The sequence below is a fragment of the Brassica napus genome, chromosome C3 (assembly GCF_020379485.1).
Source record: "Brassica napus cultivar Da-Ae chromosome C3, Da-Ae, whole genome shotgun sequence".
NCBI lineage: Eukaryota > Viridiplantae > Streptophyta > Magnoliopsida > Brassicales > Brassicaceae > Brassica > Brassica napus.
Window position 1 is genome coordinate 20,326,712 of NC_063446.1, and position 104,020 is coordinate 20,430,731.

At 32.0% G+C, this 104,020-nt stretch overlaps 7 protein-coding genes, 1 long non-coding RNA gene and 1 pseudogene across 9 annotated transcripts; 8 read left to right on the forward strand and 1 right to left on the reverse strand.

Annotated features, from left to right (window-relative positions):
• Positions 1-15,409: 15,409 nt before the first annotated feature.
• LOC106443819 (putative lipid-binding protein AIR1) lies at positions 15,410-16,079 on the forward strand. Its single transcript, XM_013885376.3, has one exon. It carries the CDS (start codon positions 15,478-15,480, stop codon positions 15,865-15,867), a length of 390 nt encoding a protein of 129 aa, XP_013740830.2. The 5' UTR covers positions 15,410-15,477; the 3' UTR covers positions 15,868-16,079.
• A 17,453-nt stretch (positions 16,080-33,532) lies between these two features.
• On the forward strand, positions 33,533-34,346 carry LOC111205895 (putative lipid-binding protein AIR1). Its single transcript, XM_048750994.1, has one exon. It carries the CDS (start codon positions 33,630-33,632, stop codon positions 34,041-34,043), a length of 414 nt encoding a protein of 137 aa, XP_048606951.1. The 5' UTR covers positions 33,533-33,629; the 3' UTR covers positions 34,044-34,346.
• Positions 34,347-42,606: 8,260 nt separating this feature from the next.
• LOC111205114 lies at positions 42,607-51,051 on the forward strand. The gene is made up of 3 exons (XR_007320701.1): positions 42,607-45,029; positions 50,624-50,721; positions 50,804-51,051. It is a non-coding gene; the product is annotated as an uncharacterized LOC111205114 (long non-coding RNA).
• A 2,058-nt stretch (positions 51,052-53,109) lies between these two features.
• On the forward strand, positions 53,110-56,277 carry LOC106436285 (E3 ubiquitin-protein ligase UPL5). Its single transcript, XM_013877241.3, has 3 exons — positions 53,110-55,031; positions 55,112-55,698; positions 55,767-56,277. Exons 1-3 carry the CDS (start codon positions 53,240-53,242, stop codon positions 56,028-56,030), a joined length of 2,643 nt encoding a protein of 880 aa, XP_013732695.1. The 5' UTR covers positions 53,110-53,239; the 3' UTR covers positions 56,031-56,277.
• Positions 56,278-56,289: 12 nt separating this feature from the next.
• LOC125583666 lies at positions 56,290-57,300 on the reverse strand. The gene is made up of 2 exons (XM_048750995.1): positions 56,938-57,300; positions 56,290-56,700 (listed from the first exon to the last, which is right to left on the reverse strand). Exons 1-2 carry the CDS (start codon positions 57,048-57,050, stop codon positions 56,451-56,453), a joined length of 363 nt encoding a protein of 120 aa, XP_048606952.1. The 5' UTR covers positions 57,051-57,300; the 3' UTR covers positions 56,290-56,450.
• A 7,740-nt stretch (positions 57,301-65,040) lies between these two features.
• On the forward strand, positions 65,041-69,389 carry LOC106442040 (annotated as a pseudogene).
• A 6,088-nt stretch (positions 69,390-75,477) lies between these two features.
• Positions 75,478-76,152, forward strand: LOC106436283 (pectinesterase inhibitor-like). Its single transcript, XM_013877239.3, has one exon. The coding sequence runs from the start codon at positions 75,538-75,540 to the stop codon at positions 76,084-76,086; it is 549 nt and encodes a 182-aa protein (XP_013732693.1). The 5' UTR covers positions 75,478-75,537; the 3' UTR covers positions 76,087-76,152.
• A 6,301-nt stretch (positions 76,153-82,453) lies between these two features.
• On the forward strand, positions 82,454-83,657 carry LOC106436275 (NHP2-like protein 1). The gene is made up of 2 exons (XM_013877232.3): positions 82,454-82,848; positions 83,280-83,657. The coding sequence occupies exons 1-2, from the start codon at positions 82,621-82,623 to the stop codon at positions 83,436-83,438; spliced, it is 387 nt and encodes a 128-aa protein (XP_013732686.1). The 5' UTR covers positions 82,454-82,620; the 3' UTR covers positions 83,439-83,657.
• Positions 83,658-84,428: 771 nt separating this feature from the next.
• Positions 84,429-87,597, forward strand: LOC106436280 (transcription initiation factor IIF subunit alpha-like). 2 transcript variants are annotated; one of them, XM_022702009.2, is made up of 10 exons: positions 84,429-84,587; positions 84,699-84,883; positions 84,964-85,119; positions 85,543-85,688; positions 85,827-86,185; positions 86,273-86,391; positions 86,472-86,606; positions 86,682-86,897; positions 86,986-87,216; positions 87,326-87,597. In XM_022702009.2, the coding sequence occupies exons 2-10, from the start codon at positions 84,713-84,715 to the stop codon at positions 87,416-87,418; spliced, it is 1,626 nt and encodes a 541-aa protein (XP_022557730.2). In that variant the 5' UTR covers positions 84,429-84,587; positions 84,699-84,712; the 3' UTR covers positions 87,419-87,597. The 2 variants fall into 2 exon arrangements, with proteins under 2 accessions (XP_022557730.2, XP_048606954.1); XM_048750997.1 differs by having other exon boundaries at positions 86,989-87,216.
• Positions 87,598-104,020: the final 16,423 nt, after the last annotated feature.

Below are 104,020 nucleotides of genomic sequence, written 5' to 3' on the forward strand. Positions count from 1 at the left end.
TGACGGTGGTTCTGGATCGGGAGCGATGGCGACATGTCCTCTCACAAAATTTTATGGCTTCGACTCCACCACGTGGTTGTTGATCTGATCTATACCCGATGGTTTGGCTTTGTGTTTTTAATTGGCTCTCTTAAATGATTGTTTTGTTAGGGGAATAAAGCCCATAGAGAAATAGTGTTAATGTAAGTTTGATAAGCTTAATAAGAAAATTCAGAAGAAAAAGAAACTTATATATCGTGTGATCTTTGCCACAGAAAAAAAAAAAATTAGTGAATTACTTATGATTTTTATCTTCAACCTGAAAAGATATAAAAATAAAATATGAATCATCTACATAAAAGTTCTCGAAAATATGTGAAAAAAAGAAAAAAATGTTAAAACAATCATTTGGGATGTTATCCTTAAAATTTATTGAGCTGCGATAGCCAAAGAATAGCGCATCCATCATTCTTTTTAAAGCATCTCCAACCCACATCCATAATTTACTTCATAATAAAATAATAAAGAAACAAAAAAATGATTATTTTATAAATAGACTGATTTTTCTATTTTTTGTTTATACTCTATTTTCTACTCTACTTTCAGAGTAAATTATGGAGCAAGGATAGAGATGTCGTTAGCCGTCAATGCCCTCATTTTCAACCCCTAAAAGGTGGCTTAGTCCTTTTGTGTAGAGAATTATCTCCATGAGCGCTCCCAACCTAGAAAAAAATATAATATTTGGCCAAAATTGCCTAGAATGCAGGGTCCTATGAAAATAAAGGTGTTTACTGTTTAACCTAGTTTTTAGTTTTAGTTTTTGGTTTTAAGATTTTAGTTTTTGGTTTTTGATACGAAGTTTCTTTATTTAGTTGGGAGCATGTGTCCACTTGAAAATGGTAGGTATACGTATAGTTTTACTTTCGAACCGTCTAAAATATGAAAAATAATAGGTGAAGGAAATATTTTCTAATCAAGAAAAGCAAAAATTCCTTATATATTAAAAGAGAAAAATTACAATCTTTTAACTATGACACGTGTTATCACTAGAATGATTCTTAGAATCAATAGAAAATTAAGTTGGTCCATAAGCATATACTATAGTTTTTATTAAAATAAACAAAAATTAATTATTAATGTACAAAATGATTTTTTTTCTTTCCTTAAATAAAAACTACGGAATTACCTAATATGATTAAAATATATATCGCAATTAATGATTTTAATTTTTGAATAATAAAGCTTTAGTAACAATTTTTATATTCCTCATCATTTTTGTTTAATTTTAAATTGTTAAATTAAACAAATATATTCACCATATAATAAAAATTTATATTTTTATATTTTTAGTATATGTTATATTTTAATTTTTCTTAGGTGACTTTAAACTACTAAAATTTCTAAAAGTCTTACATTTAAAAATTTGTGATCAATGGCATTTAACAAAAACTGAGACCAACATATTTTAATTTTGTAAATTGCATTGAATAATAAAGCTTTGGTAACAATTTTATATCCCTCATCATGTTTGTTTAATTTTAAATTGTTAAAATAAATTAAACAATTATATTCACCATATAATAAAAATTTATTTTTTTAGTATATGTTATATTTTAATTTTTCTTAGATGACTTTAAACTACTAAAATTTCTAAAAATTTTACATTTAAAAATTTGTGATCAATGGCATTTAACAAAAACTGAGACCAACATATTTTAATTTTGTAAATTGCATTGAATTTTAAAATATTTTTATAAATTATTAAAATTATTAAGAGTCCACATTGAAGTTTTTGTTTTCAGTAGTTAAATTTTTTTTATAAAAATAAAAATGAACATAAAATCATATAAGTAGAAGAGAAATTACCAAAAATACCATATTCATAGTACTATTTTCATGTTTACAATAACCACTTTTATCCTCATTTTTAATGAACGGTAAAAGACATTTATAACCCTAGGATTTTTGGAATGAAAAATTTAGGATTATAATAAATTTATAAATAAATACTTAAAAATAAAAAAATAGTTTCAAAAATAATTTCGATTTACAAAAAGAAATTTTGAAAAAAAATTCTAAAAAAAATTTATAAATAATTTCGAATTTGAAAAAGTATAATTCGAAAATATAAATAAAAAATTATTTTTTATTTATTTAAATAATTATTTATTATATATATAAAGAACAAAATATAATAGTGTTTTGCTACTTAATAAAGAATATATTTTTAAAAATGTGTCTTTAGTGGTGGTAAACATGAATAATGGTAACAAAAAAGTGGTAAACATGAAAATTCCGCTAAGAAGAAAGTCTTATTTAATATATAAACATATTAAAATTTATACTATATATGTACATTAATATCATTTAAATTTAACTATATACCACAGAAAATAGGTAAATATGATTGTTTTGATTTATTTATCATAAAAATTTGTAAAGAAATAGAGTGATTATTTTGTTATATGTATTCAAGCCAATTTAATTATATATAATTATTTGCTTCTCAATTATTCAATATATATTTATTATTTAATAAAATATAAAAAAGTCTAAATAAATAATATTGTACGTAAAAAGAATTTGTATACCGAATGTTCAGTGCCGTGCGAAGAGATATAGGGGCCTGAGGCGAGATAATATTTTTTTGTTTACATGATTTTATGAGTATTATATTTAAAATGAAATAATTCAAAATAACTTATTTTTGTCACATGGATTAAAAATTATAAAATAAAAAGTGATACACAAAGTATAGAATGTAAAATTTTTGATTAATTTATATTGGTTCATTTCAAGGTGGGCACGGCTGTGATTCCCGCGAAAAGTGTGGATGTAGTTTAAGATGTATGCCAAATCAACAATTATTACCAAAAAAGGATGTATAACAAATTGTATTAAGTTCCTCTAGTAGTCAAGCCACAATAACACGATTAAATTGTAAAATCCATAAATTTACAAAGGAAAAATTTATAACAGACTACAGTGCTTTTGACAATCAATTTAGAGACAGTCGAGAAAGTAAAATAAGAGATCATATATAATGTGAAAAGGACCAAAACATCAAATTATTGTACCTTTAGGTTTGTTTTGCTTCTGGTAAACCATACGATAAAACCGTTCTTGATCCATCAGTTTCATCATCAGTTTATTCTCATTAATAGACTCCACTAAAACGACTAAACAGGTGAGGATTCAATATGAAGCATGTTGATCCATCAGTTTCATCTCCTATGATACTTTGAAAGGAGATCCTCACTAGAGGATCCAGAGCTCTGTGATCCCAGTTCAGAGCAGGTGAACTTACAACCTCCTTGCTTTCCCGGTTGAGAAGGTTCAAGAACAGGTTTAAACAGTGTACTAGATTTTGGAGGAGACATCTTCAAGAAAGGGGTCATTAGAAGCGCAGACTGAATTTTTCTATTGAGAGGAATCCATGGCATGACCTAAAGAGTTACTTGTATCTTTTGAAGCGTAGTGGTGTCCGCAGAAAGAGTTGTCTACCCTTGTCAGCGCTATGATTACCACGCCATGCCACAAGAGGAGAAGGAAGGACCAAGGGCCCGAACTGAGTAGTAGTCTTACTAGGCTCAGGACTCTAAACATCAAACAAATATTTTTCTTCTTCGCTTGAACGCACAACAATGTCTGTGCTCATCAAAGACTGTTTTTCTTGATCCTTGGGAAACAATTGAGAACATGATACTGCTTCTTGACAGTCGAGGAAACCATTGCTGTAAATTAGAAGAAAAAAAAACAGATTGCAGTTCTAAAGCAAGTGATCAAACACTAGAAAGAAACAAAAGCACAATAGGTTAAAACCTTTAGTGAGGAATGCATATTGGACAAGACAGATCTGAAAGACTCAACTTCTCTTTTCCCTTGTTTACTCATGGTCTTAAGCTTCGTTGCTTTCACAACAAGCTCATCAATCTGAAATTCCAAAGCTTTCATTATTCATATAGAAGAAGAACCAAAAGATTGATATAGAATTGTTCCTTAACCAATACCAAACTAGTTGTTGATCATTTTAAAGTAAGAAAAAGAGACAAAGATAAACACAAAATAAACTCTCAGATAAACAGTATGAAAACGAAATAACTCCAAGACAAAGTAGGAAGCAAGCAAGAAGCACCTGGTGAAGAAGAGATGAGATACCAGAATGTACAAGGTAGAGTAGATCTAGCTCACAATCATTACATGTTTCTCTAACAAGACTATCTCTTTTGAGCTGGTAACGTTCCATTTCCCTCAACCTATGAGGTATATTGTGCTGTCAAAGGAGCTTCTGGAGAAATTGCAAGCCAACATACAAAAACGGAGATAACAAAATTGGTAGTTTTCTCTTTGAAATTTGAATTGATGATAGAAATGCTTCTAGTCAAATCCTTAGAAACACAGAGACTAAAGAACATCTTATCTTTATTGATTTATAAACTTCTCAAAATTAAAGCTCTCAAAGTTGCTATTTATACGAAAGACATCCCTATTTTAAGTGGAATATAAAAACACAAAATTAATCTAAATAATAAACTTCATATCCTAATTTAGATTTCATTTTTATGTTTATCTTCTAACTTATTAAACAGTTATTAATAAGTTAAATTATTCCAAAAATCTTGGAATTATCCAACATATACAAACAGAATCGGATCTAAGCATAACCCAGATAAATATTGGTTTTGGTTCCCAAATTTTTTTAGAATTTTATATATAGGCCCTTAAAATTATATAAGAAATTTTTACTAATTTTTTAAGTGGTTTAAATCCCTAAAATCTTGACCATGTATAGAAGTAGGACGAATAGGAAAGCAGCTGATGAGAGAGACGAATAATTAGGTCACAAAGAGGCACGATTTGTGAGCACACTTGCGTTTGTGTTTCCATCGCCTGTCTTACACTATTTCCAATGGTACATAGAAATATACTCTATATTTCATTCTAAAATAGTATAACTCTATTATAGAGTTGAATTTACTCCAATGGTTCACTCTATAATAGAGTGAAATATATAGCAAAGTTGTTTTTTCACTCTATATTTGAAGTAAAAAGACAACATTACTCTATATTTCATTTTTGTTATAGAGTAACTCTATTATAAAGTGAAACATCGGAATAAATTAAATTTTATAATTGAGTTACTATATTTTAGTATGAATTACAGAGAAATTTTTTGTGTCCCATTGAAAATGCCTTAGGGTTTGCAGAAGAAGAAGAAGGTGGGATTTTGAGTTTTCAAATATTCGGGTTTGATGTTTGAAGAAAATGAAAGTGAAGAGGAGAGAAAGCAAATTATTTTTCTTTTTATTACTTCAATTTCATAGAAATAAAGTGATATTAACAATATTAAAGAAATAGGGGTACTATTTAATATGGGCTCCAATTGGGTTTGAAGCTCAATAATATGGATCTTGTCTTCTCGTCCACTACCATATGTATTTATAGAAATAAACCAAATTATTTTTCTTTTTATTACTTCAATTTCATAGAAATAAAGTGATATTAACAATATTAAAGAAATAGGGGTGCAATTTAATATGGGGAGAATTGCCAAGTGTGACTCAAAACTTGGAGTCAAACCCAAAACAATACCTCAACTTGGGTCAAAGGCAAAAGTAACCTAAAAGGCTATTGAAATTACAACTATCCCCTTGTGACCAAACAAAAAAACGGAATTCTTTTTACGTTTCTACCCCTCGCAAGTCGTCTGTTTAGACGACTTGAAAATAAGTCGTCCAGACGACTTAACTTAAAGTCGTCTGGACAGTTAGTCTTAAACATAATTTAAAAATTTTGTAAAAAATATTTTGATAAGTGAAAAATGGGAATTATGTAATTAACATATGTCTTAGGAGGTATAAATTAAGATATAACAAATTTCAATTGTTTTCAGCATAGATGAGTGAAAGTAGTGAGTCATGATATTCTTAAGTTTATGTTTCATCAACATATGTTGTAGTATTGTATGTGTTCTTAGGGTTAGATTTTGGAAAGCATTAAAACCGTTTTTGAAAATTTTTAAAATTACTTATGCGTGTTCATTTCTGTGTATAGTAAACACTATTTAAGTATAATTTGATTTTATAACGTGGTTAGTTAGTTAATCTAGTCATTTTAGTTTAGGGGTTCATTTTAGGGTCTAGGACGACTTAATATTTTGTCGTCTGAAAACAGACGACTAAATATTAAGTCGTCTGTTGTACATTATCAGCCAGAATAAGTCGTCTAAACCGGACCAAACCTTAAAGTTTACCAATGTAATTTTAAAGCTAACCGGATTATTTACCCAATATATAAGGTGATTTTTTTTTGTTTCATTTTTCGCGATATTCAGAAACCCTAACAGTTCTCTCTCAAAGGCGATTTCGAATTCCCACGATTTCCGAACAAACCATCGTTCTCAACATCGGCTATCTATCTCACTTCATTCTCACCGTTGTCGCCGCAGCTTCTTCTAACCCTAGCGCCGCCGATTCCTCTAAACCCTAGCGCCGCCGATTCCTCTAAACCCTAGCGCCGCCGCTTCCACTATTTCCGAACAAACCGTCGCCCTCGCCACCGTGGTCACCAACGTTCTAAACACTAGCGCCGCCGCTTCTTCTAAACCCTAGCGCCGCCGCTTCTTCTCTGTAAACCTTAGCGCCGTTTCTCTGTAAACCCTAACGCCGCTAAGTCATCAATCTCGAGGAAAAGATGAACATAAAACGTTGTCTCTATCAATTTACTCATTCTCACCGTTTCACGTTTATTTTTTCAGATCTATAACCGCAATGACGAGTACTCCAACTCCTTCTGCGACTGGAAGACTTGTAAGTAATTTAAGTCGTCTGGAAAGTCTTCCAACTGGACGACTTAGTAGATGACTTAAATATAAGTCGTCCATTTGGAAGACTTTCCAGACGACTTAATTATAAGTCGTCTACTAAGTCGTCTGGACTTATATCGTTGTCTTTGATTATTTTGCAGACAAAAAGGATGGATATTCCAGAACTCCCCCGTAGGTTATACACATCAGGGGAAGAACCAGAAGCCCACAATAGCATTTCGTATCATACGGATAACAGCAAGTTGCATACTGCTCTTAGGAAAGCTCTTACTGATGACGAATTTGAAGAGCTCAAGGAGTCGAGTTTGGGAGTTTTCATCAAGTTCAAGGAGCAGGGATTTGGTTGGGCTTCAAGGCTGGTTCACTACATGCTCAGTTTCAAGCTGGACATTAAGAAGAAGTATGAGATGTGGTCTCTCGTTGGTCCAGAACCTTTGAGGTTTTCACTGTTAGAGTTTGAAAACCTCACTGGTCTAAACTGCGAGTACATCGAGGACCTTGAGACACCAAAATGTGACGTTACCCCAGAGATGGTTTCTTTCTGGGGGATGCTGGGAGTTCATCTGGAAGCTGGGCCAACTACTGATCAGATAATAGCAGCACTGCAGAGATGCGGGGATTGGTCCAGGGAAGATCGCAAGCGGCTCGCGTACCTCTCCATCTTCACTGGATTCATTGAAGGGAGAAAGTTTTCAACCGCTACACGATCTACTCTGGCAAGGCTAGTGATGGATTTAGAACGGTTTGAGAATTATCCATGGGGGAGAGTCGCATTTAAGGTGCTGATGGACTCTTTGTGGAACAAAGAAATTGCTGGCTGTTACACCGTGGATGGGTTTATACAAGTTCTTCAGGTCTGGACGTACACAGCTATGCCGGAATTGGGTGCTAGTATTGGTGGTCCCAGAGCAGACAGTCCGTCTCCACCGATACTGGCTTACGAGGGCAGCAGAGGCCGCAGATCAATGAAAGCTGCTATCTTGAGTCAGGTATTTACTTCAATCCAAAAGACTGCGCAGACGACTTATTATAAGTCGTCTGGAAGGTCGTCCAGCTGGACGACTTATCGGACGACTTAATTAAGTCGTCTGGAAAGTCTTCCATCTGGACGACTTATTAGACGACTTATTATAAGTCGTCTGGAAAGTCTTCCATCTGGACGACTTATTAGACGACTTATTATAAGTCGTCTGGAAGGTCTTCCAGCTGGACGACATAGTAGACGACTTATAATTAAGTCGTCTATTTAGTATTTTTTTTTGAAATATCTAACTCGATTCTTCTATTTACTGCAGACCCGCGTGATCAACTTTGTTGAGAAGGACATTAGTGAAATGTGGCCAAAATGGGACTCTGAGGTTGAGGACCTGCCCGCGGAGAACATCATTAAAGTCATGTATGAGCGGAGACCGTGGAAGTGGACCATGGATTGCTGGGAAGTCACTGGTACTAAGGTCAATACAAAACCTAAGGTTGTGACTCCATCAAAGAAGGCCAAAGAGATGGTTGTGTTGGAGGAGGAGGAGGAGGAGGAGGAAGACAATCCAAGACCTCGGAAGAAAGCTCGTAAAGAGGCTCCTAAAGTGGCTAGTGAAGAGGCTAGAGAAGAGGCTAGAGGGGTGACCAGAGAGGAGTTGGAAATTATGTTCAAGGGCGTAGCTGACTGCATGAAAAAAGGGTTTAATAAGTGCATGAGGGAGTTTAGGAAGTTGTCCGATAGATTGGAAGCTGTGGAGAAGAAGGTTGGTGTCACCAATCAGGCTACCCCTCAAGATAAACAGCCTACCCCTCTTGCCAAAGAAACCGGGGGTAGAAACAAACAGGCTACCCCTCATGCCAAAGAAACCGTGGTTAGTAACCAGCCTCCTCCTCATCAAACCAAACAGCAGCCTCCTCCTCCTCAAAAGAAACAGCCTCCTCCTCAAAAGAAACAGCCTCCTCCTCAAAAGAAACAGCCTCCTCAAATCAAAGAGGTTAGTATCAAATCCAGGGTTAACTAGTTGTCCAGACGACTGTAAAAGTTGTCTGGACGACTAGTTGACCCTGGACGACTTAAACGTAAGTTGTCTGGACGACTAGTTGACCACGGAAGACTTAATTTTAAGTCGTCCAGGTCCAACTAGTCGTCCAGACAACTTTTGTTTAAGTCGTCCAGAGTTAACTTGTGTGCAACTTTTATTGCAGAGATGGTTGCCGGAGGATACAGCAACCGAGGCATTCTCGGTAAATAAGACCTCCAAAGAGATTGTTGCTGTCACTTCCACCGATCACCAACCGAGCCTCGCTTCCACCGATCAACAACTGAGCCTCGCTTCCACCGAGCCAAGCGATCCAGTTTCAGAACCGAGCCTGGTTGTATTGGACAAGCGTGCAAAGAGTAAAAGAGCGAAGAAACCTGCTCCCACTGTGAGATCTCCTTATACGGCAGAGAAAAAAAAAGATAAAGTGGGAGCCTATAATCCATTTCCGCCAGTAAACAAAGATCGGTTGAAGGAACTCGCTGATTGGTTGAAAACTGATCCGTAAGTGATTGCTTTACCCATAATAGCTTGATTTAGTCGTCCAAAACTGATTGCTTTTTTGTTTGCAGTCATTATTTAACTAAGACCGAGGACAAACCACGTACATCACCAACAAGGTGGTACCACTTCCTCCGGACAGCCAGAGGATGGCTGGAAGACTGCGTAAGTCTTCTGCACACGATTTAAGTCGTCTACAAAGTCGTCCAAGTAGACTACTTTCCAGACGACTTATTATAAGTCGTCTGGAAAGTCGTCTACTTGGACGACCACGTAGACGACTTATATTTAAGTCGTCTGGTAACTTCTAACTTGTTATATTTAATATGCAGCATATAGATGCTTGGATTAATGTGCTAAGGCAGAGGTATCAGGAGAACCCACAAGCTTTCAGGAGCGAGCGAATGTGCTTCCTGGATCACAACTTTTCCCAGTCTTGGAGAGAGCAGTATCACCTCTTCAAAACATCGGAACCTGATCACAAAGGTTTAGGAAGAGTTCTACCTGGTGGGGCGTCGTATTTTTATGACGGATCAATACCTTCATTTTGCCAATCAAACAAGAAGTGGGGGGAGGACATTGATGATATCTATGCGCCAGTGAACTTGGACGACAAGCATTGGGTTGCTATTTGGATATCGATCCCTAAGAGGCACATAGTCGTCTGGGACAGCATACCTTCATCTAGTGTACCAGACGCATGGGATGCGATAATGGAGCCTTTTCTCCAGATGGTCCCTTATCTGCTTGTTGAGTGCGCAGCCACCGACGAAATACGGGTCAAATACGGGTTGGAGCCATACACATATGAGAGACCGCTGAAAGGTGTACCCACGGCCAACAATGGTGATTGTGGCGTGTACACTGTAAAGTACATTGAATGTCATGCTCTCGGTGTCTCCTTTGACCCTAAAGACTTTGCTAGGTGCAACGCAAAGAAAATGAGGGATAATATGGCGGTGGATATATGGAAGGAGCTTGTTGATCAGCATCTAAAAGAAAATGTGGATGGTGATAAGTTCGTGGGCTTGTATGATTAGATTAGTGTTTGTATTTGAACTTGTCTTTGTATTTGAATATATAAGTTGAACTTGTAAATATATAAGTTGTAAATATATAAGTTGTCTGGAAGATTAGTGTTTGTATTTGAACTTGTAAATATATAAGTTGTCTGGAAGAAATAAGTCGTCTGGAAGGTTTTCCAACTGGACGACTTACAAATAAGTCGTCTAGAAGGTTTGGACGACTTATTATAAGTCGTCTGGAAGGTTTTCCAACTGGACGACTTACAAATAAGTCGTCTAGAAGGTTTGGACGACTTGAAGGGATAGTAGAAGGTAGTCTAAAAATAAAATACACTTGAAGGGATAGTAGAAGGTCGTCTAAAAATAAAATACACTGGACGACTTAGTAGAAGGTCGTCTAAAAATAAAATACACTGGACGACTTAGTAGAAGGTCGTCTAAAAATAAAATACACTGGACGACTTAGTAGAAGGTCGTCTAAAAATAAAATACACTGGACGACTAAAAATTTAGTCGTCTGGACGGGTAATCAAGACTGGACGACTTAAAAATTTTGTGTACATTGTGGTTTCGTATGGCCAGTTTCCTTGCAGTTTGAGCATCTCCGTGCCCTGTGTTTCTTCCTGGGTTTGTGTCCTCTCATCCTAGATAGCTCCAACCAAGATTGCCATCTTGATTTCTTCGGTCTCCCCCGACCACGCTTTAGTTCTGGAGGAAAGCATTCTCGTTCCTCAATATGTTGTGACACGATAGGATATATATTCTCTGAGTATCCTGCATACAGATAATTCTTTGAGTACAGTGGACATACAAGTGTGGAGATATGCAAACCAGCATGTATTCCAGCAGCTATAGCATGAGAGCAAGGTATTTTCTCCACTCCATAGACACCACAATCACACTTTGCATGTTCCAAATCAACCACACAGTCCATTTTGCCACCTTTGACAAAGAAATGCCATCCATCAATTGGTTCGACCGTCATCGTACCCGCTATCTCTTCTCGAACAGCAAGCAAGTATTCAACACCCCCGCTATGTTCAGTTGTGAGACTCAAAGCATCTTGTCTCCTTTTCCAATACCATTTTCCTAACTTCTGCCTTATGAACTCCAGCAGGAACGTAATCGGAAATCCTCTTGCTCGCTTCAGTGCGGAATTAATAGATTCAGCAATGTTGCTTGTTTTTATGTTGAACCTGTTCCCCTTACAATAAACCCTTGACCATAGCCTGACGTCGGCTTTCTCCAAATACGTTGCAAGTTCCGGGTTTGCACTCCGTATCTCAGCCATGTACCGGTCAAAATCGTAAACCGTGTGAGCATAAGCAGCCCCTTTCACCAAGTACATGAGATGTTTCCCTTTAAACTTTTTGACAATGTTATCTTGAAGGTGATAATAACATATTCCTCGGGTTGCCCAAGGAAACACCTTATCACACGCACTTTTAATGGCCTTGTGCCGGTCGGAGACTATCACCAGAGGCTTGTCATGAGATATACAACTAGCCAATTTTGTGAAAAACCATTCCCAAGAAGGTATATCTTCCTCATCCACGATCCCAAAAGCCAATGGGAATATCTGAAAATTGCCATCTTGTGCGGCTGCAACTAACATAGTTCCTCCATACTTTCCACTTAGGTGAGTTCCATCCACCACAATGACCCTTCTCTGATACTTAAAACCTTTGATAGAAGCTCCAAAAGAGAGAAATAGATACTTAAATCTTTTCATAGAATCAAGTTCTATCGCCGTGATAGAATCAGGATTTGCAATGGAGATTTGCTCGAGATATGATGCCAGACGCGAATACCCTTCTTCTGCTGATCCTCTCACCAATCTTTGTGCATATAACAGTGCTCTGTATGAAGTGGTGTAATCAAGCGCCATGCCAAACATGTTCCTCATTGCATCAGTGATATGCTGCGGAGTTATCCCATCAATGATTCCAACACGATCAATGAAAAGACTACCTACATACTTCGGAGTACAGTGTCTCCGCTGAGCGATTCGGTCTCCCGCTGAGCATAAATGTTTTTCCACATACTTTGTTACCCAAAACGTGTTTGTCCCATGTTTGACACTCGCTCTGACCTTCCATCCACAATAGCTAACCGGACATGTTGCCACAACGAGAGTTTTCGTTGATTTGTATAATTTGAAAGAAAACTTACCCCTCACTGCTGCCAACCGCAGCTCTGAAAGCAGAGCACCCTTGCTAACAAAACTCTGGTTGACATAGATACTGGTACCATTCGATTTTCCTCCTTCAATAGCATTTGTCTTAGCATATGTCTTTTGGATTTCTTCAAAACAAATATTATCATCATCTTCCTCGTCCTCATCTGGAACCTTTCCATAAAGACTGTAATCCCCACCATTCTGATCCGTTTCACCAACAATAGAATTATCAGCATCCTCCTCCCCATTTTCCTCCTCCCCATCTTCTTCCCATTCACCAGCTTCATCATTATCACCAACATCTTCTTCCCATTCACCAGCTTCATCATTATCACCAACATCTTTTTCCCATTCACCAGCTTCATCAATATCCCTTTTCTCTGAAACCGTTTCGACCTTGCTGCGGCTTGATACACAAAGACATACTCTATGGGTTTTGAGTATCTCCAGCAAGTTTCGAACTTGTCTATCACTTGTAACATGAATGGGAAGACTGCCTGGAGCCATCATCATTTCTGCTGGTAATGAGTAGCTAATCTCCACACTCACTGTTCTCATGTCCAGGTTATAATCTTCTTGAGCCATTGCAACAAGTTCAGCATGTGTTGAATCTTCATTCAATAAAAACAATCTTCCTCCTTTGAGATCATCAACCACAAAATCCCAACGGAAATCTCTCAACAACCATTCTCCATACACTGCATGTAACTGAAAAATCATCTGCAAATATTCAAAATAAAACACATTAGTAAACATAGAGAAAAGGGAAATGAAGAAGTTCAATAAACATTGCCGCAGACGACTTAGCATTAAGTCGTCCAGAAGACTTAAAGGTAAGTCGTCTAAAGAGGTCACTTTTGCAATTGAAAATTAAAAGGGACGACTTAATTCTAAGTCGTCCGGCTTTGTTTGTTAAAAAAAAAACTTCAGACGACTTATATATAAGTCGTCTACGAGAAACGGGCTAGTTTTGCATTTGACCGAATCGTGTCAGATCTTTGACTATTTCTGGACGACTTATAATTCAGTCGTCTCTGGGAAAGTTAAAATTTCAATATTTTATGAAAACTTGACGACTTACACGTAAGTCGTCCTAGGTTAGTTTTGTAATTGAAAAATAAAACTTGAAATTTAACTTTCTCCAGACGACTTAGATGAAAGTCGTCCAGCTAAACGACTTAATTTAAGGTCGTCCGGGATAAGCAAGGTTTGACCAGAAAATTGGGAAAAATTCTGGACGACTTTGCTTTCCCCGGACGACTTTAAATTAAGTCTTCTAGAGGGACGACTTTATATTAAGTCGTCTGGTTAAAGTTAAATTATGAAGTTTTATTTTTCAATTACAAAACTAACCTAGGACGACTTACACGTAAGTCGTCAAGTTTTCATAAAATATTGAAATTTTAACTTCCCCAGAGACGACTGAATTATAAGTCGTCCAGAAATAGTCAAAGATCTGACACGATTCGGTCAAATGCAAAACTAGCCCGTTTCTCGTAGACGACGTATATATAAGTCGTCTGAAGTGTTTTTTTTAACAAACAAAGCTGGACGACTTAATTTATGTCGTCCGTTTGACCAGAAGACTCATCAGTAAGTCTTCTACATACAGATGACTTACTAGTAAGTCTTCTACGCGAACAGATCTTGAAAAAAAATTCAAATTCGTACCTTAAACTAGGTGAGATGACTTCGTTTGCACACAGGGTCTTCTCCAACCACCCAGAACCTCAAACGAAAGCAACCGTAAGTCAAAACGAAAGAAATATGGCTCTGCAACCATAGCCCATATTTTGAATCAAAAGCTTGAGTTTTTTGGATGAATATAGAGAGAAAGTGAAAGAAATGTTGTTTTTAGTTCATAACAATTGAAACAGAGAGAGTGTAAAGAGATTTACGTGCATTAAAGGGCATTAAAAGCTCCAAACAGTTCGTACAAGGTTGTTGCCACTATTCATTGCAGTGGCAGTATTGTAAATACTTGAAGAAGATGAGGTTGAGACAGTAAAGAAGCCATTTTCGAAAAAAAAAAAAAAAAAATGTTAATGGCATTTTCGTAGATAAAGTGCAGGTGTGGGGTTAAAATCTCAAAAAAAAAGGAGTCAAAAGAAAAGGTTAGTTTTCTGTTTGACTCCAAGTTTTGAGTCACTTTTGCAAAAAGCCCTTTAATATGGGCTCCAATTGGGTTTGAAGCTCAATAATATGGATCTTGTCTTCTCGTCCACTACCATATGTATTTATTGCTGGGAATGGTACGAACCGATCGGATAAAAATGAATTGAATAAAATAAATGAGATATAGGAAGAAATGAAATAAATTCATCTTTTTCATTTTTCATCAAAATATCCACAATATTTTTCTAGTTTTATTTATAAAAACCATAAAACATATCGTCAAATTTTTTATTCAAAAACATGTGCTACTAAAATTAATTCAAGTGAAAATTCTGGAATAATATTTATATATTTGAATTAATATTTTGATATTTAAAATAAATTAATAATATTATTAGATACCTCTTAAATTTTGTTGATGTACTATATATTCAATACTAATATACATAATTTCGTAACGGCATAATGTATAATATATATATGAATTATAGAATTTAATTGTTATTTTAAATTTCAGTATATTTTTTTTAAATGTACACTCGATACACTTCGTTCCAAACTCTTGCTGCAGACCGCCAGCTAAATATACTCTAGGGGCTAGGGCTAACACATGGTCGGTCACATTCATATTCTCGATATTTTTGATTTTACATTGTTTATCATTATTATAACCCAAAGTTGTATTTGAATAATCAAACTATTACAATCTTATAACCCATGTAATCTTTACTAAAACGATCCCACTTACCCTATAAATACACCCACTTAGACACTCAATTTCTTCACCAATCTCAAACATAAACAACACTCAATCTAATTTCAAGGCTAATAAAAATGGCTAGTAGAAACTCTCTTGCCATTTTCCTTGCCTTGAACATACTCTTTTTCGCCCTAACTGAAGCCGCCCGCTCTGGTTGTCCACCAGGGCCATACAAACCCAAGCCTACCCCTACTGCTCCAGCAATCCAGACATGCCCAAAAGATACCGTAAAGCTTGGTGTTTGTGTGAACGCGCTTAACTTATTGAATGTCACATTAGGTGCTCCTCCAGTTAAGCCGTGTTGCAGCCTCATTGCCGGTTTGGTCGATCTAGAAGCTGCAGTTTGTCTTTGCACCGCGCTTAAAGCTAGCATTCTCGGCATCAACATTAACCTTCCAATCAACCTTAGCTTGCTTCTCAACGTTTGCAGCAGAAAGGCTCCTCGTGGCTTCCAATGCCCTTAATTTCTCAAACATGTCAAAATATTCCAAAAATCTGAATTTGTTATGTTTCAAATTTGGTCGAACTTTAATTTGTGTTCCTGTATTTTTTTCTTCTCTTATTTGAATTGGTGGATGAGGATAAGAAGATCCTCATCAACTAAAAAATGAGTCTGTTTTGTAATTTATTTCAATTGTTTGATGAATAAGATAACACTTTTCGGTGTTACATTAAATGTTTGCATCGTTTTAGTAGAACAAAACTAGAGAAGTATTTTAATTTACTAAATGTCATCAGAAAATACTAAAACACAACCTAGAAATTTTAGGATTAAATGACATTTATGACTAGACCATGCATATTATAAGTTCTAGTTTCGGATTTGGAGACAAATTAACGTGAAACTTTTAACACATAACGACGCAACCACTAACCCGCTAACGAGATTTATTAGCTTGATGCCCCTAAAGATTTTTAGAACTATTTAGTGCCTAAAGCACATACTTTCTCTGCTTTAAGTTAATTACGGCAGCCCTGATGGAAATTAATTCGTTGCATCTACTCTCTGCTTATTGTATTTGTTCTTGGTCATGCTTACGTGAATTTCTGATAGTTCACATTACTTGAAATGAAATAAGACGAATAAGTGAACACTAATCAGGGACTAGTTATGCATAAAAAGGAATATGTTAATTAATTAATACTAGATCTCGATCCGCGCAACCGCGCATGTATTTTTTTCAATTTTATATATGTATATATTTATTTTAGATCATTAGTAGTATACATTTTTAAAAAGTTGATCATATATTTAAATGATTATATAACTATTTGAGATACAATAATTTAATAATTTTTGTAGTTTATATGTTATAATTAATCAATTGTTTAAAACCGTCATATGTATTGTTGCTTCTTATTATATATTTATCTTATTGTATTTGAAAATTATTTTTTATTTAATTTATGCTAAATTCTGACCTGCCTTTCAAAGCTAAATTTTCTTTTAGTAATATTTTTTTTTATTTTTATTCATTTTAGATAATATATTATTATATAAAGAAAAATCTTAATTTTATACATGTATTATATATTTTGCTAATGTTAAGTCATTCTGTCATCGTACTTTATTTTTAACATGAATATTTTATATTTATGAAAGTAAAATTTATAAAATTTATCAATTTAATATAAATTTATCATTTTCGTTCAATATAATAAATTTATTTTAGTATGATTGATTATGATTATAAAATAGATAAAAATCGGATAGAATTCTTCATTTTATAAATGATAATTGAATATTTATTAATGCATAATAATAGTTCATTGCTAATTACAAAATTAGTGAAAATATTTACATAAACTTTTTAAAAATTAAAATATTGTTGAAATATTTATCAACAGATTTGTTAGAATATATATATATATATATATATATATAATGAAAATATATCATGATTAAAGTAGTTGCAAATATTTTATATTATTAGCTTTAATGAAATACATGTTAATTTTCATACATGTATTATATAGGTTGCTAATGTTAACCCGTCTTACCAACATATTATCTTTTTGAACATAAATATTTATAATTATGGAAATAAATTATATATAATTTTACCATATTTAGCTCAATATAATAATTTTCTTTTAGTATGATTGATTATGATTATATAATAGATAAAAATAGGATATAATTTTTTATTTTTTATTTTATAAACGATAACTGAATATATTAATATATAATAATATATCAAAACTAATTAAAAGATTAGTGAAAAAATTTACATATAATTTTTGAAAATTAAGATCTTGTTAAAATCTTTTAAAACAGATTTGTTAGTTTTTTTAATATATATATTTAAAATGAAAAGACATCAAAAGATATTAGGATTAAAATAGTTCAAAGATTATATGTGTTATTATTTTTAATAAAATACATTTAATAAAGTTTCTAAAGGATCGTCCAAATTAAAAAATCACACATAAAATAAGTTATGACTTGTATTTTAATAGAATAGATGCATGCCCGATTAAATGAACACTAATCAGAGACTAAATATGCATTAAAATCCATATGCTAATTAACTAATATACAAGCCGGCCCTGAAATTATGGTGGCTTGAAATAAAATAAAAAAAAGGGGATTCTATTTTATTTTATAAAAAATTCATAAAATTTTGTTTGAAAATAGAAATGTTATACCACCGGTGTATAATAAATAAATACAAATATAATTGTTGAAAAAGAACATATTTGTCAAAAAATGAAAAAAACTTGTTAGTGAAAAGGAACTTTTTTTTTTGTTATTTCATGCATTTGAAAATAGGGGAATTGGACTTTTGTTATATGCATTTGTTATTGTCAACTGGACCAGGTAATAAATTGAATGTATAATATATAAATTGCAATTGATGTAGAGGCCTGCCAAAATAAAGAACATGAAATCAACGTTTCATTGGGTTTGGTCGAGGGCAACCTGGCATGTTTATTGGGAAATTCTTAGCGATATAAAAACCGTCTCTTAACTTTTAACTAAAAAAAACTAAGAACCGACTCTTGAATAATATATTTAAGAAACGGTTCTTAATTTTTCTTAGTTAAAATTAAGAGACGGTTCTTATATTACGCTAAGAACCTCCTGATAAACATGGCCTTAGTATGGATGGTTGAGTGTTTCTAGAGTAAGTAGCGATGCGTGCATGCGTAAAATGAGCTACAAGAAAGATAAATTAGTGGGCCACCCTATTTTGACTAGAACGAAGTACTCATAGTTTAAAAGTTAAAAATTTGGGGTATTGCATAAATTCCATTGCACACAAAAAAAGCATAAATTCCTTTTTCTAGATTCAATTTCTACTAGAAGCAAAATTAGTCGGCCTAGACTTAAAAAGTTCTTTTATGCAGTTTATATGGTAGTTTATTAACAAATAATCTCGATACTCCTGGTATTAGTCTAAAGTCATTTAATATTGAATTAGTATATAATTCACTTTATAGCATTAAATGTATTTCTTTTGAAACTGACTAAATCAACCGATAAGACATAAAATTTAGAGTCTACCACCATATTTTTTAAGTTTCATCTGCTTTCAATTCAAAATTCTGGTTAAATTTTTAGATAAACAAAAGTAATAAAATATGAATAATACTTGTTTTCACCTCTATGGTGAACGCTTAAATTCACTTCATATTTTATTATCAATCAAAGTACGTAGGATTATTGAAAAGATATTAAAATATATATAAAAAAAAACTAAATAGCTGGAAAAAAAAAGAAACGATGCCAAATTTAACGACATCAGCGCTCTTAGAAAACCCTAAACTCTAAACCTTAAACCCTAAAACCCTAAACCATAAAACCCTAAACCCTAAACCCTAAAACTCAAAACCCTATATATAACCCTATAAATCCTAAGACTTAATGGAACGACGTTGACGTTAACGCCGACGTTAGGGTTTAGTGTTGAGGATTTAAGTTTAGAATTCAGGATTTAGTGTTTAAGATTTAGGATTTGGTGTTTATGATTCAAGATTTTGCTAACGATATTAATGTCGGCGTCTTTCTTTTTCCCAATTATTTTGCATTTTTTAAAAGTTTTAATACATTTTTTATTATTATACATAAAATGTTAATTGGTGATAAGAGTTGAGGCAAATGGTGAACCCAACTATTTTTCATAAAGTATCACAATCTAATGTACGACCAGTCTATGAATTATAACGATAGACAGTAGTTTATATCAACGTCACGAATCACGATTATAACTTACTAAACGACATTGTGAACTAATGTATTACAATTTGTTGTACTATCGGCTATGTGAACCGTTTGCATAGACAAATGTCTATTTTAAACTGAAATTAGATCTTGACCCGCACAACAGTGCAGATATTTTTTCAATTTATATACATAGATCTTTATTTTAGATCATTGGTGGTAGACATTTTTAACGTTAATCATATATTTAAATATTTATATAACTATTTCAAATACAATAATTTCATAGTTTATATGTTATAATTAATCAATTGTTTAAAATCGTCACATGCATTTGTCAGTTCTTATTATATATTTATCTTATTGTATTTGCATCTAGTTACTGAAAAAAATTAATATATACATGAAACAACATATCTGAAAATTATTTTGTGTTTAATTTATACTAAACAACAGCGCGTGTATTTTTTCAATTTATATACATAGATCTTTATTTTAGATCATTGGTGGTAGACATTTTTACGTTAATCATATATTTAAATATTTATATAACTATTTCAAATACAATAATTTCATAGTTTATATATTATAATTAATCAATTGTTTAAAATCGTCACATGTATTTGTCACTTCTTATTATATATTTATCTTATTGTATTTGCATTTAGTTACTGAAAAAAATTAATATATGCATAAAACAACATGTCTGAAAATTATTTTGTGTTTAATTTATACTAAATTCTGACCCCCTCCCCCCCCCCCCCTCCGTCTTTCAAAGCTGTATTTTCTTTTAGCAATATTTTTATTTTTATTCATTTTAGATAATATATTATTCTGATGTCAAACAAAAAGATAATATATTATTGCATATACAAAATTTTAAGATATGTAAATTTTTTATACATGTATTATATGGTTTATCAATTTATTATAATTTATCATATTTAGTTCAATATAATAGTTTATTTAAAATGATTTATTATTATTATAAAATATATAAAAATAAAGTAGAATTGTTATTTTAAATTTTATAAACGGTAACTGAATATATATCAATGCATAATAATAATTCTATTTAAAATTAAAATATATCAGTATTAAAGTAGTTACAAATATTTTATATTATTAACTTTAGTGAATATATGAAACTTACCAACATAATTTCTTGTTTTATTTCTAAATTTGAAATTTATTTATGGAAGTTAAATTAAATCGGACCTACATAATAGAGAAGAAATATTTTGAGAAACTATTAAGAACAACAACAAAATATTTTTAAAAGAGAAACTATAAATATATTGTACTTACAAACTAATTTTGTAGTGAATATTTTAATTTGAAACAGAAAGGATATTTATATTTTAATTTGAAATAGAAAGGATATTTCTTTCTAACAATCAATATATAAAATGTATTTTGAAAACTAATCAATTTAAATGTAACATGACTTTCTAGGAATAGGTCCATTAGGTTCATTTTTAAAAAAATCACACATGAATCAATGTTGTGTCTTCTGTTTTAATATTTAAGATTTACGGGAAATGACATTTAATTTAACACTAGCTTAGATATTTAATTGAGGGTATACTTGTATTTTAGATTTTGGCCATACATCAATGTTAACCTATATGTAGTTTTTGGCCATACATATATGTTATATCTAATTATTTGTATGATTTAAATATTTGATTCAATAACCTATACTAAGTCTAATTCATAAAACGTCTGTTTCAATTAAATTATTGAACCAAAAATGGTAGTGTATCGTCTTTGTCATTGTCATTTTAAATCTGCATTTTCATACACTGTCTTTTTTTTATTTAGGTTTATTATGTGTTGTATTGGTGATTTAAATTTTAGTCTTTTGGTTGTATTAGTCCATAACTCTTGGATTATTTACAATGAGTTTTCGGTGTTAATTTTGTTTTTTGGTAATTTTTCATCTATGATACATCACATTATACATTTAACATTTATACCTGCCACTACAATTGATGATGAACGGATTGGAAATAAACATATGAAATATGAAATATTTTTTTTTCAATCATTTGTCAGTCATTTAAGTTAATGACATAATTTATTACAATACATATTGCACTTTCAAAACTTCACAAGATAAAAATAGTACAAAAATAATGGCATTAATGAATAATGTATAAACTTAGTCTATATAGAAATAAGAATGATTACATTTATACAAAGTATTCATATACTCCTATTATTAAAATATAAATTAAACTGATCTCTATAAATAACACAAATCGATTGTACTATCAAAATAGCATTTGTAAACCGATTGTTCATATTGATAGCACATTTTTTAATCATATGGTACAAAGTTTTAAATTGAAAATCATATCTGTTAGAGATCCAAGATTTAATTGAAAAATATTTATATCAAATTAATATCATAAAATTAATAAAAAATTGTACATTGCTTTAATTATAATTAAAATTATTTAGATATTTAAAAGGTTTGTTTTAGTGAAAAAATGAAATATACATTTTTCCAAAGACGAAATAAATAAAATATTTTAAGGGTTTTTAGTGAAAAATTAAAAATATATTTATATTTTAAATAAATACTAAATTAATTAAATAATTAAAATAAAAGGTTTATTTTAATGAAAAAAAAAAAATTATATTGTAAAAAAGTATGAAAAGATTTTATTCAGATGCAAATTTAAAGAAAATAAAAGAATATCTTTTTGATTAGTTGGTTTTAAAATAATTCAAATATTTATACAAAAAATTGTTTAAGCAATTTTCTAAGTGGTGGTCCAAATAAAAAATCACACATGAAATAAGTCATGACTTCTATTTTAATAGATAAGATTTCTATTGGGTTATTTTAATCAAATGCCGATGATGCTTTTTAACTAACAGAAATTCAAAAACAAACAAAAAACTATAAACCACATAAGAAAATAGTTTTTTTTACACCAAATAGCTATTCTATTATTCAAACCTGAGATATTCTGGATAAACAGACCCAAATAAAACAAACAATGTATCAAAGTTTTCTATAAAAAGATCGTGCGTACCTATCTAGAGAATCAACAATTATCTAGAGAATCAACAATTCCATTTTGTGCTGTTGGAATGTGAAAAATGTCGAAGTTCGAAAAACATAACAGATAAAGAAAATAGTTAACCAATCAATTTCTTTACTGAATAATGATTTGGCATGATGATTATCATATTACAATCGTCGATGGAATAATTGTATTTTATATCTCTCCTATAGCTACTACCCGTGAACCAAATATTTGGCATCCTTGACCTTATAAAACAGATACCACCAATACACGAAACATATAATTCGATAGAGAAACTAACATGGCTGATTTTGTCGTTATAATAACTTTATATACTATAATATAGCTGGATCTAACAACTTTATATCTTCTTATAAATTAATCATATTGAAGGCAGGGCTAGAAAAATATCTCTTAATTTTGATTTGATTCATTATTCGTTTCGATTCGAAATGAAAAATCCGAAGATGCATAATTTTACAAAAATAAAGAAAATAATATTTAATATCCATAAGAAATGAAACAAATCACAAATACGTACTAATATTTTTAGAAACAGATATCCGATATATTATATACATATATTTAAAGTATTATATATAGTATAATTATTACATTTTAAGTATTTTTACAATTTTTATTTATTAAATTGATTATTTTAGTTATTAGAGTTTGAAAAATAAATAACATTTATTTGTACTAAAATATTATTTTATTTGTACGGTTAAAATCAGATATATGGTTAAAAATATATAATTTTCCGGAGATCCGAGTAGCAATAGATCAAACAAAATCAAATAATTGATTATTCGGACAAAACATATCGGATCACAAATACTTTAAAGAACTGGATATTTGATTTGTATGAACCCTAACTGAAGGTAGCTGTCTTTTCAAACTTGTGATTCAGAAACTAATATGAAATTTCTTAATCTCAAACAAAAAGAATTAATTTTTTTCACAATATTGAATTTTGATTTTATTTCAATTTTTTTTTATAAATCATCTAATAATTTGACAAATCCTAAAAATTAAAAAAAAAACTTTTTGTTTAGTAGATTTGCCTTTCATTCCACAAACTCTTAAATTATAGAGCTGGTCACATGAGATCAAAACGTCCTGTCACAATTTGAACTAAAAACCCACATATTATATTACTGACAAAATATTTATAGTATTTTTTTCTTGTAACCCTTGTTATATGGAATTATTTAATCTAGTTTATCAATTTGGGATTTAAAAAGTTGAACGGATATTTAACAATTTTAAAAGAAGCCAGAAATTTGTCTTCGTGTGAGATTAAGTATTAACTAAATAATGCTTTAAAATAATTGTGTTATAAGTTTGCCCCGTGACAAAGGAATTCGTTGAAGGATTAAGATATGTTCACATGGACAATCGTGAACGAATAAAGAACAATCATTCCATTCTAAATACGCCCAAATGGTGTTTAAATAAAATGGTGTTTAAATAAAATGGATTTTGCAAAATGACTCAAAAATTGATGTCAAATTCGACGGGTATGAATGGTGACCGGGGAATGATGGGGAATAATGCATTCCCTAACGTTCGTATAAAAAATAACCATTCGCAAGGAATAATAATTCATTCTCATTCCCTCTCGTTCCTGTTTTTGTAGAGAATTAAAAGATAAAATTATTCCTTGTTAAATTTGAGAAGGAACAACCATTCATTTTCATTCCTGCTATTTTTTTCCCATATATTCCTTTTCTGTTTGTTCCTCTTGTTTCCCGAATGGTCACCAGTCAGACATTTTCCAATATTTACAAAATGTCACTACAATTTTTTCTTTAAAATTTTTTACAAAAAACATAAACACCCTAAACATTTTTCATATTTACAAAAATGACACTAACATCAATTTCTCTAACCACCATAAACAATCATTTTAAATCTTTTAAAGCTCAAACATTCAATTTCCATCTCTTTTGTTTTCATTATACACCAACAAAACTTCATTTCTTCTCATTTTCTTTTCACTTTCATCTAAAACCACTCAGAACTTTCATTTTCATAGATCCAATTTTATATTTTGGTGATTTTCACCAAAAAAATCGTCAAAAAGTTTTTTTTTGCTCATGTTCAAAGTTTGGACGGTGATTTTTTTTTAAATGAGCTTACACCGAAAAATGTAACTATTTACATGGTTTTCGTTACTATTTAAATATTTTTCGCAATAGTAGACTGTTTTGTATGTCTACGCATATCTATAGACTTACTAAGCGGTTGCTTGTCAACGCACAAGTTAGCTTTACAATTGACCAAACTTATATTTTTGCAATGCAGCCTTTACTAGAATTCTATGTCTTTATCGTTGAAAACAAAAAAAAATATGAAAGACTTACGAAGAAGTCCACATATAAGAGATTAGTTTTGGATTTAACCAAAATTTTGATTTTTAATAGCAGACTTCATCGGAAATCTATAAGAGGTCAATTTTGCATTTGACCAGAATTTTGATTTTTTTTGTAGACTTCGTATGAAATCTACTCTACAAAGATATGTTAGTTTTGTGGTTGACTAGATTGTTAAAATATTGATCAAAAACCATTTAAAGTGTAGACTACATAAAATGTCTACTGATCTTAGGAAAAAACGTAGACTACATATAAAATCTCTTATTTTATTTTGGCCAGACACAAAAGTAATTTAATTTAAAAATATTATAATTTTTGTAATATTTAACATTAGTAGACTACACCCTAAAAGCGAAGTCTACTATAGCTAAATAAAGTAGAATTCATAGTCTACTAAACCCTAAACTACAAACCCCAAATCCTAAATGTCCATTAACCAAAACTCTTAATTCATTATGTATCAAATATAAAATATTGTAAAGTATAAATTACTAAACATTTAAACGTAATGTAAGTTAATAAAAAAATATAAATCGAAAATCTAACCTTAAAGATACATACATCTTTGTAACCGCCACTGTTTCACCGGCAACGGCAACAGTGTTACTGTTCCGATCCCCTTTTTGAGCTGATTTAATGAAATTTTATATTTTAAAAAAATCATAGGCATTGTTGAACACATGATTATCAAATCAATATACATTATTTTAATTTTTTTAATCGTATTAAATTTTAATTCATATACCTCATATTGGTTCTTGTATTGATGGTTTATAATAAATTTCACACAAATTTTGTTTTATACATTTTAAAAATAAAATTATTATATCAAATTACAACGTAGACTTCAGAATAAGTCTAATATGTAGAGTTCTTAGGAAGTCTACACATTGTAAACTTCTTTCTGTCAAATGTAGACTTTCAAAGGAGGAAATCATAAACTAACTTCTTGGTTTTTTGTTTGGTCATAAAGAGTAAATAATAATTTGTCACCTCTTTAAATTAATTTTGCATTTGATTAAATATGAGATCTACTTTTGTTTGACTAAAAAAAAAGAGATCTACTTTTGTATTTCAAATCGATTGCACATCCCCCTTAAGTAAATGTATCCATTCACCTATTTTGGTTATATATCATGGAGAATTAGCCAAAACCTATAAAAATAATGGAAAAATGTCAAAACGGAACAAAAATTCAACATGATTGTCCTTTTGATATAATACTATCATTAAAGTGTCTATTTAATATATTTTTTTCATAATCCCAAAACTAACCCCTGATTAATAAAATTAATCAAATAAATACATTTTAAAAGTATTTAAATATTAAAAAACGAATTAAAAATAAAAATTAAATTAAAAATATTTTTTATATATATAATTTTAAGTCAACATTTTAGAATCTATTAATAAAAATAAAAAATAATACATTAATGTTTTATATTAATATAAGAAATTTGATATAAACAATTGGATTCAAAATAATTATATAAATAAATGCATTAATAAAAACAAATGAATATATTAATAAAAATTTAATTAACATAAAGAGCACACAAATTTTTTTTAATATTTATTTTTTTATAAAAATTTTACATTTAAATTTACAAACAGATATTTCCAAAATATTGACTAAAAGTTTCTAGTCGATATTCAACAATTTTTAGTGTATGTTAAATATTTTATAAATTATTTAAATATCTTAAACTTTGATTAAATATTTTAAATGTTTAATCATATTTGATAAATAATTGTGTATTTAAAAAAAAATATAATAAGTAACACTTATATACTAATATTTTTACGATACTTATATACTTAAATTCAATTATTACTTTTAACATATAATGTAAATTAAAAATAAAATATTCTCATGCATAGCATGGACAATAACATTTATATATTCCCTGTTATATACACAATTGAATTTCAAATAATTCTATAAATAAATATATTTGTAAAAATAAAAATAAATATACATATATAATTTGTAGTCGATATATTTTTGTAAATAAATAAAAAAACATTGAATATATATATGTTTGTAAACATATCAAAAAATCAAAAATATATGTTTGTAACGTTTTAGGCAATCACAAAGATTACAAATATTTTTAGAATATTTTTGTGACCAAATATACACATTTTAGGAAGTTAGAATATTTCAAATATTTTTAGAATATTTTCTTAAATGAAATTTCCTAAATTTTCGCTAAAATCCGGTTTTCTTATCCGTAGAAGACACTTTTTACACTGCATAGAACGAAGACAAAAATCTCATAAGCAGATTCTACCTAATGTAGCCGTCAGAGTAATGTCTAGATTTCACATTTCGGGAGTTGTAGAATACGTAATAAAAATAGAAGTTGCATTCGACAGAAAAGTAGAAGTTCATTCGAGAGAAAAATAGCTATCTTTACAATTAGTAGAATTCACATTCCCCCTATTTATAACTTTAAGTAAAAGTAGATTGTTCGTTTAAAAAAAAGTAGACGAACTTATTTAATCTAGAATTCACTTTCTACTAACCAATTTTTCGTAGAAGATAAATTATACTTTCAGTTTGTGTATATGGGTGTTTTATCAATTGTTTCTATTTTTTACAATTTTTTTTGACTCATAAAACTATTTATTTCATTAACTTTTAGAATTGGAAAGGGTAAAAAAGAGAAAAAATGGACACAAAAGTTTTTATACTAAAAGGATAACCATACTGAATTTTTGTTCCGTTTTGACAATTTTCCTTAAATATAATCAAGTCGAGTTGTGGTTGAAAGTTATAGAAACAAAATATAGTGAAAGTGGCGGATTTTTCTGTTGTGAAAAACTTGTTTGATATAGATTTGGGATGATACCAATATCTGCCTAATTCCTAAAACGGAGAAGCCCAATGAAATGTCTAAGTTCAGACCGATCAGCCTGTGCAATGTCAGCTATAAGATTATATCTAAGGTCTTATGCCAAAGATTCTAGAAGGTTCTTCCTCAAAGAATATGTGAAACCCAGTCAGTCTTTGTTGCGGGTAGACAGATAACTGACAATATAATGATAGCTCAGGAGATGTTCCATGCGCTGAGAACTAAACCAGCTGGGAGAGTCAAGATAATGGCCATCAAAACAGATATGAGTAAAGCATATGATGGAATGGAATGGTCTTTCATCGAGGCGGTTATGCGGAAGATGGGTTTCTCAGAGATTTGGATTGGCTGGATTATGCGATGCATCACCTCGGTTAAGTATAAAGTCCTGATGAATGGAGAACCAAGGGGAAATATTGTTCCAGGGAGAGGTTTAAGTCAAGGAGATCTTTTTTCTCCTTTCATATTTATTCTATGCACGGAAGCGCTCGTTAGCCTTCTTAATCAAGCAGAGAATCAAGGGAAAATAACGGGGATGCGCGTCGCACGCGCTAGCCCCTCGGTATCACACCTTCTCTTTGCTGATGATAGTCTTTTCTTATGTAAGGCGGAGCCCCGTGAATGTGAAGAAGTTATGAAAGTAGTCAGGAAGTATGGAAAAGCGTCAGGCCAATGCATTAATTTTGAGAAGTCCTCATTACTCTTTGGTAAGAGGATCACGGTGAATGATAGACAACAAATCAAAGACACTCTCGGGATTCAGAGTGAAGGGGGAATGGGAAAGTACCTGGGAATACCAGAAGATATTAGCGGATCCAAGTGCAGGCTTTTCGCTTTCCTAAAAGAAAAATTATTACATCGAGTGAACGGTTGGACAGGTAGATGGCTATCGAAAGGAGGAAAAGAAGTTCTGATCAAATCTATTCTCTTAGCTCTTCCCACATACGTAATGTCAAGCTTCTTACTCCCTTTGGACATTTGTGAGAACCTTGCAAGTGCCATTGCACAGTTTTGGTGGAGTTCAAACCCGCCAAAAAGAGGGATTCACTGGGCTAAATGGGAAAAGATGTGTGCTCCTAGAGAGGAGGGTGGAGTGGGATTCCGCATGATCCATGAATTTAATTTAGCACTGCTAGCGAAACAACTCTGGCGCCTTGTTCAGTATCCGGATTCATTAGTAGCGAGAGTCCTTAAAGGGAAATATTACCGCCTCAGTTCGCCCTTGAGAATTGCTGCGGTGGATAATCCATCCTACGTGTGGACGAGTATTTCATCAGCGAAGAAGCTTTTGCTTTTGGGTATTAGGAGTAAAGTGCACTCAGGATATGAAATCAATGTCTGGCAGAATCCGTGGATTACTTGGACGCCAGCTAGGCCAGCCCGTCCTAGGGTACCAGTCGTAAATCCAAAAATGCTTGTAAGTAGCCTTATGAACTCGGAATCAAAGGAATGGGACGCTAGGATACTGGCACAGTATGTTGAGCAAGAGGATATACAGCTGATTATGAGTTTGGCCATAAGCCCAACGCATCGCAAGGATTCTTTTTGCTGGAGTTACACTAAAAACGGCCAATACACGGTTAAGTCTGGGTATTGGGTTGCTACAAATATATTGAATGCGGAGGAGGAAACTGAAGTTACACAACCTAGCATCACTGAACTTTAAGCCTTTGCTTGGAAAGTGAACGCACCTCAGAAAATTCGCCATCTTATATGGCAATTAATTTCGGGACAGGTAACAGTAACAAAGGAACTTAATACATCGCAATCTGCGGTGTGATAATTACTGCCTAAGATGTGGAGAGCCAGAGGAAAATATAACCCACGCGATCTTTGAATGTCCACCAGCTACAAGCATGGGAACTATCATCTACGCCGTCAAACACCCAAACTTTCCCCATATCGAGTATGTACGATATGTTATGACCATTTGACAAGATCTTCAGGATGTTCCAAAAAAATTCCTCTGCTCCGTTACCTCTTGATTCGGCTGGATCAGCCGTAATTCTTTGAGACACATACAATATAAATATGAAGAATACTTCTCCTTACAAAAATATGGGAGCAGATACGAGTAACAAGCTGAATGCTCGGATGTATGTAACGATATGGTTCTCTCTAGCAACACCTCCACAAAGCTTTTTCATATTGCTCGTCATTTAAACATAAACACTAGATTTTGACCCGCGCAACCGCGCGAATATTTTTTCAATTTAAATACATAGATATTTATTTTTGATCATTGGTGGTATACATTTTTAACGTTAATCATATATATAAATATTTGTATAACTATTTCAAATACAATAATTTCATAGTTTATATGTTATAATTAATCAATTTTTTAAAATCATCACATGCATTTGTCACTTCTTATTATATATTTATCTTATTGTATTTGCAACTAGTTACTGAAAAAATTAATATATGCATGAAACAACATATCTAAAAATTATTTTGTGTTTAATTTATTTTAGATTAACTCATTTTAGATATTAAGCCGTTCTGTCATCATATTATATTTTTAACATAAATATTTATATTTTATGAAAATAAATTTATAAATTTATCAATTTAATATAATTTATCATATTTAGTTCAATATAGTAGTTTATTTTAACATGATTTATTATTATTATAAAATATATAAAAATAAATAGAATGTTTATTTTATAAACGATAACTGAATATATATCAACGCATAATAATAATTCTATTTAAAATTAAACTATATCATTATTAAAGTAGGTACAAAGATTTTATATTATTAGCTTTAGTGAATATATGGAACTTACCAACATAATTTCTGGTTTTATTTCTAAATTTGAAATTTATATATGGAAGTTAAATTAAATTGGATCTACATAATAGAGAATAAATATTTTGAGATACTGTTAGGAACAACAACAAAATATTTTTAAAAGAAAAACTATAATATATTGTACTTACAAACTAATTTTGTAGTAAATATTTTTATTTGAAACAGAAAGGATATTTCTTTCTAACAAAATATTTTAAAGATCTTTATAAAATGTATTTTGAAAATTAACCAATTTAATTGTTATTATCATTAAAATAGAATTAAAATATTTATATGATTTAATTTTTGTTCATAAATTAAAAATAAATTTAATTTTAAATTCTAATTATATTTTATGATAATTAAAATGTAAGTTAATATATTTAAAAGAAATTTTATCCTGATTCTGAAAAGGTTTTCTTAGAATTTTCTTAAACAATATTTATTTGTATTTTAATAAAAGATAAAGATATTAAAGGATATAATGATTAAGTTATATAAAATTTGATAAACTTTCTAGAGGATGGTCCAAAAAAAAAATCATACATGAACAAAGTCATGAATTATGTTTTAATATATAAGATATAACTGTGATAGTAAGACTTTAGAAAAGACGTTTCTTCTCTCTCCTTATCCTCTTAAAGAAAAAGATTTTATCATTTCAACCGCTGGTGTCCAGCTAGCACATGAGCTTTAACGCCGAGAGGCACCCTTTCCTTTCTCCTTCGATTTTCCTTTACTCCTCCTCTGGCTTCTCTCTTCCCATCCGATATGCCTCTGGATGTGGTGTTTCACTTTCGGTTTTATCTCCGCTCGAGAGTAGTGTCAAGTCCAGAGGTGATTCTGCTTCCTTTGGTTTCGCGGCAAGGTTGTGGGAGCGGGTTATGGTGGTTGTAGTCTGCGTTTAGGGTTTCAAAGAAGTAGATCGATTTTCCGTTTGCTAGATCTTGCTTCCGAATTTCACAGCTCATGGTGATGGAGAGAAGGTTCGACCCTCCTTCCCGGTTTGCGGTGAATATTTGCCATCTCTGGGTTTGGTGTGTCGTCCAACCCCAGTGGTTGGTCTCGTGTCTCTCTTAGGTGTCATCGAGAAACAGGTTCTTTTCCACTGTGTTTAAGTGAGCTCTGAAGGATTCCACTACCTCTGAGATGAGTCTCGAGTTGAGGTATGAAGGTGAAGATAGTGCTTCGACTCGGCTTTCGGCTCGTGAGGTTTGGTGTGTAGTTTGAAAAGTGGTCGTCTTTGGTCCCTCGGTGAATACTTGCTGCCTATAATCACTTCAGATCTACTCTACATGGTATGCTTGCTGGTACCTCCGGAAGATGGTAAAGGCTTTTTTTTGGAGTTCATCTCTTGGTCTTAGAGGGTGTCCTCTCTTCGTTGACACCATACTGATATTGAGGATCTTGTGTCCATCCATTTGATTAGTTATTTGCTTACCACATATGTAGCTGATACAATTCTGTGCCAGCCATATGATGCGAGTATGATTTTACTGGTTCCATGGGGTTCGAATCCCTGAAGTACCAGACTTTAAAAACATGAAAATAATGATTTGGGTTATTCTATTAACCTTTATAGTTGTTTTTCCAACATAACCATAATAAAATCTGTCAAAATCATGAAACCTATTTCTCTCTTTTTATGCTATTTATTCTCAAAAAAAAACTAGTACGAATTTTTTTTTTTTTTTAACCTGTGGATATTCCGAGCCTGTGGAAAGGACCCAGACTAATCTCCAAGGAGAGGTGCAACCCACAGATAGATACTTTTTCCGGGTACGCAAATGAACCCTAAAGCATAGATCCATATCCGTGTGGGGGTGTCCAGAGACATCATGAAGTAGTTCCCTCCGGCAGGGTTCGAACTCGCAACCTGGATTCAGGAAGGAGTCCGTCCTTACCATCGGGCCATGATGTTCCAGACAACTAGTACAAACTTCTTCCATTTTTTTGTCAACTGCTTCTATTCCTATGTGAATTCCACCAAAATTGAGATATTACATTTGTTATTTTTATTGTTACTTTTTTTGGTAGGCAAAAATATGATATAATATCATTCGGCATTGCTATTGCAACTGATTTGGTGAGCATTTCCTTTCTTTCTTTTGTTAAAATTTGACTGTTCATCTATTTAGTTAATTGTGAACTCTGTCCAAAACTGTAATAGATCACTAATCCCTTGCGTGGCAAATTCCTAATGAATCATAGTATTAGCTCTTTAACCAAAAAAAAACCATAGCATTAACTCAATGTTATCATCACCATTAAGGATAGTACCAACAACTACTTGTAACTTTTGAACTATTGAACATATACCATTTTCACTTGGATAATTTAGTAGGGTTTTTAACATTTTGTTCTATTATGATGACTAAGATTATTAATCATAATTTAAAATCATGCATGTTATTTTATATAATTTTTATATAACATTTTTGAAGTATAATTTTCGAAAATTATTAAAAAGAAATGTCTTTCTTAAATATTAATTTATTGATTGATTAATATTTTTCTAAAATTAAAAATTTTAAACTTCCAAATATTGTTATTTCTGAAGTTTTATTCTATGTATGTCGCAAAACTGGGAGCACTAACTAACAAAAACCTGTATAGGTAATAATATTATTATCTTTTCTAAATAATATTATTCACTATGCATTTTCTAGTATCTACCACCAAATATTTTTGGCATCTCCAGTTTATTACTAACTAAAGATTATTTAATTAGTACCGTATTATGTTTATGATTGCCAGCTAATTTTGGAAAATGACCATTAAGTCTCCTTCTATAATCAAATTGTAAATATAAAAATTAGTCAACTAGTCTCCTGTAGTAAAATAACAATAAACCTTTTCATTTCTCTCCTAACGAAAATTCTATAAATACCAAGTAACACCCACCATTTATCTCCACCGGATCTCAAAGAAAATTAAACACACTACTTCTTGAGTCTTTGTTAGAACAGTTCCGCTACAAACAAATGGCTTCAAGAACCTCTCTTGCACTCTTCCTTGCTGTCAACCTCCTCCTCTTCACTTACACTTCCGCTACATGCTACAAGTGCATCCCCACGCCAGCCACCCCAGCCACCCCAACCACCCCAACCACCCCAACAACCCCAAGCACCCCAAGCACAGGCTCTTGTCCTAGAGATTCCCTACAGCTAGGTGTTTGCGCTAATGTGCTCAAACTAGTGGACCTAACATTGGGAAACCCACCCGTAAAGCCATGCTGCTCTCTCATTGCAGGCTTGGCTGACCTTGAGGCTGCGGTCTGTCTCTGTACCGTTCTCAAGGCTAACATTCTTGGCATCAAACTTAACCTTCCCATCAATCTGAGCGTACTCCTCAATGTTTGTAGTAGAAAAGCTCCAAAGAATTTCCAATGCGCATAAGTTGAGTACTTATCTAAAGCCAACCTTACAAAAACAAATCATATGGTTTACGAATGCGTGAACTTATTACCTTATCTTCTTGTGGTTTTTTAATTGGTGTGATTTTTTTCTTTTTTGTATTTCTCGTGGATTGTTTTAAATGGTGAACGTAACTTTCATCATGCAATAATATGGATTATGTATCGGTCTTTCTGTGTGTAATCGGCAAGTTCGTACTTCTTTTTCTTCATTGTTCATCTATATCTGTTGTATTTGTTTCTTTTGAATTTGATTAATAAAAGTACCAAGCGATGTTGTTGTTTATATCGGCCTTATTTGTCAATCCAAAAAAACAGGGAAACATGTTTTATTTATTTAGTTATAAGAATGAATCACTTGTAACATTCGACCATCTCCGAGTACAGGCAAAAGAAAGTGTATTTACTAATTTTGTCATCAATCTGTATAACATATGTCACATTTTTGTTAAGATAAAATCATGAGAGAATTGAAATAATGGGATACTTTTAACTTAAGTTTGTTCCACTAAAACTTTCAAAACTTGAGGCTATTTTTTTTTTTTGGTAGGAAAACTTTAGGCTATTTAGACATGTTATACCTTTTGGTAAAGGAAAAAATAGTAAATTAAATTTTAAATTTTTCAAAAATATGAAAACTATTAGAAACAAAAGTAGGCCTATTCATATGTTTTTTTTTAACTTAAAAAAAAGTGAAATCATATTTTATTTAATGTCTTAGTTGAGAATAGAATACTCATTATGTTCGTCTACTTACTTTAGAAATCGGAGTATTATAAAGTGATCTATCTTTAGTATATAAAGCAAACAAAATTTTATTATATATTCTACCTTGCTATAATTCGTTTGGTTGTATTATGGCCAGATACCGTTGGTCGACATAGAGCTCGAATACATATTCTATAGTTAATTCTACGGTTTACCTTCTCTTGTTTATGTGTCATAACTTGTTCTAGCTATTACCTAATGCTACGCGTGGAAAAGAATAGATTTTTCACCCATTATATACTGCTCTACTCTACATAGGATACATATTCTATCTGCATCACGAAAATATGGAAGTTTCTATATTTCGGTTAATACCTTTTCTAAATTTATCTACATGAAATCTACCCTAAATCTCACACATCATCTTTTCTCCCACGATCTTTCTCTCTTTCGTTCTCTGTTTCTCTTACTTCTTCATCGATCTGACCACCTCTTCTCTCTATCGACACAACATTGTTTTAATCTATGTTAAATCTGGTATATGGATATCTAGTTGCAGTGACCAGTGGAATTCTGTGTGGTTGACAAAGAAAGGTGTGATTGAATGGTAACATTGGAAACTACTACTTTGTTGGAACAGGTGAAGATCATGGTGTGTGAGGATTATGTAATGGACCATAATGTCGTTAATGTCAAGTTCAGTTATGAGATGGTGATTCAAAGAGGAAAGCCTCCCATTATTATCATCAATGATCGAAAAATATCTAATTTTGTGCGCTATGCGAAGAAGGGTTCGTCTATATGCTTGTGTGTCACGTTCTCTGGTATGGTGTAAATCAAAAGGAACGATTCAATATTGATTTGAATAAGAAGCCGTGTGATTCAAGTAATTTTGAGGATGATGAAGTTCCTGAAATAAATCGAGTAGACTTTGTCAAACCGTCAAAGGAGTTGTGATGAAAGGAAGGATCATGTTGCTGAGGATGGTTGAGGTGATGCTGGTTTAAGGGGTGAAAACAATGGAAATAGTGAAAACGATGGCCGATCTTGGTTACTTGATTTCGTAAAGAAGGATCAAATTTAAGAAGTAAAGGTGTGTTGAAGGCAACAATGAAAATTTGTGCGATGAAGATCATTTTGATTACCCCGTTCTCAAATCCACGAGAAAATGGTGGTATATTCGATGTAAGGATAAAATATGCAACAGGACTCTGCATGCTGAATGTCTGGATGGATCGACATATTTCATGATCTAATCCTAAGGTGACTCTTGCACGCGCACATATGTTTGTTTTAATTCAATATATCAGCCATCCTTTAAATGCAATAGGACCAATCCTAAGTGTTTCTTCATAATTTTTTGGTTGCGATAAATCAAAACCGGGAACAGACGAATCTTGAGAAATTCCGCCCATTGTTTTGTGTAGATACTCTTAAGTACCTATATTTTGAATTATATCTGATGCTTGACTCAAATCCACATCGAATAAAGTTTCTGATGCATCCTATTAATTCAAGAAAAGACAATAATAAGCAACACCAAAATACACAAGCTTTACATAAATATTTTACAAAAAGTTCCATAATCTTACAAACAAAATGGTTTACGTACATAGGACTTTCAAACAAGAAACTTACAAACCAAACACACTTCCAAACCGAGACATGTGACACATCAAAATTTCAAGCCGATACCTAGATGACACAAACACAAATACAAACACAAACACAAATGCAAACCAAGTATACACAGACGACAATAACATGAAGGAAAATGGAGAAAACTAGTGTGTGTTATTCGTCGTGGCACTCCTTGATCTGTTGCAACTCTGACTTCCTTAAGAGAATCCTTAAGCCTTCGACTCCATTTCCTCAAATTTGTCACCAATTTGCTTCTTCTACCCTCTGTTCTATTGCTAAATATTTCTGCTCAAACAACTAAGTCATAAAAGCCTTCATATCTTCATCAAACCCTGCTTGATTTGGTCTACTAGAAAGAACATTATGCTTCATTTTTTCCACACCATGATCCAGAAATCTCTTCTTTCTCTTTTTAGCTGTCGAGCCAACCTTCTCAGATCCTTTTTGAGTTCGAAAATCTTCATCATTCTAATCTTTTTTGTAATCAAGCTCCAAAGCAACCTCTGGAGTGTCTTTAAACTCCCAAATATAGTTACTGAAGTCATACTTACTCCATCATTGTATTGAGCCAATTGACTTTATCATCCTCCACCACCACTTTTTCTGAAAAAGTCATCATTGTCAAATACATCCATATTTTCCATGTCCATGAGATGTACGGATAGATGACATCTTACACATGAAAAGTAAACAAATTTATATTTTCATAACTCATTTCAAACCGAATGAACTTATTTCAAACCGAAATTATTACCTCGGGTGCAAATATGTTCTCCAACCGAATGATCTCCTCATATGACACTTTTGCAGCTTCCATCCAGTTTATGCATCAAGAACCGTCCTTAAAACATTTGTCGAGTTTTTTCAAACAACTTTCCAACCTTTGGTATTGCTTCCATTGCCCAAATGGGCGAGGCGTAGGAGAAGCCATCTAACACATAACTAACTTTCTTCTCCTTCAGTGTGTCACGAGTTTTGGCTGCTGACTCTAGAAGATGGTCAAAGCTGAAAATTCCCAAAGAAACTTTCGAAGCTTCTCAAGGTCCATGACCACCTTTATGTATTTGAGAGGGATATTAGTTTTCTCATCTCTCGCTAAAACTACATAAATAATGATGCAAAGATAGATCAGTAGTATTCGATCAACATTACTCCACTTCTTAATAGATTCGTTGTGCTTCTTCCACAGGTTCAAGATACAAATCTCCTCTTTTCCCTTCAGCACTTTTCTCCAGAAACCACAATCATCTTCCCAGACATCGAATTCCTTATGTGAAAGACAAGTGTTGCACTCCAGCCATGTTACTGCGTGGAACTCTTGCGATGAAAATCAGAGTGGTCGCCTCGCAAATACAAACCAAAGCTCAAGATTTATGAAAGTGATCAGCTCCCTACACAGGAAGCTGTGTATCACCCTCGCAGAGCAACCCATTCCATTATCATGCAAGGCAAATATCTGTGAAAAAACCCGATATTTCTTCACTTTTTTTCAGCTCCTTTGGTAGCCATGCTTCCAAATTTCCCATAATGTGTACCAACTTACAGTTGTTATTGATGTGGTTCACTTGGATCTCCTCACCCCCCTTAAAAAGTCGTTTAGGTAACTCCTCTAACATACTTACAAGTGAAGAAAAAAATTGTAATGAGAGCACAAACAACGAAAGAAATATAAATAAATGTACTTTTACTTCTACAATCTGCATATTTTAGAACATATGTTCCACCTATTTCTAAGATCTCAAAGAACAACATACATTACAATCGGCCAACAACCCAACATGTAACATGAATCCTAGCTCTCTATCGTCTTCATCCGCTTTACTATCAAGACCCGAATTGTCCCCCTTTCACAAAACCAAAGCCTAAATCAATACTCTACAAATACAAAAAAAAATAACATGCGTGACTGAATCGAAGTGTAGAAGATGATAAACTAATTTCTGTTTAAAATAGATGACAAATCGATTCTTAAAACAATTTAGGGTTATAAAAATCTAGAGAAGAGATCGCATACCTTTTCTGAAGAATCGTTAGGTTTTAATGAAATTGATGATGCTTGAGTAAGAATCGTCCACGAAACCCTTAGAGAAAGAACAAATAGATATCGTTGATTTTTGTCTTAGAAAATTGAGGAGGTATACGAAAAAGAGATTAAAGACGAAAGGAAGTGGAAGAATATGTATGAAAGAAAGTGGAAAGAATACTGATGAAGAAGCTAGCCTCGCTCTTAAGCCAAAATCGTCATAGAAGGATTGAGCATCTCATCGAAGAAGACAAGGTAAAATCGAATTAGGGTAAAATTAAGTTTTGTCCCTTTTATCTTTCTCGATATTTTTTTTAATATCTAAAATTGAATTTATAAATATCATATATTTTAATTATAATTTTAATTTGGTTAATCTGAAGGTATTATGGTATTAACAGTAATATTACTCTTATTCTCAAACTAACTAAAAAAAGTCCTAGTGGGACAAACGCAAGTTCAAAATGTCTCATTTTTCCAATTATTCCTAAAATAATCAATTTCAACTTTATTAAAACACAAATTTGACAATAATTTAAGAAACAGAGCAAAATTGCATGTGTCTGCTCACTTTTTCTTTCGATATAACTTGAGAAGTTTGTGCTTTGCTCTGCTTACTCTCCTACTGATCCCAGTACGTTTGCTAATATCTTATGACATGACGTAAAAATGTTTTATGGCTTATAACATGGCTCTCAACTTTACAATATAAAAGATCAGAAAGAATATCATACGTTACTTATCAAAAAAAAAAAGGATATCATTGGTAGTAGGTATATATACTTTATCAATCACTAACAATTAGCATTAATAATAGTATATAAAAATTAGTATACTCACTCAACTTTTTGTGTACTATTTTCTGCTGATTTTATCTTTATTTTTAAAAATGTTTTGGTGTTGTACTACTATTTTTTGGTGTTGTTATAATTGTGTTTATTCTATTATTTTCTATAAAATAGAATAACTTTAGAATAATTCTATAATAGAGTTGATTATTGCTCTAGTGATATTATATTTTAGAATAAAAAATAGAATGACGATCCAAAAAAATAAGTTACTTTATATATAGATTTAATCATATTTTTTATTCTATTATAGTATGAAAAATAGAATATTATTGGATTAAAACACTTTTATTCTAAAATCTATTTTAAATTAGAAAATAAAGTGAATAGTGGTATCTACGAATAGTCAAATAGAGACGAACAAGTTTCCATTTAAGACTGAGTTAAGGCAGACAACTTAACCGGGTCATCGGGGAAATAAAACATGTCGCATCATTTGCAGTTTTTGATGAACTAATTACTGATTAATTGATCAAATTAAACCAGTTTTAAATTTATTTTTATTTTTTTTGTAACTGAACCAGTTTTAAATTATACCTTTTTAATTCTAATTATTTGACTTATTCTTTACTCCAGTTAGATAATCTTATAAAATGCATGAACTCTCTCCCGTGATCAAATTTGGCATATTCAGACTTTTATCATTGCTCAAATTTGACATTTTTGGACTTATCATTGATTTGAGATGCCTTCATACTCAATCAAACGTTACAGGTACACGTAATTATTACATATACTGTAATATATTCTATTATCGAACTTCGATCTAGCGGTTATATGAGTTGGAATTTGGATGGATTATAAAGAAAGTACATAAATTGATTCACGACAGATACTTAATTCAATACCAATGTAGTCATATATAGTCATATAAACAACATAAACTTTTAATATACTTGGAGAGATTTGAACAAAAAAAAACTTAAGAGAGAATAAATTTCTGGCATCAAAACTAATACTGGTAAAGAAATGGATCTGAGTTAAACAATATTATCAATGACACATTTATATGATTTCAAATAAAGTATTTGTGTATTTACTTGACAATAATACTTAATGTATAACTTATTTTTAAGCTAAGCTTTTTATTATCTATTTATGAATAGATACACGATGATAAATTATTAATAGAAACAAATTCGAAATTTTCTATAATAATAATAAATTTTGAATTACTTTTTCCTAATAGTACCTACAAACATTTTCATGTATTTTTGTTTTTGACATCAAACGGTTAATATATCACTCAAACTTGAGGAGATTTGGATAACCATATCAGAATAAAACAACTAATGTAACAAAGTTCTCTATGAAATAAACGTGTATTCTTAGATAAAGAATCATTAACTTCATTTTGCGCTATTGTGAAATCTTGAACTGTGAGAAGCATATTTGTAGAGCTTGAATGCCCTCTTATTCCATTACGAAACTTGACCAGTCCTTTGGTTCCTTTCGCTCTTTTATGTATTTTTTTTTTTTTTTTGACGTCAAAAGGCCATTCTATTACTCAAACTTGAGGTGGTCTGGGTAACCAAACCGGAATAGAACAACCAATAAAAAGTAACTCCCTATGGAAGGATCTTGCAGTCTTAGCTAAAAAATCTGAAATCTGATTGCGCGTCCGTGGAACATAAAAGATGCTGAAGTCCGGGAAGCATATCTGTAATGTCTTTATTCTCTCCAATTCTGTCGCAAAGCTTAGCCAATCTTGAGGGTCTTTTATCATTGCAATCAGCTCCTTGCAGTCTGTCCCAAAGCTCTGGCATGTTGAATGTTGAAGCATATTTTCCATCGCCCACCGCAGTGCTTCTACTTCCGAATGCAAAGCTGATTCACGTTGAGTGAAATTCTTTGTTCCCATAAGTTGAATATTCTCAGCACTGTCCATCCATACCCAGCCGCATCCACTAAAGTGAGCAGAAGATGTCTAAGATCCATCTAGCAACATCTAGCAAGCATATATTACCCAAACGTATGACTTGGGCTATCTCAGGGATATTAGCTTGAACCACTGGTTGTAACACTGATTGTACCGCTTCGTTAGCATCAAACCATGCTTGACATTCACTTTCTGCGTGTCGAACTAGCTCCAATGGATCTCTATCTATTCTTCTGAACAGTTGTCATTTCTATATTTATATACCCTCAAATACAATAGATTATAAAATTGTAGGCTTTGAATTATTGTTATAATTTTTTTTAGTTAATCAAGCGGTATCTGAATCTTCGACCCAAATAATCTCTTAGGTCTAGGGTCAACCGCTGATAATACTTAAACACGGTGTAAACAACCCATTCTAACAGGAATCGCAATAGGGTACAATAAAATGATGAGATTTTTCTGCATAGATATTTTAGGTGAGATGAGTGAAAAACATGTACATTTGAAAACTAACTAAAAATAAATTGATTATTTTAAAGGAGTTAAATTTTATCTAATAAAATTTACAGAATGAAATACTATTTTATTCTATAATGTTTTGTTTTATATACAACGAAATAAAAACTATATTCTTCTTTTTTGGACAACACATTAACCCTTTTAAATATTTTTTGTTGACAGAAGAGGAAGATCCTTTCTGTACATATTTCCCGAAGACTTTAGGCTTGTAGAAGCTGAAAGGACAAGAAAAACAACGAAATGGGCTTAGATCTTACTTCTTATCATGGATTAATATTAAAAGGGCTCGGATGGTGAACCTTGTTCAAGTGTTTACTTAAAGAAGAATTCACGAAAGGAATGGAACCGATTATCATTTGCTATAGCGTCGTGGTTATGGTCTCCTTTCTGATAATTATATTCACTGGTTTTAACCTTGAAGACCTCGTTCGATTACATCTAATAACGTAATTAGAGTTTGACAGTACAGATGTTTTTTTTATTTTTATTGGTTAAATTTAAAATCGGTTATCTTTTAAATTTTTTTATATAGTAGTGGTTACTCATATTTCCTATATATATTCAGACAACCAAAATGATATTTTGTTTGTAACTTATGTGCTAACATTTTTGTTTGTCTCGTCTAACATTTATTTCAACTTCTTATATGTGTTTACCTTTGATTTTACAATAAATTTTTTTTGTCAACTTTTGCTTTTTATTAAAGCAATGCCCAATGGGCAATACAGACTCAGATTACAACGGTTCATTTTAACTATAATACACAATATAACCAGCCCATGAAAACCTAATTTAATACATAAATTAACATCGCTTCCTAATCCTGTTATCCTGCCACACGTCAAAGAAAAGAAGAAGAGAAGGACACACGTCATCCAGACTTCTGCAGGTTGTTGAGACGAGATTCACGCGCCACCATGGGATGAAAAACTTTTGAGCTTGTGCTGTCGGCTGATTGCACCTGCTGAACTGTTAATCTTCGTTTGAGGATGCCTCTCCACCATTGATCAGAAATAACTTGTCTCGCCGAAGTTTAAGAACAGAGGAAGCTTTAGTCAATTAGGAAAAGGACCATTTGCTGAACCGTCATAAACGCCAGTTCTTCTTGATCAACTCCATGGATATTACTGCAAAATCCTTCGAACCCGCTCAACCCAAGTCAGAGATGCTTTTTTCAAGCCAAATGGCTATACTATCAAAAAAAGTCTGATTCAACTATGGAGTGTTAAGGTGATCGATGATCTAAGGTATCCGATCAATCACTGCCGGGATCGAAATCAATCTGGGTGGAAAGCGAGGGTCTAAGAGTCTGATTAGAACAATCAGAACTTTTTTATTCACGTTCAACCATATCAGAGAAGATGAGAATGACAAGCACTCCGATATTGGATGAAACAACACATCAAAATCGCCTATGCGAAACAGCCTATGCGAAAACAGATAATCGCCTTAACGAAACAAAACAACTCGATCCGTAGATCGAAGAGAAATATGTAACATAAAAAAAAACAAAAGATAAAACTCTTCCCCCTCTGAAAAATTTGAAAAAATGTTGTTCATATGTCTTGATCAACATTATTAATATATAATGGTTTATGTTTAATATATAATTTAATGTGTTATAAGTTGCTAATACATATCATATATTCTAACAATAATTTGTTACACTAAGTTCATTATTTGAAATAATAAAATAGAAAACACCTTCGAAATATAGAAACAAATATTTTTGATTGTATAGTTTGTATACAATATAAAATAAATTTATTTCCTTATATTCTAAATTAAGAAAATACATGCATCCTTTTCTTTTATTGAAATTCAAATTTTTTTTTTATAAATTATAATGATGTTAACATTAAAATTAAAGATACTAGAGTTGGTCCGCCCGTAGGGCGGGTTAGTATCTGAAAGAATTACATAAATTTATTATCAGTTCTAGTAAATATTTCAAAATGTTTAGCCTACTTTAATTTAAATTGATCTTAAATTTAACAAAGTGTATTTTGTTATTTTTATTATAGTATGTTTATCTTAATATTAAAAGGAATGAATTACAATTTCTTTCATATATGTTTTTTTCTTTAATTCAATGAAACTATTTTCCAATAAGTGAATAGTATATATACAACTAGTGCTGTTCAATTACTAAAAATTACGATTATATGCGTTGCTAATAATTTTTTTATTGTTTACTTTTTAGCTGTAAATATATATGACCACTTCTGTTTCTACTTTTTGGTTCTATAAGTTTGTTTATGTGTATTTCTCCTATAACAACTTTTTATCTTTTCAATATATATTTTAATAAATATTTGATATGTTTTTATTTAAAAATAGAAGAAATTTCTATGGTAAACGTGTGTTGATTTGCATAAATTCTGTAAAGCATAGCATTTTTATCTATAATTTGTGTTCATATGTTTGGAAATTTCTTTTTAAGTAAGTATTTTCAAATTAATTTTTTTTTCAAAAAGATAGTATTCTGTTCTTAAATCTGAGTGGTCGAGTGTTGGTCGAATTGTGGCATTCAGAAATAAGAAAGTTCTTACCTATAAGGGTGTATTCAATCTAAAATTTGAGGTGATTTGATTTTTAATGAGGTTTTAGATGATTTTAAAGAATTGCAGAGAATAAAATGATTTTTGTTAAACCATTCTAGAATATCACCTAAAACCATGAGATTTGAGTTTTAATTTTTTTAAATAAGAAACTCCACCCAAACACTCTTAATATCACTTGAAAACTTTAAAACTTCACAACTTAAAATATTTTCAATAACAGTAGATTTCAGAGTACTTTATAAAATGTCAAGTTCAATAACACTAGATTTTAAATGAGCTTTTAAAATTCATGTTTCAATAACAGTGAATTTGTCATTTTGACACAAATAATTTAAAACTCTCAATTGAATACACTCCCTAAATTCTTATCTATACTTGCTCGGCATTTTCTTGCTTATAAATTTTATATGGGCCGGAAAAAAAATACAAAGTTGGAGCCTATATTTGCATTCTCCACCTTAGACCTAATCTCCTATATTATTCTTTTCTCATCTATCAAAAAGCCATTTTTAAGTCAACGATGATGGAGTGAGTTGGTGACCTTTTCCACTGGTTCTCAAGACTCCCATGGCTCGTATGCAGCTTCTAGTCTTCAGAATTCTGCTCCAGTTTCTTCATAGAGTACCAATTTCAGCTTCTCAAAGCTTCTTTTAATTCTCAATGAAATCCGACCAACGATCAACGACCAGCTTCCTCTGATGGTTTCTTTCCCAAAAAAATCCGTTCCTGTCACTGAAAGACCGTAACGAAAGGTGATTCCTGCACTGGAGTTCTGCAGTTTCTCGTAAGACCATTCTCAAACCTTCTAAAGCTTCGTTGTTTGTGTTATATGAAGCTATCGTCGATTTGTGCTTCCCGTAAATATTATGAGGTGAGGATTAAAGACGTTGTTGACTAAAATTCATATATGATAGTAGTAATATCTTATATATTAAAACATAAGTCATGAATTTGTTTATCTGAAGCACTCAGGCGTCAATCCTTATGCGGCAGCTAGAATTGTCGGATGTAAAATCGTTTGTAATATATCTCATAGTTGTAATAGCATAATTATCCGGCGTTAAAAAAAAAAATCATGACTTTGTTTATGTGTGATTTTTTTTATTTGGACCATCTTCTAAAAAAATTATCAAATTTTACATAACTTAATAATCATATCTTTTATTTAAAATACAAATAAATATTGTTTGAGACAATTCTAAGAAAATATTTTCAGACTCAGGATAAATTTTATTTTTCAAAATTAATTAACTTTAATTTTGGTTATCATAAAATATAATTAAAATTTCAAATTAAATTTATTATTGATTGATGAAAGAAAATTAAATAATATATATATTTTAATTATATTTTAATGATAATAACAATTTAAATTGAGTAATTTTCAAAATACATTTTATAAAGATCTTTAAAAGATTTTATTAGAAAAAAATATCCTTTCTGTTTCAAAAAAAAAATATTTACTACAAAATTAGTTTGTAAGTACAATATATTATAGTTTCTCTTTTAAAAATATTTTTTGTTGTTCTTAACAATATCTCAAAATCTTTCTTCTCTATTATGTAGGTCAAATTTAATTTAACTTCCATATATAAATTTTAAATTTAGAAATAAAACCAGAAATTATGTTGGTAAGTTCCATATATTCACTAAAGCTAATAATATAAAATCTTTGAAACTAGTTTAATAATGATATAGTTTAATTTTAAATAGAATTATTATTATGCATTGATATATATCCAGTTATCGTTTATAAAATGAAAAATAAAAATTATATTTTATTTTATATATTTTATGATAATAATAAATCATGTTAAAATAAACTATTATATTGAACTAATATGATAAATTATATTAAATTGATAAATTTTTAAATTTATTTTCATAAATATAAATATTTATGTTAAAAATATAATATGATGACATAACGTCTTAATATTCGCAAACTATATAATACATGTATAAAAAAAATTACATACCTTAAAAATTAGTATGTACAATAATATATTATTTAAAAGGAATAGACGTAAAAAATATTGCTAAACGAAAATCGAGCTTTGAAGGACGGTTGGTTAGAATTTAGTATAAATTAAACACAAAATAATTTTTTAGATATCTTGCTTCATGCATATATTAATTTTTTCGGTAACTAAATTCTAACACATTAAGATAAATATATAATAAGAAGCGACAAATGCATGTGACGATTTTAACAATTGATTAATTATACCATATAAACTATGAAATTATTGTATTTGAAATAGTTATACAAATATTTATATATATGATTAACGTTAAAAATGTACACCACCAATGATCTAAAATAAATATATATGTATATAAATTGAAAAATACATGTCCCATTGCGCGAGTCAAGATCTAGTCTTATATATTAAAATAGAAGTTATGACTTATTTTTTGTGTGATTTTTAATTTGGACAATCACTTTGAAATCTTATTAAATGTATTTTGTTAAGGCAAATAATACATAAAATCCTTAAAACACTTTTATCATAATATCTTTTGATATCTTTTCATTTTAAACATAAATATATTTATTTTAAAATTCTAACAAATCTGTTTTAAAAGATTTTTACAAGATCTTCATTTTCAAAATTATATTTAAATATTTTCACTAATTTTGAAATTAGTTTGAAATATTATTATACATTAATATATTCAGTTATCGTTTATCAAATGAAAAAAAAATTCTATAATATTTTATCTATTATATAATCATAATCAATCATATTGAAAGAAATTATTATATTCAGCTAAATATAATAAATTTATATTAAATTTATAAATTTATTTATTTTATTTTCGTAAGTATAAAATATTTATGTTCAAAAATAAAATATAATATGTTGGTAAGATGAGTTAACATTAGCAAACTATATAATACATGTATAAAAATTAACATATATTTCTTTAAAGCTAATAATATAAAATCTTTGTAACTACTTTAATCATAATATATTTTCATTTTAAATATAATACATATTTATATATTATATTTAAAAAATTCTAATAAATCTGTGTAAAAATATTTTTGACAATAACTTAATGTATTTTAAGTTATCCTTTATAAAATGAAAAATAAATAAATAAGATTCTATTTATCTACTTTATAGTCATGATCATGTTAAAATACAATTATTATACCTAAATAAATATGATAAAAGTATATTCAATTGATAAATTTATAAATTTTATTTTCATAAATATAAATTATTTATTTTAAAAATATAATATGATGATAGAACGGCTTAAAATTAGCAAACTATTTAATACATGTCTAAAAATTAACATATCTTAGACCTTTGTATATACAATAATATAATATCTAAAATGAATAATCATAAAAAAATATTAGTAAAAAGAAATCCAGCTTTAAAAGACGGGTCAGAATTTAGCATAAATTAAATATAAAATAATTTTCAAATATGTTTTCTCATGAATATATTAATTTGTATAGTAATTAAATACAAATACAATAAGATAAATATATAATAAGAAGTGACAAATACATACGGTTTTAAACAATTGATTAATTATAACATATAAAATATAAAATTATTGTATTTGAAATAGTTATATAAACATTTAAGTTTATGATTAATGTTAAAAATATATACACTTATGTTCTAAAACAATAATTTATGTATAGAAAAATGAAAACAAACACCCGCGCGGTTACACAGGTCAAAATCTAGTATCTTATTAAAACAGAAACATTGTGTTAGACCTAACATTTATTCTGTAAGTTTTTAAATTAAATATACCTTTCTATTTTATAATTAAACATACGGTAAATCATTAATATTCATTTCTTTATATAACTATATATCCTTATTTCCAAACAATATACATATTTTTTTGTACTACTATCCATGTTTCCAAACAATACTATAATAAATTTTGTGACCAAACAATATAAAATATTAGATCTCATCTTTTTAATAATTTCTAATAATTATTTTATAAATTATTTAGACAAAATAAATAATTAAAAAAAGTCAAATAATTTATAAAAAATGAAAATAAATAGAAATTATTTTTACAGGTTTAAATACTACAAAAAATTTAAACAATAATAAATCAATTAACTTAATGAATCTTATATATTAAAACAGAAGTCACAACCTTGATTCATGTGTGATATTTTTAAAAATGGACCTAATGGACCTATTCTTATAAAGACATGTTACATTTAATCTCTAATCTTATCATTTAAATTTTGGGCCTACCAGAAATTTTTATTGGGTTATCAATAATTAGATTTAAACAATAGATGATCCATTGGATTTATAGATAGTATAAATTAAATAGATATTGATCTAGTTTAGATGGTAGACGACAAAAAAAAATTAAATAGATATAATTTAATGTTTTAATACTATACCTTTATATGTTAAATATTTAAATATTTGTCGATGTTAACTTTTAAAATTATAAATATTTTTTTTAAATGAAAAAAATCATATTATCTAACAATGATTAATCTTTATTACCTTAAACCAATGAAAATAAAATTTAAACTATAACGTTTATTTTAAAAATTATACAAAAACTAAATGTTTAATTTTTAAAAAACTTTCTAAATTTGTGAAATGTTACGATATTTCTGAATATGACAATAAAACAATATTTTACTAATATTTATATATATAGTTATGATATTAATAATGAAATAATAATCCAAAAATATATATATATAAGAAGATACAAATACATGTGAAAGTTTGAAACAATCAATTCAATGAAGAAATATGCCGTAAGCTTATAATGTTTTAAAAATTGATAGACACATAGATATTATAATATATACCAATTTAGAATTGAAAAAAAAATATTTATATTAAATAAAAAAAAATCTGCGCGGTTGCGCGGATCGAGATCTAGTTATTTCATTTATATTTCCTAAATAATGGTTATATCATTTATTTAAGTAACATAATAATTCAATAATAGCCACTACATATATATATATATATATATATATATATATATATAAATGTTATACATTGTAAAATAAATATAATAACAAAAATAATTTTGAAAATGTTCAAAATATATGTTATCTAAATAAAAATGCTTAACACTAATTTTGACAACAAATTTAAACTGATTATAATATAAACTCAATATAGTGAAACCTCTATAAATTAATAATGTTGGGACTAGACCAAAACTATAATTTTTTTATTAATTTATAGAGATATTAATTTATCGATATACTAATTGAACCAAAAACTCGATTTGGGACTATAAAATTATATTATTTTATAGAGATTTTTAGTGTATATTAATTTATAGAGTATTAATTTAAAAAGTTTATACTGTAATTAACAAGATAAATTACACAAAAAAATACAATAAAATTAATTAAGCTATATAAAAAGGAGTAATATGATCAAGACATATTTATTGTTCTTAATTATTTTATATTTCTTATTTTCTCTATCAAAATTTTCTAGAAAGGTCATAATTTCATAAAATTGCAAACTAATGAACTTTAAAATTTGGATTAAAAGATAATTTAAAATTTGAATTAAAAGATAAAAATTATGAAACTAGAACAATTTAAATCAAATAGGATTATATATCGGTTATCCATCGAATTATCGGATCACCGGATTAACCGGTTTGACAGCGGGTTCGGGTCAAATTTAAAAGGACTGATTTAAATAAAAAAAATATTTTAAATACACAAAATTCTTACAAATTAACAAAATATTTGTTAAGTTATTAGTTGAATTTTTATCATAAAATATTATGCAAGCATAGGTCAAGATCTAGTTGTCAATTAAAACAGAGTGATTTCTTAAATACACAAAACAGATCGCCACTCTCATGACTATACGCAGGGATGTAGTTATCGAAACTTTAAGTTGGATTCTGATTATATCATTCATGCCTCACTCTAGTTTAGTTATGAGAAGATATGGCATGGGTTTGTAACATTTTAAATATCTAATGGTAAGAACATATTATTTGTTTAATTTTGGAATACAATTATTGATATTATTAAAAATATAAATTTTATCTCACTATATTTTTTTTAATATAGAGTTTAAAATCTCACTGTATGAATTTGACTTTGTTTAAATCAAGAAGCAGAAGAAAGGAAAAATATGATTTACGTAATGAACAACTATAGTTTATACACTTTGTCAAAAGAAAAATTAAAACTATACTTTATACACAATCTAAAAATGATTTTTGTAATGAGCAACCATACTTTATAGTTTATACGCAATGAGCAACTATATTTATTCACGCACTGTGTCTAAAGAGACCATCATATCAGTTTCACGATAGGGACTTGCAGATTGCACCAAAAGTTTCAATATTTTTAGAAGTTTTGATGTGTAGTGAGCAGTGGCTGAAGGCTGATATTAAGTTCTGTGAAAACGTCCAAACGAATGAGCATGTTCTAGTGGAAGTTGAAATGCTCGACAAGCTTGAGAAAGGTATGTTTTTATTTCTCTTAGTTCTTTTAACATATTATTTGTTTGTTTGTGCATTTACTTATTGTTTTATTTGTCGTTTCAGAGTTCGGGAGTGTAAGGATTGAATACTGAAGATTGCTCTTGAAGTCTGAAGTATTTTTGTTTTTGTTTTGATTTTGGCTTTGGTTTTTTTTATTTTCGGCTTTGGTCTCATTAGAGATGTGTTCTGCTTTGACAGTTGCTTTTAAGTTTTATTATGAACAAGTTTGATTTACATTGAAGTTTAATAAAGGTTCTTTGGAGTTTCTCATTTCTTTGTACATGTTTATTAATGGTTGTGTTATTCAGGTTCTGTGATGTGTAAGATGGTTGTGTTATTCAGGTTCTTTGAAGTATGTTTCAGGTTGTGTTTGCACGGGAACGAGAAATGGGTTAGTGTTGCCAGCGTCTGTTTTGGATCATGTTAACAGAGTCTACAAGTGTGTTTTGGATCATGTTAACAAAGTCTACAAGTGTTTTACTTTGTATTGTCCTTTAAGCATTACAGTGTCTCTGTAAGTGTTCCATGTAGTAAAAATGCAGGTGTATGGAACTTTCGGGTATTATGAGTGGTATGGATACCCGAAACCCGATTCAGAACCGAACCCGAAAATTAAATGGGTTCAACCGGGTTTAAGATGTGTTATCAAATCCGAACCGAATGCGACAAACCCTGAAATTTTATAATAACTGAATGGGGTTGTTTTTTGTAAACCCAAAAATCAAAACCCGATTATAACCGACCCGAACTCGATGGTCACCCGATTGGCTAGGCCTATCACCCATTAATAACAATCATTTATTAGTATTATATAAGTTGGCATTTTTAAGAGATTTGATTAGACCAAGAATATACGAACTTCCAAAATTATACGATTATATTCCTAAAGAATAGATGATCCATTGGATTTATAGAATAGATGATTTTATTGGGTTATCAATAATTGGCTTTAAGGAATAGATGATCCATTGGATTTATAGATAGTATAAATTAAATAAATATAATTTACTGTTGAAATACTATACCTCCATATGTTAAATATTTAAATATTTTTCGATCTTAACTTTTAAATTTATAAAGATTTTTTTTTTAAAATAACAAAAATCATATTATCTAACAATGATTCATCTTTACTACCTTAAACCAATGAAACTAAATTTAAAACTATAAAGTTTATTTTAAAAATTAAACAAAAACTAAATGTTTAATTATTTACTCAATAATATAAATATATGAAGCGAAAAGTTTAATTTTTTAAAAACTTTCTAAATTTGTGAAATGTTACAATATCTTTGAATATGACAATAAGAAAATATTTTACTAATCTTTATATATATAGTTACGATTTTAATAATGAAATAATAATCCAAATATATATATATATATAAGAAGATACAAATACATGTGAAAGTTTAAAACAATCTATTCAATGAAAAAAATATATCGTAAACTTATTATGTTTTAAAAATTGATAGACATATATATTATAATATATACCAATTTAGAATTGAAACAAAATATTTATATAAAAATAAATAAAAACAAAAATCTGCGCGGTTGCGCGGATCAAGTTCTAGTTAGTATTATATAACTTGGCATTTTTAAAAGATTTGATTAGACCAAGAATATACGAACTTCCAAAATTATACGATTATATTCCTGATAAAGTAAACTAGAGAAGTTATTTTTTGCGTTTAAAAAAGAAATATATTAGCTTTGGATAATTCCAAGCAATTTATATATTTTGCATTTTTAAGATACTAGCTACCTATAAAAATAAGTATACAATTATGGCTTAGATATTTTTTGGATACTTAAATATTTTGATTCAGGTCGGGTACGATTCCATTTATTTTGATATTAAATTTTTGGACAATTGTAAAAAAATTTCGGTGTGGTTCAGGTTTGGTACAACTTTTACGGATCGGATGCGGTTCTTCGAATACAGATTTTTGACTGAAGCTAATCAAAACTTAACAAATGCATAACAAAATATTTATAAAGTTTCAAAATTGTCTATTTTAAATAGAAATAATTTACGCGGATCAAAATCTAGTTATATTTAAATAAACACTTACAACATTGAATTAAAATTATTGGATGTATATATACATATTTATATCTGTTAGTCCACATAATTTTTTTTTATTTTTATTTTATATGCAGTAGTAGATTGTAACTAAACAAAAAAAAAAAATCTGCATGTCATAAAATATACATTTTATATCACAACAATTAAAAGCTGTTTTGACATTTTTCAGGCGAATCAAAAAAACGTATGAAACTTTTTATTATATTATATACTTTACTTCTTTTTAAAAAAATTGTCCCCTTTTGATATTGAAATAGATTTAAAAAGAAAAATGAATGTGTGCGTCTGTGTGTTTAAAGAAGAGAAAGATGGCGTATAGTGACCGCTCTGTTAAAAGTTAAAACCCAGACGAAACCTCCGATCGCCTTCCTCTAAATACACCTATACAGGGCTTTTATCATCCCTCGATGACTCTAAGCCGTTACTCCGACAACCACAAACGGAAATTCGACGATAACGGCGTTGATAATAATATCCTCCACAAGATGAAGAGGCACGAGGTCGACGCCGATCACACCTCCCCGTCGCAGCAACCGTTCAATCCTTGGAGATCCGATGAGAATTCCCCCCAGAACCGGTACGAGTGCTCTTCCTCCTCCTCCTCCACCTCCTCCTCCACTGAGTCGTCAACTCGCTCCGAGTCAACTCGGTTGCAGCTCTTCGTGAGGATGGTGTCCGGAGGGAAGACGATCGTGATCCAGGCGGATAAGAGCGACACGGTGGAGAATCTCCACCAGAGAATCGAGCTGAAGACCAAGATTCCGGTGAATGAGCAGCGTGTAATCTACAAAGGGAAGCAGCTACAGGACGAGCGCCCCTTGAGCTACTACTCCATCCCGCAAGACTCGTCTCTCCACCTCGTTGGCCGTATGCGTAGCACAGATCACCCCGTGGCTTGCCGAGTTGTTGATGACATCATGTACATTGTCTCTCGAATGCACAGCGGAGGAGGAGGCGAGAACGACAACCTCCCTCGCGGGATGTCTATCAACGAGAAGCTTTCTTCTTTCTTCTCCGCGATTCCTAGGGAAAGCGGCGGCGATGATAATTCTTATATCGATTCTACTGAGAAATATCTTACAATATTCACAAACTCTTCGGTGCCAGCTTCTCTCGTCATGCTATATACTTCTCCCTTAAAAGCTAACAAATCATGTGGGGAGAGTTCGATTAAGCTCTTCTTGAATAGCTGCTTAGCATTGCCTGATGAGCAGCAGAGCTGTTGTTTACCCGTTGTGTTGGAGTTTTGTAGATTGCTTAGGAGAGTGTGCCCTCACAACAGCCTTTACGGATCGTGCCGGAACACTCTGGGATCGTTGCTGGAAACTGTTCAGGAGCTTGTTGATAAGTCTGGCACAGAGTTCACTAGTTTACATTATAGATTGTTGACTGTTGGGGAAGAGATTTTACCTTGTTTAAGCGAGTTAGCTGATCTTATGGAGCAGCAGTTGTATGATGATAACTTAGGGCCTAGTTTGTATGACGTTCAGAAGTTCTCTTCCTTTTGGAGACCCTTGAGGTACGCTATTGATTTCCAGCTCTCTAGCTTAATCCCCTTTGCTTTGCCTCTGAGAAGTACAGTTTTGGAAGCCGAGGTGGCGCGGATTTGTCAGATATTTGGAAGGTTGTTGACTACAATGCATATCTGTATCTTGAGAATCGAGTCTTCGTTGGGTGGGAGAGGAGTTGCCAACACTGAAGCTATGCCTTTGAAGTGGGGTCAGTATCTTAATATTCTGAAGATTGTCAGTTCAATGTCTGAACTCTATCAAGGTGGTAAGGAAAAGGTTGTTAGTCTTATTAACTCCAGGAAGGTTCCCTTCTGCGCTCTCATTCTGAAGTTTGTGAAGAGAGGGGATGATCATGGGTGGATCTCTGAGTACAGGGAAGCTACAACCTTTGAATGTAGGAGGCATTTGGCGATGATGTTGTTTCCTGACGGTAAAGAAGACTATTCGGAGATGCACGAAATGCTCATTGATCGGTCCCAAGTGTTAAAAGAATCGTATGAGTACATATCACAAGCAAGCCCAGGGGGGCTTCATGGTGCACTGTTTATGGAATTCAAGAATGAGGAAGCTACAGGTCCTGGTGTGTTGAGAGAATGGTTCTACTTGGTGTGTCAGGAGATATTTAGTCCTGGAGGAACCCTCTTCCTTCGATCGCCTGATGATTTCAGAAGATTCTCTCCTAATCCAGGTTAAGCTTTGCTGCTAAGGATGCTACTCTTTGCTCTGCAATGATATAAATTGATGTTTTTTGTTTTGTTTTACATTCAGCATCCAAGGTGGAACAATTGCATCTTGGGTACTTCAAGTTCGCTGGTCGTGTGATTGCTTTAGCTTTGATGCACAAAGTTCAAGTGGGGGTGCTATTCGACCGTGTCTTCTACCTACAGTTGACCAACCAGACAATCTCTTTGGAAGATATCAAGGATACGGACCGAGTCATCTACAACAGCTGCAAACAGATTCTAGAGATGGATCCAGTGTTTTTCGATTCAAACGCAGGTCTCGGTCTGAACTTTGTGTTGGAAACAGAGGAGCTAGGAAAAAGGGAGACAAAAGAGCTAATTAAAGACGGGAAGTCCACAGCTGTTGACAGCAAGAACAGGGAGGAATACGTCAAGCTCCTAATCAGTGAACGATTTGTCACATCAGTGTCCGAGCTAGTAGAGAAATTTTCAGAGGGCTTCTCTGATATACTTTCAGTTCCTATACAGTCTTTCTTCCGTCACTTAGATCTAGAGGATTTTGATGGGATGCTTCGTGGAGGAGAGAACCAGATAAGCGTAGATGATTGGAAAGCGCATACAGAATACAACGGGTTCAAAGAAACCGACCGCCAAATAGACTGGTTCTGGAAGGTAAGAAACACTTGAAAGCTCGACTTTGTTTTTAAACCAATCTCTTTAACCGGAGTTTTTCTTTGTAGATTCTGAGGAAGATGACAGAGGAAGAACGGAGGAGTGTACTCTTCTTTTGGACATCCAATAAGTTCATACCGTTGGAAGGGTTTAGAGGGTTGTCATCAAAGCTTTATATCTACAGGTTACATGAAGCTAATGATCGTCTTCCAACGTCTCATACTTGCTTTTACCGTCTCTGTTTACCAAAGTACCCGACGATGGGTCTCATGGAACAGCGACTAAGGTTCATCACTCAAGATCATGTCAGCTCCAGTTTCGGTAAATGGTGACTAAATTATCAAAGTGATCTCTCTCTCTCTCTCTCTCTCTCTCTCTCTCTCTCTCTGATCTTTAGGTTCTTAGGTTGGTGCTTTTGGTGTATATATCATTTATGGTCAGCCTCTGTTTATGACCGGGAGAGAGAGGTGAAACCTTTCTTTAACTTCTGCTTCTGCTTCTTTAACTTGAGGATAATTAATTAATTTTATGGTAGGGGGGAATGAAAAGTTTTAAAAAAAAAACACTGTTTCACTTTCATCATAGACAAGATACAAAACAAAATCCCATGATTTATTTATTTTAATTAAACATTACAATAATCATACTCGCACCTGAAGTGTTTTATTATTTTCCCAATCTCATCATTACCTTCGTAAAACATAGGATTCAGCACACACAAAAACACAAGAAATGTTCTTTAAAAAAGCAGTCTATTCTGTCTTCACTTCACCAGTTTTCTCCTCCTCTGCCGTCGGCTTAACATCCTTCTCCCCGACAGCTACTGGAACTTCTACCTGTTTCTCATCTTTAACCGGAGCTGTCTCGGAGCCATCAGCTTGAACAGTTTCCTTAGGCGTCTCGGTGGTCGCCTCCTCTTCTGTGTTTGGTACTATCTTCTCAGCCTGCGGTAAGAAATCGACTTGAGCTTTTGCTTCGTGAGTCATAAACTCATATGACAGCCTTTGTATTGATGAACAACTAATTATTGTCAGTTATTTATCATCGATAATTGAATGCTCTCATGTGTAGACTTTATAAACTGATGGTATATAATCTTTAGTTACCAAATACAAAATATTGCACGAACATGTTTCTTTGTCTGAACCTGCTATATAATATATATTTTGAAGATTTTTACGTGCCAAGTACCAAAATATATAGTTTATATACGATTTAGTGGAAAATAAATAAGATTACCTCAACACCAGCCATCTGAAGCAGATATATGAACAAAGGGAAGATGGAGTGTGTATATATTTAGAAAAGGATGGAGAGTTGTGAGTTGTGTTGTGCGAGGAGAAGGATGGCATTTATAGACTTGATTGATCTTCAAGAAAAAAAAAGTGAAAATATTAAATAAAATAGGGGGCTTTGTTGTTTATCAGGCCCATTTGGGTTCCTGTTGGGTTTTTGTTGTTTATTTATTTCCTTGTATCAGAAAACCAAAAAAAAATGATTAATGAAAACCCTTTTTCAAAAAATATTAAATAAAATAAAAATAAAAACTGTTGAGCATATTGATGTGTCATATCTGCAGGCAGGAACATCAGTAAAGTAATGTAAAACTATATTATGATGCATTGATGCCTAAAGTGTTTATGTGTGGCCGCGTGGAGAAACCCGTTATTATCATATATACAGTATTTTTATAAATAATAATATTGAAATCATAACTTTGTTAATTTAGTGGGATGTTCATTTATATTAACTGAATTAAAACTTAATCAGTAATCATTTTTTACGAATTTATCAATATATTAATTTCGTAAATATTTATCTATAGGGCTTTATGACACTAACAAATAACAATCTAATACTCATTTTTCTGATAAGTTTGAGGTTTGTTTTTTAATTATGAGATCTCATATAAAGTAACTTGGAACTTGTCTCAATCTGTGAAGTGTCGGATATTGTTATCATTTACAGTGAATGGTCGGTTATCCAAACAGGAAATGGCCTATAACATAGCTACAGCATCAAGGCAAGATTGTTTTTTACCAATATATGTTTTTTGATGTTATAAAATCTCAATTACGTCTAAATCAATATAGTATAAAGTATGTTAAATGGATTAGCTCACCATTATGTGTGGTGGTACCCTTGGACATCTGGTATAGACGACTAGGGGGTAGTTTACCCCATATCCGAATCCGATCTGAAAAATTTGAACCGAAATCCGAATCAAAGTAGCAAAATATCCGGATGGATATTGAATTAGGAGATAACCGAACATATGCATTACTAACCTTATATATAACCGACCATATATATAATCCGAACCCGAACAGATAATATCCAAATCTGAATAGATATCCGAAGATAACCGAACATATGTATTACTAATTAACCTTATATTTCTAGTTTATATCTCTCATTTTATTTAAAATATTTATATTGATACTACACATATTTTAAGTTCATATAATATACATATAATTATGGAGAAAATGATTTGCTACTCACTTAAAATATATGTCAAGTTTTTTGTTTCAAGAATTAATAAAAGTTACATCCGAAATTTAAAAACAATAACCAAATTAGTGTCTTTTCAGTTTTACAATGTTATGTCCAAATCTATTAATCATTCAATTTATTAAAAAATAAAAAATCAGATAAGTGAAAGTTATATTTTTAAATACAAAAAACTTGAAAAATAAAATTTTAATTTTTTTTATTTCAAAATCCAAATATCTGAACCGATCCGAAATAATCGAATCCGAAGTAAACATACCCGAATCCGACCCGAAGTACAGAAATACCCGAACGGGTTCTACACCTCTATACAGTAATACCCAAAAATCTGAAATACTCGATCCGAACCCGAACGGATACCAAACGCCCACCCCTATGACGACATTCATCTGTCATTATTATGCTTTCATTTCATCTTTTAACGGATTCTATTTCCCTCTACCTTTTGGGTTTAAGAGGTCGAATGTTTACAGTTTTTAAAGTAATTTTTTGTTAAAATTTATTTTTTTATTCAATCATACTTTTAACAAAATAGATTCTATAATTTTACTTTAATATTTTATATCTAAAAGTTTATAACTATAATACATTTATTATAATAAATATATTATTATTTAAAAATTTAGCTATTAACTTTATGTTAAAATATTTGAATTACATAAATTTTATACCATCTTCTTAAAATATATTTTTAAAGTGTTTTTAATAAAATCTAAATATTCATTTTCTAGAATAAATGTACTATAAAATCTTGCTATTGATATCAGAACTGCATTAATTTTATTTATTCTTACCATATTTTTAAAAATAACATTGCATTTATCAATTATGTATTTTATGTTCATATAAAATTTATTTACAATTTAGTTTTTGTTTTTTTATTTTATAATTTTAAGACAAAATTTAATATAAGTTTATTTATTTTTGGTGATAATAAATATTGTTTTAATATTTTTATTGTTTTTAAAAGATATTTATTATCTATAGTTATCTTATCTTGAAGAAAAAAAAATCACCCAAAATTTTAAATATACACTAAAATCAAAAAAATTTAAATATACACTAAAATCAAAATCCAAAAAGTAAAATCTATTTTCTCTTTACTTCCTACTTCTTTGAACCTTTGATTCTTCTATGTTTCAGTGTTTATTTTTGAGCTTTCCAGTGTTTTCTTTGATATTCACACAAATATGTACGAGAAACGAATCACTAGATTCTTTCTTGTTTTAGTATTTCATACGAAGCATTAAGATATTTTGTTTGAAGAGAACTAAGATTGAGTTACGCCCTTTTTCAAAAAAAAAAACTAAGATTAAGTTTACGCATAAATATTCTGGTTTTCACCAATATAAAAAATAGTCATGTTACTAACACTGAATAAAAACACTCAGTACACCAACGAATATAGTCAAAAGCATAAAATCTGTAAAAGTAGATTTATTATTAAATTTGTAGGTAAATTAGAAGAGTTAAAGTAATAATTTCTCACTAAATTTGTGCAGAATGAAAAAGAATCAGAAGCAACAAAATTTGTAAAGTATGGTCGAAGAACATTTCCAACCCACTCTATTCTTCACTTCGAAAATAAAGTTTAGAATAAAAATGTTTAGTTTCACTTTATTTTTTATTCTATAATAGAATAAATAATAGGTTTAATTGATATATAGAGTAATCGATTTTTTTTTGTTCATCTCTATATTTTTTTACTCTAAAATAAAATACAATTAGAGTAAAATCCAATTTTATTACCACACTAATTACTTTGAAGAGAAAATTAGAATGAACAAGCATGAATGGTCAAAGAAAACTAACAGAAGACTGATGAGTAAATTTGTTGAAGTTTTTATTGAGTTCGAAGAGTCATCAAAGACTCAAAATGGCCGTAATTAATTAATTAAACAATCCAATAATAAAGAACCAATATGAAGTATGAACTGCCGAACTTTTGCCGACGAAAAACACTGAATAGTGTGTCATATTTGTCTAACATTAGCGAAAATATATAATACATGACAAAACTGTAACAATTGCATATTTTCCCCCATTAATTCATAGGAACAACTAGGCATGTTCGTTCGGGTACCCGTCGGATTGGATGCTTTGGATTTTTGGGTTTTTGGATGGAGAAGTACAGAACCCGTTCGGGTTATTTTATACTTCGGATCAGGTTCAGATTTTTAAGGTTCGGGTTATTTCGGGTATAACCGAACTCTGTAACAAATAATAATAAAAATTTCATGTATCCTTGATTTGACCATGTGAAACCAAAAACATTAATGTTGAAGTTAAAAGATTGAACAACTTAATATAAAATTTATGATCTTTCTGATTTGTTATTACGTTGAGGAACACGAGTATGTATTTTTTTTCTTCGTGTAATTTCTATTTGTATTATCTTGAATAAAAAATGGTAAAGAATCCATCTATTCGTAAATCAAACCTGGATAATCATAAATGTATGAGTTCATGCATGTGTAAAGATTGATAAGCAAGTTTTGTAATAAATTATTTAGGCAAATTCTAATAAAACAATAGTTTTTTGCTTGTATCTATTTTATCTTTTGATTTAGCTTCTGCATATTATATAAAGCATTGAATATAAATGGGTCTTTGTGAGTAAGAGAAATGAATATGAGAAATCGTGAGATATATAGCACAACTTATTGCACAATGATTCTCACAATAGACCAGGAATAGGTTATGAGGAAATATACTCCCCTGTGATGGATACATATACTTTTAGATTCCTAATAAGTCTAGCTATATATATAAGAAAGGAAATTAGATGGTCCACTGGATAAAAAGATAGAAGTACTGGAGGTTATTGAGCTCAAAGATAAAACAAGTTCTCGAGAACAACATTGCATAAAGAAATTCGAAAATATCAGTGTATGTTGATAATCTGAACCTCTGGATACATGTCCCAAACAGCTGAATATCTTAAGAAAGATTTGAGATGAAAAACCTAGGCAAAACGAAATTCTGTTTGGGTTTACAGTTTGAGTACATTAATAATGAAATCCTTGTGCATCAAATGACATATACATAAAGGTACTCAAGAGATTTGATAAAGAACAAATTCGTGTGCATGGTCCAATGAGAGAGGATGAAGAAGTTCTTGGTCTCGAAATGCCATATCTCAGTTCCATAGGAGTTTTGATGTATCTGGCAAGCTACACTAGGCCAGATACATGTTTTGCCATGTATTTACTATCTAAGCTTAGCTCATATCTGACCTAAAGGCATTGAGACGGAATTAGACATATATTTAGATTTATTTTATACTAACCAGTCCAAAGAAGGGTTAATTGGTTTTGTTGATACAGGTTATGAAACAAACCATCGCAGCAACATTTGCCAAGAAATTCGTGAGTATATTTGGCCGCAGGGTCGGAGGTCCATAACTCAATATGTTCGATCAGATTGTGGCCGATGGTAAAGAAAGACCAACTATCATGGGGCAAGCCGTAGGCGTGTAGTCAAGGTCCATTCGATCAGAGTATAGAATGATCGACGGCTAAGTAACATATTCTACCCAAGTTTTCTTCACCAACGAGTTCTAGAAGACGAGAGGGGTCCAAGTACTTCATGATCATTCAAGTGACAGTTCAGAAGATCTATTCATCAAGTTACTTCCAACATCAACCTTTCAGTGAGGTTCAGATCAGGGAGAGTAATACATGTTGTAATCTTTTTCCTTATCTATGGTTTTGTCCCACTGGGTTTTCCTGGAATGGTTTTAATGAGGCAACATCCAAAGCGTATTATGAGCTCTTATGGTTATAACATTCAAGGGGGAGTGTTATGAACCGATTTGTGAATGTCATAACCAAATAGGCATATTTCATTTCTACTTAGACAGTTTCATTTTCCTTGTATGCTTAGGATTTTTTTTTCTTAATCACTTTATGATTCGTATACTTTCCATTTATCTATGACAGTCTATTGTAATTCCCTGTATATATAAAAGTTTCCATAATCACGAGAGATAGACAATCTCTTTCTTCTATTAATTTACTAACATTTTCCCCCTTTATTGTAATTTTGATTTGGTACAACCCCAATTAATTTGACACTTCTTAAAATTTATTTTTGATCCGCCACTGAGCACAGCTGCACAGGTCAGTTAGATTGTAACAAACAAAGATACTTCAATTACATTAGAGTAGAGTAGTGAAAGAAAACCAAAGATGACAAACAAACTATGCACGTAATCGAGAAGAAAATCAGGCCTGACGAACCACAAAAGATATAAACTTTCTCAAATCAGAAACCAGAACAAGTAATACTATAATCTTATAAAGACACTCGACATTATTGAAAAGACAGCACACCACTATGTACTCTTAACAGAAGCCAGCTTTGTGACAAACAAAGACACTTCAATAAATCTGATTTCTGGTTTGCCTCTGGTTTTTCTTGGAACTTTGATATTTTAGTTTACTCAGTTCGATATCGATTGGCTTTTGTCGTTTTCGGATTATCAGTTGGTACTAATTTACTTTAGATTCGGTTTGATTTAATAATTCAATAAATTTAATTTCTGTTTTAGGTTCGGCTCGGTTTACTCAAAAAATTTGGTTGATTTAGTTCAGTTTAGGGTTGGATTTTTAGATCATTTCCCCTTTTCTAATTTTTTTAATATGAATGATATAAAACCTTCTGAACTAAATTAAATTAAATTTATTCACAATGAAAAACTTTTAAATGAAAATTCCATGCTAATTTTTAAACAAAAATCTAGGCATAAATACACTTATGAAAACGTATAGCCACATAGTTAACAACAAGATCGGGCAAACACATGAGTCTACACGCATGACAGAAATACACGTAAGTAAATGATATTAACACTCAATTAAAAAGTACTCATCATTAAACTTCAGAATTAACAAATCAGCGAAATTCACTAGAAATATGCTTGTACGTGATTTGTGATAATTTATAAAAGTGAGACCAAAAATGGGTGGAATTAATCTTTAGTTCTTTACACAGCATGTACGCACATTTCAAAAATCTTTAATTTTTAGTAAGCTATATTTAGGTTAATTTGATATGATATTTAGCCTTTTTAATTAAACTTTGAGTACAAAATACTAAATTTATAATCATTATAAATTTTGCAATGTCTCTTTTAACTAAATTTATAAATATTAGATATTTACCTCACTAGTATTTAAACTTAAAGTACAAAATAATAGTTAAAACTTTCATTAATTTAAATTTTATATTGAAAAATAAATTATCGAAAATAAAAAAATTAATAAAATTTAATTTCAATTTAAAATATAATACGACTTTAATTTTTGAACCATTGCACAAGATATAAAAAATTACATTGAATCTCCAAACCAGATTTAAATACTATCTTTTTTATTTTTATTTAAAGACTATCTTCATATCTCCTATGTTTCATTTTTTATCATGAGCTTTTGATTTTCAGTTGCGTATTAATACGTTTGATTAGAGTAGCATAGGGCTGGGCAAATAAACTGAACCCGAAAATCTGAACCGAATCCGATCCGATAAAAATGAATCTGAACCGATCTGAACCCGACGTAAATATCGAATGGATCTTCTTTTATGGTATTTCGGGTTATGGATATTATCCGAACCGAACCCGAACATAAATGGATACCCGATAGAACCCGGAAGATTTCAAAATTCCAAAAAGAACTTGTACGAAACATGATCTCAATTTCTAATATGTATCTAAGATACATTAAGATATTATCGAACATCTAAAATATTTATCTATTACATGAAGATTGATGGTTGAAGGTGGCCGTTGAAGCTTGAAGTTTTTAGATTTTGGTTTTGTTTTCATTGAATAATGTTTCTTATTTCATGCGAACTTGATTTTGGTTTTATGCTCTCATTTATTTGGTTTTGTTTTTATCAATAACTATGTTTACCTTTTGTTTGATTTTGAATGATCACGTTTGATATTTCTATCTTATTTTTTAATTGATTTTATATGTTTTGATTACAAAATAGGTATAAATCAAGTACTTTTAAACCGAAGAACCGATTGGGACCCGAATCCGAAAGCATAATGGGTTGTACCGGTTCTTTGAAGATTTACTAATCCCAACCCAAACCGGATAGAACCCGAACCGGTCCTGAACCGAATTTTCATATAACCCGAATGTGGCAGATTTTGATAAACCCGAAATACCGAGATCCGATTGGGCAAAACCGAAACGCGATTGGGACTCCGAATGCCCATGCCTAGAGTAGCATGTTGGTTTTAGTTACAAATTTAATTATTTAATAAATACTGATTTACTATATTATAAAATGTAAAATAGAATATATAATAATTTAATGTTCATTTTCTGAAAATAAAACTAAAGTACAAATCAGTATGATATATCTATTTGTACAAATTAAAAATAATTAACTATATTACTAAATAAAATAATATTATTTAAATATTTAGTATGATGAATAATATTACATCAAACTTGGTGTAATATTATTCACAAAACACCAAATTTATCCGATTGTTATTTTGGAGTGTAGTTAGAAATGATATTAACTCAAATTTGTGTGTTTAAAACTCAAACATATTAAAATTTAATTTATCAAATGAGGAGAGAGGGGAGATTTCATAAAGTATTGTAATTAATAAATTTCTCTTATATTTTTCGTCCAGTTTATGATGACTAACAGATATGTAAAGCATTTCTAACAGATTTGTATTATATATATATATATATAAAATATTATTTTTACTAATATCTGATGTATACCATTTTATGAGATATAGAAAAAACAGTATAAAAATTTTACAAGTTATTAATACATTGTTTAATCAAATTTTCATGTTAATCCCCTAAACATTTTTGTGAATTGCAATTTTAAACTTTGCTTATGCATGTGTTATCATCATAATGATTTTGAAATAAAAATGATGATATTGCATAGAAAATATGAGATATGGCTAACATCTTATTGTGACATGTACAATTTTAGTGACAAAATTTTTGATTTGAAAATTCTTAAAATAAAATTAATAAAAAATTTTGGCTAGCCACAATAAACTTATATTCTTAAAATAAGATAATGACAAAATGTGGTTATATGCCATAAATATAAATCATATTCATAATTATTGTTAAAATTCTTTTAAAATACTATAACTAAAAAATAATTAACAGTATCCGTAAAATTAATTGTAAATATATCTTAACAAGCATAAAATGGATATTTATTTAATTATTTGAATATTTAAAATTGTACTTAATTAGTGTAAATATATGATTAATTGAGTTTTCAAGTTATTAAATTAATTTAGGTTAAATGATATACAATGAATTATTTGTATGATTAAAAATTAGTTTATTAAGATAAATATGATAAATAAGTTTAATCAATCAACTTATTTTAACCAATAAATATATTAAAATGTGTAAAATAAATATTTTCATTAAAGGAGCAATTCTCTCAAATAGCACTTTAAAGTTTTTTTTCACCAAAATAGCTATTTTATTTTGAAAATTTTAATTTTAATTTTTTTAAAAAAAATTTGAAACTATATTCTCAAAATCCCACCTTTTAGTTTTAAACCCTAAGTTTATATTAGTTAACCCTAGGGTATAAATATATATTTACCCTTTAATAAAAATATATTTTGGTCATTTTCCTCATTGAAATCTATTTTTATAAAAATAAACTAAAAAATTTACTATAGGGATTTTTTCTAATTAAATAAAAAATCAAATCTTAGTAAACAATATAAAATCTAAATATATAATTATTTATGATTTCAGTTTTTATGTTTAGACCGGTAAAATGTAAAAGTATTATTTAGAAAGCCTGTTTCTACGCATATACGAAAGAAACCAACTAGTTTAAAAAATTAAAATCTAAGCATGAACACACTCATGAAAACGTTCAACCACGCATAGCTAGCAATACGATGGGGCAAAATATGAGTCTTAATTTTTTGCCAAAAAAAAAAAATATATGAGTCTACATGCATGACAAAAAAAACACGTAACTAATGATAGTAAACACTCAACAGAAACTTTAGAATTAACAAATCATCGAAATTCACTATAAATATGCTTCTACAGTTATACGTAATGTCGTGATCTGTGATAATAATCAATCATCAACCCACACACTTCGGACTTCATCTTTTTATTTTAATCTCTTCATATATTTCTTCCAGAATTCTGTTCGACAACAACAAGTCATTCTTCCTCATCAAGGAAACAATTTTTGCCATCTCTTTTTTATATTTAATAGCGCTATCATACTTTCACTCTTCAGTTATTAACATTCTCTTATTATGAATAATTTCTCATATGTAGTACTACAACATTGTTAATATTAATTTAAAATTTTGTATATACTCTTGATATATATTTTTTATGATAAATTGCGATAAAAAAAAAACTTTAGGTGCATGGTGGCTGGTTTAGTATATACCACCCTTGTATGTTTTCTTTTGATTCACAGAAATTTTTGGTTAATCACAGTTTATTGCCAGCTTAGTTCAATTCTTCATACCATGTGTAGCTTTAGTATGCATTTATTGTTACAAAAGTAACTCGAAGATTGTAACATTGATGATAATAATTTGCGATCCTTTGATAAATACATGCTGATATGTGATACTGATCAACTATTTATATTTCTATTACAAATGATGATTGCAACATATGTGATACTGATCAACTATTTCAAGAACCAGAAGTTTATGGGCTAAAGTATTAATCGTGTTTGGTCGGAGCGGTGGGTAGGTTAAGAATCTTTACTTAACGATCTCTGCCGAGCTAGTGTATCAACTTTTTTGGTAAAAACTAATGTATCAACTTATCATTTAACTTTCATAAAAGAGACGGACACTTGCCAACAACTATACTTGATTCACATAAATAAGTAAGAAACAAAAAATAGGAAAAACCTATACACTTCACGACGATAACAAATGACCTTGTTTGGGTAATCTATGATCATAACATTTCAACAACACTAATCATCGTTCATTAATCCAATTACCAAGTCTCTCGTAGTCTTACTTTCACACGCGAATCACAAAGATGAAAAAAAACAAGCACGAAGCTTCTTTTATCTATCCACCTAAAAGCCTAACGTGATTCACAAAGCGTTGTTCAGCTAATGTTCCACTGACCAACCATTGAAGCTTAGTTAAATGTTTACTGTCCACTCAACAGGCTGCGAAAAACAACATTATATTAAAGGGAACAACAATACACAATTTTTAGTGTTTGTTAAGGAAAAGTAATACAAGAATTAGAAAGATGTTTCGGATTTCCACTTTATACCTCATTATTATCATTTCGGTATTCTCTGATTTTTTCGCAAGCCGCACGGCTATTTCAAAAAGCATTCTCCAACATGATGCCGATGGTGTCAAGATTCGAGCAACCGTAACTGTTAGCAAGAATGGGTTTGGGAATTTCAGTAGAATCAATGACGCGGTTGCAATGGCTCCAAATAATAGTAACGGAGATGAAGGGTTTTTTCATATAAAGATAATGGAGGGAGAATATGAAGAATATATAAAGATCGATCAGAATAAGAGATATTTGATGATGAGTGGCGCCGGAATTAACCGAACAATCATCACCGGAAACCATAGCTATGAGGATGGATGGGGAATAGATGTCTCAGCCACATTTAGTAAGTTAATATTCTCATAAATCGTTTACGTAAAATCAAAATTTTGTTTTGTTTTCTTGTGAATCAAAATTTTGTTTTAGTTTTTCAGTAAAAAAATATTTAATAGTGTAAGAACTTTCAAATAACTAAAAATAATTTTGAAAGCATTTCAAATGAGCATTGGAGGGTACATAATTAATTTTGCAAATAGGATTTGTCAATCGTCAGTATTGATAAACAATTTACAATATGTGAGATTTCATTTCTTTTTGTTATTCTAACCACCGACTTTCGCTTTTACGTTACAGTTGCATCAGGCTCACATTTTATCTGCAAACATTTGACCATTCGAAACACGGCTGGACCCACAAAGGGACAAGCTTTGGCATTGATGTGCAGCGGGGACTTATCCGTTTTCTACAATTGCAGTATCGAAGGATACCAGGATACCTTGTGGGTCCGCAGTGGCAAACAATTCTATCGAGAATGTGACGTATATGGTACAATCGATTTTATTTTCAGGTAATGCTGTGGTTGTATTGCAGAAATGCAACTTGTATGCACGTCGACCAAGCAAAGGCAATGGTAACGAGATTACAGCACAAGGTCGTACCAACCCAAAGGACCAATCCGGAATTGTAATCCAAGGCTGTGCGATAAAACCAACACACGATCTCGCAAGGAGCAACTATACGGTTAAAACATATCTTGGTCGGCCGTGGAAAAATTATTCGAGGACGATTATCATGCAAACATACATCGATGGATTTATTGAACCAGCTGGTTGGGATAAATCTTCTGGTGAGGCACTGAAAACGCTCTACTTTGCTGAATACAACAATTCTGGAACCGGTTCAAACACCACAAACCGTGTCACTTGGCCTAGTTACCATATCATCAGTGCCACTATTGCTTCGAATTTCACGGTTTCTAGATTTATTGACGGCGATAGTTGGATTCCACAAACCAAGGTTCCTTACATTGGTGGTTTAGTTCCGTAAGGTATCTATTATATAGATCATGTGCTGATGTGTGATTTAAAAAGTTTAAAACTTTAAATCCTGGTGAAAGGATATCTAATTGTTGGAGTAATAAAAACAATGGTCAATGGAAGATGAAGTGAAAAAGTACTATTAATTCAAATTCCTATTTAATTTATTATTTAATATTTAATTAATCTTTCTTTTTTTTATCAAAAAATATTTAATTAATCAAATCGCATATTTTAACAGTTTAAAGGTTTCTTTAATTTTTTATTCAATACGATATATGTAGTTACATACACATTCCTGTTTTTTTTTTGTTATTTGAACAAAAAACAAATGTAGTTACATACACATCCATCACGTATTAAACAAAACATGAGGAATCACAGTTTAATTTAATACTTGTATCGTCAGATTTATTATGATACTACGATAGGCTTTCTCCTCCAATAATATATGTCTCACAAATTTCTAAGTAACTATAATTATTTAGGAGAACTAGACTTTTCCAAATGTTAGCAAAAAAAAAAAAAAAAAAAAGAACTAGACTTTTCTGATTATGGTTCTACCGGCCGGTGCCGAGCGAAGCCTTCTAAAGGCGCAGGCAAGTTTAAAATTTACTTTACATTTTTAATAGTGTTTATAATCTAAACACTATTAAGACATAATATATTTTTTGGTAAACAATGATTTAAGGCATTTCTTAGAATTAATTATTAAATTTACTTAGAACATAATAAACTTAACTAAAAATATTTATTATAGCTTAAATAAGGTGCCTGGAAATTCAAGTATGTAAGATTTTAGTTTGGTTAACCATAAATATTTATTGTTATTAAGGGCCTAATATTAAGGTCATGATTTACTTGCAATAGCTATTATAATCAGGAGAAGTGAATCGAGCGTTTAGTGGTTTCTCCCATTAGAGTTTGTATCTCATGGAAGCATGTCCAATAAACTCAGTCAAGAAATAAAATAAAATGATACTTACGAGGTAGAGATAAAATGACTGAATGAAGTGAGAAAGAGAGAGGAAAAAAACCAGAAGTAAGACTGTTTATATGACCGAAGCCTGAATGGATAAGAATTCATGTGTCGTTTGATCGTTACTCCCTCAATGAGACCACATGCTTTAGTCTTAAAAGAGGCCAGTGATGGTGAATTTAGCTATGGACTGAAAAAGATTAGGTTGCTAATTCTAGGCAGAGTACATGAAAGTACCTTTGAAGGTTGGTGATCTTTGATGTGGCTTGCAACTAGCAATGCTAAGATGATGTTCTAAAGGATATGTGAGTTCCCAATGTTTTGTTTGCGGACCTAAGTCTTGGAAGTTAATAAATGGTGTTTTTGCATGTTTCTAACATTTGCTTTGAGTAGATTGTCGAGTCATAGTATGTGTTTTTAATATTTTATCAGTTTTTTTCAGGTTATAGGTCGAATTGGAACATAAGGAGTCGAATTGAGTGCAAAATAGTTGTTAAAGATACAGAACTATGTAGATTTGTCTGAAGTTTAGCAATGGATGGAAGGCTTGCCATGCTGAAATTAACTCAAATTTTGTCACAGTATAGATTATTGAGTTATCTTTCCAATTTCACTGGTTTAAGGTCGTTCCATTTGTGTTGTGCGTGTGTTACTGAAGAGTAGTCTATCTGCCGGTTGAATAAAAAAAAAAACGGTTTCGTTGTTTTTGGTTTAGTTTAGCCTCAAATTCAAACAGGACAAAAATTAGACATATATCTGCCATTTTCAGCCATTTTTAGGTACACTTTCTTTATTCATCAGACTTGTTGGTTTTGGATATTTGGGGGAGACGAATCCGTACATTTGGAGACGATTTCTGAACCCAGTTTTGATTTCTAATTCATTTTGAATTATTCAGCATCTATTTGGGTTTCTATTGCCATATATCAGTAGTTCATTAGTTAAGTTTTAAGGATTCCACGGAATTCATGGATTGTTGATTTTGATTTGCTAGAATAGGGAATAATCTATAATTTTCTTCATGTAGGTTGTTCTTAATGTTTGAAATGGATTATTCACCTATTTCCTGATTCATAGGCAGTGTAATGCATCAAAAGTGTTTGATTGAATACCTAAACAAACTCAGATAAGCGAAATATTCTTAGGCAATGAAAATTGATGTTAGGGAGTTTCATGGACCTATTAAACTTGATCTTATTGCATATCTGAAATCTGGAATTCAACGGAAGTTAGTCTCTAGGATTCTAATACATAGGGCTTAGTACTGTAGAAGTAGGCCAATCTAATTAAGTGATTTGAGTTCTAGAACGGCTCTTAATACATTTCATGTTGAATAATCATATTTGTCAATCTGTGTTCAGAGATTTCCCAAGAGCCAGCGCTATTAATCCATTTGTTTAACATCGATTTACATTGTTTTGTTTACTTTCTTACTTCTGGAAACTACATAACAAACCCATTTTTTCTTATTTTAACTCTACTATCGGAGATTAGTTGTGTAACTTGGGTCCTTGTATATTCAATCCCTAAGTACTGCCGTGCACACTTGCACTTACGGTTTGCATTTAATGGTTAAAACCTGATCAAATCAGTTATTTATAATATATGATGTTCACCTGAGATCAAGAGGGATTATTTCTGATATATAATGTTCCCCTTATGAGGACTAAAAGAAGATAAAGCATAGTGCTACTTGACTGTCCACATGTGCTACAAACATATGCTCTCTCACAAGTTTCATTTTACCGTAGTGTGTTTTCTATGAAACTGGTATTCCGAAATTTGAACTATTTATTTTATGTTTCCTTGAGGAAAATTATATTAGCAATGTTTGTGGATATTATGGCATACGTGAAATTTTTGTACGAATTTACATTTGGCTGATAACTTCTGTTTGTAACATATTAAACCCCATTTTCCTACATAAACTAATAGAGAACGCCAGTCTCATATTTTGTTCTTTAGTACAAGTATAAGCGTACAACTGAAAATTATTGATTAAAAATACTAAGCTAAGCCTTGAGGATTGGTAAGATACTGACATTTATCGCGAATATATTGGTGAAAAGCTACGAAGGTACCTCAGATTTTATTGTCTTTTCTGATTATTCCAAATTATTCACACGTCTTGTCGTCCATTTCGCTTTGTACATGTGTGAATGATGCAATCTTTTTCTTGGTTTAGTTTAAGTCATTATCAATATATAAAGTTAGTTTTTTTCATTTCTTCTAAACAAGTAGCTGAGGATTTTTGCGAAACGTGTCATTCATCCATTTTTTTTACATTTTACGTCCTTCTTCTTTTAGATTATTACAATTTGGCCCAATACTTTCTAATCGTGCACTATCTAATCATTTTCACACTAAATATTATCGTATGAAGTTTGATAATCTATTTTATTTTTCACTAAAATTCAAGATGAATAAAGAAATAAATAAAATAATAGAAATATATTTTATATATTTAATTTATTCACAACTAAATATAACATAAATTTTGTTATTTTATTATTTTTTACTATTTTCTATTATTTAATTTACAAATTATATACTTATTTAACTATTAAAAATATAAAATGACCAAACTAATAAGAATAAATTACAGTACAATACATAATCTAAACATAAAACTTCCACGGTCACAGAAAAAAAAAAATACCATAGTAACACTAACTCAATAAAGGTTTAGAGCTGAAAAAAGATCAACAAAGAAGACTAACATATCTCATCTTACCATAGAATGTCTTGGCTATAACAAGCAGATGTCAGAAAAAGGTAAAAAGATAAAATATGAAACAAAACAATCTCCAGAACACAAAGGATTGCGATCAAGCACCAGCGCAAAAAAAAAACCAAAAAAGCGGGTTAGAAAAAGAATAATCATCAGGAGAACAAAATCACCACGAAATAAAAGGACGCATGTCTAAAGCACCGGAAGCACAACCACCAGCTAAGAGATAAGAAGCACCTCACAAACTAAACAAGCATATACAAGGCGCTCATGCCAGCGATAAACCACAAAACTCTAAATGGAAGAAACCAAAACTCCAAAAGACCAACTCCGCACACCAACATCAAGGGATGCATGAGAAGAAGATTAACAACCTGAGTGGAGGAGAATTGAAGCCAACCACCGAGAAACCAAATCTTAAGCTTGAGACCATAAACAACCTTACAAGCGCACAAAACATACACAGAGAAAAATACTATCCAAACCTGGAGTTGCAAATATGGCGAAAGAGAGAGCTACCAGAGACGTGATCAGCGACGAAAGGTGCAATGAGATGAGAGAACAAAGAGATAAAAAGAGACAAAATGAAATCAACAAACTGTAGAGCCATCCTCGAGTTATGAAAAGAGCATAAAAGTTAGATCACCAAAAACAAGATCTTGAAAACCAAGACAAGCAGAGACTATTGACGGCAAACCAGCGACGAGGAAAACAACATCAATGAAAACTAAACTTTGACCCAACCCAACGAGATGTAGTTTCTAACCTTAGCTAAAATCTAAGGAAAAAGAGGACCAATTTTTACCGAAATAACATGCAACACCGTAAGAAACAACCGCACAACATGGAACTAATATGCTTGATATATAACAAATACCATATAATCTCACAAAAAAAATGTGAGAAAAAACAAGAGCACGAAGGTGAGTCTTTTCCCAGTGTTGGTGACAAGAACTGCACACCGGAGAGGTAAACGAAATATATAGATGGTGATGGCTCATGGTCAAAATATGGGGGAGAGTGCAAAAAACATCTAAAAGGAATAATGTTCAAAAATGTAAAAAATCAAAATACAATTTTGACGCCGTTAATCTTAGAATCAACAAATGCCTAAAGAAAAAGTTATTGATATTCAATATGTTTTACATCAGAAACTCACTTCACCACTAGCAAGTAGTATTATACATACAACAACACATTATTAAAAAAAAACACATAATATATTAACTTATCACGTACTACTACATAACATAATAAAACATCAAATAATGCTCTTCACAAATATATATTGACCACATAATCACATCATCCAAAAATCATATTTAAGAGTAATAAAACAATATTCCGAGCGAAGCGCGGACACCCCCTAGTTTAGCATATACTTAATTAACTAGATAGTTTAAATGATTTTCGGTTTTCAATAATCGGTTAAGTGGAATTTGATTAATCTATGGCCAAAGAACTAACAAGCCTGTTAACTCGTTATTACATATGTTCACCAAAGTAAACTTTTTTTTATCAAATTTATACTATTATTTGAGAAGTGAATTTGTTGATTTTTCATGTTCTCCATGATTTTAGGTAATTTTGCTTATTTGTCATATTTTTATCAGGTTTTAGCTAAATCATTGATTTATTATTAGTTTTTAGTTGAGTCACTAATTTATTAATTAAAAAAATACGCTTATTGAATCTTATATATAATTTCAAAATGATTTTTTTTAATAATATTAAATTTATATGTTATATTAAATATTTAGTTAATTTTTCATATTATTCATATTTTATTAGGTTTCAGACTTTTAACTAGGTTATTGATTTATTATTTGTTTCTAACTTACACAATAATTTATTAATTTAAACAATACCATTAATGATTTTATATATAATTAAAAACTAATTTTATTTTAATAATATTAAATTTCTATCTTATAGTAAATTTTAAATAATTGATTATAAAATCTATAATAAAATTATCAAAAACATATATAAAGAATAATATAATTTTAATATTATATTTTGTTGCTATCTGGAAAAAATATTTTTCATTATAAAAGTTAATAAAAATAAGATACCAAACAATATATAATTAAATATTAGTCCAGCAAAAAACATTTATATAAAGATAGTTTCTAAACTATTTCTAAGATATGAGTATTTTAAAAAAAAATTAACATAATAATAAGTATATATTTTGACAAAAATTATTTGAGATATATAAATACTTTGATGTTTGATTTAACTATTTGAAAACATAAATAATAACTTATTATGTTGGTTTTAGATTAGTAAGATATTAAGTAATAAAAAAATTATGCCCGTATGTGCAGGCAAAACACTAGTTATAATTAAATCTGTGGTCAAAGTATAAAAAATCTATCGAATCGATATTAATCTGTCAAAATAAAGTAAATATGTAGTCAAAAGATTATAAATCTATCAAATCCATATTAAATCTGTCAAAATAAGTAAGGTTGTGGTCAAATGATAATAAATCAGTTGAAATACAGATAAATCTGTCAAAAATACGTGGTCAAAAGATAATAAATCAATCAAATCCATATTAAATCTAACATAATTCTCATTAGAAAAAGAAAGAAAATCTGCATGTTTTAAAATATATCATATATTGATTACCGAAGACAAAAAATATTTAAAATTTAATATAAATCATGTAACTAAACTGACGAGTCAATGATGGTAACGATATACACATAGTTTTTTTTTTTTTTTTTTTTTTTGTTTAACCTGGAGGGACTTCCATCCCCAGGGACCAACCCCTCGGCGCGAAGCGGACCATTTGGTATTATGGGGAATTAGATACCCCAATTGCCTGGCCAGCGGTTCGAACCCGGGTGCGTATTGAGGCCGAAGCTCTCTCAACACCACCAGGCCAACCCCGCTGGTTATATATATATACACATAGTTCAGGGTCTAAAATAACAAATCGCTAAGAAACTTAAGAGAGAGAAAAGCAAAGAGATATAAATGGGGGAGTATTTCAGAAACAAAATTTGGGTTGCTCTTTTTGTTGTGATTTTTCTTATCTCTTCATCAACGAGATTAAGTTTGGCTGTTACAAAAACTGAGATCAATACCATATGTACGGGTACACCGAATCCCTCATCTTGTTTTGAGCTCTTCAAATCGGATCCTCATATTACAAAACTAAATCTGTCTGGTTTGGTCAAGGTTTTGATTAAATATGCGCATGATGAATCCTTAGACACAGAGAAAATAATACAATTGCATGCGGAAAGCATCAAAGATCCTTTTATTAAGAAACAATATAGCTTATGCTCCAACAATTTTGAATATACACTTGTGCCATTTGATTCAGCTCTCAAGTATTTAGCAGCCAAGGATTTTCATAGCTTAAATGTCAATATCGCAGCAGCGATGACTTTCGCAGAAAATTGTAAAGACGTTTTTGAAGAATTTCATATCAAACTGGATCCCCAAATATTGATGAAGATTAATGATTTTCAAGATTTATGCAGTATTCCATTGATGATTTCCACCATGTTGCCAAAATAATAGCTAATATTGTACCCGACAATCCGTATTGGAACTAAGTTTAATAAAAATGTAGATCGCTATGAATTTTTCTATGCAACTATATTTACTTCTTTCACAATTGACCTAAATCTTGTGGTCAAAGACAAAACAAATCTCTCTTTTTTTAATTTTTCATTTGTCATATTCACCATAAAAAATATAATTTTTTCGGATCTTGACATCCTCCAAGTAAAAGATATAATTATTCATGAAAATATCATTATTTTTTCTGAAAATAAATTTTTAATCAAACATCTTCATCACTTATTTTCCACGGTTCTAATGTCATCAATACATCAATCACCATGAACAACCAAAAACAAATCATTTATCTTGTATATCAATTCATTTTTAAACTCAATTCGACGAATTTCTGACTCCAAATCACGACTCCAACTTCAACTTTCCAGCTTCACTTCTCATGGTGTTTCAAATGGCTCCATAATCTCTAGAATGCTCTGAAACATACATTGCCCTGCAAAGATCCTAAAACAGACTCAAACACACATAAAATAGACTCTAAAAATAGCTTTATATCATGGTTAAAATCCCTAAAAACCAAAGTATAGCGAAATTCTGGGGTCATCTCAATGGGTTCAGAAACCACACGTTTATCTAGATCATCATAGCGTACTTCCACCTATCCACTCAGAGGAAGGTCTTTTCGTAATGGATGACTCCCACCTGAGGGCGAAGTCATGACTCGACTGAAAGGAGAGGCCTATCGAAATTCGTGTTTTTCTTTCCCTCAAGAAAAACATAGAATGAACATGTGGAAGAGGTTTGAAAACATTGGAACTCACCTTTCTTTAGAACACCACCATCACCTCTACAATATTGCAAGCCACATAAAAAATATCAAGTTTATAATACATTTCCATATATTTGAACTTCGGTTATCAACCAGACCATCTAGCCCACAGCTCACTAGATACCATTCGACATATCTCTTTACTAACCTCGTTTTTTTTGATATATAATGTTCACCTGAGATTACGAGGGATTATTTTTGATATATAATGTTCACCTTATTTTGTGACAAAAAAAAATGTTCACCTTATGAGGACTGAAAAAAGATAAAGCATGTGCTACTTAAGTGTCTTCCTGTGCTACAAACCTATGCTCTCTTACAGGTTCCATTCAACGCTAGTGTGTTTTCTATGTAACTGGTAGTATTCCAAAATTTGGACTACTTATTTTATTAGTTTCCTTGAGAAATTTTATATTAGCAATTTTTATAGTATTATGGCATATGTGGAAGATTAGGAATGATACTTTTTTAGTAATATTGATTGGGATCCTAAACATATTATTAACATTTCAAATATAAAATCACTATTTTAGAAAACCTGATTTATCTAAAATTAATAGTTTACCACACGACCAGCTGTCAGTGAAAGTTACAAGGGCCTCCAATCGGGTTCAAACTGTAGACAGAATTTCAGAACAAAGATGATTAGACAGTCATGAGGGTGTGGATGTTTGGATGGGGTCATGACAAGAAGTAGTCTCTCACCATTGAATGCTAAGCTAGGCCTGATTTTGGCTATGAAGTGTATAACTGCATTTTCAAAAACGAAAGTATATTTTGTAAGAGCATCTCCCTTATAAAGTTTTTTTGTTTTTCGACTTCAAAACTTCAAATTTAGAGTTTTAAAAAGTGAAACTTCGTATTTGAAGTTTCATTATTCAAAACTCTAAATTTGAAGTTTCATCTTTTTATTTGCATTTTGGTCTTTATAATTAATTATACATCACATTTATGATTCTTAAGTATTTTTTCATTTATAGTTTAAATCTTTAAAACTTTTGTATATTTTAAATATTTTAAATTTATTTTTATAAATTTAAATTTTACACATAAAAGTTTTAAAAAAATTAAAATAAGATTTATAATATTTTAAAAGTAGAATTAGACAACAAGAATATTACAAAAGAAACTTAATAAATTTTTTTTAAGAAGATACATGAAAACATAACTCTGCCACAAATTTAAATATTACAACAACACTAATAGTCTAGTAAATTTTCTCTGGAACTTCTAAAATGTTGTTCAAACAAATTTTGTGTAACCGAAAATGGAGCATTAAGAAAATAATGTTATGTAATAATATGATATTTTGCTTCTAGTTTAATATTTAATTATGTATATCTATTTATAATTTTATATTTTATTGTAAGATTTTATTAATTAATATTATTATAATATTTTTATATATGTGCTAGTTATCTATAAAAGTCGTATGAATTTCTATTAATTATGACAAATATAAGGAGCATAATGTAAATTACAAATAATTTTGAAATTAAATTTGAAGTTTTGCTTTTGGAGAATAACATCTTAAAACTTCAAATATAGAGTTTGCAACCACTGGACTGGCATGCTTTCTCAATTCAAAAATATAAATCTTTCTCAATACCATTGCTATTTTAGTGATCCCACACAAAAACAACACAAGCAGATAACCTAACACATAGTACTTAACCAATATATTCAACATGTAGACATTGTATGGTGATTTAAATGGTTCTTGGTTACTTATTCATATTGTCAAAGGCATCAACTTTCATGCCTTCAAAAGCTAATTTTTTAATACTCTGCGATCATAATACATCTCTAGCCATTCTACCTATGTCATGCGATTCTACACCATGACAAGAGCCATTTCTTGATCAATAGCCACTAACCATATCAAATTACAAAATTACAAAAACAAACTATAAATTACTAAGTTTCAGAGAGCAATAGAACGTACCAAAAATACACAAGCAAAATAAATTATCAAAACTTACCTTAGAAGCATATTTTCGAGAGTGTATTCCCAAAACGAAAGTACAATCTCCTTTCAAACTGTTCCTTCACTTCCCCACAAACTGAACAAACCCAGAAATAAACTCGACCTCAAATTAAAACCTCAACTCTCCCAGAAGTTGAAATATTAGTCAAAATATTATTGTATCCAGATATGAAAATCGAACACTCTACCCACAAATAAAAATAGAACTTGGACTTGAACTCTAGAAACATTTTATTCGCTTTTAGTACTCTTATTCCCCATATTATATCGTTGTGATGTCGAATTTCCAAACTCGAACCCTAGTTTTCTAAGTTTTTGCCGATATGTCGATATAACAACATAAATCAAACTAAATGTCAGTTATCTCAAATGTGAAAGATGTTGAATAAAAAGGCTGACGTTCTATTTCCCCGAAGAACTATCATATATTTACCAAATCCACATATAAGTAAGCCCACTTCTATATCCACATGTAACTGAATTTGGAATCCAATTTTTACCCAATATGGAAGTTCAAATTCTACTTCTCCATCTATTCAATGTTCAAAACCGAAACACACACATACGTGGTTTACAATCCTTTCACTGTTTACCATGCACGTGTGATCGGAAGTTCCATGTATTTGATCAATTGTACCAGACCAGATCTAGCATGCAGTAAACGTACTTAGTCAATATACAAGTAATCCATATCATACACAGTGGAAAGCTATAACGAGAGTACTCAATTACTTGCGCTACACCAAAGATTTTTCACTTCATTATGGTAAAGAACCAGCCGTTTTAGAAAGATACGATGACGCTAATTGGATATCAGATTCTAGAAACTTAAAATTCACAAGTGGATATGTCTTAACACTAGGAGGATGAGCAATATCATGAAAATCTACCAAACAAACAATGCTAGCCAGATCCACCATGGAATCTGAGTTCATAGCCTTAGACAAAACAATAGAAGAAGGTGAATGGCTTAGAAAGTTTTTGGAAGATATATATATATATATGGGGGAAACATGTGCCAGCTATACGCATACATTGTGACTGTTAATCGGCTACTGCTCGGGGTCAGAATAATCCTTTTACAATGGTAAATCTCGTCACATCAGAAGACGACATAAAACCATTAGACAACTTATCTCAAGTGGTGTAATCGCAATAGACTACATCAAATCGGCTGACAACCTAGCGGATCCATTTACTAAAGGTTTCCCACTAGATGTTGTTGCTAAATCATCAAAAGGAATGTGGTTAAATCCTATAACGAATGCGGATGCTTGATTGCAACCCTACCTATCATGATTTGAGATCCCAAGACGTAGGTTCAGAGGGAAAACAAAATCAAACATAATCTAATCAAAGAACTTTGAGAAAAAGTAGTCTCTTCCCAGCTCCTAAGATGATAAAAGTGCTAACGAATGTGAGAAGGATAAGCATAGGCTTTTAATGATTCCATTGCTTCTAAAGCGAAGTATTACTCAATACTTTTCATGGTCAATCATCTAATGAGTGTGAAATGGAACCGTTTGTAGGAAAATGAATGCAAGACTATATTCTCTAAGTTCACTCATGAAAATCATGAAAAGTTCAGGGCCACAATAAACACAATAGAGAACTAAGTTCTACGAGAAAATGAAGATGCGTTATGCATGTTGTCTCGGTCTACATAAAATACCAGTTTGTTAAAGACATCATGTTCACCTTCTCGTAAAGTAAACCCGACATATAATAACTATGAGTGGTTCAAGGCTTAAAAATGTCACCAACTCAAACACAGTGAATTTTTTGAAAAACTCTCGATAAGTCTGTTTGTCTGTCTAGTCAGGAATAGTTTAAGTATAGTAACTAGAATATATCGAGTCTGCATATGTTTAGAGTCATTTCTATTCATGTGGAAGATTGTTGGACCAATTAAATGCCATTGAGCATTAATTAAAATGTGAAAAACAAGTGATATGGGTTTTTATAATAAACAGCCCAAATAATACAATTGTAATGAGGAATGGGAAAGTCCCACATCGGTAACAAGAGGAGTGATTGAGCAGTATATATATGTTCCCTTGCTATAAATGTTCAAACGGCTTCAGGAGAGAAAGGAAGCTCCCTATGCGCGCGCCACCGTCCGGCTCGGCGTGGGCTTGGGTCTTGGGTCCAATAAGGTTCTTTTTGGAACAAATTAATTTGGTTTTTGGCCCATTTTCGAGTCAAAAACAGAATGCAATTCGTTTCTAAACGATGTGTAGGTCGTCTCAGAACGACACACATTTTTCCGTTCGCCCAAGATATTTAAACGAGAAGAGAGCGTCTTACGGAATAAGTATAGCAATTCAACTTCCCTCGATCTCCGTGAGATTTTCGCCCACGTGCAGCAGTAGTTGTGGGAAATGAATATTTTCCTTCTCTTTAATTATCACCTCTCCTCTTATTTCATTACTGACTATTTTTGCATCGAAAACCAACAGAGAAAAATCTCTTAGCGTAAGTCAACAGTTCATCTGAAAGGGGTTTTCATCTCCGATTCGATTCGGTTTTTACGATCCTTTATTTTTTTTAATATCGCTTTATTTATTATTGTTATTTCAATTCGATTTTCGGCCTCCATAGAAATTTGGCAGCGGCTTTAAGATTTCGAGCCCTGATGATACATTGCCTTAAACAGACCAAATTGGCAGCGGCTTTCTTCGGTCGAGAAAACACGATATGTGTCTCTGAGAATCCGGTTTAGATTCGATTTTTCTAATGTGGGTTTCACCAGTTTGTAATTTGCTTTACTTTTGGTTTGGTTTTAGTCAGTGTTTTTAAAACCGGACCGACCCGATGGTTGGACCGGATTGGACCGTGAACCGGTTATATACCCAGGTTGGTCTAGTAATTGGTTCGACCATGAACCGGCCACATAGTCGGATTATATTTCAAAGTTATTAAACCAATAAAAACTACAAAACTATCGAAAATCTATAAACCATTTGAAACTAATTTATATTTATAATTTTTTATGTTCAAAATTGATTTATATTTTAACTATGCATCATGTTTACTAATATTACTTTTATATTTACATACTAAGAAAATATTAAACCATATTATTGAACCAGGTTTGACCCGGTTAAACCATATTGAACCGTGACCCAAAATATTTCCGGTTCAGCTTCCGGTCCGGTTTTAAAAACACTGGTTTTAGTAGTTCAATAAATCTGATTTCTGGTTTGCATTTGGTTTTTGATTATTTTCCTTTAAAGATTAAAGATCTGAAACATTCTCGCATAGCCAGAGGCAAAGCTAAGGATTATCAGTTTGTAATTTACTTTACTTTCGGTTTGGTTTAGTATTTCAATAAATTTGAGTTTTGGTTTAGGCTTTTGGTTGGTTTAGTTTTCTGTAAAGATTAAAGATCTGAAACGTTCTGAGATAGCCAGAGACATCGGTAAGATTCCATTTCTGTAAAGATCTTTAAGTTTCGGTTTGGTTATTAATTCAATAAATTTGATTTCTGAATTTGGTTCGATTCGGTTCAATAAATTTGTGATTCAGTTCGGTTTTGGGTTCGATTATGATTATTTTTTTCTTCTTATTTTTTCAAATGAATGATTCTGACCTAACCGGAGACATCGCGAAGTTTCCCTTTATAATCTCCTGAATCGCTGCCTCCTCTCAACTAAACTAAAACCCTAGCTTCTTCCTTCTCATAGCTTCTCTCTCAGAACTCGTCGGCGCGAAGATGACCGTAGAAGCAGTGAACCCTAAGGCGTACCCGTTAGCCGATTCTCAGCTAGCGATTACTATCCTCGACCTTGTCCAGCAAGCTACGAACTACAAACAGCTCAAGAAAGGAGCTAATGAAGCTACCAAGACTCTGAACCGTGGTATCTCTGAGTTCGTGGTCATGGCTGCCGATGCTGAGCCTCTCGAGATTCTTCTCCACCTCCCTCTTCTCGCCGAAGACAAGGTATTGACTTCTTCTTATCCTTATGGATCTCAATTAGGTTTTAAGTCTTTTGCTAGTTTCACTTGATTATCTGATTTGCATCAAGAATTGTAGAAAGTCTATGAATCTATATGTAGAATCTGTTGGTTACTAGACTCCACTTTCAAGGTTTGAAGTCATGATGTTCTGTTTCTTTTGTAACATTTGACAAATTGTATGTTGTGTAAATCTTAGTTCTGTAATAACAGGGATGTATTTTCTTGGTAGTTCCATACTTTGTTGATTCATGAGTATTTAACCGACAAGAAAATCCATATATGTTGTTTTACTTAGTTTAAACATGCTCTGCATATGTATATTTAATAGTTTTTTCTGCAATCTCTTTTAAGCAAGCAACTTTTGATTCTCTAACTAACTGTTTGTTCTGTCTTTATGTCTTTGAATTGTTGTAGAATGTGCCGTATGTGTTTGTGCCATCCAAACAAGCCCTTGGAAGAGCATGTGGTGTTACAAGACCCGTGATTGCTTGTTCCGTTACATCAAACGAGGCTAGCCAGTTGAAATCTCAAATTCAGCAGCTTAAGGATGCTATTGAGAAGCTTCTCATCTAAGGTTTTTGGGTGGTGATATGAATGAATGATGGGTCTTCCTCCATTTAATGGAGAAGGCTTTGAAGTTTTAGCTTATGAAGAAACGATGATTCTACTATGAGTTTTTGAAGTTTGTAATGTTTTATTTAAAAAAAAAAAAAATTCGTATTGTGTTGCTGCTACTGTAGTTTTGAACAAGAACAATCATTTATAATTGAGTTTTTTAGATTTATAAGTTTATTTGTTTGGTGGTTTTGGGATTTTTTTGAATCAACATGATTGAAAAGTAAACAATTTAGAGGCCAAATTAAGTATGGAAAAACCTACATATCATCTATTGCATACAAATGTTTAACATTCAATTATATATTTTTTTAAAAAAAAACTTCGACAAACTTGAGAACAATATGGTGCTTAAAAGCGCAAAACAGTTGAACAAATGTGATTGGTTTTATAATATAAGCGATATGCTAAACGAAATTTAAACACAAATAGAAATCAACGGTAGTTTAAATGATTTTGCTTCTAAACAATTTAACTTTCATTAAACAGAAAAATAAATGTTATATAGATTATTCGTTAAATCAATTTTTATATTATCTAATTATATGAAATGATATTTTAGGCTAATAAATAAATACTTATAATGTTAATTAAAAATTGCTAGGAACCAATAAAATTACATAATGATTTAGTTTATAACATAATAACATATTATTATAAATATATTTAAAATAAAATAAATAATTCTGATAAAATATGAAGATTTAATTTGTTTTTAATAATTAGTGCGGATATCGATATTTATTATCTTTTCTGATATAAACAATACAAAATATAATGAAATTTGATCATAATAATTTATATCTTATCAATGAAATTGTATAATATATTTTTGTGTGTAAATTTTAATTTATTTCATAACTTTTTTGAACCACAAATTATTTTACAACTTAGTTATATTTTTCTTCCATTATGACAACGCTATTAATAAGAGGCTAGCTAATTTTAGTGTTTCCTTTTTTATCTGTCGGAGGGCAAAGTAAGTCCCCTTTATATACACGTTTGTATCCTCTCCTTGTAACCAGAAACGTTGTCAATCTCAATCGCCTTCGCCATTTCTCTCTGAAACACGGAAAGCAAATTCTAATCGCAATCTCGAATCCGAAGGTAGTAGAAACTCAATCGAACACAGAAACCGTCCGATGTCATCTTCATTTCCTTAATTCGATTTTGAAATCGGGAAACCCTAATCTCCATTTTTTTTTTTATGGGTTACAGAAAGGGGAACAATCATGTCGCACTGTTTGGTTCTGAAGCCGTCGTGTATGGGCTGTGGATCGCAGTCCGATCTCTACGGAAGCTCCTGCAGGCACATGACGCTATGCCTAAAGTGCGGCAAAACCATGGCTGAGAACAAAGCCAAGTGTCTCGATTGCGGAACCGTCCTCACGAGACTGATTCGGGTCAGTTTCGGAAAAATATCAATTTGAGATTGAAGAAGAGAAGAAAGATATCATCAATTCTTGTTTGTTTGTTTTTGTAGGAGTATAACGTCCGTGCGGCGACACCGACGGATAAGAACTACTTCATTGGTAGGTTCGTGAGTGGTCTTCCCAATTTCAAGAAAGGCTCTTCTGAGAATAAATGGTCTCTTCGTAAAGATATACCTCAAGGTCGTCAGTTCACTGATGCTCAACGGGTAAAATGTTGTCTTTTTTTTTTTTTTTGTGTTTAATCATCATCATCATCATCATGTTGGGTACATGGATCATCATTATCATCATGTTGTTATGCAAATCACTTTTGAGGTCTTTTTTTTTGGTTATATGGATCATCATATTCTTATGCATATATGATAAAAATATGTATTTTTTAATAATTAGTCTGAATATATTCAACAATATAGTAGTAAATATTTATTTTTTTATAATTCATGTTCTGTTATTTCGTAAAAGTTGTTTAAATCGTATAAACTATTTGGTCAAATTATAAATTATTTCATAACAAATCAATTTGAGGATTTTTCTGGTTACATGGATCATCATCATTATCATTATGCAAATCAATTTGAGGTTTTTTTGGATACCTGCTCATTGGTTTTCTGAAATGGAACGTTTTGTAGGAGAAGTTGAAGAACAAGCCTTGGATCCTGGAAGATGAAACGGGGCAGTTTCAGTACCAGGGACAACTTGAAGGATCCCAGTCTGCAACTTACTATCTCTTAGTGATGCAGAACAAGGAGTTCGTCGCCATTCCTGCCGGTTCTTGGTATTGAACTTCCCAAGCTTCTTCTGTTTATATGTTTCTTGGAGTGTAGATTCTGCGTGACAGTTTTGATGGGTCAGTTTGTAAACTCTTTTAAAACGTTGTTATACTTAAACATCTGTTTTTTTTTTGTTGGGTTAGGTATAACTTCAACAAGGTTGCACAGTACAAGCAACTTACACTGGAAGAAGCGGAAGAGAAGATGAAGAATCGTAGGAAAACTGCAGATGGGTATAATAGGTGGATGATGAAAGGCGGAAATAATGATGACAAAGAGGCGGGTGGAAGCAGTGGAGGTGGTGGTGGCGGCAGGGGTCGCAAGAAGTCTTCAGGCGGCGAGGAAGAAGAGGGTAATGTCTCTGACAGAGGAGAGGAAGATGAAGAGGAAGAGGCTGCACGCAAGAGTAGACTCGGGCTTAATAAAAAGGGCAATGACGACGATGATGAAGAAGGTCCAAGGGGTGGTGATCTTGACATGGATGATGATGACATTGAGAAGGGTGAGTTGTAAAATCCTTTTGGTCTTATCCTATTTATCAAACTGGAGAATCTGGCTGTAAAGTTTGATAACGGTGTTGGTATCTCAGGGGATGACTGGGAGCATGAAGAGATTTTCACTGATGATGATGAGGCAGTGGGTAATGATCCTGACGAACGTGAAGATCTTCTGGCGCCTGAAATTCCTGCTCCTCCAGAAATAAAGCAGGTCTGTCTTTTATGATACTTCACTTGCAAGAGAATGTACTCTTCTATGAGGTCCCAAGTTTCTGTTTATTTCTTTTGCAGGATGATGAGGATGAAGAAAATGGAGAAGAGGAAGGAGGATTGAGCAATTCTGGTAAAGAGTTGAAGAAATTGCTCGGCAAGGCTAATGGTTTGAACGAGTCTGAGGAAGAAGAGGACGATGATGATTCAGATGATGTAAGCCCTGTTCAATTTCAGACAAATTGTTTGGTTTTGATACAAGAATATCATTATGAATGTCTCGTTTCATAGGAGGAGGAGACAAACTTCAATCCAGTTACGAATTCTAAACAGAAGGAAGCCACCAAAGAAGAACCTGTTGAGAGCACTCCTCCAAAGCCTGCGCCACCTTCATCTTCTCGTGGAACGCCTTCTGCTAAACCATCAAAGGGAAAGAGAAAACTTAATGATGGCGACTCTAAAAAACCTAGCGGCAGTTCTGTTCAAAAGAAAGTGAAGACTGAAAATGTAAGACACTAAACATACTCAATCCTTTAAAGGGAAGCATATGAGGTGAAGAGGATTGTCCATTTGAACTTATTTTAATCTTTATAAGCAGGAGACGAAACCTTCAGTGAAGGAAGAGAAAAATAACTCTGTTTCCAAATCCAAGGCACCAACAAAGGCTGTGAAACCTGAACCAACTCCAGCTACTGCCTCAGCTTCAGCTTCAGCTGCTACAGGGCCTGTGACCGAAGATGAAATCCGAGCTGTCCTCATGGAGAAGAAGCAAGTCACTACGCAGGACCTTGTCTCTAGGTTCAAGGCAAGACTTAAGACCAAAGAGGTAATATTAGCTATAGTACTCTAATTCTATTTCATTTTTAAAGACACTTTATGGCTATGATATCTGAGCTTTAACTCTGGATAATCAATCATTTTGTGGATCTTTGCAGGACAAGAACGCTTTTGCCGATATTCTGAGGAAGATCTCAAAGATACAGAAGAATGCCGGTTCTCAGAACTTCGTCGTTTTGAGGGGGAAATGAGGCTGCACCTCTCTTATCTTTTGAACTAACTCTTTTGAGGAAAAAGAATGAGTTTACTATCTTCAAAAATGTTAAGCAGCAAACATAAGAATCTTTTCTCATTTCTTGATTTCTAAACATAAGAATCAAGTTAAAGACCTATTTTACCACTGGGTTCTAATATCTTTGCTTAGCATCAAGTAAGTGATTTGTGAAATACGATTTATAACCCATGACCTTTGCGGGTTACAATCTATTACAACATGGACCCAGAACTAACACATGCGTCCAACAAGAAGGGTAACAGCATAAACCATTGCACAATGCTTTTGGATGAATTGTCGTGTGTGTGAGTTTTAGAACTCGTACATCCGGGGGAATGCAGATTAGGCAAACGATAACATGGTGGACCTTGAAACTGATGCCAAACCCTAAGGATGCATAGAGACTCTGGCGAATATAGCATCATAGAGGGAGTGAAAAGTGAGCATAGTAGTTTGGTAATGCCAATATGGTGAGTAAAGAATGTATATTTAGAGAGGTATTTGAGTTTCCCACACCACAGGATTGTCATCACTGTTGTTGCCAGATTGAAATACAAAAGGCAAGGATCATTAAAAAGGAAACAACTTAGTTTTGCTTCTATATAACTCCGTACTTACAATCTTTGAGGTTTCATGCATCAACGTAACACCCACCATGACATGAAAGAAACCTTCACACTAGATATTGCTCAAATGTTTTCACAAGGACAATACTTTCACGTCTTGTATGTGGCATCGCATGGTACATCATGCTGCAGATAAGCATTCGAAGATGTATCGTCGATGACTAGTTTGAGAAGATGTACAATAATAAACTAAAGAACACATAGCTTTTTATCGAGGTTTGGTTTCACTATATCCCCGAGACATAGTCCTGAAGCAAATCCACGAGATTACAATTGCTATGATATTCAAAACTTCGATGCCTACCATTTTTCTTTAGATGGATAGATTATGAGATAGGTATCAAGCCCACATGCATTAACTACAAACAGTTGTAATATTCATAGAACATTGTCACCACAAATCTGCAAATCTTCATGGTGGGACGACACCACACACTTAATGTGCCTCTCTAAAATACACCCTAGACGTCTTTTCTTTTGATTTCTTTTGGTATTTTTCCTGATTGCTAAACCCTAATTCTAGAATCTCCAAACAATCTCTCTTTTTTTTTTTCTTTCTAAGAATAAAGAAGTTTTTCCTCATCCTAAATAAAATATTGAAGATGATTATTCAGCTCAGGGGCCACGTGTTGGCTTGTCCATATATGGTGACCCTAAATCATTGTTCTCGTCTGTACTACAATATGAGTATTACATGTATTAAGCTCACATGCAGTGCCTATCATCCGACAGCAACATAACATTGCTGTCTACAAACAGCTGCAATATTCATAGAATATTATCACCACAAATCTATAAATTTTTATGGTGGGACGACTATCACACACCTTGTGTGCCTCTCTGAAATATACCCTGGTGTGTGCTTTTTTCTTTCTGTTGGTATTTTCGCTGATTGCTAAACCCTAATTCTAAGATTTCCAAAAAGTTTCTTTTTTCTTCTAAAAATTAAAAAAGTTTTTCCACATCTTAAATAAAATATTCAAAATGATTATTCAGCTCAGGAGTCACGTCTTAGCTTGTCCAAGCTGACCCTAAGTCTTTTCCTCGTCTGTACTACAGCTTGGCTTGTTGTATAACTTCTTGTACAACTTCTTATACTTCTTCGGAATTAGTACATGAAACAGTACATGCGTTTGATACATCTCTGACATGTATTATGACCTCTTCCAATAACTTCGAAAACCAGTTAGCAATACATCGACTCAGTTTTAGAATCCAAGCACAATATCTCATCAGTCAATCACAATAACATTGATTATATTTTAATTTTAACATATATAAGTCAATATATTTATAAAGAGAACTAATGCATGTTGAATTTTCGTAAATTTGTCGCATGATATATGTAGAAAGATGGAAGAAATTAAATCGCTTAAATGAAATATATATAACGACTATGAAACATTACATTAGGTTATGAAGACTGTGATCTCTTCTACATTTTCTCTATGAATTCTACTTAAATGTATGTTGTTTTTAACTTTTTAAAACAACTCTTCTAAAGTGTGATCCAAAAAAAAAAAAACTATATGATCCAAATGTCATGTCCTTGTATTACTTACCACGATTTTAATAGCAAAAAAAAAAAAAAAAAAAAAAGAAACAATCCAGTTTTAAAATCGTGTGCAAAACCTGCTCTTTACGTTTTAAGTAGACATTGGTGTAACCTAGTCCATATAGACTGTGAATCATATCACAATTTTAAATAGCGTGTTTGAAGGCTGTAAGTCTAATTTCTCATTTATATCTACATCCATGCTAGTTTATATATATTTAACAAACTGAATACACTTGTTTAAAACTTTGCAGTAAACTTTCTTCAGTATTACAAATATATACAACCAAGAGTTCTTTTTTTTTATCGACACAACCAAGAGTCTATGCAGCAGTGAATGGATTTACGATGCCGCTGGTCCCAAAATTTAGGTAATTTCGAACTAATTTTGCTTGGCTGATGGAAGGATCTTAGCAACCTCATTTCTCGAACATGTATAAACTATATATTAACTATACTAAGTAGATTAAAAAAGTCAAACCTAAAACCCATATATAACTAAAAACAACAAACCTCGAACCAATTGGTGATGAGTTGATTAACAAATCTCTTTTATCTATTTTAAGAATACTAAATTGATTATCTTAGTTAGGAGACTTCAAACCCCGAAAATTGAATTACAAAAATTAAACTTTGGTTTTGTTTTTACTAAATAATCTTAATCAAATAAATAAGAGATTCATTGGTAGATTATTTACCATTAATAATGTTTATAAATTATGAGAATTTTTTAAATTTTATTTATTAATTATTGAAATATTCACTAGGAGATGAATAACTAACTGTTATCAAGGGCACATGTTCAACATATAGACGCCAACGTGGAAGAAAGCTGGAGAAAGTTGACAGTTTTAGTGATAATATGTGTAGATATATAATAGCTTTGATATTCTTAAGATAATTTTCTACATTTTTATTATATATTAATCAGTATATGTCAGAACTTTAACAAATATTAGTTTAAAAATAGTAAAAGATCCGAATGTTATAATGTTATGAAATATCCAACAATTAATCTTATCATGCCTAAATATAACACATCCACTTACTAGTGCAAGAATCTTAGGATATCAATGGAAACAAATATCATATCTTTCTAATAAATACAAAGTCTTCATACAATCAACAATGCAACACAACTTATTGTTATTATATATATCCTTAATAACACACTATTATTTACAACACAAATATTGTATATCATTTAGTCCAATAGTCATATATCTTTGTGTGCTAACTCATGGCAGGTACTGATCTATACCCAGATGCGCCGTTCGACCCAAAGAGCGAAAGGAACATCTTCATAACGTTGACAGAATCAGAGATAGGTTTAAGTAATACGATTACGATGTCGAAAGAGTTACTAGAAGCAAACGTATTTATTTATCTTCCTAGCAAGGATGTCACAGGATTGATACAACACAACGAGCCAATTCTTATGGATGTTTTTGATTATGATACTAAGATTACAACTACTCATATCATAAGAAAAGATGGAGATAAAGATTTCAAATTTCATGGATGGAATACGGTACTCCAAGGAAAACATTTCAGGACAGGCGATACTATTGTGTTTTGGTGGGATATCTTTCACATAAGACTTAATTTCAAGCAATACATCTTTTCTTTTGTATAAATACATTCCTATTCGCTGCTTCATTTGATGTTGCTGTTTTCTATTTGAATTATGTATCTAAAGCTCATGTTGTGCTTTAAAGTTATAAATAAAGCCATTCAGCCTTAAGATGATATATATATCTATCTTATTAAAGTAGAAATACCTTTAGTATTTGTTTGGAAACATGGATAGTAATAAAATAAATAAATATAATGTTGTTTGGAAACATGGATACCAGTAATTTAAGAAGAAGAAAAAAGTAGTGAGCTTATGCTATTAAAAAAATGGAAGTCCATTATATTAAAAAATTGGAAGTCTATTATATTAAAAAAATTGGAAGTCCATTACTTGATATACATATTCAAATCAAAATAATAATTTAAAATTGATTTATATCAAAAATTCATTCAAAAATATACATATATTCAAAAATTGATTTTTACTAACATATTTTTCAATAACCATTATAAAAATGTTTTCAATATATATAAGAAAAATACAACACAAAACCCAATTTCAAACACCAACTTAAATTATGGTTTTTATATTTCACATTGAAATTTAAAAATATAATATATGTGATTATTTATATGATTATACGTATAAAATATTATTAATTATAAGATTACTTATTTGATGGTACGTATAAAATACGATTAATTATATGATAACACATATTAATGGACTTATGTTATCAAGAAAAATTGAAAATTCATTATATTATGAAAACTATATATATGGGCCAACTTTAAAATATACGAAAATGGCTGGTCCAATCTAATTACCTAAAAACATCTTTGTCTAAAATAATCATAAAACAAAATTTAAATTTTATATACATATTTCAAATTAAAATATTAAATTAAAGATGATTTATATCAAAAATTGATTCAAAAATATAAATATATTCAAAAATTGATTTCACTAAAAAAAATTTTATAACCATTATATTTTTATAAATTATCTGTTTGTACTAGATTTAAAATATACGAAAATGACTCAATCTAATTACTTTTTTATGCACCTGGTTCAATCTAATTAATAAAAACATATTTTGTCTAAATTAATCATTAAACAAAATTCAAAACAAAAATTGATTCAAAAATATACTTGTATTCAGAAATTGACTTTTACTAATATATTTTCTAATAACCATTATAAAATTGTTTTCAATATATATAAAAAATACAATACAAATGAACTAATAGATTGAGTAAACTTTCTTTCTAATTTTTTTAATGAACCACCGAAATAGAATTATATATACAATATTATATATAGCTATAATATTTGGGTTACAATATCAAATAAACAATGAAACAAAAAAATTAATATACGAATGTATTAGTATTCTTTTATTCGTACTACAAATACAATAATAGTCAAACAATAATATATAACGGGACCATAATTTTTAAAATTCAACAATTACCAATTAGTTATGAATTTATAATGTTTACAAATTAAAGCAAACAGCACGGGTCAAGATCTAGTTTTAATTAAGGTAGAGAGGGGAGAAAAACTTTTTTTTTGGTTTACTCATTCATATTAAAAAAACAAGATGAACCAACAATATTAAAAACGTATAAAACTTTTCATAATATGTAATTTATGTTAAATAATTTTAATATATATTTTTTTTTTGAAAATGCTGGTTTTGGTTGGTTTTTAGAGGACTACCTTGCTGCCACCGAGATCAGAGGTTCTGCGGCTCGTCCGGTTGTTGAATCTGCACTTACAGCAGAAGCGCTAGCCGTCAGTGAAGCTCTCAAAATATGGAAGAAGCTTGCAAAATATGGAAGAAGCTTGTCTGAGAGATTGGGTTTGCTTGGCCACAAATAGCATTTTCTTGATGTTCAATAACTTATGCATCACTCTATATTGTTAAAGAAAGTGTCTATCAAAAGCGGTTTCTTCAAAGAAACATGTTTGATTCTTTCTCGTTTATCAACGTGGGAATTGGGAAAAAATAGTTTGGTGACGGCAATATATCACTGACCTCTCAAGTATACTGTACATAGCATTTACAAAGTAGTTGGTGGTTTTGAGTGTAGTCAAAGTGAGACGAAAGACAAAGATGAGTCTTGGGGTTATTTCACCTTATAAAGGTCAAATTAGAGCACCCCAAGAGAGGATCCATGACAAGTAAAATTCTGCATCAGATCAGCTTTTCACTTTGAATGTTGGGTCTGTTGATGGGTTCCAACGAGGAGAAGAAGACGTTATCATCATATCGACCGTAATAAGTAACGGTAATGGACAAAGAGGGTTTCTCAGCAGTAACCGTCAAAGAGCCAACGTAGCATTTACTCGTGCTAGGCACTGTTTATGGGTGATTGGCAATGAGACAACTCTGGCTTTGAGTGGTTCGATACCTAAGTCTTTATTTTTCTAGCAATTTCGTAGAAATTAAACTTTTCTTGGACCATCAATTCGTGGAATGATCGGGCCACGTTTCGAGCCGGATTAATGGGTCAGGGTGTCGACCTTATCTGACACCATTATAAATTTTCTGGGTTTTCAACTTAAAACCAAATAGCAATAAGTAGAGTTGCGCAAATCTCTTATATATTACTCAAGTCTTTTACATATTATTTCCAATGTGGGATCTTTTCTCCAACATACTCGAAAAGACTTGGATGTTTCTATTATGCTGTTATTGATGATGACAAAAATTTAGGAAATGCCATGAATCTTTGCTCAAGGTCGACATGTCTATTCAAAGTTTTCAATCTCTTTCAAAATTTCTGGATCTCATTCTTGCTAAACAGTTAATGTCTTTGAGCAAGATCAATGTCGCAAGCCACGTTATAGATTATTGAAAGATTTAAATCACCAAGTACAAATCTTATATAAACCTTTATAAACTTATTTAAACCCTTTATAAACTTATAAACCCTTATAAATTCTATATAAAATCTTTATAAACACATGTAAGTGATTTTGTAAAATCTTTATAAATTTTTATAAACCATTATAAATATTTTAAACATTTTGTGATGACTTGAAAAAAAAACTTATGGGAGCTACAAAGCAGTTTCAATATGTTCTTACTGTGAGATCAGAGGTTAGATTTGTACCTGAGCTTCTTCTTTTGGAGATGAAGTGTTTAAATGTTTTAGGAATTAGGATAGTTAGAGGTGATCTTTCGGTAATGTGGATGGGGGAGATTAGCTAATATACAAGAAGAGATTATAGCTGTTTGCAAAGTTGCTAGTGTACGTGATTTTGGCGACTCAGGTTATTTGAATTGCTTGTCAATGGTCTTCCAGCTCGAGCTGAGATCACATATGCTGCAAATGGCGGAAGGTCAAAAATATTTCACCAAAAGTAAACATGATCCTGCTAAACATTTCTTTGTCTGACTATGAAGTTTGAATATTTTTGCAGGGCAAGCTGTGTGATGTTGAACAAAGGCAAGCATATAGTTGAAGTTGTTTCGATGTTGGACACTATCCTTCAATACCAAGCTTATCTATAAGAAACCAGACTCTAAGAAACTACACTACTGATGATGCTGATCACTGGAAAGAGAATTTGTAGTTTGCTTGGTCCCTCCATAAACTGGGTGTGTCCGGTCTAGTATTTTGTGCATACACCCAAAACATCAAGTATTTTGTAACAGAGAGAGTATTTATAAGAGGTTTATATATACTTTCTAAGAGGTATATATATATCATTTATAAGTGTTTACATTATTAATAAAAATTCATAAACCATTTTAAATCATTTATAAGAGTTTATAAATTATTTATAAGGGTTAATTGAATTGTTTATAAGATATTACAAATCATTTGTAATGGTTTATAAATGATCTATAATGATTCATAGATCATTCATAAGATGTTTATGTATCACTTTAAGGGTTTATAAATAGTTTATATAGTGTTATAAACACTTTATATAATTTTATAAATGATTTATAAAACCTTATAAATGATTTATAAAACCTTATAAATGATTTATAAAACTTATAAATGATTTATAAACAATTACAATTGATTTAGAAAAAATATAATGATGTTGGAATCATGATAACTTTCACTCCAATGGTTTTTAGTAAGAAAATACATGTTTATAAGATTTTATAAAACATATGCTAACTTTATAAAATCAATAACTTACAAAATAATTTATAAAAGTTTTTATAAATATTTGATGTGAAAGTGATAAGAATTTATAAATCTATATATAAGCATTATAAACTAATTATAAATGTTAATCAATCAGTTATAAGAATATCTTAAAGCTTATGATTTATATATCCACTCATGATTTTTAAACAGTTATAATCTCTCTCTCTCCCTCTCTCTCTCTCTCCCTCCCTCCCCTCCCCCTCCCCCTCTCCCTTTCCCTCTCCCTCCCCATCCCCATCCCTGATAGAGGGCGGAAGCTGCGTAGTGCTGAGTTCAAAGGTTTGAACTCGAGACGGTTTCTTGTAGCCGAAGGTAGCTCGAAAACAAGATGGATATGGCGCGAATACTCTTCGCAGTGCCTTTTGCAAAGCTCTTAAAACCTAAAAACTTATAACTTCTTATTAATCAATTATGTCTTACAAAGCTGGATCACGATCTCTATTTATAACAACTATAAAAGCAAAAACCTAAAGGGATCGGGAAACCCTTAATTATTAGGAAAATATACGAAAAAGGAAATAAAACCGACAATAGAGGAATAAGGAAATAATCTTAATTAGTTGTGGAGTTGGAATCGTCGAGAGTCCTAGTTGCAGCTGCATCAGGTCTCCCCGGGTGAGAAGGATTCGACCACGAATCCGGATCATCGTTGTTGCCATGATAAGGGAAGAGATGCTTGACATTAAACACATCTGAAGTTCGAAGAGTAGGGGGAAGCCGAACTCGATAAGCATTTGGGTTGATCATCTCAATAACCTCCACCGGCCCTATCTTGCGGGACTTAAGTTTGTTATAGTCTCCAGCCGGAAGCCGATCTTTAGTCAAGACGACCCAAACAGAATCTCCAGGCGCGAAGATCAACTCTCGTCGCTTTCTGTCAGCAGCCGCTTTGTATTTAGAAGCAGAGGTGGTCAAGTTATTAGTTGCCATTTGATGAATGGCTTGAATACCGGAAACGAAATCCAAGGCTTCTCCATGAACTCGCGTCTTATCAGGTAAGGTAGTGAGGTCGAGAGGTCCGCGCGGGAGGATGCCATACACCACCTGAAAAGGACAAAAACCCAAACTCCGGTTCAAAGCCCTGTTGTGCGCAAACTCGGCCTGTCCGAGTTTAGTATCCCACAGTTTAATATTGTCGCCCACGAGACAGCGAAAAAGATTTCCTAATGATCGATTAGTAACTTCAGTTTGGCCATCCATCTGAGGATGATACGCAGTACTCATATCCAAGCTAGTACCCAAAAGTTTCCATAAAGAACGCCAGAAGTGACTCAGGAACCGTGTATCTTGATTCGAAACTATGGAAGTCGGGAGGCCATGTAAACGGTAGATTTCTCGAAAGAAAAGCACGGCGACATTAACCGCATATGTGGTCTTCTTGCACGGAATGAAATGAGCCATTTAGAGAATCGATCCACGACGACGAAGATGGAGTCGTGGCCCCTTTGAGTTCGTGGCAGACCCAGAACAAAATCCATACTGATATCCGTCCAAGGCTGGGTGGGAATCGGCAACGGCAGATATAAGCCTGCGTTGGAAGCTTTACCTTTGGCAAGTTGACAAATCGTGCATCGTTCCGTAAACCTTTCAATATCACGTCGCATAGATGGCCATAAATAAGACGTAGTTGCGAGCTGGAGCATCCTGTCACGACCTATGTGACCTTCATTATGCAGCTCTTGGATGATCTTCAGCCGTAAGCTGCTCTCGGGGACGCAAAGTCGCAGACCTTTGAAGAGGAACCCATCCTGTAGCGTGTAGTCCGTCGAGATGCCGGCTGTGGCGTCGTCAAACAAACGCTTAAAGAAGCTATCTTGTGCATATAGATCGGCCAAGGAAGAAAAACCCGGAACCGTAGCGTGGATTGTTGTGAGAAGGCTGTGTCTGCGGCTCAAAGCATCAGCCACACGGTTCGTCTTGCCAGACTGATGGCGAATGGAGAACGTGAATTGTTGTAAGTAGGCGATCCAAGATGCATGGCGTGAGGATACCTTTGCCTGACTATCAAGATGACGTAAGGCATCATGATCCGTAAATAGAATAAAATTGCGGTGGACAAGGTAGTGACGCCAATGCTTGATCGCCTGAACAATTGCATAAAATTCCACGTCGTATGTACTATAACGAGAATGTGCTCCTGCCAGTTTCTCGCTGTAGAACGCAATCGGACGTCCTTGTTGGCTAAGCACAGCCCCAATACCGAGCTTCAAGGCATCACTATGAAGCTCAAAGGTTGTTGAGAAGTCCGGTGGGATGAGAATTGGTGCGGTCGTGAGTTTGGTCTTGATGAGTTCGAACGCTGCCGTTGCCTCGGGGGTCCAAAGAAACTTACCCTCCTTCATGCAACTTGTTATTGGTGCCATGATGGAGCTAAAGTGATTCACAAACCGTCGATAAAACGAGGCAAGCCCATGAAAACTCCGGACTGCAGAAACCGTCGTGGGGATAGGCCAGGAACGGACAGCTTCTACTTTCGCCTGATCCATTGATAGGCCATCGGCAGAGACCACGTACCCCAAGAAAAGGACTTTTGACACACCGAATTCACACTTTTGCTGAGCGCCAAATAACTTCTCCCTGCGTAAAACTTGTAATACTTCGCGAATATGGGCAACATGCTCGGTGATGCTGGAGCTAAAGATCAATATGTCATCAAAATAGACGACAACAAATTTACCAATGAAAGGCCGCAGCGCCTGTTTCATAATGCGCATGAAAGTGCTAGGAGCATTTGACAAACCGAACGGCATTACTAGCCACTCGAACAATCCTTCACGCGTTTTAAAAGCTGTCTTCCATTCATCCCCGGGTCTGATCCGTATTTGATGGTAACCGCTCTTGAGATCAATCTTAGAAAATAGTGAAGCACGACCAATTTGATCCAACAAGTCATCAAGATGGGGAATAGGGAAGCGATATCGCACCGTAATTTTATTGATGGCTCGGCTGTCCACACACATACGCCATGTACCATCTTTCTTTGGGATGAGAAGTGCCGGTACAGCGCATGGCGACATGCTTTCGCGGATATGGTCTTTGCGGAGGAGGTCTTCGACTTGTCGCCGGGGCTCCTCGTGTTCGTCGGGGCTCATACGGTAATGTGGACGGTTAGGTAAGGTAGCTCCCAGAACGAGGTCGATATGGTGTTGTATGTCTCGTAGTGGGGGTAAGCCCGTCGGGATATCTTTTGGAAAGACATCCCGAAATTCTTCCAGAACTGTGATGATATCTGGATGAATTGTTGGAGAATGAAGGTGAGTCATAGGCGCCTGTATTAATGCAAACATACGACCCTCTGTTTCCAATTCAGATCGTAATGTCTCATAAGAACAGATCAATGATACCTGCTTGGACGGAGGCGTAGGAACGACCGGAGATGTAGGGATTGGTAGCATCGGTTCTTTTGATGGAAGAAGTAATATCTTATGTGTGTCCCATGTGAACTGATAGGTATTATCGATACCATAATGAATGATATTTCGATCGTATTCCCATGGACATCCCAACAGGAGGTGGCTTATGTCCATTGCTGCAGTATCACAATAGATCCGATCTTTGTAATATGGTCATATCGAAAACGATACTAGGGCCCGCAGGGTGATCCTCACCGTGGTATTCTCATGAAGCCATCCTAGAGAATAGGGTGCCGGGTGTGTTTCCCGAGCGATGCCTAGTTTATCGACTGCGTATTCCGAAATAACATTTTTGCTACTTCCCGAATCAATCACAAAGCTGCAAACTCGATCCTTGATGGTGCAAGTGGAGCGAAAGATGTTCGTACGGAGCCACTTTTCATCATGTTTGCGTGGTGTAAGGCACGTCCGACGAAGTACAAGTACGTGTCCAGTATCACCGGTGGTGGGAAGGACGATATCACTGTCTTGGTCGTCTTCTTCTTGGGAGTCGTGGACTTCTGGTTCGTCGAGTGTTTCGTCGAGCAGGAGTCCATGACGGTTAGCATGCGGACAAGCGGTCTGTCGGTGTCCTTGTTCCCTGCAGGAATAGCAACGGAGGGCATTGGGTCGCGCAGACCGCCGCACTGTCTGCTCGTCCTGGGCGACTGGTTTGGTTGCAGACGATGCAGTCTCCACGTTTTCTTTTGTCGCTGATGTACTGCTACCTGCTTGATCCTGTGGTCGTGACCGAGTGGCCGATTGAGACCAAGACGACGATCGCGATTGCTGCTCAAACGACGCCGCACGCCTATGAGCTTCACCAATTGTCGCAGGATCAAATTGTGTCAAGGCTGTTTGTAGTTGCGGTCGGAGACCACCAATGAAGCGGGACACCAGTTGAACTTGACTATCATTTATTTCGTTACGCGTTAGTAACAAAGAGAATTCTTCAGCGTATTCATCAACACTACGATTTCCCTGGCGAAGGTTTTGTAAGCGTGTATACGTGGTTCTCTCGTAGTTGCGTGGGAGGAAAGTTTGTCTTAGATGTTTCATAAGTTTCTCCCATGACTGGATAGGTGCTTTGCCCGTGCGAGAGCGTGTTGATTTTAGTTGCTTCCACCATGTGGCGGCATGACCTCGGAACCGCGTTGCGACAAGTGGGACACGCCGAGCTGGAGGAACTTGTTTAAAATCAAGTATTTCTTCGACTGAGATCAACCAGTCAATAAGATCATCTCCCCGTAGGCCGCCGTGAAACTCCGGTATATCCACTCGAAAACCTTTTTCCCAGTGGTTGCCATAGTTATCCCGTTGTTGCAGATCTTCAAGGAAGACTTGGCGATGTTGAGCATCTTCATCGTCTTCAATGGAGAATTGATGTTGGTTTCTCTGGCGCTGGTCTTGTGGTGGTGGAGGGAGAAATTGCTGATGCGGGTGTAGTTGGTGTTGAGGTGGAGCTCGTTGATGGAGTCCTGGTCGTGGTGGTGGAAATTGTTGTTATTGTGGGAGTCGAGGCGGAGGAAGGTGTTGTTGAACCGGTGGTACTGGAGCGTGAACCCCTTGCTGGCCCTGATGTTCCACATGAGGAGTTAAAGCTACCGTTAAAGCGTCCAGACGAGCTGCTAGCATCTCACCGAGTTGCTGAATGGAAGTTTGAGTTGCTGATTGCGCCTCCATAAATAGCGTATGTAACTCAGTAAGTTCCGATGTGGTTCCCTCCGGGAGCTTTCCCCGATTGTCCCCACCTGTGCCTCCTGTCGTCTTTGTCATCGACAACCTGAAGTTCTTCCCGAAACGTTCTGGCTCTGATACCAACTGATAGAGGGCGGAAGCTGCGTAGTGCTGAGTTCAAAGGTTTGAACTCGAGACGGTTTCTTGTAGCCGAAGGTAAATCCTAATTAGTTGTGGAGTTGGAATCGTCGAGAGTCCTAGTTGCTGCTCCCTCCCTCCCTCCCTCCCTCGTTGTATCTGAGTTATGTGTACCTAATTGTAACCATCAGTTTGCTTCAAAGTAGAAATGGTTGATTTTAAGTAAAATAGAGTATAGAAGGATTTGGGTAATTTAAATTAAAAAGAAAACTTTGACCAAAAAAAAATTAAAAAGAAACCATAAAATGATTTATAAAGACTTATAAATCATTTATCAGGCATGATTCATAAACTAATTTGTAAGGATTTATAACGTATTTTATAAAGATTTATATATTAGCTATAAAATTTTATAAATGCTTTTAAATTATTTATAATAGTTCATAAATATTTGTTAATCATTTAAAAGATTTTACAACTCAGCTATAGATATTTATACATCATTTTGTAACGATTTAGAAATCAATTATAAAGATTTAAAAAGACTATTATAAATAATTTATAAGCCTTTAAAAAGTTATAATGATCTAGTAGAGTCCTATAAATCACATACAGGTGCTCATAGATAATTTTATAAACGTTTATAAATAATATTATAAGAGTTGATAAATGGTTATAGAGTTTATAAGTTATTTTTATAAGGGTTTATTAATATTTTAAATACTTCTAAATCATTTATAAGAGAGTTCATAAAAATTTATAAATCATTTATAAGAGTTTAGAATTCAGTTATAATAATTTATAAATCATTTTATAAAGGTTTATAAATTAGTTATAAAAATTTAGAAAGTAAGGGTTCTTCTGGCTTTCCTTCGACTCTATATAAATATTAAGACATAAGGGTTCTTAAGTAAGTGATGTACCCAAAGCAATCAAAAGAGGTTTGGTGTTAAGCCAATTTACACTATATTATATACCCTGAAAATGAAACACGCTCTCCTGGTTTAGTTCCAGCAGGTGGTAGCAATGGTTCCACCACTGAGTGGTCTTCATTTGAAGCACAAATAACCTGTAGCAAAGAAACCATTAACAAAAAAGAAGCGCAAGTGTGAAAAGCTTACAATATTTTGATCGTTGATTAACTGGATTGATGCAGATAGAAGAAAGTTTACCATCCTCCTGACATAACATCTCGTAGCTATTCAGGTTTGACATTTGTGATGAGCGCAACAAGCGGGTTCTTCGTCATCATAACAAATCAACCAAGGAACAACAGATAAGCAAGCTTTTAAGTTTCAAGAACCTGACCATTATATCGATTGATAAACCAAAACTATACGCATACAACCAAAGATTCTTTTATTTATTAGTAAATTAAGACATCACTATACCATACTATACTCACACAGCACCTACCAAAACATACAAGTAAAGCGACGTATCCATAAGCACTTCAAATTCACAAAGCTTTATTTTTTTTGAATGAATGTTAAATTTTATTCATCAAAAAGTCTGTTTACATCATGTGTGATACAATAGATCTTCTAAATCAGAAATTATATTCTTGTCTCAAACCAAAATTGGAGAACTCTTTCCATACCCTTCCTCCTATCCTTCTTAACCAAACTCAGCTTGTTTCTTATACCCTTATCAATGGTCTTCTTCAATATAGCTATAGGCATAGCCTTCTCCCCATATCTTATTCTGTTCCTTTCACGCCAGATTGCATAGATAGCTGATTGAAATGCATATCTGATGCAAAAAGACCTCATCCTCGCTCTGCTACCATCACATATAAGAGGCACAATAATGGACCAGACATTGGAATATGAGCTTCTCAGAATTCCAAGAGTAAGATATTCCCAAACTTGTGAAGAATAGGAACATTCAAAGAATAAATGATTTCTGGACTCCATTGCCATTTTACAAAGGACACAAATAGAATCCACTCCTTGATTCCATATAGCAACCCTGTCCATGGTGGAGAGTCTGTCCAGCATAGCCAGCCAAGACATAAACACGAACTTTGGTGTAGCCATAGCAAACCAAACCCCTTTAGCCCAGTTACAGCATACATAAGTTTTAAGTATCATCAGCCACGTCTCCTGAGTTAAGAATCTTGATTTGAAACCCGACCTCCATTGCCAAAGATTTACATCCTCCACATCCTCTCTTAGTTTCTCTTTCACACTAGCCAACTCCACTTCAATGTCATTAAGAAGCTCAGTTCGATGCCTTCTTCTTCTTCTATTACCCAAACAGACTTCTTCAATTGTAGCTTCTCTCTTAATTCCCAAATCTATTATTCCTCTATCACCAAATAGATCAACCATCACTCCCCGGTCTGACCAGTTATCATACCAAAAAGAAACATGTCGACCATTTCCTATCTTCTTTTTAAATAAAGGTTTGGCAGTTTCTCTCAACTTCAAGATTGTTTTCCACATCCAAGATCCCAACTGTGTCTTCCCACTAACTGCCCAAAAGTTCTTATTCTTCAAAAGATAAGTCTTAATCCATCTTCCCCAAAGAGAATCCCCCGTCAACAATCTCCAGATAATTTTTAACCCATAGACCATATTAACTTCCTTTAAAGCTCTTATTCCCAGACCTCCTTCATTCTGCAGCTTACATATATCACTCCACGCCACTTTTGCTCCAGTTGATTTAAGAACCGGACCAGACCATAGAAAAGAAGCACACAGCTGTTCAACCTCTTTAATGCACTGACTTGGCAATCTGAACACTGATGCCCAGAAGTTAGCAATACTCACTAGAACTGCCTTGATTAACTGCAGCCTACCCGCATAAGATAAATGCCTACTGGTCCAAGTACCTATCTTATTCCTGATTTTTTCCAGAAGAGGTAAGTAGTCTTGCTTTCTCATCACCTGGGTCATAAGGGGAAGACCCAAATACCTTATTGGAAGGGAACCAACAGCAAAGGGAAAGTTCCTCAAGATTCTGCTCTTTTCTTCTATAGAAACTCCAGCCATATAAAGAGTAGACTTCTCGATGCTGATGCTCAACCCCGACCACTTTGTGAACTCTTCAAATACAGATAAAGCTCCCTCTATTGACTCCTTAGAACCTTCGACAAAGATCATCAAATCGTCGGCAAAACAGAGATGTGTAAGAGATAGAGCTTGACACCGGGGGTGATATTTAAACTTCTTCTCCCTCACCGCCTTATCTATCTTATGAGAAAGCACGTTCATGCACAACACAAATAGATAAGGGGAGAGAGAACAACCTTGCCTCAGACCTCTTGAACTCTGGAAATACCCTCCTAGTTCACCATTAACTTGAATAGAAAATGATGGAGTTGTGATACACAATTTTACCCAGTGTATGAAGCTTTGAGGGACTCCAATCGCCTCGAGACTTTGAATCACAAATGACCACTGAACAGAGTCGAAAGCCTTCGAGACATCAAT

Bases quoted from the DNA above. Each gene is read 5' to 3' on its own strand.
- LOC106443819 (XM_013885376.3), top strand. From the start codon at position 15,478: ATGGCTAGTAGAAACTCTCTTGCCATTTTCCTTGCCTTGAACATACTC.
- LOC111205895 (XM_048750994.1), top strand. From the start codon at position 33,630: ATGGCTTCAAGAACCTCTCTTGCACTCTTCCTTGCTGTCAACCTCCTC.
- LOC106436285 (XM_013877241.3), top strand. From the start codon at position 53,240: ATGACTCTAAGCCGTTACTCCGACAACCACAAACGGAAATTCGACGAT. The intron at 55,032-55,111 runs GTTAAGCTTTGC...TTTTACATTCAG, and splicing joins AAGATTCTCTCCTAATCCAG to CATCCAAGGTGGAACAATTG. The intron at 55,699-55,766 runs GTAAGAAACACT...TTTTCTTTGTAG, and splicing joins AAATAGACTGGTTCTGGAAG to ATTCTGAGGAAGATGACAGA.
- LOC125583666 (XM_048750995.1), bottom strand. From the start codon at position 57,050: ATGCCATCCTTCTCCTCGCACAACACAACTCACAACTCTCCATCCTTT. The intron at 56,701-56,937 runs GTAATCTTATTT...ATCAATACAAAG, and splicing joins TTCAGATGGCTGGTGTTGAG to GCTGTCATATGAGTTTATGA.
- LOC106436283 (XM_013877239.3), top strand. From the start codon at position 75,538: ATGGGGGAGTATTTCAGAAACAAAATTTGGGTTGCTCTTTTTGTTGTG.
- LOC106436275 (XM_013877232.3), top strand. From the start codon at position 82,621: ATGACCGTAGAAGCAGTGAACCCTAAGGCGTACCCGTTAGCCGATTCT. The intron at 82,849-83,279 runs GTATTGACTTCT...GAATTGTTGTAG, and splicing joins CTCTTCTCGCCGAAGACAAG to AATGTGCCGTATGTGTTTGT.
- LOC106436280 (XM_022702009.2), top strand. From the start codon at position 84,713: ATGTCGCACTGTTTGGTTCTGAAGCCGTCGTGTATGGGCTGTGGATCG. The intron at 85,689-85,826 runs GTATTGAACTTC...TTGTTGGGTTAG, and splicing joins GCCATTCCTGCCGGTTCTTG to GTATAACTTCAACAAGGTTG. The intron at 86,186-86,272 runs GTGAGTTGTAAA...TTGGTATCTCAG, and splicing joins TGATGATGACATTGAGAAGG to GGGATGACTGGGAGCATGAA.